Source organism: Thunnus maccoyii, chromosome 8, assembly GCF_910596095.1.
Source record: "Thunnus maccoyii chromosome 8, fThuMac1.1, whole genome shotgun sequence".
NCBI lineage: Eukaryota > Metazoa > Chordata > Actinopteri > Scombriformes > Scombridae > Thunnus > Thunnus maccoyii.
In genome coordinates this window covers 18343468-18487646 of record NC_056540.1, presented here as the reverse complement: position 1 = coordinate 18487646, position 144179 = coordinate 18343468, and the positions used below count along the sequence as shown (strand labels likewise).

At 38.3% G+C, this 144179-nt stretch overlaps 1 long non-coding RNA gene across 1 annotated transcript; it reads right to left on the bottom strand.

The window, feature by feature from the left end:
* Window positions 1–30653: 30653 nt before the first annotated feature.
* Window positions 30654–137357, bottom strand: LOC121902078. The gene is made up of 3 exons (XR_006097455.1): window positions 137307–137357; window positions 124192–124261; window positions 30654–32140 (listed from the first exon to the last, which is right to left on the bottom strand). It is a non-coding gene; the product is annotated as an uncharacterized LOC121902078 (long non-coding RNA).
* Between the last annotated feature and the right edge of the window lie 6822 nt (window positions 137358–144179).

The window sequence follows — 144179 nt, the reverse complement described above, 5'->3', positions numbered from 1 at the left end:
AGGAAAACACTGTCCGTGAAGACACAAGGCAGGTTTTTTTTTTTTACTAAAAAAGACTGTAAATGTTGAAGATATCCACTTGATTTGATTAACTCAGACGGCCTCATTATCTTCAGATAAACTTTTAAATAATTATTTTCTTAAAACAAGGACTGTGGATTTTGTCCCCCATCACTTACATTGTAAGCACATTTGGGAAGGATCTTCTAATGATCAGTATGAACAGGAGGATACAGCAAGAAAACCCTGTTTCATTGTTCATGTGGATGCCTGCCTATTGTTTTAAACCAGACTTGAAAAATTGTGAACTTTTATCCTTTAATCATTTGATTATTTTCAGCTATGCGTCATTATATTGCTTTTGACTGACAATAATTATTTACAGTGTTTTTGTGATATTAACTTCACAAAACCAGAGAGGATAATAATAATATTAGTTTCTGGCCTGAATGGAAACTTCTGCGCACAAATTACATTGAGCAGCTGAAACACACAACAGAACTTGAATGAATCTTGACATTTACAGATAAAAATCTCCAGACATCCTACAAGTTTAAAAGTACAGGCCATGTGCTTCAGTTAATGGAACAATAGTCTGTAGTTAGAATGAATCAAAAAGAGACTGATTGGAGGGTCACTCCTGCCAATTTCATAGGTGATTATATTAGCAGAGGCCTTCACATTTAAATGAAAAATCTTAAATAACTTCCCATTTGCTATTTGCCTTCACTGTGGAGAATACAACGTTGGATATGCCGAGGCATGCTCAAACAGAGGAAAGGCAAAGGAGCCTGATTAAAGTTTATCTTTCAGGGCAATAAGTCTACTGGCATTCATTATTGCTTGTCAGATTGTAAATGGTCTCTGGGAAAGATATTATGCAAGCTCACACACATATGTTAAGGGGAATGATTTAGTCACGCCACCCAACCACGCTTTAACCTGTTTGTCCCTGAGTATGTCAATGATCAGTCTGCAAGAGACAACATCTAACAGGGGAGAGCAACAAAACATGATACATGAACGCTGTCTGCGGGATCTGTCACACATCACATTTTCGTGCGTTCTATTCATGAGAGGAAATTAAATATCTATCTGTAAATTGGGTAAGCTTCAAGGAATTAAGTACTCATCCCTAATGACCTTAAAACAATTATTTTGGAGAAATGTGTACCAAAAGATTGATAGCTGTTTATGATGGGATTATCTTTGCGTAGGCTGAACTATTAGAAGGTGCAATAGCAGTTTTACACGTTGATCTCAACCAACAAGTGAAAGTCACATGTGAATAGTATAGTGTATACACCATTCCATATTCCACATACACTGTGCTCAGTGTAAGTCAGCATGACAGCAAGAATATTGGTTCCATGTTGTAGATGTTTCAGTAATGTTATAGCTATGGTACACCTGGTATCTTACATGTATTTTTATTTGAAGAGAAGCATTACAGATTGAGTTTTTTTGACAGAGATTTACTATATCAGTTCACCTTGACTGCTGTGGAAAACACATTTTTTACATTCTTTTTCTGTCCCTCTCCTGCTTGGTAATGTTCAAATAAAATATGTCATGAGCCAAAGGAATAACTGTTCAAATTAATACATTATACTTTAAAACTGATTAAAATGTTTCCTTTAAAACAGCACTTTCCCAAATGAAAAAAAAAAAAAAAAAATAGCACTGAAGGTCCTGTATCTACCTTGTACTCGTCATCAGGTCATTGTGGATTGTTTCAACAGTCAAACCAATTCATGTTATATTAAATGCAAGCTAAATCAATTTGCAATGAGGAATACTTCTAATCAGTTAGTCAAGAGCATTTTTTAGGTGGAACCTTGTGAAGATTTGTTGGTTCTTGATCTGATGCAGGACTGTAGTTTTCTTTATTTTTTTCTCTACTGCAATAGTACTTCTAAGTTAACTTTTTTTTTTTCAAATCATTTGCAAGCTTTTTTCACATGGTTCCGAAGTGTAATACAAACTGCATTTGCAGGACTCAGTCTGACTGCTGCGATTGGATTTGTTGGTGTTTTTTTCCTCTGTTGTATGGTGCTTTCTTGGTGTCATATACAGCATAAACAATAACATACTGTAGAGGTGACAGTTGCAGTAAGAAATCCGGTATACTCTAGCTTATTCTTTTTTGCATCTAGAGGGCTATATTAAAATGCGTTAAAAATCTGTGTGCTCGCATCATTGCTATGACAACTAGTGTACACACAACGACAACAACACACAAATCCTACCTGGTCATTGGCATTGGGCACAGTGCCCCCAAATATTAGCTTTGAAAAAAACAAACAAAACAAAAAAAAATATACACATTTCTCGTTGTATGAACATCTGTTGCTCTGCTTCATTCTGGAGAGAACAGAGTGACTGAAATTTTCAAATCAAACCTAGCCTTGCCCTCCTTTTTTTGATGAGAGTTCTCAGAGTACAGCTGCTCAATAAAATCTCATTGTCCCAAGGAACATAATGTTGAAGTTTACCCCGCACTCAGGCAGTCACTCTTTCCCACAGATTTCTGTAATGTAATATTTGTGGCAGCACACACATCATATTTGGCCTAGGGAAGTGACTCATGCATGTCTTTCAAAGAGAGCTGTGCTTTGAACTTGTTTATTATGTTGCCTTGTGTGCTCCCACCTTACAAGCTTGGGACAAGCCTGCGATTAGTCTTGCGGATGTCGGAGTGTGAGACCCTGCTGAAGACCCTGGAGCAAGTCAATAAAACATACAAACAACAGGTCTGTGCTCTGATTATCGTTCTCCTGGCTTTAGGGGCACACAGTGCAACATGCTGAACAAATGCTTTGGTAAACATTCACAGCCAAAATGTCAGAAATGTGGGCACAACATGTTGTAAAGAGCTACACCTAAAAAAAAAGTGTATTTTCTACTTAATTGATATAAGAATTTAGTGGTGGGACTAAGGGAGACATCTATTGTAGATCTATTGTATACTTAGATACCATTTTGGACACTGAGGTCATGTCCTGTGTATATTTCCTGGGAATTTTAGCAACCTGGGGGGAGTTTATATTCTACAGTTAAAAACATGGCATGCATTATTTGACTCAGTATATTAGAAATTTATAACTTTTAGTCCAACAAAAACTCTTAACATTTTTTGTCCATTTAACAAAATTAATGCTCAATGCATAGCTGTAAAAAAAAGGCTTCACCTTTTTAAACGTTAGTCTGAAGTTAGTTAAAGTTTGCTGAGAGCCAAGCCAAGAATCCGACCGAGCATTCAGTGCCAACTTTTGATAGTTTACAGTTTTCAGTAGTGCCTCAAACACATTTCAGTTGGTACTTAGAATGTATTGAGGTTTGATACTCAGTCCAATAAAGGATTCAGTATATAGCCACCAAAATATAATTCCTGGCAGTGTGGAGGAGGTTTTCCAACATTTTTACTTTTGTGTCAGGAAATAAAATCTACAGAAAACATAGCTGAACAGTTTAATATTAAAAATTCAGTGATCAGGAGTTATCAGGAGAAATACAATACCTTTGTATTTCTATCCTGGCTGTAGCCCTGGTTTTATAATGTGGGTATGTTCATTTATGTGATGCTATCATTAAATCAACAGTTATACATTTTGTATAGCACACATGTGTCTAATGGTCTGTGTGAAAAAAACACTCCACATTTTCACTCAACATACAAGGTGAGGCAAAAGTGTTACTCACGTTAAGGCTGCAGTATGGTTAAATGTCTTTTTAATTCAAATATCTACAACTGCACAGGGCTTCTGGCATGCAAACGTGAATGCATCATAGACTCTATTTTAAAATTAAAGCACTGTGTCAAAACAAACTGGAAACCTTCTACCCTCCTTCCGCAGCACACATGTTAGCCCCTAAACAATATCTGGAACCAATTTGCTGTTGGTGTAGAAATAACCTTTGAAACTTAAACAAGCTAAAATACTTGCAAGTGCACTCCTGCCTTGCTTGTAAAACTTGCAATGTTCCACAAAGACAGCTGTATGAGATTTGAATAGGATACACTGACTGTCTTCCTCGATATCTTGTAGGAACCCATGTACAGTGCCAGAATTTAAATCAGTTCATGAATATGGAACGGTCCAGTTGGAATTTCCGTACGGTAAAGCAGCTTGTCACTCAGAACGTCAGCATCAACTTTTGCCCTCACAAGCCTGAAATACGAAATTCAGAGACTATGATAAATCTGGCAGGCCCGGCTCGCTGACAGCTATGTGGGGCTCCAGAAGAATGACCTGCTAACTGTGTACTGCATGTATTGGGGGTTCTGATCCACTGCCCCTCAGACAGAAGACAGAGACACACGCAGACAAGGGAATTGGGAGGGTCTACATGCGAATACAACAAACCAAGCATGCGTTCAACTGCATCCCTTGGGCTTGGGGGTTGTCAATGGGCTTGTTTTCTACCCTTCAGGACTGTAGTTTACTTTTCAAGATTAGAGAGGAATAAAATGGTGCACATAGAAAAAGAAAGTTGTTTTTTTTTGGATTGGGTTTTAATGTGCCAACTGCAATTCCTCACAGTTCAGTTCTCCCTTTTTCATTTTAAGAATAAGTTTGGTATCGAAAGAACATCCTCGATTTCGATGTTTACGAAGTACAGATGATTACTATCAAAACTCATTTACAGTACAACTTAACTGACAACCTGAAGCAATGATCAGTTTCTCTCATAGGAGATACTGCTTTAACAAGATAAGCCATGGCATGATCTCACAGAGTGACACTACAGTACTTCCTTCTCTCCCTCTAATGCAGATTATTGTATTTTTGGTTTAGACTGCCATAGTGATTCCTCATGTCAATAAGATTACATTATGCAGCTGATCCAAGTTGATCCAGAAATCCTAATCCCAAAGCCCAAGAATGCATGGTTTCTAACACTCCCAATCTTCTTAGAAGTAGTCTACTCCACATCCGGGGCTATAACAGGGCAGTGGCTGCCTTGTGGGAAAGCCAGTGCCTTACTTGTTCTCGATCTGGGGGGTGGGGGGGGGGGGGGGGGGGTGGGGGTCAAATCACGTTTCACCATTACGTATTCTGCACCCATCTGTACCCCAATAATTAGACTCATTCCACACCCTGCGAACTCACTGTGACCTGTTTTTGCAGAGGGAATCAAGGCTGTAGGTTGTTCTTGGGATATATCCACTCCAGTTGAGTGGATGAGAAGTGACAGAGGCATAAAAGCCCAGAGAGCCATGCTGTAGATTCTGAACACGTAATTAGCCCTGTCCCAGGAGGACACACGGTGAGTCTGCTTATTCGAGACCATACATTAGCAATGACATCCTTCTGAAAGTAGACAGCGCAAAAATGAACATCCCTTTACAGTAGAGGGGGGTGGGCGGGATAAAATAATTAGCAAACATTGCCATGAAATTCACTTCTTAGAGTCATAAAACTGAGAAAAGTTGATATGAATGGTTTTGTTTGAATTTTTTCTTTCCATGCTGTTCCTTCATAAAGTGGAAAATGCTGCCTGCACTTAAACCAAAAAATGTGAAGAGCATAACAGATTGATTAACTGAGTGAAATTAAATCATTGCCACAGGTTTGACAGCAAGCTTACCTCAGAGATATGGCTCATTCTAAAAGCAATCAAACCTTAATTGTTCCACTCCATGAACACATAACAAAAAAGAAGTGCAGATTAGCATGGCAGCAATGTTTTCATTAATTTTCTTTCATAAAACTATTTGCTTAATTAAAATGACTGGGTGTCTTTGACAATCTGTCCTACACAAACTATTTTTCCCTGTGTTTATTTATGGCAACTATATGTGTTTTCTAGTGTAAGTCCATTTGAAATTGACTGAAGTGGTCTCTAATTTGTGATTGTGTCTCAGTGCTCACTTAGCTATTTGTAATCTGTTTAACCTGTTGTACTCTGATCAGAAGGCGGTTTCTTTCTTACAAGGGAGGCTTTGGCCAAGCTAGGAAAGCATCTCTCAGTTTGAGATTATCCTTTATCCTTGAGTGGGATTCTTCACTGGAGGGACTTGAAGACGGGGCTTGAGGGACACAGATTTCCATCTCGTTTTCCGCTCTCATCTGCCCCTTCTCCCCCTCGCTTTCTCTCAATTTTGTCTCACTTCCCGGTTATGTTGATTATGAAACACGGAGCATACATATTCATCCCATACTTATGTGAATGTTTTTAAAATTGTACATCTTTAATAATGCACATTAGCTGCTCACTGAAAACCAGCACACGGTAGAATTGTACTGTATATACAGTATTCTGCTTAAATCAAAAAGCTCTAAATGCATGAGCCCATATCTCATTTACATACTCGTTTGGGTCAATGCCATTAAGAAATCCAGGCTGTCTGCCAATTCCCAGCAAGCAGAAATTTGTTTTAGTGTGAATAAAGGTGTGAGTGAAAGCAAGGATGTCAATGTGAACAGCAAGATATGCTTTAGCATTTCAAAATAAGCTCCCTCAAACTGTGGGCAAGTTCAAAACTGCCACAATGTTCCAGTAAAGCCATACTGTACTACAAAGCATGCACCTCAATTTTTTTTCCCTTTTCATGCTAGCTCTCATTGCCTGGTGGCAGTTGTCGAGGTTGTCTCTTGTGTTGACGCTAATGCTAATCCTGGGCGTCAAACAGATTCAACTTACTGTCCACTGTACAGAGGAAAAACTAAGAATATTATCTCCCGACACAAACGGAGGTGCCACGGTGTTCATCAGTGTGAGCCCTGCTTAAATATTCAGTTCCTTCCCTGCACATGGGGAGGCTCGTTTGATGTTTATGTTAGAGATTTAATTTCATGAGCGGAGTATCAGAGGAAGCGTTGGCTGTAGGTAAAGCATATTAATAGGCTGTATTGATTATGAGCATTTTGGTGGCAGTTTAAAAGACAGTGTAAGCGTAATGTTTTTCTAAAGCGAAGGCATCCAAAGATAGAAAAAAAGAGAAAATAAGCTGGGGTTTACACAACAGGGATCTGGAGATGCAAGAAGACTTGCAGACATACAAAGCAAATGCAACAGCCATTTGTGCACTCTCACGAGACTCCAGCTTGCCTCTGAAGCCATTTTTAATGTGCATCAATCTGTGCAATCTCCAAAAAGTCCATCTCACCAAGCAAAGGAGATGAATAAATGAGTGTCTGACAGAGCAGTCATAGTCAAGATCAAAGGAGAAGGAGATAATTAACAGCAGACTAATTGGTAACCACCCCAAGTTTTTATCAGATATGAAAAAGACTGCAGCTTTGCTGGATATTAATTGAAGGAGAATGTGCATGAAATATGTTCGGGTGAGGCTTTTTTGGTAGTAGATGGTTTAACACAATCACACTGTACTGCAAAGTACCAGGAATAATGAAAATGAAGTGCAAAAACACATTTTCAGTGAAACATGCCACAATAAGAGTGCCTAGCAGTTTAAAATTGAAATAAATTTGATAATAAATAAAATATATATTTATAAATAATAAATGTAATAATAAATTAATTTTCTTTACTGTAGATACTGTGCATGTCAAATTGACATAATGTGTGTGTGTACATATTTGTGTTGGTAGTTGGGCATAATTCATGCATGTGAGAAATCCATTTGACTATTTTTATATTTATGCCTAATGATCAGTCATGTCACACAATGCACAATAATTGTTAACGGCTCGCATTGCAGTGAATACAAGAATTATAGGGTTATACAGTCTTTGCCTTCACCTTATATGTGTTTGTATGGAAGCCTCTGTTCATGTATGCCCTGTCTGACAGGTCTCATAGCATAGAGTACCAGGGCTGCGAGCAGAATGGCAGCTAAATCAATAATGAACATGACCCATGTGGAATTTTAAAAGTACAATGGTACCTTTGACAGAATGATAGTATATTGAGGAAGTTTTCCTTTTTACACCCGAGTGTGAGGAAGACACAGCTGTACATGAAAGAAGGATCGAGTATACAGACCTGTAGTATTAATGAGTCAACAAAGGCCTAATAAACAGCGTGTATCAATTTATCATTTTATCCGGCAACACGTGTAGAAATATAGCCTGAGGGAGGCAGAGCAATGGACCCAGGTGGGACATTAAAAGCAGTATTTATAAGGCTGAAAATGCCTCGTTTAGCTATGAGATATGGCATTGTTAGAGGCTCAGAGCATCAGTATGCCCTGCGGTACTGTTGTGAAGTAATACTCTGCAAATGAAAGGCTTACATACTATGATCTTTTTAATCTATTATTACATTGTGAGGCAAAAGCTTACATATTGTAACTTCTTTTTACTGAAGGGAAGACACCAATACCATGGAAAGCACAGTAAATTGACATACACCATATGGTAAAGGTGCAGGATTTTCCTAAAAAACAACGTATAGACTCAGACAAAAATAATCTTTCTCAATCATCACTTATGACCCACCAGAAATGTGTGGAGGTGTATTTATCTGCAGAGACCCTGCCCTCCGCCTGTATTTTCTTATTATTTTACTGTGTTCTGGGCATCAACTTTTGGGCAGTGGGTGTGTGGCTCCCAGCTAATAACAGCACGCAGGGTGTGAGGTTGGCACTTGTAGCATATAAACCAGGTTACATCGCTGTCTCCTTCTCTCTCCTCTGCTCTGCTCTGCTCTCTGTCTCTGTGTCATGGATGTATAAAGAGCTGCGGGTCTGTGTGCCTGCTTGACCGAGCTACACACACACAGATCAGAGAGGCCACAGCAGACAGGATGAAGCTCTGCATTCACACAAAATCCGGCAATGCGGCACCTTCCCGAAGCGTTGTGTGGAGGTGTGAGTGTGTTTATTTGTGCTTTAGAACGTAACCACCATGAAACAATCAGAAAATAATGTTTTATTTATCTGATTCATGGCTTTGTTTTTGCCAGCACTGCTCGCTCTCTTCATTCACTCTCTACCTCGCTTGACCACCGCAGCTCTTTCTCTCTCTCTCTGCTCTCAGCTCGCTCTGGTCGAGCCGGGGAGGAAGGGCCATACTGTGTTTACAAACACCAACCGACAAATGCTGCATAGTATACCTTTAAGTGAATATGTCTACGCTTGTAGATGTATACTGTAAATCTGTCTGTACTTGAATGCATTAGTGGTTAAAACAAAACAATTATTAGTGTATGAGTAATTTTATCATTAGGTTTATTATGAGCGTTATTTGTAGCAAGTACTATGGTGAATATACTGATTACATCTCCATAACTTTACCTACTGTGTAATATCGCAGATTATTCTGTGTATACACAATTGCACAAAGAAAATATCCCTTTTACTAAATAACTGCTTCTTGTTCAATTTTACTATAAAATGTCAGACTGTCATTGGAGGTCCACTTGTGAGTTGAGCAGGAAGTCTGAAAACACCCTACACACTGAAGACATGGACATTAACCATGGACATTAACAAAGACACTTAAATGTACAATAACAATATGCATGCCTTCATTGTCTCATGTGAATATAAAATGAAGGAAAAAAAAGAAAAACATGTGACCATGAGCAACCATGAGACCATGAACAAATCCCAGGCTGAATTAAGGACTTTGTGGTTATTGTTGTTAAGGTAATTGTCATGTGAACCTCCACGATGATGCTGATTGTCATAGCAGTTGCAAGGCCTCTACAGAAGAGTAAATGTCTCAATTCCACATGTGGGATGAATTTGGCTTTTGAAGACTTCAATGTCGCAGCCTTGGTGACTGTGCCATGGAAAACTGTCTGCCATTGATAGAGCAGCAACTGAATAGAGTTGATTAATACAGCCATTAAATATCTCATGGAGAAAAAAAAACACTGACTGTGTTTTCTTCTCTTTTTTTGTACTGTGAGTCCTTCCATTTGAGATATAATTCTAATAAATGTCACCTGAATAGGCTACCCAATATTCAGTTACTACATGGCAATAATTTATTTTATTTTTAACAATATCCAGATTGTAAGATTTACTATTTTATTGAATATACAAAGAGATGTAAGCCATGCAAGAAACATAAGGAGTATAACATTACAGAGGTTAAGCTAACTGCGTAATTGTTCTCAGGTGACAGGTAGAACAGCTAATTTTTCAAAGACTGGTACTTTTAAACTCCATGGTTTTTGTGCTTTTCAAAAGGAATACTCTGATTTCTTGACATTTCCACATAATTACAAGTTTAGGATAGCCGATTACCCAGTGAGTACATCATGCTCTGCTATTGTATGAACTTTGATCTGTCTGTTCAGGGATAGTGTCTGTCTAAAATGGCTTTATTATTCTTTGTCTTGGGCTCTTGCTAATACAGACAGCTCCTGAATATCATTGACACTGCATTTCTAAAAAGATATATGTTTTATTTCTGCTTTTCTTTTCTCCTTATTGCACCTGTAGATGGGCGTTCAATGTATTAAGCATTGTTTGTTTATGCAGCACATATAGGACAACTGCAACCTGTAAACAAATCATGGCTCTGTGTTCTTTGAAATACCTTCATTTCCTCACCAGTTGCTTCCAACAGTGTAATAAGTCCCCAGGGAATGCTCCTTTGTCCAATTGGAGTGGTAGAAATGTTAAAAAATATATAAAATTAGGTGTGTGGATTATTCGGGCGAAGTGAAAGCTAGAGTGGTTGTACTTGACAGTGAGTTATTTAGTTGCAGGTACACACAAACACAGTATTACACGCTTACAACCCCCACTGGGAGCTGTGGGTCTAAAAATAAAAGGCCTAACAACACACATTTAAATCTCGGAGGGACGCAGATGTCTCCAGTCTTTCTTGAACTGCACCAGGTCTTGTTTCATCTTCCTCTGAAGTTGTGTAAGTCATTGTTTTGTGTATTTATTCTGTGTTGTTCACAATATTGCATGACATGTCTGAGCTGTGATCCCTGAAGTCCCTGAGACATGGTGGAGATGGGCCTTAGGGACCTTGTGAACTAATACAAAAACACCTGCTTGTTTGCACAGTTCCATATACAATTTACCTTCTCTGATATACCCACTGAGATTGTTATAGAGGTTCAAGAAGGCAAGCAAGGGGAAGATTCAGGACAGTAGTTAGGCTATATGATGCTACCTAGTTCTAGCTAGGTCACTGACTCAGTTCTCATTAAAAACAACACCTTGCACAAAAGTCCATACATGTACAGCCACACATACAGTATATACACCAGTTATAAAGATATTTTCTCATCAAGTACTGTGGCTGTAGATGTGACACAAGGGAACAACAAACAGGATTGCATCCATCATAGAAAAAGATTTATAGGGAAAAGCACCTATTTGCTTTGTCTGTTTGTTGATGTACAGAGGTGGAGCCAGGAAATGGTATAGCTTAGCCTAGCTTAGCTTAGCACTAGAAACACTGGGAAACAGCTGGCCTGGCTCTGTCCAACATGAAAATAAATAAATTACATACCAACACTAAAACTTACTAATGAACATGTTGTCTCTTCTTTGTTTACTTCATACACAAATGTTTTGAAATGACATTTTGTAGTTTTATTTGCTGTAACTGAGTGCTGTGACTGAACGTAGCTTCCTGGTGACTTGTCATCACAAGTTGCCGCAGTGCCTGCAGAACTGACCACATCTGGCAACTTGCGCTGTAGCCCGAGACATGTTCTATAAATTGTTTTTCGCCAAGAAACATAGTAGTTTTAGGACATAACTCCTCCTAAGAGCACAAATTGTCATTTATTTCTATTTGTGCACATATTAAACCAACAGGATACAACCTGACAATTTGCAAGATTTAGAGGTTTAGGGTTTTATTATCATTATTTTTTAATCTTTGGAGAGAACCAGGCAAGCTGCTTCCCTCTGCTTTCAGTCTTTATGCTAAGCTAGGCTAACAATGACAAAATGAAATTCACAGACTTGAGAATGATATCAATCTTCTCATCTCATCCTTGCAAAGAAAGCGAATAAACATATTTCCCAAAATGTTGAACTATTTAAATTAACATTGACACTCTGACCTCAAACTGTTGTCCACTCTCTGGAAACATGTCTGTGCCTGCCTCTCCAATATCCGCTGTGATGTGTTTCTTTTCTATCCATGCGTATTTCAGGACACCGTGGATACTTCATAAACAAATTTTTCACTGAATATGAATGCAGATATTGAAAGCAGTATGCAGCAAATAATAAGGCTTATATAGATATGTTCTCAGTGAATCTTTGAAAATCCCCAACTAAGATCCTGTCTTGTGTTTCAATTTCACATCCCCATGGTGCAGGGTATATAGACAATTTTTATTTATCTATTTATTTTTCTCACCACATACGTCTGCCAGATGAGCAGATATCATACCGAACAACACCTACAGTACTGAGAGTAAACACAGCAGAACAACAATAAAGAAGACGATATGGTAGATGCCAGAACTGTTTTATTACCTTACGTCTCCTATTTCAGCTGGAAAAAGAGATTGCATTATTAGCATTTATGACTCAAAATTGAAATGGCTTTGAGTATTTGAAGGATCTGATTCCAAAGCATTTCCATATGCACAGAAAAAGATTAAGAAATAATTCAATCACTTCCTATCTGGATGTTAATGTCTTTCAAATGTATTTCAAATGCACCAATGAGTGGTATTCTGTTTGGTGTTCATCATTAAATGTGGAAGGTGATTGTTGGTGTTAAGCCAAAGAGTTACTTAGCAAAACTTTATTTATTCATTTATTTCTTACTGTGGCACGTGTGCTATATATCACAAGTTGCAAGCTGAAATCCTTGGCCTATCTCGCCTACTTCCAGGCAAACCTGAAATCAATCATCCAATCAAGCAGAACATTTACCCCAAAATGGAGCTGATAGCTGGAGGCAACTTCCTCTGCAAATTACAAACCTAGACAGCACATCTGAGACCCATGCCCTGTTGCTGGTGAGTATTTTTATTTACATTTGTTTTCTTTTTTCATAATTATTAGTATTATTTGGAATGTTTTAGTTAGACCTTATATTGCATAGTGATTTTTAATTTACTTATTCTTCAAATTTATAAATGGACTGATGGAATGGAATTCAGATTTGATAAATATCCACAAAATTAGTCAATATAAAGAAATTAGGCTTTCAGTCAGCTTGTTGAGACATTTAGGAGGAACTGAACTGCCATCAGTATTAGCATATATTTTTAATGTCCTAAAATTGACTGGAATATAAAAATAAGGATGCTTCTGTAATAGGGCTGTGCCTCTAGACCTTTTCTGAAACAGAACACAAAATGATTAAAAGGTTCACCAGAGATGTCGGTTTGAACAGTGAAGTCGATCGTGCCAATGTTCACAGAGAGAAGACAAACAGTCCACCAAGGCATTGTTGTCAACAAAGCAGCAGCGAAAGCTTTATCTTTTCAAACGCTGGTGCCACAGTGAGGACAGGGCAAAATATGGAATTATAGCACAATAATACATATTGGCTGCTAACAAGGTTAGAAGCTGATAGGATTTGGGGAGAACCTTGTGCTGCATTTCTGCACAAGGGTGAGTGGAGTATCAAGCCCTGGTTAAGAATAATGGTTTCCCTTCAGGAGGATGTGAAATTGGATTGCTCATACAAAGTGCTTGCTGTGGATAAACCTGTGTTATCCAATTATCCACCTAAACTACATTAAAAGAAAGCGGGAGGTGTGGAGTCCTGGCAACATTGTTGCTCCAGACTGAAAATACACAGAGAATATGAACAGCACAAGCTCATGTGTACAGATCAAAGTCATAGTGTGTTTATATAAATAGTAAAAATATAACCCTGTTGAGAATGTCCATTTACTTATTTTTTACATTAAATGACGTGATGGTGGAGGAAAGATGTCATTCTCACAGTCTGTCTCCTCTGATAACCTCTTCACTGCATGCCAGAACCAATGCAGATAGCACCATTGCCCAACAGAGGGCAATAGTTTATTGCATAATGCATTTCACACCCTACCACAAATTTGTAAATTAAAATCTCTTTAATTTAGTAATTCTTATCTTCTCTTTCATAATGGTCATTTTTGTGACATTTACTGCAGAGCCAATCTTTGATTAGTTGCTCTGCAGACAAAAGGTTGCTGCTACAGTACAAAAACGGGCCTTCAAGAATCTGAGCTTTTGAATGCAGCAAGAAATGTCTGCTTTTACACTTAATAGCAGATGCTTTAAACTTGGACATTGATGTGACACAACCAAGACCATAGTTCCGGCGAAATCACTAACAGTGCACCAAGCTGCTGTCCTGTTGCTTAGACACTCACTGACACTCATTTTTCCTGTTTTAATCCTTAACGATGATCATGGTATTAACTGCAAAAACATCAGACATTACAGAAAACAGAAAAAGACATGATCAATTCTAAACTGACACACTATACTGTGAAACTGCATACATACCTGTTTGCACAGCTTCACAATGGCCAAATTAAGTCTCTTCTTTTACAATAATTATCATCACGTAGCTTGAAATTTGCAAATGTGGCACAGCCATGATGTACATAGCAAGGCAGTTGTAAGTTGCTTTTGCAGCTCATTTAGAAGAGGAATTTCCATTTCCTAATGAGAGTGATTCTCAATAGGAAATACAAAAGCCTTTCTACTTCTAAAAGAGTCAGTCAGCACACATTTGCATAAAAAAAGCCTTTGATTATGATAGATATTGCCTGCAGTCCCAAAAACATTGGCCTGGGGTGGCTCTCCAGTCAGTTAGCCTCCAGTTATGGCTGATATTGTTCTCTCATATTAAAAATTATGCACCATGTTACTTTGCTTAGAAACGTGGGAGTGACTCGCCTTACTCATGTTCAAATGATTGAAGATTACATACTAATTAGTTACTAATCTAAACACGCAAACACACAAATTTAAACTTTTTTTTGGAGCATTTGCATTCTACCACTGGGGAGTGATAAGTTAAGAGATGCAATGAGTTCATAAAGACAGTTTTATTGTTGGCAGGATATATAAAACACCCAGCATGGGATTCGGCATCCAGACAGACCGACTAAGTAAAAGATTAAAAGTGAAACTTCTAAAGTGGGAAATAAGATGAAAACCACTGGGTTCTGAAAAAGAGAGAGGACCAATGAATTAGTTATCAACCATTACTGACAAACCCAGCCGACTTCATGCCTCTTAAAACGCAAAGAAGATGGGGGGAGGCGGAGGAGGTGGAGGAAGGGTGGGGGGTCGAGGGAATAAAAAAATATTCTGCATTTGCTGTCATGCTCTTTGAAATATATCATTAGGTACAAATGGGAGTGTAAAGCAGTGTAATCCAAGCATGTCATCACTAAGGCAATGAAGACCCAACACTGTAAGATTTTTTTTCTTTTTTTTCTTCCTAAGTGGCAGTACCATGGACCTCCCACTGTATAAAGGATTGTTCTAAAATACAGTAATTAGTGTGTCTGATGCTGTGAATACACATTTATTAAAAGTAGGAGGGCTAGGTTTCTGGGGAGTAGAAGTCTGGCCCTACCTAGGCCTTTGGCCTCCCGTAGGGGTGTAAAGTGTCGGTAAAAATGCTCAGCAGGCATGAGACACACCTTGTGCCAAGTGTGATCGAGTGGAGAAAGGCAGCAGCACTGTGAGGAGCTCTCTTTGAAGGGCGCGGCAGTAATGACCTGTCCTCACTGCGTGGCCTCCAGTAGTGCCGAACCCTGCCATTGCGATGCTGCTCCCAGATTAGGCCTGTGAGTGCCACCGATGCAAGGGAGGAGGAGGGGATCACAGGCTCCGGGTCACTCTTGTCACACTGGAGCACTGGGAAAGTACCGGGCCTCTGACAGGTCTGGTGGAGGCGGAGGACATAGAGGGGAGTCCAATCACCCGTTGGCCCCCTGACACCCACCACCATGTAGGCCCGTGATTCCCTGCAGCAGAGGGATGATTATCTGCATGACAGGGCCTGGTGCATTTGCAGCCAGTGACTATGATAGTCCCTGGCAGCAAGCATTTTTTAGTTCACTGTCTCATGCTCCTGTTAATTTGATGACAGGGAGTCCTGCACAGCTGCAGGAAAGGGCGTGTGGTTGCATTTCATAAATAACATCACTTAGTTAAACCACTACATAGGACGGATGTAATGTGAAAAGAAAAGGATCACGACGAAATCCACCAGAATATGGAAAGGTGATTTAAATTTAATGCTTTGTCGTTTTTTTTACTCTGCTGCCTTTACCCTAGCAGATAAAGGAGACAGCAATACACAAGGCTATGTGCTGTTATATGGAGGCTATCATGATTCAAGTCACTACAAACATGACATGAGCTCTCCAGAAGGGTGCACAACATCTTGGCGGCATGAAATTACAATGTAATGACTCATATTCTAACAGTATTGTATAAGATCTGTATGATGGAGTTTTCATACTATGAGGGACTCTGGTGAAAAAGCTGAAATCAGAAAAAAAAAATGTGAATGTGAAAAATGTTGATTTTTACAGTTATTCGGTCACTCTTTGATAAAGTACAGAAAAGTGGGAACAGATAACATTTGGTTCTAGTTTTCACTTCTAAGTTTCTTAGAGTTCATAGTGGCGAATCATCAAAAGTGAAATGAAGAAGAGAGAAAAAAATGCATGTTCTGCATAGTTATTCTGTCAGAATAAATGATAGCAATTAAATAATAGATTGTTGAATTTGAAAGGAAATGGGTTCATTGTGGGGAAGCCTCTCTGTGATTACAAAGAGATGAAATCTTTCTTTACATGTAATGAGAAGTGTCGTCACTTTGCCCAGGCTGCAAATCCTAGACAGGTCATAGCTGGAAAATTCATTTCCCCATATCCCAATTAGAGCCTGGAGGATGCCAAAGCCTACTGTGATGTGACATGACTTCATATGAGTTCACAGGCAAGGCCCCATACTGCACAACACTCCGGGTTTGAACAAAGCATCAGCTTCTGATTATGCTTTCTGGTATTGCCCTGAGACAATCTGCAGTTCTTTTGAGGAGTTTTCTGGCTATGCAGATGTTTCAGTGCTCATGAAGCCTGCGGTGATAGTGTGAAAGAGGACTGAGCTGCCACCAGGGATGTAGCACGTTTTCTCAACTTTACTTTTTCAAGCGTTATTTAGTGTCTCCACCACAGAAGAAGGACTGATGTTTTTAGACTCGCATTCAGATGCAAGACCCAGGAATTCAACATGAACTGGATAGATCAAGTGCTGATGGAAATACTTGATCATCTAGGTCTACTGTGCCTGATATTAAATGTGCTGCATGTAGCATAATAAAGGCATACTAAATTATAAAGCATCAATATGTTGTCAGATTGTAAAACCATACACAACAATAATAAATACGAAAAGTGTACATTTTTAAATCTCCCAGTATGTTTTGAAATATGATTAAACACTGGAACTGGTTATTTGCATGGTTGGACAGCATCTACACTGATCTGGAGTGATAGAATATCTGTTTCTTTTTGTTCCTGGGTTTTCACTTCTTGTACTAACTGTTCTTTTGGGTGAAGAAAAACAAAACAAAACAAAACAAAACAACAAACAAAAAAAACATCTTTAAGTGATTGTTGTGAATGATTAATTATAGCAGCTTTATATTTATTCAAACTCACAATTTGATCAACACATTTTGTTGCTAGATTTTTTTTCAAAAATGTATCTTTGTAAAAATCACAGAAAATGACTAAAAGACTTCTGAAAGATGTCAGCACCATGACAGCCATCTCCAACAACACGGTGTCTATGTTTCTGCTGTTCTCATCCATTGATCTGTATCACTGTTTAGTGAACTGAGAGTAACTCAGATAGTCTACAAGAAAAGGCTCTCCTGTATGTGTTCGACTAGCATCGTCTTATTCATTGTCTAGACATCTGAAGCAATTTGATGTACTGATGTGTTTCTATAATCTTTATCTTTTCACTCTTAATTCCACTGGACTGCTTTCTTTTGTAATTTCCTGCTATCATTTTGTATCTAACAAGGCACCATGCGCAAAAATATACTTCAGAAACCTTAACAAATCAGATTCAAATGTATTCCTGTGAATGTTCAGGAGCTAAATCATAAAAAATATGATTAAACAATGCCCAAAAGTGACAGGGCTTTCTTGTGCATTGCTCTCATGTTGGTCATAAATAAACAAGCAGTGCTGGAACACAGAAATCAGCTGGCTGAGGGTAAAAAAGAGTTATTTGTGGCTGTCTGAATGACAATGCATCTAAGGCAACATAAATATGATTTATGTGGTAGACTAAAAGGAACACTGTAAAATGGTATGCCAATAACATTTCAAAGCAATTTCATCCTTTTTGTGCGAGATGCTTCTAAATGCCATGAAGAACATATTGTAGGTCATCCGTGTTTGCTTGTGTGTTCCACAATTATCTCAACAGTGATTGAACATAATGACGCTTTGCAGTACATACTGGATGACATTTTCAGCAATGCAAATTAACAAAAGGATATGATAAACACCACTGTCTAATACTTCTGTGCCAAGTCTTACTGAACCCAAACTCATGATTGTTTCATTTTTTTAGTGAAGTATTGATTAGATCAATAGGTGTGCATTACTTATTTTGTTGCTGCTTTGTTTGGGGGATGCAATTCAGTGATATTTAATATTCAGGAACTGAGAATGTTCTACACTATTTTGTCCAACATATTTTTATTTCAAGGATGTACTCTTTATCAAGGCCTGATTGTCTGTATCAAAAGTTCAAACAGGTGACAAGGTTAATTAAAACTTAAGCTCTCCAACATCCTATTTTTATTTATTTATTTTCTCAGACTTATAAGCACATTTGACTGAAATTCATCCGCTGTAGTCCATTTAACCTGACACAGCTCCAGCTTGGTGTCAATATTATGTTACAAATTTAGAGACTTACAGTGTTGGAAAAAAACAAACCATGCTGATCAAATAAAAGTCTTATAAATCTATTTTGTAGATATTTGGAGGGAAGGAGCAAAGGACAGAAACACAATGCAGGGCGGCCATTGTAAATCTAGGACAGTTACTGCTTGATACCATCAGCAGAGGCAATGGAGGTATAAATGGTCCAAATAACAGTTAGAGGTTTTTTTTCTTTTTTTTTCAATGGTTGTGTCTATGGCAACCAATTGTTTCCACAGCAAAATGTCTTTCATTATCTATACTATTACCATACTGGTAACATTTTACTTTAAGTCGCTCTATTTGGCATTTGTAAGAAGTACAGAAACATTTAATAAATAAATGGTAACTGGTAACAGATTACCATTATTATGTAATGTAGTTGTTAGTAGATATAAGTGTTTATTAATGTATTTGTCAACAACTATAATTCCTCCTGTACGCACCCATAAGTGGAGGCTGGTGTATAAACAGATAATGAATGACAATATAGTAAAACACAGCAACAATATAACATATGTCTTCCTAGGAGAAGTTATAATTGGTGACAAATAGTGCACATTGACAAACACTTAAAATGTCTTATAACTACGTTATTGTGTCATAAACCATTTATTTAATCTTTGTATGCTGCTTATAATAGTACATAGGGGGACTTAAAGTACAAAATAATTCTGTAGACAGTTTCTGACCAAAGAGTTTCTTAAAAATCCTACTAATACCAATTGTCACTGATAATACATCGTATTGCCACCTGTACTTTTGAATACTATTATTCTTTTCTGATGGTAAGATAATGTAAAACAGCTGAAACCTTGTAGCCTGAGCCCCTGAAGTGTATTTCACATCCTGGCATGTCAGTATACTCTAACTCTTCTTTGATATATTGTCTGGTGAACTATGTGGGATAATCTAGTGCTCCTAGCTACCTATGTGGAAAATGTGGCACAATAGCTAATATTCTTCCCTGGGGTTCAAGTGGATTTGGAAGGTTGGGGAACACTGAGAACCATTGGTGGATGATGCAGCGGGGGAAAATGACTTACCTGAAAATAACTGTCACAGTGGCTCTCACTGTGAGCTCTGATAATATTCTAAAATATATTGTGAAATGTTGGATGGGTTGTATTTATTACAGTTCAGATCAAATGCTTTCCCGGTGCTGAGAAGACACAAAGGGGATGCAAGTGATACTAGAGAGTATCATCACCTCTTGAATTAATATTGATACCATTGACATCTCCATTTCTCTAAACCGCCAATAAACATACAACCCTGTCTCCTTGAAACTGCATTCATTTACTACTAATTTGCAAGTGAAAATACATTTTGAAGGAAACATAATGCAGCCTGAATTACATTTTCTGCCTAAATAATTACAAAATGTGCTTAATTAACTTATCTTGTAAGTCATGAAAAACATGATACTGAATGTATGAGTAACATATTCAGTGACAACGTAATTAATTTAATTTACACCTAAATATCAGATCTTGCAACAAAACATCTGCTTGTACTGACTACAGCATTATTAAACTGTTTGTTATCATGTAACCAAGACCACAATCTTTCACCAATGCCGTGTCTACACAGGAGGCATATTGTGAGCAGCAAGTTAGCAGCTAGAGCTCTGTTTGTGTGTCTGCACAGGATGTGTTTAGGCAGTGTTGAGTGTAGGTCACGTGTTTTGGAAGCACTCAGAGCTCAACACACAATTACTGTAGTTATCTGTTTTACTTCATAAAATGGAGAAAAGTAGACTTGAAGTGTAAAAATACGCCTCTGATACATGGTCTGTGTAGCTTTTTGTTGCCTAAACCTAACCACACATGACATCCACCTCGACCAATGTACATTAATTTGAAAAAATGTTGCCTGTGAAGATAAACCAGGCAGCGATTATGTATGTAATCACAATGTAATGGGGTATACAATTTATTATTATATAAATGTAATTTCTAGGAGACAGGGTGCAAATGTACTCTGAATCATTCTCCTCAAAACCATGCTCATATGTCAGTGATATAGATTTATCACATGGGTTTTTGAATTACAAACAATTATCATTCAACTCATTGTCTTATTATTTACACAGATATAATGTACACTGCATATTTGATTATGAAGGAACATCACTTTGCAAGAAGAAAAGGATTAAATCAACAAAATTGTATTTCAAAAACCCATTGTATGAATGTACCAAAACAAGTTTTAAATTATTTTTAATTAGCCTGATTAGTCATTGACTGAGAAAATGCCCGTGAAATTAATGTAAATAATACAATTCTACTTGCATGTGTACCTCATTTTTTTTAAATGTTATCCATCTGTGAAGCAAAATAACAATAACCTTGCATTTTTCAATTAGAGTACAGTCAGCATCTTATGCTCTCTGAGGATTCTTCTCTGGGTTGCAAGTAGGCAAACATGCACAGGGGTCGTTCAGAGACATTCGCCCGGCTATTTCTTTTACACTTGTACGGTGTGCATGTCATCTTATCTGCAAAACCACTCAGTCACTTTTATCTTTTAATCACTTTTATTTGTGATCTAGTGGAGAAATGAAATTAAGAAATGAAATTATTATATGGAGCTATCATATGTATTAGACAGTAATACAGTCTAATACATATACTGTCTAATAATACTGTCTAATATACACATATATACATACACACACACACACATATATTTACACATACATACATACATACATACATACATACATACATACATACATACATACATACATACATACATACATACATACATACATACATACAACATATATATAGTTGCTGCAGTTGCTGCAGATTTGTCTGCTGCACATCCATGATGCAAATCTCCCGTTCCGCCAAATACTAATCTGCTGAAATCTGCTGACTGTGGAGGCCATTTGAGTACAGTGAACTCATTGTCATGTTCAAGAAACCAGTTTGAGATGATTTGAGCACATTATCTTACTGGAAGTAGGGTACATGATGTGATCATAAAGGGATGAATATGGTCAGCAACAATACTGAGGTAGGCTGTGGCATTTAAACAATGCTCAGTCGGCATTAATTGGCCCAAAGTGTGCCAAGAAAATATCCCCCATACCATTACACCACCACCACCACCAGCCTGAATCAGCAGGATGGATCCATGCTTTCATGTTGTTGACACCAAATTCTGACCCTACCACCTGAATGTTGCAACAGAAATCAAGTCCCATCAGACCAGGCAACATTTTCACAATCTTCTGTAGTCCGATTTTGGTGAGCCTGTGCCAATTGTAGCCTCAGTTATCTGTTCTTAGCTGACAGGAGTGGCACCCAGCGTGGTCTTCTGCTGCTGTAGCCCATCTACTTCAAGGTATGACATGTTGTGCATTCAGATTCTTTTCTGCATACCTCGGTTGTAACAAGTGCTTATTTGAGTTACTGTTGCCTTTCTATCAGTCTAGCCATTCGCCTCTGACCTCTGTCATCAACAAGGCATTTTCGCCCACAGAACTGCCGCTCACTGGATATTTTCTCTTTTTTGGACCATTCTCTGTAAACTCTAGAGATGATTGTGTGTGAAAATCCCAGTAGATCAGCAGTTTCTGAAATACTCAGGCAAGCCCGTCTGGCACCAACAAAAATGCCACATTCAAAGTCACTTAAATCACCTTTCTTCCCCATTCTGATGCTTGATTTGAACTTCAGCAGATCATCTTAACCATTTCTACATGCCTAAATGCAATGAGTTGCTGCCATGTGATTGACTGATTAGTTATTTGTGTTAATGAGCTGTTTAACAGGTGTGCCTAATAAAGTGGCTGATGTATGTCTTAGTGGTTGTGTTATGTGTTGTGAGTCTTATTGTGAGTATGAATGTTATGGATGTGTATTGATGTATATTCTGTTATTGAAGTATTGTTAAAATATACTTATGGGGACCCCAGGAAGAGTAGCTACCATTACAGTACAGTAGCTAATGGGGATCTAAACAAACAAACAACAAACATAAACAAACCCATAGCACCCTTTTCAATATAGGTCCACAGAGATGTTTCATTACTGAAGCTGGGGTGACTCATGTCTGATCTGTGTCTGAGTGTCTGCTAATACAAATAATAAGTATGTTGTGCAGTATGTATGAGTGCTACAAGTCAACATTTCCTGTTTCTGAGGTGCAGCCTTAAAAAACAAAACTCACAAAATTAGTTACACATCAGTGCAGACATTAACAATATTCTTAATAAGTACTCTCAGGTATTTGAATAAATATGTGTGCAATGATTTTGCAAAACCAAAACCTGAAAACTCTTGGAGTTGGGGGGGAGCCATACATGTTTTCATAATTGTAATTTTCTGAGTGAATAAAGCAGACAGAAGCAATGCTAAAATGCAGCATAAGAAAATGTATGAGAAGAATAGACATTTTTGTGCATGAAACCACCTGTTATATTTTATACTTATTAATCAAAAGTGATGAAACAGTAACTTAAACATGATCCTATCTGCTTAAGAACAGAGTAGCCTATAGGCTGTGGGCCAGTGCTGCACTGCTTTTCAGCCCCTTAATTGTCTCTCTCAGATTGAAAACCGATGCTTGTGTTCAACCTGTTTTAAATGGGCCATTTCAGCTGCACATTGGGCCTCTCTGTACTTTCTATTGTTATTGGTTTCAGCTATTGTGGCTGCTATTACTTTTCTGCAGTCTCATCTTGATAGCCACAGCTCACTGCAGGCTGTGTCCCTATGACACACATTCGCACAGCAAATGGCCCAAAACATACCCCAAAACATCACCAGTCAATAAAACATCACCAGTCAATTCAGGCAAATAGGGAAAGCTATGTATCTATGTATCTATGTATCTATTTATCTATTTATCTATCTATCTATCTATCTATCTATCTATCTATCTATCTATCTATCTATCTATCTATCTATCACACAATCTATGATGAAACAGCTCTGACCACAGTTGGTATTAGTAGATGAAACGAGCGAGACCAAGAATTATTGAGGATGAAAAATGCTGAAAATGGTGGCAACTTAAACCACCTTGTAGGTTAAGACAACATAATCTTGGCTTCAAAACTGCACAGAAATTAATACATTTTGATGGTATGATTATTATTATGTATTCTTTAAAGCTGAACAAGGGTTAGGGTAGAACTACAAATAAAAGTAAAGCATAATAAGCATCTCAAGTGCCTAACACTCATTTGCTTAACGAGACTGAAGTGGCGGTACAATGGAAAACATTAATTATTCGTAACACCTGAGTTGGTAATTTGTAAGTGTTGTGAGATTCTGCATCTGGATTATGCATGCCTGTTAAAAATACCTCAGCAGCTACACAGTACACACTGCAGGAGTGGATTTCATCAACATGGCCTGCTGTAAATCCCTGGCTCAGCAGAGGCTACAGTTTATCACAAGCACAAATCTGCTCCCCTTTCTTACTTGATCCATTCACTGATACGCAAAGGAATTCAATCAGGCCAAGCTTCCTGACATAAAAAGGATTTCTCATTGCAGTGGCGGGACTATAGTGCTGAACTGACTTCAATAGCTTACCGGACCTTTAAGGATGGTCTTTTGTTGCACAACATTAAAGGTGACCCTACGCCTTTATCCCAGTGATTGAGCAAGCGCTAATACTCATCATAGGTCTGAATTGAAAGATTGCTTGGCGACATCATGCCTCACTGAGAACAGAATTGGCAGTATCCTCTTGTTTTCACAGTTCCCAACCAAAATGACTGCAACAATGAGTCTTCTCTGATTTAAATCTGCAGAATTTCAATGCAATGAAGCCTTATTATTGCTGGGAAAGGAACAGATTTTTTTATATATATTATATTATCTTAATATCACATATATATATTTTATATATGTGATATTAAGATATCACATTGTGTTTCCAGTAGGAGATGGTTGTGGGTTTACAGGAATGTAGCTAAAGTCATATATGTGAGGATAAAAGTCAGTACAGATGCCTGTATGGACTTTTCTTGTTTTGTTTTGTTCTTTGTGATTCATTCAACTGCTATTAATTTGCAAAATACTTGGAATTTTAGGGCCTGGAAAATACTGATTTAGAGTAATCATTTGGTTATTTTGTCTGGAGGTTACATATCAGCACTTAGAGAGGTAGATCAGAGGCTATATAAAGAGGCTCTTTATGTATAAATTCAATCCTATCTCCAAACAAGAAGATCAATATCGGATGATTCTGCAAAATGTATTGACTTTTTTCCCCCTCTCAAATACCAATGTTTTTCAAATTTTATTTTTTTGAACAATATCTCCATATATGGAGATATTGGCAACTATGGTATAGCTATGTTTAGGGGAAGACGGTGGTTATGGCAAATAAGCAATGTTTTAGGTATGGTTAGGGTTAGGCAACAAAAGCTCTTTGTTGGGGTTAGTAAAAGATTGAAGTTACGGGTAGTGAAAAGGCAAATGTTAACTGTAGGTCTGTAACAGGACAGGATCTCTTGTCTCTTGCATTAGATTTGGACTTGCTTTAATGCTCATTAACCACCCTGACCTCTACACCCTTCCGCCTCACAGAATAGGGCACATAACTTCCTAAATTGGCATTGAACATTGGTATGGGACATAAAACATAATTAATTGTCTAATATGAGCATCATTTATAAAATACTGGGCTGGGATTCCATGGTTTGATGATGACATATAGGCTTTTGGATTTTGTGTGATCCCATTTGTTTTGACAGAAATGTTTTGGTGCAGAAACTCTTAGAAATTATTTGGGTGGTATTTTCAGTGTTAGTTTCAAATAGAAAACGTGATGAAAAGCTTAGAAAAACAACTCTTATAGATTACACAGGGATCAATTCTTAACTTTAAGACTCACGTAATGTACCATGATATTGAATTTGTGATAAAGACATATTCCTGTGTATAACACTCAAACATGCAGCATTAACAAGCGTGACAGCCACAAGCAGAGCGATTCCTGAGACATTACGACAAGTTGCACTTGTGCTCGTCTTACTATCAAGACACATCTGTGTTTTAATAGGAATTTTGGGCAGTGGGTGATGCCTTCATAATGCTATAATAAAGCAATTTCCTGGTAGAAATTCTGTCAGGAAGGAGGAAGCCAAACCTGAATTGAATCAGTATTACAACAATGGAAAACATGCTTCCATAAATATTGATTCTTCATCTGAATTCTACAAGTACAATTTCACTCTAAATAAATCATAAAATGAACAACACATACAAATGGAAGTGCATAATCTTATACAAACAATGGGGTTTAAATGTTATTTGGCTGATGTTAGGTGATTTTGAGATAAGCAGGTCAACAAAAATGTACTGATTTTAGTCAGAATCCTAAAACTGATTTTTTAAAATAGTTGACTCATCCCACAAGCAATTATGTTTTATACTAACAACTTCTATAGGGAAGGAAAGTACTGCAAAGACTCTTTGTGCTCTGTACATAAAGCATTCCTATTATTGTTTCCTTCAAGGCAAAAGGATATACAGCTCACAGTAAAGAAGGAACTTCTAGCCTGTCTGCATAACAGTTAGACATTCTGGCCTTGCTTATAGCCTTAAAAGGAAATATTTCTTTACTTTCTGCTTGGCTCTCATTTCATGCCTCAAATTTAGATTAAGCAGTACATGCCACAACATGTAAATATGTTTCTATTTCTGCATTTTTCCACTTACGTCCTGTTGCAAAAGTTCTTCTTTTTAAGTTATTTCACTTATTCACCTGCAGATGAGCCTGAAGTTTCTCAATGTTTTTATCTGCTCATGTTAATAAACATCAAGTTCTGATGAGCTGACATGCAAAAAGCCAGGCTTAGGAGTTCCATTTGTCTCGAACAGAATCATTAATACAGAAGATGGCTACGGAGCTGTGATTGTCCACTCTCGCCTTTGATTAGGCAGAATTTCCAAAAATAAATTGGTGAAGAAGACAGATAATTTTCTTTCTTTTTCCGCTCTTTTTTTCCCCCAAATCATGTAGCTCCTTTGAACACATTTGTGTCATTGAACTCAATGGTAAGCCAGGTCATTAAGAAATAGCAAGCAGTGCAGAGGGCATAATTTGAGTGCACATGCTGCAAAACAAAAAATAATTGATGTTGATTGATATCAACTTTTCATTCTAACTCCTCCTAACTTTATGCACTTTTAACAATGCAAATTTACATTTAAGCTTTGACTCTGCTTGTTATTGAGAGAAAACAAGATATGGGCTTTAATTCCCATAATGTCCAAGACCTTGACAGGGCTCTGTGCCTGAAGCATACCTCCTGTCTGTGGGGTGACACAACTGCCAGCGCCTGCAAGTTGGACTGTCCTTTTGGCCAAAGGCTAAATTCCACATTAACATCTAGATTTATTCACAGCAATGAAAATATTTAACAATGCCAGTCATGTTGTCATTATGGATTGCTCTCCTGTCACTGATCACGCCATTCTTTGCTGAAATGTTCTTCCATGCCTCACGTAAAAGAGGGACTTATCACAGAAACAGCGCCAAGTAGCATAATTTGATTACATTAGTGCCTTGGCATTTCAAACTGCTTTCTTCTAACTTCCCCCTAAGCGATTTCATGCTGTGCATGCATCTGTAAAAAAGATGGCATGACTTAATACAGCACTCTTGTTTTTCATTCATTTTCTCTATTAACATGTGATTCATTAACACACCATTTACCCAGTTTAGTGGGTCTCTTAGGTCAGAGCACTGATAGTGAACCATTAGGATACCGGCTGCACATGAGGATGACACAAGCCTGTGATATAATCCTGCCATGCTTGACAACAAGAAAGAAAGGCAAGATGTGCAGCTGGGGCTGAGGGGGCTACTCACAACAGTGCTCCAGCCCCTGCAGTGGCCACCATGCTGGCTTTATTAGTTTAGCGTCACAATCTCCTCTCCGTAGAGAGTGTATATGTGGCAGCATGGAGGGGAAATAATGGTCTGTTTGCCTGTGCATATATGTACGTGGGCAAACGGGCATGTGGTTCTTTTTGCTTGCATGACTGTGTTTGTTACAAAATAATTTGAGCTTGCTATACAGACAATATGCAGTTATGTACATTTACTCCTCTGTATGTGTGTGGGCAGGAGTTTGTCTGGGTATGTGTGTGAGTGTGTGTGTGCATGTCATGCCCTGTGATTTTCGCAGCCCGTTGTCTGATAGACACGATTCTCCAAGAAAATAAACAGAGAGTGACGCAAAGCCCTTGTAAAGTAATAGCCTGTGAGGACTAAAACAAAACAAACAATAAAATCCTTTAAATGGCAAGTTCCAAAACAATGCGCTAATAAAGAGGGCCAACATACTGAATTCTAATTATTGCTTTAATAGGCCTAATTTGAATTTTCAGCAACCTAGAGGTTGCTTTCTAAGAATGTGGGGACTTACTGCAGCAGTCTTTTAAGATGCATATATCTTCAGGGGAGAGACAAGGCACAAGGTGCACTTCTTCAGGCATGAACACCAAATAAGAGAAAAGGTGGGGTTGGTGTTGCAAAATTGAACAGCTGCAATAGTAAATAAGGTTTATGTGGCAAGGGTAGAGCAGTCTCTCATTGGTCACCACGGTAACTGTGAATGTTGTTGATCCCTTGGGGAGGAAGAGGCGTCTCTTTCTTCACACCAACACACTCACCTCGACTGCTCAAAGTAGCACTGTATACAATTCTAATCTCAAGTGTTAAACAAAGATTTTTTATCAATAAACAATTTTAGGCATTACTACTCAATTAGATAAAGATTTTTTTTTAAATTTATGCTGTGCGGGAATATAACAAATAGGGAAATGAGCTTCATGGGGTATAAGATTTGGTTGTTGACCGGGTGACAAGAGACCTTGATTCAAGTGAGAACATGCTGTTGGTGCCAGGAGAGGAGCAGTAGGGTGCCAGCAAACTATCTTCTTTTCGAGACGTGTGCCAAGGAACTGGCTATGGACCAGAATCACATTCTTCCTATGAATGTGAAACAGCAATTATTTTCATTCTGTGATGTGTTTTATCATGCATACAGTGGTATATTTTCAGAAAACACAGATGGAAAGAATGAACTGTTAAGATTTTGACTTTGTTTCAATGACACCTTCCTTGCTGTGATTGTGTTTCTAACAATAACTGATTGTGGTGCACAAACACTTCCATCCTTTATGACTAAGAGGGAGGAAAAAAAAGCCTGAAACAAATTCAACAAAGAGGGAGGTGGGAGGGGGGGAGGGTGGAGTACTAAAAAAGTTCTACTCCTAGAGACAAATTTGACATAAAACTATGTGAAGTTGCCTTTCATTCATTAAACGTAGCAGTGTTTTTGGGGGATCAGCATTGACTGTCAAATCAGTGCAGGGGAGAGCGGAGATACTAGCTAGTACAACTCCCCGAGGCGGAAACGAATGCTCCTCTTGTTTCCCTGTTGATCTCTCCCTGGTTGACATGTCCTGTTTTCCTCTCCGACTCGTTCAAAGGCTAACAGGCTCATTTAAGCCGTTTCTACAGGGAGACATGGATGTAGTCATTTGAATAGAGTTGCTTGGACCAGACTCATGGTGGCATGGCTTCCTGCGCATTCAGGCCAAGTCATGATTGCCGTGCAGGGAGCCATTGTAGATTTCTCCACTATCCTTTTCATTCAGGACAAATCAGCCATTCAGTGAGCGTGTACTTTTGAACTTCATTTACCCTTTGAAAAGAATGCTAGAGAAATGTGCTACAATAAAATGAGCCTGTTAAGCTATTCTGATGTTAATGATTCCCGCTTTTATAGGGCGGTTGTGTGGTTTTATTATTGCACTATAACAACAGGTTCGATTCTTGCTTGTGCTGTTTTCTCGTGTCTTTTTTAATATAAATTCTGTTAGAGAGAACAGCTTCTGAGAATTGCTATCTAAACTAGTTTCTCTGTGGATAATATGTGGAATAATTTAAAATGCCATTTTCACATGAGTATACAATTCCATTATAAATATTTCTTGGTGTTGGCAGTACACCTGAATGTATTATTTCAGGAGGCCTTGCTCTGGCTGACCTAACAGTGCTTGAACAGCCTCTCTACTCTTTCTATCAGTTTGAATTTCATCATTGAGTATACAGCAGTTTTATATTGAAGGCTGTGAGCATGGACTGAGTCCCTGCTATTGAAAACCAAATTTGATTTCTCGAAATGTTTCGTTAGATAATCACTAACCTCAAACAAGGCCAATCAACAGTTCTTTTGATAAATGTGTATCTCTCAGATATCTGTGATTGAGCAAAAAATCATCCAAATGAAAGGAAAAAAAATATGTCATTGGTCCACGCAGAGGCATACCCCCTCAAATAATTTATATTGGATGGCTTTAGAAATTGTTGAATTCAATTTTCACTGTTTTAATTAGCCACAATCAGAGGTGTAAAGAGCACTGAATTATTTTACGCAAGAAAAACTACTGTTACTATGGTGACATTGTACTAAGGTAAAAGTAAAAGTACTCGTGTAAAAATCCACTTACCACTTAACTGTGTGGTGCAGATAGATTGTCTTCTAGGACCCTTCCCAGGCAATGCAGACAGTGAAAGAGCACATACTGTATATACAGTAACAGGTTATTTTTAATTTCAGATCACTTAAAATAAAGTGCATTAATAAATGAAATTAAAACATGAAATCAAATTGCATAAATATTTTTAAATGGAATAAAAAATAAAAATAATATAAAATAAAGTGCATTAATAAAAAGTTAAAGGATATAAATAAACAAAATAAATACGATTAAAAACTGAAATAAAAAAAATAAACTTCATATAAAATAAAGTATACATATTCAAATAAAGTATAAATAAAGTAACAAATTCAAATCAAACAAGTCAATGTGTGACCACATTAACAAAGTTTGCAAGTACTAGCAATGACAGGCTTGGGAAAAAGGGAAACTGAATCAAAAACATTAAACATTTCCCTTCTTAGTGTAACTGTAAATTAACAAATGCCACCAACCAAAAGCAGGTGATTTTTGTGCAGAAGCCAGTAAAATAGTTCAGTCCACTTCCATATTTAGCATTTGGTTTTAATTAGGCTGGTACACAACAACGAGTGGCAAATACAGTAGAAGTTAGTAATGTCTCACACAGTTAAATTTGCAGCTTGCATAAACAGCCCCAGGTGAATCAAAATTAATGCCATTATTCCCTATTGATTTTACCTTTTAACTTCCTTGTAGTTATTAAAGAGAGATGCAGATGAAGGGTGCAAGGATCAGCTTAACAAAGAAATTTTAAACAACACTCACATTGTCACACTGAACTTTTCACAGACATTCCTGATGGCGTCTCCCCCCTCCTGTTGCAAAATCCACAAAATTCAGCCATACATGCTAAGTTCCACCAAGTTTGATTTGGCCGGATGAGCTAGAGCTTGCATTCATCTTCAACACTTTCTGCAGCTATATATGACCAGTTTGTTTTGCTCCACATTGCAAAACATCTTCCAAAGGCTGCATGTGATAGCCGTTGTATGTATCATTCTTCTCTTCTGCCTGGGCAGCATCTGTTGTAGCAACTAAGTTTAAAAGGTGGGCCGCGCATCTTTGATGTGGAGGATGTTAGTATTCAAAACCACTGTCTTCTTCCAAGATGCTGAATGTGCCCTGGTAGTCTGCTTGGGGTTCTTCAGAAGAATCTTGATCCAACTCTGCTTTCTCAGACTGACCCTGATTACAAAACACACTGAATGCTTTAATAAAGTCTGAACCTGTGTCAGTCGTGGTTCTCACCACCTTCCCTCTTATCTTGTACTGTGAGTGAATGTCATTAAGGGCACCTGCTAGAACATCAAAGGTTTGGGACCCTCTCAACCTCTTGCAGGCAAATGCAGCAGTTTTTCCAATGTTTCTTCATCTATCCAGTTGGCAGTGACGCAAATATAGCTGCTGTGGTGCATTGTCCAACAATCAGTAGTGGTGGCAACATAGCTGACTCTACTATAATGTTACATTACACAATTGACCTTTATTCGATTGGCAGTTTCCAGTATTTTGGCTTAGAGAGTGGGTCGAGAAATGACCTTGCATTGAGGATTCAGCGTTGACAAAAGATTTTTGAATGCAGGTTCTTCGACAATAGAAAATGGATGAAGACCCTCACAAATAAAGTTGATCATAAGCTTGTCAACTGTCTGCTGTGGCACACGTCTGGGAGCACCAACTCCAGCCACATCAGATATCTTTGTTTGCTTGCTTGGGACATTTGCTGGTCCGTGGTCTGTTTCCAGGGTTCACTTTTGTGCTGCTACAAGGTCAGTGTAGGCCTTCAGCTTTAATAGATGTTTCCTCTGTAAACAAAAAGTTTCCATCAGTGTGAATGAATCAATATAAGCAATGCCCCTTTTTCACACAGATAGAATTTATTACATTCATATGAAACTTTTAACAATGACATTTGATAAAGCACATTTCTCGCTTACAGATATACCTGAAGATAAAGTGACAAACTGTTTGAAAGGATACACATTAAGTCATCGTATTTACTTTATAAACTAATCTCATCCTGTTTTCATATTGTAATTTATAACATGATACATGCAGGGTGCACATATAACTTTCATTCAGTCTGATCGTACATTACTGACTGAAAGGAACTGACATTATAATGCCACCTCAACTGACAGCCAATCTGACAGATTTTTGTACCATGTCATCTTCAGAATAGAAATAACAGAAGAAAACAATTAATGACTTTTTCTCCTTTTCAGTTAACGTACCCACTAAAAAACCTAACAAGTTAATTATAATAGGAAACATTAGTACATATTAAAATGTTGATTCCCGTCATTTATACTCCTACACAGCACAACCTCTATCAAGCCTACTCTGTAACAGAGGCAATTTGAATTGTAGCGAAGTAAAATACCTCAAAATAAACATACTTAAGAAAAAGTGAAATTACAGTTTTTAAAAAATACTCATAAAAGTGTAAGTACACAAAAAATCAACTTTGTTACAGTAACTAAAAAGTCACTTTTCTGTAAGTTTTTATTTGTATCTAACTGAGCCTGCTTCACATTGATGATGTGTCCAAACTTATGACTGGTACTGTATAGTTGCAGTTACTGATAGGGGGGAGGTTTAATCCTAAACATAGGAGCCAAAGCAGATAATAATGTTAACAACTTGGTATGAATGTTAAAGTATGCATTGTGAAACTATGCCCCCTCAAAAAATGGACTGCATGATGCCCCGGGCTCCATGCACTCAAAAATCACCCTATGGCCCCTGCGATAGGACGACATCATTTGTCTGTGCCTTCCAAAACCAATTACTGTTGGAAATATATATCTTTTATGGTTAAACCCTATGGTTAAAGTTTTTGGTTAGGTACCGGCACAAAAACAATTATCTCTTTTTTATAATGTTACTTGATTTCTGACTTTGCTCCTGTCATGATTACTACAAACAAAGGTTTTTGCCATGGAACATAAATATGCTGTTTTGGGGCATCAGCTGAACCAACTGATTTTCTCATTTTTCTTAGGAGGACAGTCTTGACTAAGAGTCCCTTGCTCAGGGGACTTAAACTTAAGGGACATGACAGAAAATCTTGGAGTTTAAAGTTGTATCATATTACTTGTATGCGGGACATGTGCTGCTGGACACAAAAAGTTCCAACATGTGATGCTGGCACTGCATTTCACCCATGTAAAACAGTCAAAATGGCAGAGTCATTAAAAATACAAATGTTTAACATTTTGGGGAAAATATAATTATCTTAATTCCTGGAAAAAATCTCTCCAAAACATAATGCTGCATAATCTTGTTTATACAAATGTTGAATCCTAATGTTCACAGTTTATCAATACACTATTCATTTGCATGCTTTCCTATTTTTTCAAGGTAACATTTGACATCAGCACTGCGTCAACTGTGTTTTACAAGGTCAAAGCTCTAGGCTACACCTGTGCACATAAAGCCACATGGTAAGTAATTCATCACTATAATGATTCCTTTGAGATAACGAGCCAATGCATTGATAAATTATTTATTATTAGTGATAAAACGGAAGGCAATGGAAATCCCACCATCTTTTGTGCATTTGGTTGAAGGGCATGAAATAAGCAAGCTGTTTGGTACCTTGTTGTTTGCCTCTGGTCATGTTGTAATGAAAGTCCTCGCATTCTAAATATATGGTGAAGAAGAATTGTGGTGGAATTGGATTGTGGCATTTCAGTGTTCATCTGGGCTGATTCCAAGGTTCTCCTTGTCACCTGGACATAACATTTTGGCCTCTCAGTGATAATCGAGGTCTTGTCTGGAGGAGAGGAGATCAAGGACTCAGGGTTGCCATATTTTGAGGCACAGCAGGACATCATGAGGTCTCATTTTTTTCACTCATCATCCTGGAATCTAGCTGAAATCATTCATTTTAAAACTGCTGCTACATCAAATATCCATCACAGAGTTTTCTCAGGATGTGAAGTGATGATCTTAGAATGAAGAGAGGTCCAGAGAGCTGAGGCATATTTAGGAATTTAAGTGCTTGATGAAAAAATCAAGTACTTCCAAGGACATCCATTTATTTTCAAAAGCTTTAAGGTTTTAGTTTGTTTTTTTCTCAAATCTACAAACTTTCAAGGATTTTCAAAGCCTGTGGAGACCCTGGGATATTTATCTTCTCTGAATTTGGAGAATTTTCTGCATTGGTAGTAATGTGTTACCTTGCTTTCACATACTGTGAGTTCATAAAACAAAATAAAATACACGTTTTTGTGATCTGTGAAATATAATAGTACAGTGTGTCTATATGCCTCTGCAGACATGACCTGAAGCCTTGGAGATATGATAATTCAAACAACTGATACTATTTCAGTCAGCATTGTTGCAGTTAAAATGCTATACTAGTTTTCACTGATCCATCTCAGTTGTTTTATGCACAGAGGAGGGACTATACAAACTCAGATTTGCCAAGCATATCAACTTATCTTATACAGATTCAACAAACTCATCGGAGCGTGCCCACGCTTTCATTATAGGTCTCAAACAGATTACTGGAGAGAAAGAAGGGGTTTAAAAAGAGTTCAAATTCAAATGTAAGCTTATACTGTATATTTCTGTATAAAACTTACTGTATGTACATTAGCATACAACAATACTCTGGGCTCAACCCATTAAGCCACTTCTGTTCCTCTAACTCACTTAATTCCTACAAGTCTTACTGTAGGGACATTAATAATAAAACAAAACCACAGAAAATAGAATTACAGCTTTTAATTGCATTGACTTTATCACTGTGTTGTCATCACTGAACTTGAAAGCTGAGTTGTTGCTGGTTCTTTGATAATTAGGCCAATCAAGGATAAGACGCAGTATTCACATAATTTAATCTGTGCTTTACTAACCGTAGCTCTTGTGCTGGCTGGTGCCATCCAGCTCCATCTATAAACGCATATTGCAGACTGCTATTTCTCTGATAAATGGCCAACCTTACAAAAACCTCAAAGCAGAATGGATTTGGTTTTCTGTATCACTGGTCTGTCCTGTTCATTCCAAGCTAAAACACTATATGAGCAAATATTTGGTAAATCTTTTAAAGCAGACACTAGCTGTTGGTGTTCACTCTGCTCCGAGCAATTACACCGAGCAATGTCAGCCTGACCTGTGATTCTGAAATTGGGGGCTCTAATCAGCCTTTTGATTACTTACTCTAAGTACATCAAAGTAGATAGTTGAAGGCAAAAACAACCGAGCAGGAACTTTCCATTCTCAGATGCTCCAGAAAAACTTCTTTTTTTTTTTTTGTGGTGAGATAAGATTTATAGTCCTCGTTTGGTCTGAACTAAGCACAACTGTATTTTTTTGTTTCTTGCATGACACACAACAACAAAGCCACAGTGCAAATAATGGTATACTGGCAGAAGTGGCTGACATGCAGGGTTCCACTTCAGAAACCTCACTTCACTTGTACCCTGAGGAAATTTTTGAGTGAAACTTTAGTTTGACCTGATTTAAGTGTGAGCGGAACAATAACAGTGCTGCAGAAAGTGACCTTTTCCCTTCGCTGCTTTGTTTTGATTCTCTCGTGTGAAATTTGTTCTTGTCCCTCTCCACAGGGAGGTCAGAGGTCAGAGTGCAGGGTCAGACGTAAAGCCATGCCCGTGTAGTTGGGAAGGACTCAGTGTCTTACTCAATACACTTAAGCAGGGCAGGATACAGGGCTGATTATAGGATGGTCCCTCATCGCTATATGCCACCCTACTGACTGTAAAGCTTACAGTGACCTTTTGAATGTCAAATCCCAAACACCACCACTGTGAGATAATGGGCGTTACTGCCACAAATCCCAGCCTCGAATAAAAAAAAAAATATACAAACACATGACAGTTTGGCCAAGAGAAGCATAAAAAAATGAAAATGAACCTGTGCTTGAAATTATAATGTAAAACCTCTTCTTGACATGAACAAATCAATAGTCAATCTGTCAATCAATTTTGGGCTAACAAGTCTATCAATGACAATGATCCAGACACTTGACCTTTTCCACGGCTTAAATCTTGGCATGGGGGCTTGAGAGGGTCTGACAGTAGCAGTGAGAAAGATAGGATGAATCACAATTTAGATTTTATTGGCAGGGTCTGAAATTAACAGGGGCACCAGGGGGAAAAAAAATACCCTTGAAAGTTCAGAAAATGCCCGTGAAATTAAAAATGAAGGGGAAGAACATGCCCCCTGATAGTAATGCATACTCTCTTTTGTACTCCATCCCTTTCACATTATATTCATTGAGCTGTCAAATATTCACATGTGAATGTGCCGACTGGGTCGTTTGTGGTGATTTGTAGCAACCTATAACAACGTGATTCTCTCCAGTGCATCTTGGGCAAGAATAATGGAGCTGTTTTTGATCAGAAAAACAACCGAGCACACACACAGCCTGCAGCAAATGTTTGATTTTTACAGTTGATGTGATGGTATATTGTGATTTAAATCAAATCCTAGAGGTGGCAAATTGAGTTTTTAATTAGCAATGTGCAATGCAAATAAAAAACTGAACTTATAACACATTCACTAGATTTACTTTATGCAAAGTACTCTAGTGAGGTGAATCAAGGTAACAGCCTCTTATTGATTCTCCTTTTTAAATCTACACCCATCTCAAAGGAGAGAATGGAGACTAGGAAAAGGAGACACATTAGATAAAGACTTTTAGGATTTCCAACAATTGATGTGATTGTGCAGAAGGGGCAGCAACTTAGTATGAGTACAGTTCCCCTAAAATTGTGTTCAGTCATTGTATTATTTCATAGTTCACAGAAAAATACCCCTGAAACAGATCAAAATGGTGCGAACACAGGGTAGTCAGATCAGATCAGCATGGGAGGGAAAAAGAAAGCACCCTAAATTGATATAAAGCCTTGAGAAGAATAGCAATGATTTGCTATCACGAGTCAGGCACACCGGTCCATCATTCTCAGCACTTAAATTTTTACCTACACACAGAAGCTATCATCTTCACCACAGTCAGATCTACGCTACGGGCTTTGAATATTCTAGTTTTTACAGCAAATTCTGTTGTGATTCTATGAGAGGAGGTGCATCCAACCATTGCAGGTATAGTTTATATGGTGCATCCGTTGACAGATATTTTCTCAATACAGTTTAATTACATCATAACTACAGTATGTACCTGCATACTAAACAAATGTGATGAAATATAGGATGTTGACATGTTTAAAATATTTACATGAATTTGTCAAGAATTGTTTAGAGATCACAAGATGCTTGTTAATGCAGCTCTTAGTGCTGTTCTGTCCACCAGCACAATCAATGTGATTTTTAGCCCTTGCAGGGTCATGGCTCTAGGGATGGCAATGTCAGTCTGTTGATCCATGACTTTGGTCCAGACTAAAATATCTCAAAAACTATCAGATAGATTGCCTTGGAATTTTATACAGACATTCATGGTCCCAGTAGGACAAAACTAGCACCACCAGCAGGTTGACATTTTCTGCTTTTACTGAAATGTTTTGACAAAAAAATGGATGGATTGCTATGAAATTTGGTACATATTTCCATGGTGCCCAAAGGAAAACTACTGACTTTGGTGATCTTGTGACTTTCCCTTTAGTGCCTCCTTGAGATTGAAATTTTATAATTTTGAGTGAAATATCTCAACAACTATTGGATGGATTGCCATGAAATTTGGTATACACATTCATGCCCCCCTCAGGATGAATTGTAATCACTTAAGCAATCCATTACTATTTATTTGCCATCATCAGGTCAAAATGCTTCACATGCACCTCAGCCAATATTTCAAGTTCAACAGCAGAAAACACTTTTGTGTGTGCTCCACTGCTTTCCAGACATGTACAACACCCAACAGCCTGACATCAGCTCTTAGTTAGTAGTACTTTATGCATATCAGATGGACTGTGGATGTGTTCATTTACATTTGTAGTTTTAGTAAATACCCTGCTAAATTTAAAAAAATGCAGTTACAAACAAAGTTTGTGCCACTGACAGTAATTTGTGACAGGCTTTTTTCTTTCTTCCTGACCTTGAAAGTGTCCATTTGACCACGCTTTAGAGCATGTGTAGAATCAAAGTACCTTTAAGGCCATTCAGCCTCATGGTTGCCTTATATTACATTGAAAGGCAACCTCTCCTGTATGACTACTTTGTTAGCTTCTTCTGTATTTTTCACAGTGCAGTGTGGAACGTGTCCCTAACGACACGTGTTCCTAGTGAATCATCTGAATCTCCTGTAACACACTTGTAGAATAATACCTAGCTGACATTATAACCTCCAACCAGTTAATATGAGGACACAAGACCAATTTAAATACACTGGTTCAGTGCAGGCAAAGACACACACACACCCATGCACCCTCACACTCACACATACAGCACACACAAACACACTGGAGAGCCACGAGACAAATGCAGGTAAATACCTGATATGACAGATCCAATCCTACTTGTGTAACATAAACAGGGATGGATAGGTTCAGGCCCAAACAAAATATTAATAAAAAGTTGTGGTTCTTAGATGTGACGAGAGCTCCAGCATTAGAGTCATTCATCTTTCACTTTGCTTTTCCTCCAGGCCATAATATTTCTCATCAATCAGCAAGTTAGGTGTCAAGTGAGAACAATTCAGCACAAAGTGAATGTCAAGCTCTCTTCACTGCCCATTTTCCAATCTGGCAAATGAATGGCTCTCTGATGCTGATGAATATGTATTGATAGAGTGAAGATGGTACGCAACAGGGGCCAGGCGACCTCACATGCTAATGTACAGGAGACATCTTCCCTTGGGAAAAGAACATAAAAAAATCTTGTCTACTGTAATGTGGGAATTTAAATGCAAAATCACTTAACAATTTATGCAAATGTTTAAATTTTAGACATAAAAGCAATATTCCATTTAATTTTCATTGGCAGTCTTACACATTCTGTCCTTTTCTATCTTATATATTTCCCCCACCTTTAGCTAGCTCTTAATTACTATGCTACGGTACAACCATATATGAATACAAAGCAAAACAAGTATACTGTCATTCTGCTCATTAGCAACTTTGCCCTAAAACAGTCATATACACACTGTGATACGTCAGGGATTACATTATTGTTTAACTTTGAAATTAGCAAAGCAGAGCTTGTTTGCGTCTCTGCTTGATCGTCACTTTTTAATTATGTTTTAATGTTAACAATTAGCACTGAAGTGGAGTCAGCAACACTTGATTGGAATCCTTCACAAGACTGTCTAAATATGTTTTATTGTTAAGAGTAATTCAATAAGAAAGAAAAAACTTTCATAACTGCAGAAAATGTTCAACATCTATTTAAGAGGCAGACAAAAAAAACAGATGGCATGTTTGTTTGTTTTTTTGAACAAACCACATGTGTTTTATGTTCCATTTGAATTCCCCAAGATTATTTTTGTACACAAATAAAGTCCACAGTGATAAATGAAGCCCCCTCAAAGATGAAAAAATAATAGCACTAAGTAGGCTTTGAACTATAAGATACTAACGCGCTCTGTGAATGACTCATAGTCATGACTTATGGAGAACCGTCAGCACTTTGCAGAGCATATGAATTATTGTTCTGTTTACACATCAAGTCCTGACAAACATCAATACTTTATTACCTGGGAAATTATTTGCAATCCATTTTTATGGTGCTTATGTTGTCTGATTAAGCTAAAAGCTACTGTCAGTGGACAACAGCCCCTAACATCTTCAGATGAAGCCCCTTCAACAGCTTTTGTCATATATCTTTCCATCGAAACCTCCACTGGCTGATCCTTTGCAGTGCATAGTTCTATTTCCTATTGAAAATCATATCTTATTCTAATTTCTGTGAACACATCTAGTGTCTGTGTGGCAAATCAATAATATATATTTTAAACCAAAGTGTAAATGTATATTTCAGGATAGCCTTAGCCTTGCCTCATGCACACCAGTACCATCATTCTTGAATTTTATTAGAGAGATCATTTCTTGGGTGTCAGCAGCCCTGTACTCTAGTTTCACTCATCACTCAGAAACACATATATTGGGATAGGAGGAGAGGATTGGTCATTTGATGCTGTCACTTTCTTTTTACACTGCCCACTTATTTCTCACCACGTCACTCTGCAGAATAGCAAAGTAAGTGTCACCAGTGAAGTGTGTTCCTCTAACCTAACTGCACACCCACCAGTCCACCCACCAATCTATCTCATCCATCCATCCGTTCAGCCATACAGTGTATGTCATGTGCAAAAAAGGAAAAAAAGAGAGAGGCATCTGACAATGACATGTCGACCATCTGTTACTCTGTTAAAATGGGAAATTTATAGTGTGTGACGACAGAGATAGCTGTTAAAGTGGAGATTATGTGGTTCTGTATTATCTAATCCCATTTTAAGTCAATCCAAGTCATTGTGTAATATGAAATAGACAAAACAGGGTGGCAATAAAGTATCTATCTATCTATCTATCTATCTATCTATCTATCTATCTATCTATCTATCTATCTCATATCACTTTTATTTAAAGCCTGAGTGTAGGACTTTTGTCTCCCCCTTCTGGCAGTGAGAGTAATTACAAAAACACTGTCAACGCATGCTTACGTCATAGGCTTCACCGTAGCCTACTCTGTTGCTACTGTTGTGGCTGTAAAACGGAGGATAAATTGTTTGAGCCGCACAATTCAATTATTTTATCTCCATTCAAGTTAGCAGAGGGCTAATCGGAAGTTAGCCGGCTCGGCCGGCAGAAGTCTCTGAGTGCCCATTCAAACAGCCAGCGTGGGAATGTCCCTCCCGACATGAGATTTAAAAACTCTGTATACTGTGAAATACAGAGAGATTTATCTGGTGGTGATAGGCTTAATCAGCATTGTGTGAACTCATTTGGCAAGGGCTTGAATGTAACTGATGCTCATTTATATGTAAAAGTTCCGCACCACAGGTTTAATTCTACCTCCTCATTTCAGCCCCGTTACATGTTAGAGTGCTGTTGTCCAACATGAAATGCTGTTTAGGTGGCAGTTAAAGATTAAATGCAATGATTTTAATTCCGTTAGAAAGTGCTTGCTCTGTCTTTCTAATGCGAGCAGTGCTTTTGATGGCCCATTTAATTTGTCACTGTTTCTCTATGCTCAGCCAGTTTTCATTAGGTTGAGGCAGTGTGGCCCTGGCCGACACGCGTACTAACACCCATTTCTTGTTGGCCATCATGTGCGAAGCATAAGCATCTAGTTTGTATTCCCAACCTCTGTCTCAGCGTCTGCCTCGCTCGCTCACTCGCTCAACCATGACAGACCAAATCCCTCGCTTTTTGCTCATCTTACCCACTTAACTTTAATAGTGTGAAAGAATAATTTGCATGTTTGAGATCAAGAGACAAGAGCGAAGTGGCAAAAAAACACATCATTGTCATCTTACTCCAGAATACCTTGCTGTCGCCAGTCACCGAGGCAATCATTCTTCCCCACTTTTTCCTCCACTGTGCAATGCAGGACACCTCTTTAACTATGTGTATTGTTGACCAATCAGAGTATTCATTAAAATCTGGGTATATTTGAGGTCATTTGCAGGTTTCTTGAAAGAGTCAGTGACTCTCATTGTACTTATATTCTAATGAGAATTATTGATGACCATAGAGATGGCACGTACACTCAGACTTATTTTTCTGCAATTCTGTAAATAAGATCCCTGTATAATTGTGTAATATACACAATATGTACACTTTTGCATTCAAAGATCACCACAGAAACTTTAAATATTAGAAACTAAAGTAACATACATGAAATTAAATAGGCTAAAAAAAATAGTGGCCAACGGAGTGACAATCAAGGTGAAGTTATAGATTTATAGTTGTTTCATTCCAAATTGCCTATTATTGAAGCCATCCACCATAATGTGCTATTAATTTCTTTGGATAACTAATTTACATTTTTTCTGTTCATGCTTGTTTGGGTAAAAGCTTCATTGCAAAATAATAAGTGTCAGTGATTCATTATTTGCCTGATTTGTTAGGCCTTATAATGCCTAACAAGTCCTGGTAATTTAAGTCTTATCACATTAAAATCAAGTATGAACATGGCAAAGTGAATTATTGACATCTATAGCCCTAAAATATTCCCCAGGGTTAGAGCTTTGTTAGAGTCAGTGACAATGTGGGTTTGAGTTGGAAATTTATGGTAATCCACAACAACAAAGGTTTCACACCACACTCCAAACCTGATTCTTTTGTCCAAATTTACTCCTTCTTTTTAATTTGATATATTGATGATGTGTCAAAGTTGCATGCTCATCTTTAGCAATTTAATTGCAAAAGCTGAATTCACAAAAAGACTAACTTTGGTAGAAGTCACCTTTATACCAAAAAAAAAGTATTTTATGGCATTAATGTCTATGGCATGTAATCCTCTTTGAAACATAAGAGGGAAAGTGAGGCAAAATCATGTCATGAAAGCTAAGCCAATCCCATTGGGATTTTGCTTAAAACCTGGGAGAAGTCGAACAAATTCTGACTAATATAGTAACTGCACCTTGCATCTGGAGTTTTTCTAAGGACAGAGTGTTGAAGGAGAAACCCACATTCAGCAGATAAAGCTCAACTCTTGAGTGTCAGTTAAGAGTTCTCATTCTATTCCAGGTAATTTCATACTGTGAAACTCTCATTTAATACCTATTTTTAATAGTATCCTTTTAAAATTACTTTATTCACAATCTAATATGCAGACATAACCAACCGTCTTTGCACGTATCAAACGCATCTCTTGGAGGCTCAAAACTCAGCTCTCTAAAAAGGTAATAAACTTTTTTTCCTGGGAAACAAAATGTCTGCATATTGTTTTGGTTTGGCAGAGGCTTATGCAGTAATATGCCATGGGCATGCTACTAGGCAAATATCCTTAGCTCCTGGTGCATTTTCTATTGAGCACAGAGCATTGCAGCAGGCAAGGCCAGAGGCCAAGCAAATATTGCCCATCTAACAGATTCACATGAATTAGACAATAAATACTGCATGAGCACAGCTGAGTTGCCAGATATATAAATTTGATGGGTAGTTCTTGCAAGTAGTTGTATAGAGTGTGAAGTGTATCATTCATAACAAATAAAGTAATAGCCTGAGTATTTAAATAATTAATGTTGCTATCATCTAAAAGCTCAATTTTGCTACCTCTGAGTACAGTTAAGTTTTCTTTTGCCAGATGCAATTGTAATTGAAAATATACCTCAAAGATTTTGTCAGAATAATACATTTGTAACATAAATTCACAAAAGGCTTTTATTAGAGGAAATAAATCAGTGTCAGCTGTAAATATATGTACAGCAAAGCCAGATAGTACGTCATCAGCATATTTCCATAGGGAACTAAAATTGCCTCATTCTTTGGAGTTCTAGGTGAGAAGAGATAGAATTGAAACCTTTCTCTCTTTCTCTGCTTCACTGGTTCAAGATAACCATTGTGGAGACCGATGCTTTTGAAATCACCCTGGTGGCCCTGTAAGACTACCAATACTGGGGAGTCTCTTGATTTAAGAGCTGACAGACAGAGTGAATACAGCCAAGCCTCACTGTTCTCAGTGAACTGGGGATAGACTGTGCATATCTGTAGTAAAACTGACCAGTTAAAGGTACCCTGTAGAGTTTTTGTCCTCTAGTAGCGCTATGGAGCAATTTTTTATGGGTGGGTCGCTGTTTTGTTAAACTTGTGTACGCACACTAAGGTAATGTGATATACATTCTAGCCACACTATTCAACTGATCTATAATGGTGGTAATGTGCCAAAAAAGCAGCAATGGAGAAGACTGAAAACTAGTAAACCTAAAATGGAGGATTCAAATTTTTAAGAAAAATCAGCTTTGCAAATGTTTTAAAAGGAAGAAAATTAATCTGACACATTTGTTCGACCTCAAGGATATACACATTGAGTTTTGGTGACACCCTTAAAGGGCAGCTATTGATCAGTTGTATTGAGTTAATAATTATTTTCTATTACAAAATATTTAGACACGCTACTATTAGAGTCCATTTTAAAACTTAAATGGGTATGTCTAACGAAAGTGATCAGCCCTGCCGGGCTCTGATTGCTCCTCTCTGCTAGTCACTACTGCACCGGGTTGACCTCCACTCTCCAAGCAGGATCATAAGGCCAATCAGGCTGGTAGCCTCTCCAGGCTACCTCTCCTTCTCACAGGACTGCTGCAATGGAATTCCTGGAACTGCTACAATGCTTCAACTTTACACAACATATTAACTTCACCACTCACAGCCCATGATCAAATCCTGGATTTGGTTTGCTCCACTGGTCTTACAATACATCAACTCTTCAGTCTCGACCTTCATATCTCAGACCACCTGGCAATCACTGTGGACATTGACATCCCTATCCCCATCCCAAAAGACAAAAACAAAATATCCTTCAGAAATCTCAAATCTATCTCCCTCTTAGCTCTCTCAGCCTCTCTTCCCAGTAAAATGTCTGCCTCCCCTCCCCCGCTGTCTGATAATCCCACCCATCTTGTCAACTATTATAATGACACACTCTCCTCCTATCTTGATCAACTGGCTCACATTAAAACAAAAAATAGTCTCATTCACACACTCAGCTCCCTGGTATACTCCTGAAATCCACAAAATGAAACCCTGTAAGCACCAGCTCATCTCCAACGACCTGTTCAAACCATTTCAATCCAGTTACGCTCACAGCACAGCACTGAAACAGCCCTCCTCAAAGTCACCAATGACCTCTTCCTCTCCTCAGACTCTGATCACCTCAGCATTCTCATCCTCCTTGACCTCACTGCAGCTTTCAACACCATCAACCACACCATTCGTCTCTCCCGCCTTGAATCCTTCCTTAACATCACCAGTACTGCCCTCTCCTGGCTAAAGTCATATCTCACAAACAGACAACAGTTCATCAGCATCAACAACTGCACCTCCTCCACTGCTCCTCTGTCCCAAGGTGTCCCCCAGGGCTTAATGCTTGATCCTCTCCTCTTTATTCTCCACATGCTCCCCCTTGGTAACATCATATGTCGTCATGGTCTCCACTTCCACTGCTACACTGATGACATCCAGGTCTACATCTCCACTAAATCTATCACCACTGCAACTCACTCCACCCTGATCAACTGACTCATTGAAATTAAATCATGGATGCACGCCAACTTCCTCAAACTAAACTGTGATAAATCAGACATGATCATCATTGGTCCCAAATCCCTTACCAAAACCAAACTTCTACCTCACCATCGATAACTCCACTCTGTCTTGCTCCCTATACATCTGCAACCTCGAGTCATTTTTGACAGCAACCTCTCCTTTGAACACCACGTCAAACAAATCACAAGAACTGCCTTTTTCCACGTAAAAACATAACTCCTCTCCACCCATCACTTTCCTTCTCTCTTTCAACAGCATTAGTTATGGCACATCATCCAAAGTCCTAAATAAACTCCAGTACATACAGAACTCTGCTGCTTGCCTACTCACCTACTCCTGCTCCTGTGACCACATCACCCTGGTCCTCCAGAACCTCCACTGGCTCCCTGTCCCACAGGGGATCCAATTCAAAGGCATTCTTCTCACTCACAAAGCCCTCCATAACCAGGCCCCCTCCTACCTTACTGACCTGTTCTACCACCATACTCCCTCCCGCAGCCTTTGCTCCTTCAATGCCAACCTCCTGTCTCCACCACTCAGGAAGAAGCACCAGAACCTCCTCCATTGCTGCACCCTCCCTCTGGAACTCTCTCCCCAAACACATCCAAGACTGCATCGATCTGTCCATGTTCAAATCACTAATCAAAACTCACCTTTTCAAAACTGCTTTTGTGTGATTAATTATGTATGTCATATGTTTTTAGTGTGTTGTTTTCTATGCTCTATGTTTTTAGTTTTTATTCTATGATATATGCTTTTAAGTGTGTTGTTTTTCTATGATTTTAACTTATGCAAAGTGCCTTTGAGTACCCTGAAGAGTATCATTGTCTATACATGTCAACATTAGTACAGAGGAAAGCACTGATTACCCTTAGAGATCTAGAGAGCAGAATAATCTTTTTCACTTGTTTTTTTATGTAATAAACTAACTACTAACTAACTGAATGCAGTGGTTGGATTAAAACTGCATTGGGCCAATGGATGTTTAATGGCCCCAATCCATAATGAAGCATTTTGTTGCCGGTAATGTGTGTTTTGCAGATCAAGCTCTGTAGATTTTTCTCATTCTCACTAGATTTAACACATTTTTTCCCTTTTCACAGCACTATAAAACCACCATGCTTGTAATGCAAATATACAGCGCAAAACGTTGACCTTGAATCTGTCTGTATGGATAGAATAGAAGACGAAGAATAAGAGGCTAACCACTGAGCCACCATGCTGCCCTTGTAAGGTACAATAACCCTAGACATCTGCTCTTTATATAGAATATTCAGAATTTTCCTGATTAATTAATGAATTTCTGTGTTCACTATGCACATAGACGAGCATACTGAAAGGCACAATAACATGCCCAGCTCCTGGGTGCACAGGGCAGCCTGACTGTAGATTCAGCCTCACTGAATGTGGCTGAAGATATAACCAGCATCAACATCAAAAAGTGATATTTTCTTATGCAAATGAGTGATTTGGGGATGAGGTGAAAAGACACCATGAATTGTTCTTGTTTTAAATCCCCCAACTTTTTCTAACTTCAAAGAAGAAATATCATAAAACAAACCCCAGTGCTTAAGTGTGACAGTTGTGAACATGCACAATGTTGTTTGGGACCTAAATTTAATAAATTCAAAAGCTGTTTTGTTGATATTTGTTCCAGTGATGCCAGCCCTCCACTAGGCTGATAAGGGACAAAATGTCAGTGTGCCTCCAGTCCCTTTTTTAATGAAAAACACAGCCCTGACAGCATATTATGATTTCATAATATGCCTGACAAATTGCTACAATGATGCATATTATAAGTATATGCATATTAAGAAATTAATTATTGCAATAATCACAGTCACACACTTATCTTTGACTGAAAACACCTTTAAAGAAATTTTAGTTTGAAGTTCTGTGTCTAGGTGAGCAACACTGCTTTATTTCCTGTTGAATGAATGTGTGTAATATCAATTTAAATGTGCTTAATTGTATAATATCATAACCTAATCTGTCTTGCTGCTCTGAAACATAAACATAAGGTGAGAAAGAGTTAGGAGGGGTATTCTGCCTGCCTTTTATGTGAAGGAATAAGGTTAGATTATAGTTATGTAAGGGTGTGTTCGTGTCTTGTTTGTAAAGTGTAGCTCAAATGTACTGGAACACAGTGAATGGCAGCCAGGTATCTATATTCCCCAATGTACTGAAATGCACTTTGATGATACTACAGGAGTAAAGTTGTTAAGGTAACAGGGAAACCTTGTCCTCGCCCATTAGTGGGTGACTAATTGACTTCTAAATTTACTGTGTAGAAAATCAGCACTAATGGGGTGGGGTGTGCCCAGTGTGTTTAAGGTCTATAACTTGAACCTTTTCAGCCAGCAATGTCCACTTTTATGGAGTCTTGCAGGTATCAGGACAAAATGTTTCATCATTTGTGAGAGCTGTGAGAACATGCTGCGTTTGGTAGCAAAACTCAAAATATCTACCCAAGTGGCCTCCTGCGATTGTCAGTGACCTGATGACTTACCTAAAGGACAGCCCACTCTGACCATCACAGAGTAAACCAATGGCTAACAACATGTAACATCAAAACTGTTCAAGACAGAGACTAAGAACCGATGAAAGGAATGTATTAATTTAACACTAATAATTTGAGGGAATAAATTAAGTAATATAAAGGCACAGATTATTAATTCAGGGAAGAAAACATACTGTGAACTTTAATTCTAAATGAATCAGTAGCCAGAATACCCGAGCAAAGTGTGTATTTTGTGGCCATGTGGGGAGTTGTGCCAAGGGATTGAGAGCTATAAGAATTCTTCATCTGTAATCAGAGAAATTGTTTTGGTTTGAGTTGTGTGGGGCAGACTGTTGTAGCATGAGCTGGTCTGGTTTTGTCAGTTCTTGGAAAAAAAAACATCTTTTCTGTATGTTGTTTGAATTAAGCTGGTCCCAATGCATCACATGCCTGTACGGTTTCAGTCTTGTTTTTTACTTTATGATTTATGAAAAAAAAGTGACTCATCAAACATCCAAGTTATTGGATCAGCCAGAAAAAAAGTTATGTTATTCTTATGAATTTAAGTTGTAGATATAGCTGGATGTTTGTAAAAAAGTTATACAACTCATTAGCCTTAGCTTGAGACATGATTGCCATCATATAGTATTGTTTTTTTTGAGTATTTTGTAATTCATTAATGCACCCAAGATTCACTATTATTACCTTCCTACCTTCAATATAATTAGTAGGGATGTGCAGAGGGCCCAGTATTTGTATTTGTATCTGTATTTGTTGAGGCAGCAAAATTATTTGTATTTGTATTTGAATAAAAGTTGAAAGAGGCTTAAAAAACTGTTTTTGTTTTTATTACTCTTTTAATTTTAGAAAATTAAAGTGTTACAGTAAGTGTTCATGAATAAACGACCTGACGAAGGAGGTCTCCGCACTGGGTCTTGAACTGCAGTCTCCCAGATCATAGACGACTGTGCTGACTACTGAAATAAAACTTTACATATTGCCTCATTGCAGACAGACCTCTACCTATTTATATACCCATAACACAGAGCCAGCACACCATGTAACGTGTAGGGAAAAAAATTCAAAGGCCATTATTGCTTTGCACTTTCAATTTATTGCCTATTTTTTTACAACCTAACTTTGTGGAAAGGAGAAGGGGAACAACAGCTTATGGAGAGTCCCTTGGGAGCACTTTGCGTGTCAGTAGCTCAGCTTTATCTCTGGGGAACACCCCCAACTCTGGAAGTGATGTCCAAATTAGGAAATGTGTGTCATGTAGCAGGTGGATGTCACTCCCCTCATTGAGACCTGCTAAAAGACGTAACAGTGGAGCAGAGGAGAGAGACTGAGATAGCGATGTAACTGACCTGCATGCTAGTATGCAGGTGTTTGTTTTATTTATTATGTGTTCACAAAAACAGATCATTTTAAAGATATTTGTGTGAAACAAATATTAGTAAAAAGCCCCTTATTTGTGCTAATGTATTTCTATTCAGGCATACTATGCCATAGTATATACAATGTATTGTTTCTCCAATTCACGCATAAGAGCTACATAAACAGAGCAGTCGGGGAGTTTAAGTTTCAAAACAGAGCACAGGTTGTAGAGGGAGTTCTCAATAAATCCCAACACTTGCTGTAATCATTGAGTCATTGGTATTGATCGACAACCCTATTAACACCCTGCAGGTATACTTTGGTCAGTTTGGGGTAAGCAGGCAGTAAAACGGTTGATGCATGAAAACGCATGAAAGTAGTTTCGCTTGCATTTCACAGCTGTTGCAACTGCTCCTTCCACACTTAAGCATTTTCCATTACTTCTGGCTTTCCGACTGTTGCCAAAGACTACCTATGTTTAATGGCACACAATGTATTGTGTTCTCCCATGAATTCTGCAAAAAGTAATCCACGACCAATGATCAGACAGAAAAAAATGACTATATGTGCTTATCTTGTCCTACATTTCCATAAAACTATACTTTTTTTTTTTACATTTAGATGTGCACATTACATCCCATTTGACCTCACTGACCTCACCCCTTCACTTTTCCCTCCCTCCCTACAAACACTTTTACACACACGAGTGGAATAGAAAGTGACATTTTCCAACAAGCTTTGTTACCCATCAATCATTGTTAGTATGTGTCATGGAGAGAAAAAAACCTCAGAGGGAGACCAAACTGGAGTGGAGAGCAGGGGCCTTTGAGTGTTGGGGGAGGGGGAGTGACAAAGGATCAAGGCTGGATTTTATTGGTACGTGTACTAGGGGTGTGTCCGAATACAACTACGTTATTTGGCAAAGCACAAATAGTGGGTTTATTATGAATATTTGTGTCATACAAATATTTTAAAAATTATTTGTTTTCAGGAACAAAAAGTCAAATACCATCACGCAAGTCGGTTACATCACTATCTCAGTCTCTCTCCTCTGCTCCGCTGTTACGTCTATCAGCAGGTCTCAACGAGGGGAGTCTCATCCACCTGCTACATGACGCACACTTCCTAATTTGGACATCACTCCAGAGTTGGGGGTGTTCCCCAGAGATAAAGCTGAGCTACTGACACATGCAAAGTGCTCCCAATGGACTCTCCATAACCTGTTGTTCCCCTTCTACTTTACACAAAGTTAGGTTGTAAAAAATAGGCAATAAATGAAAAGTGCAAAGCAATGACCGCCTTTGAACTTCCTCCCTACACGTTACATGCAGTGCTGTCTCTGTGGAGGTGTGCAATGAGGCAATGAGCAAAGTTTCATTTCAGTAGTCAGCACAGTCGTCTATGATCTGAGAGACTCCAGTTCGGGACCTCTTTCGTCAGGTCGTTTATTCATGAACACTTATTGTAACACTTTAATTTTCTAAAATTAAAAGTATAATATAAACAACTTTTATTTTAATACAAATACAAATAATTTTGCTGCCTCAACAAAGACAGATACAAATACAAATACTGGGCCCTCTGCACATCCCTAACATGTACATATGCATAAATTCTCCGGATTAACTTTGTCCAAAGTTGATGAATGAAGGCCAGCGTGATTAAGTCTTATAATAAATGCATTTTCCTAAACCACATATTCTATGCACAGGTGAACAAATTAAGAACATTACTTTATCCAAAAGTAATTTATTAACCAAAGATGAAGAATTTGTAGTGCAGAAGAGTTTGCATCTGTGTCAATCATTAATTGAATATAATGTAGACAACTTGTGCTGTGCTGTGTTTTTTTTCCATCTGGGACAAAACCATTCACAGCTACATTTTATATGTATTGTCCCAACTAGCATCTTTCTCTTTTCTGAACTGCCACTTCAAGCAATGAACCACTAACAACAACTAAATTTGCCTAACTAAATTTTATAATAAAATGAATCTAAAGTATACTTTTCCCGCCAAAAAAAGGGAAAAAAATGGTTTGTTAGCTTTATGTTGCTGTAACTAAAAGAAAGATGTGTATGTAGATATTTGTTTAGTTTAGTTTGTTTGACACAATGAGAGATAAAGTCCAAGACTTATTTCCATTGTGTATTCATTAGAATTTTTACTTGTGTAGTTTATGTACCATTGCAAATGTGTTTACTGGTAATGGGACCAAATGACCTCTTTATACAAAGGCTTGTCACTTTCATGCTTTCAGAAAACAACTTATAGGTCTTTTTTGGTGACATACAGTCCCCTCCAAAAGTATTGGAACAGCAAGGCAAATTCCCTTGTTTTTGTTGTTCACTGAAGACATTTGGGTTTAAGATCAAAAGATGAGTATGAGACAAGAGTTCAGAATGTCAGCTTTTATTTCCTGGTATTTACATCTAGATGTGTTAAACAACTCAGGACATACCACCCTTTGTTTGAACCCACCCATTTTTCAAGTGAGCAAAACTATTGGAACATGTGACTGACAGGTGTTTCTTGTTGACCAGGTGTTGCCTTTAAGGTTGATTGTTCCAACATTAAATAGCTCTGCATGACTAGTCTACTTTTTGGCCTGAGTTTAAACCTATAAAGACTGCATTTCTTATTAAAGAGGATAAACCAACATGAAGACCAGAGAGCTGTCCATGGGAGAAAAGCAAACCATTTTGAAGCTGAGAAAAGAAGGAAAATCAATCAGAGCCATTGGACAAACATTGGGCATAGCAAGCACAACAATTTGGAATATCCTGAAAAAGAAAGAAACTACTGGTGTATTGAGTAACAGACATCGAACAGGTCAGCCAAGGAAAACAACAGTAGTTGATGACAGAAATATTGTGAGAGCTGCGAAGAAAAACCCCAAAACATCAGTAAGTCACATCACCAACGACCTCCACAGTTCGACTGTCCACTGTTCGAAGAAGACTCAGAGAGCAGAAATATAGAGGCTATACCACAAAATGCAAACCACTCATCAGCAGCAAGAATCAGAAGGCCAGATTGAAATTTGCAAAGACGTACAGAGATGAGCCGCAAAAGTTCTGCAACACAATCTTATGGACTGATGAGACCAAGATGAATCCCTACCAAAGTGATGGAAAGGCCAAAGTGTGGAGAAAGAAAGGAACTTCTTATGATCCGAAGCATATAAGCTCATCTATGAAGTATGGTGGAGGTAATGTCATGGCTTGGGCGTGCATGGCCGCTTCTGGAACAGGCTCTTTAATATTTATTGATGATGTAACTGATGATGGTAGCAGCAGAATGAATTCCGAAGTGTACAGAAACATTTTGTCTGCCAATTTACGCAGAAATGCATCCAAACTAATCGGGAGGAATTTTATCATGCAGCAGGACAATGACCCAAAGCACACTGCCAACAAAACAAAGGACTTCATCAGGGGAAAAAAGCGGAAGGTTTTAGACTGGCCAAGTCAATCACCTGACCTTAACCCAATAGAGCATGCAATTCACCTCCTGAAGAGGAGACTGAAGGGAGAAACCCCCCGAAACAAACAAGAACTGAAAGAAGCTGCGGTAAAAGCCTGGAATAGCATCACAAATGAAGAATGCAACAGTTTGGTGATGTCGATGGGTTGCAGGCTTGAGGCAGTTATTGCAAGCAAGGGTTATGCCACGAAATATTAAATGTTATTTACTTTAAGATTATTTGTTCCTTTACTTTTGCTCACCTAAAAATGCTGTGGTGTAATACAAACGGTGATATATCCTAAGTTGTTTAACACATCTAAATGTAAATACCAGGAATTAAAAGCTGATATTCTGATCTCTTGTCTCATACTCATCTTTTTATCTTAAACCCAAATGTCTTCAGTGAACAACAAAAAAAGGGAATTTGCCTTGCTGTTCCAATACTTTTGGGGGGACTGTATACTGCAGCCTGAGATATATGCTGTCCATTTATAAGTTATATGCCAGAACATAAGATTAGATTACTTTTGCAGGTTATGCGTGCAGTTGTTGAAATGAAGAGGCTTGTTATTATAAGGTCAGAATATTTCATGTTATTCCTGCATACTCTGAATTCTGTGGCCTGCAGTATTATATTTTTAAAATTTCATTAGATGAACTGTATCTTGGTTAGCCTAATTAGTGATTACCACTAAATGAATGCATTGCGTGTAACCTTTTAATACAGCATAACAGCTCTCTGACCTCGCAGAGACCACTTGGTTCTCTCACTGCTTCGTTAGCATGAACAGCAGGCTTTTTCTCTCAAACAGTGGTGGGCTAATATTGCCAAGAAACTGTCAGCAAATATTGGCAGCTTGGTCGTTCTGATACGTAGCCTCTTGCTTGCTTGTTCTTTCTGTGGCGCTCGCCCACCCCTTTTCAAATAGGTGTGTTTACCAGATGAGGTTGAGGGGGAGAAAGAAATTTAAGATTTGAACATGCAGAGAAGGGAAGAGCCTTATTTGCACAAATAACATAGAGGAGGAAGGAGAGGGTGAAGAAGTAGGAGGATTTAGACAAAAAAAAACCTCAAAAAAACACGGCGTCTTTGGATTTGCACATTGTTATCACAGCGGTGTCAGTGCTGTGCCTGTGACACTGAGAAGACAATGAAAATCTTTACCTCCAAGCACAGACATAGACATAAACTCTACTTGCCAGACATGATGTTTTTTTTTCTCCAGCAGACAAGTAAAATTTCCTGCTATAGTGATAGCTACGTTTTGTTGGAGGGGTCCTGTTATCGAAAATTAATGAACACCCTTCAGCCAATCAGAATAGTGTGTTCACTCAGGCCATGTTATAATGTAGAATACGTTTTTCAATCCATGCATATGCACACTGCAATAACTGTAATGAAAATGAAGATAATAGTCCAATCTGGAATGAGGATGGTCTTCATATTGCTGCTGGACCAGATCCTATCATCATTATGAAACCTGCTACAGACAGAGATTGAGGGAATGCAGGAGAAATAGATTTAGAGACACAGAGAAAAAGAGAAAGGAAAGACAAGAAGGGGAAAACGGATATCTACAGCATCAACATTATTGTTAAATACATACAATCACAGCCAGAAAAATGCCCAAAGACCTGCTGGAGTGGCAGTACTTGACTCACCACTCATACCCCTCCATCCCTCGAGAATTCACTTTCATAGCGGGTGTACTAGTGCATAAAGTCTTCCATGGCTGAGACCTGACAGCCTCAGATGCCAAAAATCCATCTTCCAATGCAATTTAGCACAGAGGGAGCTGGGAAGATGGGGAAATTATACAGGACTCGAGTCAGAGTTTTAAGGTACAGTAGCAGTGGAGGCCCACAGACACATTTGAAATGATGACAGGTTGCAAGAATCTGACAAGTCAAAAGTTAGTGACTCCAAAAATAAAATTTCAGTCATTTTCTTGAGACCCTTGTGACAAGGCAAAGTATTGAGGTGCTGTTGCATTCCCTCTTTTTGTTTCCATAGGCTCAAAATAACTTGCCTTCTGACCAATATTCTTTTGAAGTCTTCTCATTTTTCACCTCAACTGAGGAAAATGACAGAGATAAAGTAATGCCAATTGTTGGAAAATGACTCAGTGGAATGGAATCCTATTGTCAGTATAGTATGAGTGAATTATGAAAAAGTGCATGCGTTTTATATGTGGATGAAGCTTCCCAGCTGACAATGTGTTCATTATTCTGCATTCCTAAAGCTTTTGTCTTGTTGGAATGCAATTACAAAATTGGAGGTAAAATTGTCAGAGGTAACAACACACTTATAGTTAATGAATAATACCCCATTGTACTGCTGAAGAAACTTGAACGTTCCTTCCAGAAAAAAAAACAACAAAAAACAAAAAAATGTTTACTGTTATTCAGCGAAACAGGCCCTTTTTAGGGTTCTATTCTTAAGGTCACTCTGGAAAATACTTTTGGAAAAAGATTTTGAAGCAGATTGATGCAATTTGTTTAAAAAACTCACACCTCTTATTCCCAGATCCATTACACAGGCATATCTATATCAGAATATCTATATCATGTATATCATATCTGGAATCAGCAGAACTCAGTGTTTCCAGACATAGCTATGGCAGATCCCCATAGAAGATAAAATCTGATAAACCCGCTTACAAATTGAAAAAAATACACTCCATAATGTCAGATCTTTCCTCGTAATCATCATGTTTACAAACATTTTCTTCAGTATCAAAAGTAATCCAGGCAATTGTTGCCTGTACATTCATGGTCACAGAGCAAACAGGAACTGCTAGAAGCTGAAGGTGAAACAGATGAAGCCTGACTAGGATAAAAACAAGCTAAAGAAATACAAGCTAAAAGAATGGGGTCTAAGATAAAGCTTACAGCTAACTCACCATTAATATCACTCAAAGCATGACAAGTGCCAAAACTCAAAACACGCTTATCCCAAATAGAAATAACAAACAAAAGTACCAACAAATCTATGAATTTGAACTTTTTTTTGTTTTTTTGCCTTTGACTGTAGGCAAAGAATGTTCCATCAACATGATTCTTAACACTCGAATTGGGGGATATTTACCAAGGATTTGTGGCAACTTTTAAGACGTTCAACAGCAGTATTGTTCTCTCCTCGCTTACTAAAAGGACGCACTGAGGTTTTGCACCGATAAAATGGAAGAAAAGCGATATGTATTATATGTATATGTATTATGTAATATGTATTTCAAGGCGTTCCTGTTTATAGGCGCAAAATATGGGAGGAGGAAATAAAAATTCATACAAATAGCCACTGTACCTGATTTATCACTGCAGACTGACCCACTGCTGCAGAGGAAATTGCGTGTGGAATGTAACGTCTGGGGAGAGCAGGTGTAAAATTTGCAGCACTGTTTTAGCAGACACAAAATGAGGGAGAGAGAATATAGCAGAGAGAAATAGTGAGAGAGACACAGTTTAAAGGATGCATGACAAGTTACTTTAGCGGAGCTCTCTGCTCAGCAACAGGACAAAAGGGCAGGAATGCGACAATCTGTTGTTTTTCACACAACTTTATCTTTCTGTTTCCCTCAGGTCCCTCTCTTATTTTTCCTGACTTTTCATGTTTCACAGCAGCTTCAGTCCAGTGCAATATGATTGAGGCAGCCATATAGCCAAATATATATATAAATATATATATGTGTGTGTGTGTGTGTGTGTGTGTGTGTGTATAGGTGTCAAGTAGACCATTATATTTTCTGTATAAAAAAACAATCCTGTCAAAGGAGTTTGAAAGTTTTGCCAAAAATCTCCCTCTGATTTTTCGTAACTCATTCAATCACTGATCTTTTGATGAACTGACAACATCAGTATATTTAACTAACAAAAAACTTTTGTTTGCGCTCTATTCCTTCTTAGACAGGCACAACGTGCATCAAAACAGCCCAGCAGCATCTCTTACAACACTTTATGCATATCAGATGAACCACACCTGGGCTCATTTACATCTGTAGTTTTAGTAAATACCTTGCAAAATTTAAAAAATGCAGTGAAGCAAAAGTTTGCATCCCTGATGGTAATTTGCAACAGGCTTACAGTAGTAAATATCCCCCATTGATCTCTATCTTCTCATACAAAGATATTTGCAGTGTATTCAAAACCTACCTAAACTCAACAATTACAACAATTACAAATTGTGTTTCATAAAAACTGCCCTACAACATTGAGATTCCACCGAGATTCCAACTGATGGCGTTTCTGAGTAGCCCAACTTATTCTGACATTAATAATGTATGACATGCCTAGCTATGATGTAATGACTATGCCATAAGCCTGTAAATACAGAGGGTGAAAACTAAAACCCTAGTGCTTGAGGAAGCTTGTTAGCATTTGCTTATTTTCATAGAATTTTACATAACAATAAGTTATCACATACATTGTTGTATTTTCATACAGTGTTGTTACAATAGCCAAACCTGAAAGCCTGGCACAATGTAAATGCTTCAAATGCTTGTAAATGTGATGTATCACCTGGCTGCCTCACCATGTGTTTTGGCTTGTAGTCTGTTAAGAGAAGTAAGTGGGTGAACGGGGCTTATAAATTCTCAGACTTATTTCTAAGAAGCTCTTCATCTCACACCTCTGTAGCTCCCCTTCAGCAGACAGTGAAATATGTTCTCCAACAATCCTGGTGAAATGTCTGCATATAAATAATAGTTGTTTGATGTATTTTAAATATTTACACCTGTGAAAAGTTTATTCATTAAATTAAAGTGTCTTGATGCTAAAAAAAAAAAAAAAGTAATTTAATATATTTTGGAAATTAAACTCTGCTCATTCCATTTCTGAAGGTACCAAAAGATTATGTTCATTGCACACATCAACTGGTGGGAGTCAAGGTAATTACTGCAAATTAGAGCCAGAAAAACACATCACTTCACATAGTGGTGATAATGGCTTTACACAATTGAACTGGATATATCAATGATATGTGGTGGCAAGCAGATTACAAAAAAAATAAATAAATAAAAATAAAACATTGAAAACAAATTGATTAGCCTCAATTGACATTAACACATGTTTCAATGGTTGTTAATTTTAGTGTAAAATACAAGCTTTCCCTCTGGCACTAAATGCAGCAATCTGCGAGAAAGCCAAGTGTAATGTGGGCAAAGTGCTCATGTCCCTCAGAGGAACACATGACCCAACTGTCAGATGCCAAAATGCCAAAGGCTTGATTGACAGTCTTGTGTTAAACTGCATGTTTGAACTCATTAGCACATTAAGGCCTCGCTACATTGAGGACCCCCAGTCATTGTGTATTAATGTTGTACTCTTGACTCTTTCAACTCGTCACTCAACACAGCAACCTCGTGGGAAAATGAAAATGCAATGTTAACACATTTTTAAAAAGGTTGTTATCTATTGATACATGTGTATCAGATATTTATTTGCAGAAAAAACAGGTTTGTAAGCTACACAACAGCTTTACCACATTTAGGTCATTTAATTTAGTGGTATAGAGACACACATTTGCATACATGCATAAAGAGGTGCTGATGCCCAGACAAACACACATGCAAATGCACATGCACACACAAAGCACATCAGTCAAACGTCAGCATAGGTTTTTTCTTCACAACAGCTGTAATTCCAGTCTCAATCATAGCGCAGTGCTGAGAGCTCAACATCAGTCAAGTCCGCCCACTTCTATTCTCACATCTGTCACATCAAACAATCATGTTGAACTTTAGGGTACAAAAAATCTTTCAAGCTTTGCTACAAAAAAGGGGTACAGAATAGTAAGGGACATATTAAACACGTGTTCGTGCCAATCTTGTATTTGGTGTCAAAGGGTTAGCTCTGGGACAGAAGTGCAAAAATACTGCTGCATAGCTGCTGTGATACAATAATACCTTGACACAGCACAGGTTAAAAAAAGGGTAAAAAAAAGGGTTTGCTTTTCAAAGATGAGCACTTGCATTTTCCTTTTTAAGTTGTGACTGTCACCCTAATGCATCTTTCATAAAAGTGATTGACGTATGGTGTTATCATCCTCAGTGGCATTCTAAAGAGGGCTAGTGGCAGTCTCAATGCACTCTTCATTTTTAACTAATAGCGACAGCACATGGCTGGAAGCTGTCGCCTTGTTGGTCCCTGTTTGACACTGATGCATTTCCATCCCAACTGAAAATGCTTGGTCCATAGCCAGCCTCAGTATATACTGTATACTGTGCATATGGCGGGATTTTCCTTTGATTCTCTGAGATAATGCACTCTGTGGTGTATTGTGTGTTCTATGTGCAGCACAAAATCATTGCTTTCCATTGCACAATTACAAAAACCCCCCATTGTCCTCATATTTTTTGCAATATGAAATATTCTCATATTGATGATGATTCTGAAGAGGATGCCCATACAATTTAGTCCAGTGAGTGACAAGAAAATGACCTTTAACGTAATGAGACTTTGACAATTAAATTCCACTCTGACACACTTTTCCATCCAGGTTATAAATAATTAATTTGAAGAAGTAAGCAGTCAAGAGAATGTCACGTCTCATTTAGTTGCACTGAGCGACAATGACGAGCCTGAAACATGCGGCTTAGATATCCTGTTTCACAGTGATACAGATGTGTTTAGTGAATCTGTAAGAGAAGTGATGTTCAAAGGAAGGATTTTATTTTGGTAATTCTCTCAGCTCACATTAAGCGTTTGTTAAATGTTTCAAGTGCACTCTCACTTCGTGAGCTTCTAAATCAATGAGAATGAATGAATATGCCACAGAGAATTTTAAAAGAAGCTATTAGGACTTTACGGGAGATTGGATACTGAAGGACACACGGTATGTGTCATTTATTGAGTGCAGTCCAAAACACCACAGCAGTTATAAGTTTAGTATCAAAAAAACATATATTAGGTAAAAGTAATATTCTTCATTCTGTTTTGATGCTTTTCTCTAAAACACCATCTGGCCTCACATGACAAAAACATAATCAACTGAAAATGCAAAACCTCCTACGAGGTTGAAGTTCTTGGAGTTGTTGACATGCAATAAAAAGCATATTGGATTTAAATGACGTGTGTACGGTTGTCTTTCACTGTGAAATTTCGCAGTACAATTCCACCCGTAATTCTTTGAAACAATCTGTTTCCCAAAGATTTTGGGGGGTAGACTGACTGTATTGAGCTTTCAATAGTAGATGAACATCCGTCTAACCCTCCATTCAAACTCACTGTATGATGCAAGTCAGTGCAAGTCAATATTTTACAGGATTTCACAGAAATTACCATGCATGTCTTACAGGGTCAACATACTCCAAAAATCCTGAGCTTTCCCTGCCTGTGTGAACAGCAGATTCTCCCTTCCACCCCCTGCAATTTGGTGATGGAAATGTATTCCTCTTTCAAGCTGACAGAGTATCGTACAGGTCATATCAGTCTTTTGATCCAGCAACCATTAATAATCATGGGGATGAAAAAACTAGACTTGCATATAGTCAGTCCCATTAATAAATGATAGCTCTGATCCAATTAAAAGGCCTTGCAAAGGAGGGTTTCTCAGGGTGTCCTCATAGAACATTTTGAAGGCACGCAGGCCTGTAAATAATCAAGCCCCGGGCGATCCCGCCCTCAGTACCCAGGAGATGCAGGCTGTGTCAACAGCATGGCACTGTGCTGTCACCACATATCACTCCTGAGCCTTCTCACAGCCCTCAGCCGTGTGAAAACACCACAGCCCTTATCTTTTCTCTCCTTACCACGCCACCACGTTAGCCGTAGAGCATACACACCGGAGCCAACTATACAGAGTCCTGCTTTCCTTTTTTTTTTTTGCTCCATTTGGCTTCCTTTCTGCAGTGCAGACAGAATACAGACTTTTGAATTGGTGAATATATCACCATGAATACAGGGAAGGATATTGTAGAACTTAGCAACTTGTCCCTCTCTATTACCATTAATCCCTTCCAAATTTACAATAAAATTTGTAAATTTAATTCTCTAATCAGTCACTCATGAATAAATACATTGTTCTGACTGTGTCTAAGCCACTATTCTGATATCCCTAAGAGCTTTAACTAGAATATAAGCTTGTCACTGCTCTTGCATCATCATAAAGCACTTTTCATATGCCATATTTTAGTATGTAATTAAAGCATCAGAACCCTCTTAGCTAACAAATATTGTCAACCACTGAATCTGTCACTGAAAATGTGTGATTAATGTCATTACATTTGTTGCAGGATGCATGTTTGTTTATATGCAGTGCAAAGACTGACCCTTTAAAAGGAAATGCAGGGAGATATGAGGCCTTGGATGAAAATCCATGTGACTTGCCATCATTAGTGGAACGGACATGCTCATCCAGGTTGGCGTTTAGCTTTGTGCCTGAGGCTTGATGATGCCCTAAAATATGAGCCATAGTGTGTGTAGAGCAAGCTGTGACCTTCTTATACAGAAGCATTAATACTCCAGAACAATATGACGGAACATGGGAACAAAATGATCTTAATTAGGAAAGGAAGTCATTCTGTCTGACACCAGCCAACTCACCAGTCTACCAGTCCGCTCTCCAGCACCTTATTGTCACATAATGACTTCCATTGAATTAAACATGTCAGCCTAACTTTAAATGCAGAATGAGAGACAATGCCGTATAGAGTGGTTGGTAATACTGTATTCATGCTGAAATATGGAACTGAAAATTATGAGGTATAATGCACTCCTTCACTGAATGAAATGTTGAGCATAAAATTGCATTTATTTGTCCATGGCCACATCATTAGCATTTCTCACTCACCAAAACATGAAAATCTATTTTGAGACGGGAAGGGCTGCCACTCTGGCATCAATTTGACATCGTCATTACTGTTAAGAGCCTTGACTTCCAAATGAATATAATTCCATTTTGATGTTTGACACACAAGCAAGGCATTAAAAGCATATGCAAAAGGTGAGCCAGAAAGTTTTTCATTGCAATAATGTGCCACAAGCTGCTGAGCAAACCCTCAAAGGTATAACAATGGGATTGTTTTGTAAACTTAATCATTTCGTTGCATTCACACACGGAGGACCTTAGAATTAAATTTAAAGTTCATTTGTACTAAACCCTACAATGACAGTATTTTCAAGGTTATATAACAAAAGGTTAATAAGAAAACATTTGCATTGGCATCATCTTCATAATTGTTATGCTTCCTTTATATTCTAATCAGTGTAGGACGAGAAGGATACGAGCACTGCAAATTCCATGTTTTTATGGATGAATAAATTGAACCCTGAACATAACAGCCACCAGGGTTGGGGTTAATTAAAGCTTATAATTCACTTACTTCAAATTGCAAAACCTTTAATGGCAAAAATTAAGCCCTCAAATTTATGCTGATTTGATTGAGGTGAAAGTGAATTTACCAACCACGTAGACAAAAACAAATTTGAGCTCTCAATTAAAATGAGAGTCATCAATGTTTTCCTATGCATCCTATTTATACCAGTGTAAACTCATTGCAACTCATATGATAATATGACTGATTACAAGTACACACATTTGCAGGTCTCCAATACAATTAAGATGCTTGTTCTTGATGACTTATTTGCCCCATACAATAATTGACATATCCCTAAAGTGCAAGCAAGGCATTTACTCTGGGACAAAAATAGACGTGAATGCTATGTATTTATCGATGAAATAATCATCAAGCTGCAGTTCATTAGACCCTGCTTTATGTTTCTGTTTTAATTATTGGCTCTGGAAGATGTAACATGACAGGATCTTTAATCACCTGAGACAGAGGCTTGCTTCCAAAGGACACCTTGCTGACACGCTGAGCAGGGAATGTGTCTGCAATGCAGATTCACTGATCTCTATGAGTACATGTGTCACATCACCTTGATAATTAACACAGGGATGTGTCAATTACCACCGGGCAATCAGGAAAGCCATGCCAGCAGGTGGGATCTAAGGGTGGGGGATTTTAGTTGCAGTTCAGGCATCGCTGCTGCCAATCAAAGGTGTACTCACCTTTCCATATACGTGGGGGGAGACCACCACCACCAGCAGCAGAATTCCCACAGCAAACATTCAAAGAAGGGCAAATTGGACTCAGCTCAGTGGAGCAAGGAGGGCGCAGAGAGAACACCTCCACAGCCTCGCTGTGCACATGTGTACTGCGTTTCTTTTGTTCACACAGAGATAATCTGCATTTAGACATCATATGACTCACTTAAGACCAGAGGTAAACCACAAGACTTCTAAACCTTAAACAGTTTTGAAATGCATTGCATCACACATAATGATAGATTTTTTAGAAAATCACTGTGAGTTTTGTTTTTGTCTCAATAGGCTTGCACCAGAAAACGAGTTGTACCAAACACTGATGGTCCTGCTGTGACTGTTGATCTAGCCCAAACAGGGTTGATCCAACATGAATAAGCACAAATTAGTATGCACTTCAAAATAAATGGAGAAAGGGAATTCAGGCAAAGCTTTGGCTAAGGAGACACAATCAAATGAGCACTTTCCAGTAGAAGTATAGGAGAGCAGACACAAAGAAATGAAGGTAAAAGTGCTGCAGCTAAGATAGTAGTTAAGGAAAGAATTTTCAAATGGTTCTCCCGTTTAATATAATCAATGATTAGAATTGTGACTTAACATTTCTGGGTCATTTCATTCTAATCTGGGCTCTCATTTGCTCTTGGTAGTCCTCACTAAAGTTTATCTCTCATCCCAACACATTACGAGATGGGTGCAGATGTTGGGCTGCAATGCTTGTGACCAAGACTTTGATTTCAGTTTTCACTCATGAACAGAGAAGATACAGTCACCACACAGTTAATTAGGCCTTGTCTTTGAAAACCAGTTGTGTAATGCAGGTTCTGCCCTCTGTGGTCTTGACCCCTCTCCTTTGCTCTGTTTTTTCACCGACTGTACGTACTCTACACAGTCAATAAGGATCAGTCTTTTCCTGAGGATGGCCACAACTCCATCTTGCCTGTGCCTTTATTCTAGGACCTGAAAGAGCAATACAACATACATTGACATATTTACCTGCAGGCAAGAACAACCTTGTCTCTTACTCATATTATCTGTATGATCTGTGCATGTTTGGTGCCCCACTAACTTTCCACGCCTCTCAGTGAAGTAGCTATGGGTTACAGAGGGCAGCTTTCAGGCATTATGTATCTCTCTACCAGCCTAGATGCACCACTATGGCGCCAGTAGATTAGAGTTGTAGTGGTGTGATGTCACAGTCTTCAAACTGCAGGTTGAAAAATGTGGAGCCCTTTTGCCTCTTCCTATGTCTTTATTTACACTGTGAAGAGGTCTGTGGTTGTTGAGGCATTTGCTCTACAGTATATTATGATTCAGTGCAGTTGAGGGTGAGAATGTGTGAAATGGAACTTGGGTTTCATAACTGTGAAGGGCTGGTGAATCTGTCAAACCCATTGGACAGTGTACCTACTAAAATCCATTAAATCCTTGCCATTTATCCTTTTAAGTACCATGACATATATGTCTTGTGTTTAAAATCGGACATAAAGGAGATTTAAACAATATATTTCAGTGGGCATACCTTGTTTTTTTTCTAAACACTCAGAGAGATTTAGTAAATATGAGTTTCACTTCACTTCTGGTTTGATTTTTGCAGCCCAGTCGCCAGAATAAAATGTTGGCATTGTACGTTTCTGCAAACCACGGATACGTTGAATCTCTATGTTTCAATATGATTAATACGTATCATATCAACATTTCTACAATACGTATCATAGGGAAAGTGATGTAGTTCAGATGACATCTATATGAGCTCACTTCCATGTTAAGAGGAGGAGCTTTGGGTGGTTGGCTAGAAAGTTGGATGCATGGCAGAAAGATGCAAAAGCATCAAAGCAGCAGAGACCACTGTTCAAGACCCTGGCTCACTTTCCATTTCAACCGACAAAACCGGGTATTCTTAGCAAGAGTCTGGGACATTTGCAGCCATTGTTCTGGTGACAAAACCGGGTATTTTAACCCAAATCATGCTTTTTTTCCTAACCCTAACCAAGTGGTTTTTGTGCCTAAACCTAACCACAGCATTGTCACAACATAAAACACAATTATTCAACTGCTTTGATGAATATGAAAATGATGTGAATCTATGGAGCTATGGCCCTCACAGTCACTAGATCTCAACCCAGCTGAGCACCTATGGGAGATTTTAAACTGCCATGTTAGACAGCGCTCTCCACCACCATCATCAAAACACCAAATGAGGGAATATCTTTTGGAAGGATGGTGTTCATCCCTCCAGAAGAGTTCAGAGACTTGTAGAATCAATGCCAAAGTGTATTGATGCTGTGGCTCAGCACCTTACTAAGACATTTTATGTACGCTTTTCCTTTAATTTGTCACCTGTCTACATGTACAGCATGTTTGTTTGTGGCTTAAACTTAACATTAGTCAACAATTAGGTATTTATTCATCAACCTTTGCTTACCACCCTCTCCATGTGCTTTAGTCCAAGATGGATTGAGTAATGTGAACTATACTTTCTTAATTTGTGATCACATGATTACTTTTGCTTATGGTTACCTAGATAAAGGGGGTGGCTCATTTTACCCACTGGCTCTATTTACGCCGTTCTCCCCTATCGGTGGTTTGCAGAAATGTACAATGCCAACGTTTTATTCTGGTGTTTGGTTTGATTTTTGAAGTTATATGATTCTTCTGTGGTACAAAGGTTGAAATCGAGGAGTGATTTGATACTTTTGGTACCTCCACTTTATGGTCAGCACCTCTTAAAGTTGTGCAGCTCATATCCAGTCTGGGGAACATACATGTCATGAAAATGATTATGATTCTTAGTCTTACACATCTACAGGAAAAAAAAATCAAATAAACACGATTGTTGATATACAGTAATGACAGGTTTTCTGTTTTTATTTGTATTAAACAAGAAGTGAGCTGCTGGCACAGTAGATTAAATGGATCCAAACAGCCACTGTGGCTGGTTGATCAAAAGTTAATAATTCCCTAAGATCGCATTAAAGCATACATATATATATGTATTATGCAGTATATACAACTCATGTGTTTACTAATGAATATTTAAATAGGATATCGATAGGTGACATCTTCATTTAGCTTTAGAAAATGCTAATATATTCATACATGAGGAATCCCTTTCCATATTTCTCACTCATACCCTATTTGAAATGTTGAAATTTTCAGCCGTATATTTTAGTGCTCCATTTTACCCTCCTGTCTTTTGCCACTGAAATGACTTTATTTTCCCAGAGGGATTGTTAAGGTTTCATCTCTCTCTCTCTCTCTCTCTCTCTCTCTCTCTCTCTCTCTCTCTCTCTCTCTCTCTCTCCATCTCTCCTACTTTTTCTTTCAAACAATGTTCAATATTATTAGTTTACTGCCATGATTTTTTTATGTTGGCTCTCAGAAGATAAATCACTTTTATTAGGAGGTTCTTAACAAACTCTTGATGACAACCAAGCAGACTAAGTTAATTTATAGTAGCCATGCATGTGCATAGACTCAACACATCCTCATACCAAAATGACAGAACAGGTCTTTTTCCAATAACTCCCAAAATGACATAGATGAGTGTTTTTAGCGCCCTCTATAGGACGAATGGGGATGCGGACCAGACAGAACAACCCAAAGGAGTGTAATATGCCGCTTCACAACCATTGCAAATCGCTGTTAAAAAATAATGATGTTTTGTGGTGTGACAACACTGTGTTTAAGGTCTGGTTAAATTTAGGCATAAAATCCACTTGGTTAGGGTTAGGGAAAGATTATGATTTGGGTTAAAATGATCACTTGAAATGTGGCTTATACTTCCTTAAAGTTATGCAACTTTTGTTGTCATGGCAACAGCAAATAACGTAACACTGCAGCTTATAAAAAAAGTCTCAACACATGGTTGGAAACATGACACTCACAGTTGGAAGCTGGAAGCAAACAGTGGTCTTCTGAAGCAAAGTCCACTTTTTGCCATCTAACTGAAGGCAAAATCATCTTATCAAGTCACCTTACATTGACGTCATCTGAACTGTGACACTTCCCCGGGTCACTACAATGGCCGCTAGATAGCGTAAACGTAACTATAGGCCGTTTTTGCCAACCTGAATTTTAGACGTATACTTTCATTTTTCTTGTGAAGATGGGCTGATAGACTGGCAAGTAAAAGCTACATATGGCCTGAGGCAACTGCATAAATGGAAGAAGCCTGCTCAAGACAGGTTGAATTTTTTTTTCATAAAGGATGAATGAGTAAAATAAGAAAACCCTACATCTGATTCATAAAAGAAAAAAGAAATAAAATCACTAAATAATTGAGATCATTGAGTGAATCCAAACTCCAGAGAGACGTTGTGCTTTCATGTAGTCATAAGAAGCTATTACTGCCCAGAGAGCTACAGTACAAGCACTGAAGACCACCTCACTCCAGATATCAGGCACCAAGGTTATGTGTGTGAAATTTCCATCTGCGCTGGAAATCCTGTCAGTAAAGTGGACCAAAACTAGGGGCTTTTGTTATTTCCATGTATATTATATCAAGTAAGTATTATTTGCATTTACCAGTAAATAATTTAATTTTACTTATAAATGTTTTTGACTAGAACATGTTTCTAAACTTCCTAACTTTACAAAAGCAAAAATGTGTACCATGATTTTGTATATGGGGCCCATTGTTTACAGGTATTTTTTGTTTGGGCATGTTGTCACTGACTTTGGTCCAGGAAACTTGAGACCTAAACAACATGGCAGCTCACAAAATAGAAATACTGCAGTTTGTTCATTTAGTACAGAACAGTACTGCTGGATGTTGCCCTTCCATATTGCTGTTTTCTGTAAGATCACATTTTAACTCATCTTTGACCTTGTGGATATATGTATAAATATTCAATTTACATGGTGTTTCACCTGACTTAGATATATACGTTCTCAGTATTAAACAATACAGTTCTGAATGCTTATACAAAATATAGAAGTGAATTAAATGCAACATGATAAGTGTTGCATTAGCTATAGGATCTAGCAGGTCAAGCATCAAATCAAGATAGCTGAATGGAAGAGGGTGTATGTTGGAAAAATGTATGCAAGTCATTTAAATGAACTATTAGTTTTATTGTATCATGTAGTGCCTGACACCTGTCTGCATTTTGTAAAGAGGCAGCAGAATTGATTACCATCAGTGTGGGAGGACATTTGTCCTTGATGAATCCCTGTGGCATATTTTTCACATTAAGTGGAGATCTAAAATATATACATTTATTTCAGTACACGCTGAAGTCTGACAGCCAGATAAACAAATATAATTGACTTGAACTTTCAGTTCCAGAAACCGAGAGAGCAAGCGTTGGCATACCAACATGTTATCTGCTTTGTTAATTGAGAACACTGTGTGATCAGCTGGCTGAGACACATTACTCTACAGTATGTACAGAAACATAATGTTCATTCATTTGAATAGCATTTACATTCATTTTAATCAAGGCAACAACTTATTGAAAGTGGTTTTCTTCTTTTTCATTTTCTGCAATACATCAGTGCGTGCTGTCCAGTAAAGCAGAGAAGCCACAAACTCATCTTAAGCATTTAATGTCAAAAATCATAAATCTTTCACTATCGCATAGGACCCATAATTCTAAACAAATCTAGCCCTGAGATACATTACCCAGAGTCCCAAGCTGAAGGCCTGGCTGCCTCAGAAGTGGAAAGCTGTATCTTTGTGGAGCACACAGTTTCCTGTACTCATTCTGCTTCAGGGGACAACAGTGAGCTGATGCAGTTTCCCATCTGAAGTGACAATCCTGACAGAATAAAAGTAATGGCAGCCCTAAACAGTAGGCAATGGATCTGACAAACATTTAGATGCTATCTCCCAGTTATAGTGAATAACTGCGCTGCCGCTCCTACCACACCAGTGTAGCCACTGGCAACACCAGCCAGACGTGTAATCCCTTTGGACAAGAGAGCACCTCATCAAGCACAGGCCCAAATCAAAGTAATTGACAAAAGCAGGGAAATAATGAATAGACCACAAGTGGATAACCAAGCATTTTTATCGGAATAAAGGCTTTAGCTGCATGCGATGTGCTGTCCAACTCAACAACAATGAGAGCAGTGATTTGGGAACTAAATGTGTTTATTCATTCATATTTGCCAGACAAAATATCCATTTTATCAATATGAACACTTATATGTGGGTTACAAAAAATACATGTTCCATCGTGTATTTTCATTTCAGTGATCTCCATTCTTATCTTTTCCAAAAACTGTAGTCTTTATAAATATAAATGATGAAGTATATCTGTCAGGCTAATATGACTTTACTACTGCTGTCTTTACTTTCATTCTGCTTGTTACCCTTATTGTACCAAGCAGTTGTAAGGCACAGTAAGCCAAACAATATTTCCCCATCTCGTTTATGTCCCCTCTGGGTCACACTCTGTATCTGGGCAAAGACTTCATCACACACGGAGTCTATTTACAGATGCAATTTTATCCCAGCCGCCGCAAAAATAATTCTACATTGCTTGCTTGATCGTGTTTTCATATCCATTTTCATGTCTGCCTGTGTCAGCCCTCCCAAGGCTGAACCAAAATTTTAATGAGGTCAAAAAGTGCATAGCCTTAGAAGGGGATTCTGGGTGTCCTACCCTAGAGACATTTTGGCCATTTAAAACCAATTTCCTGCAATTTCACAATAGATTTGCATATTTTATGTCCATCTCAACCTGCAAAATTGACTTATTGTACAAAAACTCTAATCATCACAGCAACCTGGTGGTTCAGTAATTGGAGTGCCATTTGCTCCTTGAAATTCTCAAATTCTTTTTGACACCTCTCTAAAGGTTTGGGTCTGTATAGTTACATTATACATTCATGTGTAATACTTTTTACAATACGTAGGGCTTAGAGATATCATGTTATGTTCTCTTGAATAGATCAGCCCATTTTCATTCCCAGTTCATACAAAAAATAGAGTGTGTGTGTCAAGTGTACACCAGGCAGTACAGTATAAGTCAAAGAAGCATGAGCCAACTCTAGGTTGATGTGCTGTACATAACCCAAACTTTTTTTTCTTTCCCCCGTTGATTTGCATCACAAAAGTATATTTTAGTGAAAAATTACCTTTTATTTCAACCTATCAGACAAAATATTATTACCAAAAATATCTGCAAAATATTCACTGTTGATGTTTTTCAAGTTTTTATTGCAATAATATTGACTTGTAATAATTAAAGATATGGTTAAAAGTTGCTCTACTCACTCATCAAAACATTGTAGACTTGAGTTCTAAAGCACCAATAATGTCCACAGTGAACCTTTAATGTGAAGTCACTCTGGCACCTGTCTTAAATCAGAACCCACTTCAGCCAAAAGACAAGCCAATAAAAGATGGTTCCGCTAGGTGCAGTCCATGAAACAAAAAATAATTTAAAGCTAGATTTTGCACAAACATTTCTCAAATTATCACCATTCTTTACTAGACACCTCATAATATTTAGATTGTACATTCTAAAATATTTGCCTGTGATGAATAAAAATGACCAAATAATCTCATAATGTAATCAAAGGGTGGAAAAAAACTCCTCTCAAAATCAAACTGTTTTGTGTGATTATTATATAATAGCATCAATAACACCTTGAAAAACAGCTGGATATCACTGAGGTAGTACATTTCAATAACACCAACAGTATTTTCAATCTGTATATTTCATTAGGATCCTATGTCTGTTTGTTTGTTTGTTACTCAGTTTTCATGCCTAAATGTTTTACAGTACATGCATGCAAAATGATACTGGCACTTGAATGACACCCTGAAGGTTGCAGCTTTGCTCAGAACGAGAGAAAAGATGACAGAAAAGAAAGTAACCTTGACAGAGATATTCAAGTTTCCACCGTCAGCAAGTGTAGAGATCATAGGGGTGGAGGTGTCTCACTTGTTTCTCTGCCTGCAGTGTGGCTTTCATGCAATGTTTCACCTCATTACAGTAAATGTCCTCTAACAACTCTGGCAATCAACCCATATCTGTCTCTCTGCACACACTGGTACAGTAAGTTTGATATATTTCCCTTGCAAAAGGCTCATGTGATACAGTTGCCTCATCTGCCCCAGTTTCAGAAGTATCACTTGATGTTCTAAAATCAATGCGAGAGAGGGGCAGGTGAAATGAACCAACGCATTCAAATTCAGCTCTGTTTTTTGGCCCTACTCACAATTGGGGCCATACTCTTGACCTTGTCTTATCTTATGAACTTACCCTAGACAGTCTATCAACTAAAAAGCTTTTTGTCTCTGATCATCTCACCATTACTTTCAGCCTTTCTGTCTGCAGTCTCTCCAATACCCCACTCACTTGCTTCTTGTTTATTAGGGAATTTGGCCAATCATGCAAAAACTTCATGGCAGATACCTCCCCTGAGAGTTTAGTAGATCAGTTTAATTTATTCTATGTGGGCATTCTTAACAAAATTGCTCCTTTCAAAAACGAAAGTGAAATTGGTCCAATTGGTACTCCCTAGCTGAATGATTATATTCACAAAATAAAGAGGGAACGCAGGGCAATAGAACGTAAGTGAAAACACAGCAGACTTGAGTTCAATCTTGCTCAGTTAAAAAAAAAATCTAATGTCCAATTACAACTCTGCTGTCAAAACCGCAAGAAAAAACTATTTTTCCAATATTATTGCTGAAAGGCACCATAATCCCTGAATATTGTTCAGAACTATTGAACATGTTGTCAGTAGTCCTAAAAATAATTAATTCCTTGATCATTCATCAGAAGCATGTGCAAACTTTTCACATTCTTTACAGCTAAAATTGAAAAACTCAGGAGTCAGATTATATCACAGATTTGTAACTTTACTATTACCCACCCACCTACAGTCTCATTCCCCTCTTTTGAATTGATCTCTCTTCAGATGCTGTTGGAGACTGTCTGTCAGCTTAACTGGTCTTCATGTCATCTAGATGCAATCTCATCCAGACTCTTCAAAGAGTAGACAAATCTTCAAACTCCCACTTCTGTCTTATTTTAGAAAAGACTGTATACAAACAATTAACTGCCCACATGAGCCAACATGATATTTTTGAAAAGTTCCAAACTGGTTTTCAAGAAAAACACAGCACTGAAACTGCTCTACTTAGGGTGACCAATGATCTCCTCCTTGCTGCTGTTCCTGGTGAAGGGTCTGTACTGATCTTACTTGACTTAAGCTCTGCCTTTGACACAGCAGATCATGGTACCTTAATTTACCGTCTAAAAGACATTGTAGGAGCTGCAGTCACCATCCTCGAGTGATTCATCTCTAAAGTCACTGTTGGTAACTTCACATCATCAACTACAACTATGAACTACATAGTACCTCAAGACTCTGTCCTAGGTCCTCTTCTATTCTGTATCTATGTACATGCTTCCACTTGGCAGATTAATAATCATAAGATCTCTTTTCATTGTTATGCTGATGACACACATGTGTTTGTGTTTGTAAAACCAGGATCCCTCAGCAGTCTGACTTCTTTAAAGACCTGTCTAAAGGATATCAAATGCTGGATGTCTAACAGCTTCCTCCAACTCAATGAGGAAAAATCAGAAATAATTTTATTTGGATCATTAGGCACATCAGATTGCCTTCCGATAAGCCCAATACCAGAAATTTAGGAGTAATCTTTCATTCCAATTTAACTTTCAATCATCATGTCAATAAGGTTGTTCAGTCCTGTTTTTATCAACTTCGAATGGTTGCAAAAATCAGATCATTTCTATCATTCTTTGACTTTGATTATTATAATTCACTCTTTTCTTGCCTAAACAGTCTTCAAGTTATACCAGATGCTGCAGCCAGACTGTTAACTGGATCAAACAAAAGAGATCACATAACTCATTTTTATAAACTTGCTTATCTACATAAACTTTCCTTTAATCCTTTTTTTGTTATTGCTTTTTGTTGTTATTTGATTGTTATTTGTTATTTCTATTTTGTTGTTTATGTTTCTTCTGTTATTGGTGGGTGTATTATTTTTGAAGCATTTTGTAACTCAAAATGTCATAATAAAATAATAATAATAATAAAATAATAATAATAATAATAAAATAATAATAATAAAATAATAATAATAATAAAATAATAATAATAACAATAATAACAATAATAACAATAATAATAATAATAATAATAATAATAATAATAATAATAATAATAATAATAATAATAATGTCATATAATTTATTAAATGTACTTTAGCTATGGTACTTGCATATTTAAGAACAATTTGTTTGAATCAAATATTAGTCCTCTAATTAAAGTATTCGGAGGATGAAAAATTCAATATATTCTCAGGGCAGGTTTACTCCTTTTTCCACATTGCTATCACTGAAGCCAGAGCCATGACACTGGCAGGATGATGGCTTTACCAGCATTATTAATACCTTTGTCAGGCAGTCATCATATGGATATATACATAAGTATACATTATCAACACATTATCACAGTAAAGTAAAATAAATTTAAACATTTTCTTTTAAATCCAATTGCATTGTAGAGGATGTTTTTAACATTGTCAAGTGCCGTAATAAGCTAAATGAGTGGAATCATATGTAGTATAAAATGCTGAAATCATGATGGTAGAAATAGGGCACCTCATCAATATTATGAAGTCTAATTTTGTTCCCATATTAGGATATTAATTCCAAAGTGGACAGATGGTACCATTTGCATGCCTACCAGCACTCTTAGGGATCAAGCAACAATTTTGCACTTCACTGCAACTGTCTCATAAGAAGGTCATCCATTAAGTTATGCAAGGCTCTAAAAGCCTTTTCATGTATTATGAAATTAATTTTAAAAAAGGGGTAGCACGTGCAACTCAACTCACCGGACTGGTGGTGCCACATTTAGTCATTTTACACTGAAACAGAAACAATTATTATAATACCATCATCAAGTAATTCAGCATCAAAGTTGAGCTTTCTTCAAGCTTGACGCACAATGAACTCAAGAATGAGCTCAGAGTGACCTTGAGTCATCCTCTGAGGTCTTTGTATACTCTTTACCTATTTGAGGGGAAAGTTAAGGACTCTGGCTCACTGTCATTATTGAGGGGAAAATGTTTGGGGGATCATCTACATCTCTGATTTAATGATGCATAGTGAAATCTTATGAGAGTCACTTATGTCCCATAAAATCCCTGGACAAAGCTGTAAAATCAATGACCTGTTTTGTTACTTAATGAGTAGCTCAACTGTGGAAAGGTTGGACCTCTCTGATTCTTGTACCCCACCCCTCAAACCTTACTCTGTGTAATCAGAAATATAGTTCCATTATTTATGTTTTTTTCAATATCTGAATAGTCAGCCATGGAGGTACACAAAGCTGCACTCAAAGGTTACATGATTATACCATACCTCAAGTTAAAAGGTATATTCTTATAATTGTTTTCTTTACTGTAAACTACTATTATGCAAGTTTGGATACTCTGCTGGCCATTGTACAACATCACTGTGGATGTCTTCCATAATATTGTACCTGCTAATCTCAGCAGGGTATTAAAACTGGAATGATTGGTATGCAGCTTTAATGTGGGAGAGTTAAGAGTTAGGGGTGAGAGAAAGGATATAAAACCAACCAGGAGAAAAATTAATATGAGGCAAGGTAGTGGAACTGATAGTATTCTATAATGTGTTGGCGCCGAGATTGGAGAAAAAAAAAAATTCACCAAATATAAAGTGATGAAAGTTTGTGGATTGTTGGAATATTTTCTTATAACCGACAGAAGCTGCTATGAAGCTCGCAATAAGAAAAACTCTAAACTGATAATAAAATGTCTTATGCTATTCAGTGTGTTTGTTTTCTGAAAATACTTTAAACTCTGAATTCAATTGTTTTTTCCCTCTCCTTTTCAAACTTTTTCTGTTGAAGTAAAAGTACATAGTGAAGCTGTAGATCCAGGTGAAGAGTGGTTATGTATTCTATCCCATCCTTGTAAATCCATAATCATTAACATCTGCTCTAGCTTTCTTTATTGAACTATTTCGCCCATGTGTGGTCCACTTATCCTCGTTAACTCCACTTTAGCCAACTCAGCACATAGATCGAAGGATAGATAGAATGGAAAAAAGAGAGTGAGAAAAACAGTGAGAAGAAGAGAGAGATGAGAGGGCACCTTTTGGAAGATAAAATAAATAACTTCTAGCTTTATTTTAAGCTTTTTAGGACCAGGCATGCTCACTGCAGCTATGGGTTATTCTTACACCTGTATTTTGTCCCAGGAAGTAATTCCTTATTCTGTATTTTGGCAACTGACCAATGGATTTGCTGTCTGGTTGCAGGATGTCTTGAAATAATATCTATAATTGCCTCTCCACAATATTGATTCAGACAAGGATAAAATAAGAGCACAGCATGTATATTGAGAATTGTTGACTGCTGAAATTAAAAACTCATTAGAAATCCTATTGACCTTGTCCCTATAATAACTTTACAGCAATGCCACCTTTTTGAGTCAAATGAATTCCTGTGCTGAGTTATAGTAATAGCAGCAACAGTAGTACTGTAGTAGCGGAAGTACGGTGGTATTTAGGGTCTTGTGAAGGCACAGTGGCATATTTGACCACCGGATTTGTCAAATCACACATCACCCTGAGTGACCTATTGATACCAGGCATCAATATGTCCAGGCCATTTTTTTTTTTCCAAAAAATGTATCGTAGTAAAGGCAAATAGTTGTATATAAATCTACAGTAATTCAAAGAAGACATCCTGGTGATAAGAGAAAATTAGTGATAGTGGTGAATGATAGTGAGAGATACTTAAAAACATTATTGGATATTGCACTGTACTGTACTTCCAGGTAACCTCAGGGAAGTACAGACCAAACCACTTTGATGTTGTGACTTTGATGTTGCTGGGCTGAGCAGCTCCAACACTGCCAAACAAACAAGTATGGGCTGTTGTACTAACACTAGATATAAGAATAGCAGCTGGTGCCCATCAGCTACCATGTCTATAGAGACTTTTATCTACAATATATGGATACATCGCGTATGTCTTATTTAATTTGATATCTGTTTAGTTGCACCATTAACACATTTCTGTTTTAATAATAACTGCAAGCAAAAATCAATTATAATTTTACATTCACAAAAGACAACAACTCCTTAGACATTAATACTGCATTTATACAATACTACTGTTGCAACTAGGGATATAAACTAACAACAATAATAAAGTTATATTGACAGCTAAGAGTCACATTTACACTGATGCTTAGTTGTTTTCCAATTATGAAAGGCAATACATATTTTCACTTTAACTTGAACTCAAACATCATCCATTAACATATAACATTGTTATTTGTTCTTAACAACCTGGTGTTGCTGCACTCATAAATTTAGAAAGCATCAGTACATATGTGGTACTGCATTTCTCCCAAGAAAGACCAACTTGACACTTGGTGTTCAGGGCAGCAAATGTAAAAGCTTGAATTGAAGCTGAATTAGTTCTGTTTTTCATTACTCAGAGATAATGAGAAGCAAAACATGTATTTATCTAAAAAAATGTTACAAATTATTACTGATTGGTTAGAAAATTTTAGAGACTATTTTCTAAAACAACACATTGCCAAAATTATTCATCCGTTGCAATCACTTATAGTATTTTAGGGCGCAGACCTTCAATATATCACAATTTTCTCTAACAGACAAAAATGGCACACGATTGAACCTAAAAAGCAATTTTAGTATCATTGCACTTTGATGTAAACTTCTCTTAAATTGCCTCTCAATTCAACAAAAAACAAGCTTTGAGCAAAACATATATGTCGGTTCCCTTTTCAGTACCCCGCTCCTGCCTCTCTTTCACTCTCTTTCGCCCTCACTCTCTCTAGCAAGTGATCAGGGCCATAACTAGAATATTATTTACTGGATTGGCAATGTTAAAGTTAATGTTGCAAAAATCCCCTTTCTACAGTCGGATTCCGGCTCTAATGAGGCTTTACTGACACAGCGCTGATGGCTCTGCAGAGGAGACGGGCGCTTCTGGAGGAATGTCAAACATCTACCTCCACATTCTTGTGTACCATCATTAGGGTCATTTAGTATTTTCATTGAATTGCACAGCAGAAGCCAGTGGCAGCAAAGTGCAAAAAGTCCATGAAAAATCACCTTGCGCCTTGCACGTGTAAGGGACTCAAAGTGTATTTGCATGTTCAAGAGGGAAAGTGCAGGCTGTGTCTGCCTTTTGGGCTCTTAGTGCACACGAAAGTATTGATTTTGTAGTCATTTCAGTGATCAGAGACATTTACAGAGTAGCATTACATACCATGAAAAGCTATTTTGAAATATTCTGCTATAGTAGAGGAAGGATTCTTGCTGAAGTGATTTTCATGTTTTCTAACTGCTGGTTGCTTTTAGTGCATTTGTATTCAGTGTTGGCATTATCCTGGCTGCATGGTATAGGCTTTCACATGACAGAAAAAAAAGACTTTCAGGTAGAGTATCATAATTTATGAAAATACTTCCACTTGTCCATGTTAGGGTCGGTTCATTTGATCATGTGATGGCATTTTAAAGTCCTTGTGGAAAGCAGTGCTTTGACATCTCAGGTCAGGCGGACTGTCATGACATTTGCTGCTGACAAGTGTTAAATCTGTGAGGAGGATTGTGAGGTCGCTGACTCACAGTACAAATGAATAGCGGCTGAAGAAAACACCTCTTGATGAAAAAGTTAAGTGGGCAGTCAGGCAGTCCGCTACAAAAGTAATGTATTCTCCATCAGTCTTCCCTCTTTTTGATTGACTTTGAGATTTCATTTTTCTATTCAGTTGCTTTTCATCAAATCCATTTGAGAATTGGAATGTCTCTGTGCTGAACTCCTGACTGCGTGTGACCCAGGGACCCTTTAGTTTAAAATACAAGAAGGCTTTAGGTTTTCTGCTTTATATCGTTTGACAGGAAAGATGTCATCTAAAGCAAAATGTAATTTTGCGTGACTAAAATCTTCTCAGTACGGTGCAACTGCACTATGGACATAAACGGCTTCCAATGGCTTCCAAAGGAGCAAACTCATCAAAATGGCTTGCAAATAATCAAAATGATCACGGACAAATTCATCCTTATGACCCACAAAATTCATATTCATTTGAAACTGGAAGACCTTAACCCCTAAGCCACTCACAGGTGACCTTCACATCCTACACACACACATATTTTCTCAATTTCAATACTCCCACACCCTGAAACCCATTGAAATTCAGCTTCTGTTCGATAATGGTCATTCTTTTTAAAAGTCCTGCTGCTAAAACTCATCTGAGCAGAAAAAATATGCCAAAGTGACACATGCAAGACCTGAGGAAACAATGGTTTGTATTTAATTTAACAAACCCTATTTTCATTTCTTTTCATCTTAGAAACTCATATTTATACATAGTGTTTTCTTATAGCTTAAGTTTAATAGATCAACCTAATCATATACATCAATTCACAAACACATTTGTATCTCAACTCTTAAATGGTGCATTAAAAACTCAAATGGTGCATAGAATCTTAACGCTGTATGTGACATGTGATTGCTATTACCATTAATAATATTTTGCAAGTATATCATGGATTACATAAGTCATAAATGTTTAAAACCTATATTAAACCTATATCAAATTCAAAATCCACAAAATTTGCACAAGTCTTAATAATGAAGAGGCTTGGTCTCCATGGATAAAAAGCCCAGGATCATGTACTTCATTAATGATGATTTTAGAATATCTGTGCTACTTCTGTATGTGGAGGGCTTTGATAGAGATGGAAATATCTGCATTATGATGCAGTCTGGTGATGTGCCACCACCTTCAATAAAGCAGCTAAAATCCATATCCCAAAGCTCTCCAAACTTTTACCTGCTGGGATCTGTCAGAAGCATTTAGAGTTTTAGCTTTTACACTTCACAGAGAATTATACATGGGGTTTTCAACAGTGTAGGCTCAACATCATACAGACCTAATACATCCATGTTAAACAGTTGTCAAGATTAACACTGCCAAATATGTTTACACATCTTGCCTTTGGCGAAGAGAGGAACATCTAAGCTAAGGTCTCAGTGTGTGACTTTGTGATGTCTGTGTGATATTACTCTGCATCGTGGGAACTCCTTGGCCTGTTGATGAAAAACTGCCAAATCTTTCATTTTCCTCCTTTCCTTTCCTAGAAATGCATGAGCTTGAATTTTCCTCTCACTCTTTTCATGTTATCTAGGGGACTTGTGGCCAAAGTGAATGATCTTGCCTCGAGGCAACATCTTGGAAGTTTGAAACTTTTCACCTGGTAATAATTTCGCTTTGGACAGGTTAATTTATATCATCAAGTTTAAAACCCATAAAAGACTGTAACTGTCAGTGTGAGTGTGTGTTTATCGTGCATGCTTTTCTGTATGTTTGGTGGTGTGATTGTGTGTGCATGTGTCCCCTACAAACACAATTCTCTTAGGCCTCATGTGCTCAAAAGCCATCATCAAACTCTTTGTATGTACTGTATTGTCTCTGTCATTAGTCATACATTTCTATAAATATTCAATCAGCTTGACTAGCAGCTGAACACCAAGTTTCCAAAAAACAATCTCACCACCCGTTACATTATTTATTTCTGTGCCCTCTTATGAATTATTTTTCTTGTTCAACTATCGTGCCTCCCTATTTCATATTTTACCTTCCTGAATATATAAACCTTGGTAAATAAAAGCAAAATCTAAAACATGCTTCAGCTTATTTATTTAGTCATAAATTCACGTTATGTGTTTTTGAATGTGGATGCTGCTTGGAAAGTTCACATGAACTTTCTGATGTATACAAGGAGGTGTTTCGTTCACTGGGACACAAGAAACAATGCTCTGCTTTTAATATTTGACTTGCAAAAGAGTGCACATAAATTGAAGAAACACGATATTTGATTTTGGAATGTCTGATTGCATCAGGTATACCATAGTAGGGAAATGAATTTGGGACTTTTAAAGGAACCTCAATATTTACATATTTTCCTATTTTTTCGTAGATCCATAGCCAGCTCTTCATAGAAACAAAGAAAGAAACAAAATACGCATGTGTCATTTAACTTGGCTTATAAATACCTTCCACAATATGTCAACCTTTTGAATACTATTCACTCATGTTTGCTTGTTAGGTCTGTGCTCCATCATCAGTGGACCACAAACATTAGCCTATTGTTTAAGTCTGATACTCAGCCTAGCAGGTCATTAGTCCCTGTCTGTGTCATTGTTCATATTCAAAAACCCATGTTCTTTTCATCATTCAGCCCATTTAAGCTCCATTTTCCCAAGTCATTTTTTGGTGATGAATTGGCCCCAACAGTGGCACTTCAATCAGGCCTGATTTTCTATAACACGTTAGAAAATGGGAGAGAAAATGATATGGAAATAAATCACATTTCGCTACTTGATCAGAACCACAGTCTGAGCCTGAGCTGCTCTCTGCCTTGAGTCAATTACTCATTACACACAGCTATTGACCTTTCTTCCAACAGGAAGTTCAGTGAATATCTCTGCGAGGATTGTAATTGACAAGATGTCTCTTTTAATAGAAAAATGCCCACATTTCCGCACAAGTTAATTATAAATTCAATAGCGGACCCAACGGCCACAGCCACTGAGAAAGGTTAGTATAGACATTTGTACCTGCCAGGCAGCCCATACGTGAACACATAATTTATTCCTGACAGAGAACCCATTAACACATGTACTTTTATGCCATTTAATACTTGACAATGTCACAATTTGAAAATTCTGATCCATACACTGTAATTTGTGCAGCATGAAGTAGCAGATATGCTGTGGTTGTGTTGAATGTAAGACTGAGTAGGCTTGTCAGCACAGTGCATACTTTACAGAGCTTCAATTTCCAAAGTGAAAATGATGTAATCGTGGAGCGATTTAGCCTTGCATTATGGGACAATGTAGAAGCAGCAGCACATCAGTCAACATAAGGAAAACATGACAAGTCCCTACTGTGATGCATATAGATCTGCCCTTCATTTGCCCTGGAGCCTCTCTCTGAACTCTGCAATGATCAACATACAGCAAGTCCAACAGTAAACATTTTCTTTGAAAGTATTTCATGCTTATCTGTTAAAGATATGTGACACATCCTGACACATAAACTCCAGGGGTGCCTGAATGTTACTAAAATCCCATCACATAAGACATTTCAACCTTCACAACCCTTTTGCTTGTCTAAAGTGAGGCTGATGGGACAAAAGGAGAGATGACAGCTTGTGCATGTCTTCTTTAAAACTACACACACAAACGCTGCACCAAAGCTGTTGTTGATGAATTTTGGCATACAACATTTTAGAATTAATGATTTAACAATGGTTATAAGGGAATTAACTTTTTTGAAGCACTTAATGCTATCATACTGGTCATAAAGGAAGTCAGCCTGTAGACTTACAACTGGGAGCCACTTTGCTGACTGACACCTCTGAAATCTAGTACAAGAAGAGGAACTAAATGAAAAAAAAAAAAAAAAAAGATTAGCCAAAAATATTTTCCAACAATGAATAAGCATGGCATCAATCAACCATTTTGCTTTAATCACCTTAAAGGATGACACTGGGTTATTCTGTCAATCTTCGTTATTTCTATTCTTATGACTCACTTTTTTTCCAGAAAATGCAAGTGAGCTGGTTTCTGTTGCCTGCGGTCTCTGACACTGTAAGATTGTATTCAGATTTATCAAATATCCTGCTGATAGATATCCTTGTCAACCTGTAGCCATAAGTCATCCATGCAACAGTGCTCCATCTTTGTTGCAGTGTGGTATGGTTTGCCATTCAGGCAATAATTTTGATATTTTGGCAGCAAATTCTGACTGGCACATGAATCAAAGACAGCGGCAAGAATAATATAATTAATTCTGGATTTGTGTGACATAAATAGTGTCAAGTGAACACAGATTACAAGCGGTCCCTTGTAAATGTGTGTTAAAGTTTTACCTTATATCTCGTAAACCAAATGACTTCATATTTACATGGATATTTAAGGAGAGGATTTATTGGCTGTAAACAACATATCTACAATATGAATGTGCCTTTAATTGTCTTTTGTGCTACATTAAAATATGAACCAATAAACAAAGGATAATGATGACCCAGTTTTGCCAGTGACCTTGCAGAGTTCTACTTCTTTCAGGGAAGAAGTTCTACTTCTTTCTTTCTGGACTGCAGAACAAAAACACTCCAGTAGACGAGTGGAAATACAGATGAATCCTGGTTCCTGCTGTTCCAGACTGATGAAAAGACTAGAGTATGGAGGAAAATCCACATGAGCAAATGCATCAATCATGCCACACATCAGGCCGTGGCATGCTGATGTGTGGTCTTTTTTCTCTGTGGCACATATTTGGACCCTTGATAAAAGAGACGGGATGGTTCAATGCCACGGGATTGAGAGTGCTATTGCCAATCAGGTGCATCCTTAACAGCATGGAAGCACTACTGTGGAAGGATTTTTTCAGCAGGGTAATACCCCCATGCTACATGAGCAGAATTGTCCAGCAACGGCTCCATGAACATGACAGTAAATTCAGCGTACTGCAATAGACTGCCCAGTCACAAGATTTCAATCCAATTGAGCATCTGAGGGATGAGATTGAACATTTGGAGCACAGATCTACTTCCAGTCAACTTGATGCTACTGTGGGAAGCACTGAAGTCAACATTGGCTAGCATCCCTGTGAAACCCTTCTGACAAGATGTGTAGGTTATTGCCTAACAAGCTGACACTGTGAAGAGGACACGATAGGAAAATTAATAACATCTTCTTCAAGTGTTTGTACCAGTTATGAATCAAGTAGTGGAAACATGTCTTACATAATAAAAGTAGGAAAGTGAAGCAAAAGAAAAATATGTACAGAATGTGCAATGTTTCACATGTATATTTTTGTAAGGCTTTTTTACTGTACAAGTGTGTAATCTTCACATCTTGATAAACCATCATTCATGATATACATTAAACAAATAAGTCAATATTTTGGGAAATGTGCTTATTGACTTTCTTGCTGAGAGCTAGATGAGAAGATCAGTACCAGTCCAATGTGTGCATGTTTAATATGAAGCTATCACCAGCAGGTGGTTATCTTAGCTTTGCATAAATAAACCAGTTGCCAGAACACTGCGGAAACTGAGGAAGTTACTGGTCCCATGTAAAATGTAAAATTGTTGTTTTAAACTTTTTGTATAGAACAAACAAACAAAATAAAATGCATTAATAAGTAACTTAAGAGGTGCTGTTAGACAGATTTTGTTACTGCAGGACAGAGCTAGGCTAGCTGTTTTCCCTTGTTTCTAGTCTTTATGCATAGCTAAACTAACTGGCTGCTGACTAGCTACATATTTACCACACAGATTTGAGAGTGGTATCAATCCTATCTAGCTTTCAGCAAGGCAAATACCAAAATGTTGAACTACTCCTTTGACATGAATACTGGACACTGGACGTTGGACACAGATATCCAAACCAGTACAATAATAATATCAGTATTTACTTAAATAGTGTATACAGTGCAGCTGTATTATCTCAACAATATGTGCTGTACTTTTTATTATAATAACATTCAGTAACAGAGACTGGTCTACTCTCAGAGTCATTTAAGTGCGATAAAGTGATGATGCATCAACATTAATCCTTCTTTTCAATCGCATACTCTGGAAATGCATCTCTTAGGAAGTTTCGGGAACCTCTTGACACGCTGTTTCCTCTTCATTACCCAACCAGCTGTTGTTCCTAATGAGCCTTAAGGCAATCTCTCATTCTCCAACTTATAGCCATGTCTCTTGTGCAACTGGTGACATATTGTCTGCCCACAGAGTGAGGACCAGCCACCAGAAAAATGAAGTTCGTTGTCACTCCTAGTTTGCCACATTTTTCTTGAGTATTACTGAAGCACAGCAAGAGGTTGGGTGGACAACCGATAACTGATTCCAAGTACATGCAGTGAGGATTTATTCAAATTAATTCAAATTAAACTAGCCATCTGGGGAATTTTTAACATTTATTTAAGAATTTGGAAACACTTCAGTTGATTATTTTTGCATTAGGTTTATATATGCAGTTTGGCTGTTAGTCACATTGCTATTTACTGGTGTTAGAAACAATTCTGCAAACAGTTCCAGAGTTTTTGCAGAGTAAACACTTACAATAGAGAAAAGTTAATGATGTGTTGATTTGTATACAGTGTGTAACAGCCCATCTAAGCATACTGAGACAGAAAATATATAGGTGCACAGCCCCTTAAAGCCAACATAATTTTGCTTTCATACATGAGTAAGATGACTTCATAATGTCACACTCTGCATGAAATTCTCAAATCAAAATGGCTTAATGCTGCACCGTCCTGTTCCTCATTGTTTTGGTAGAGGCAATACTCCCTCATTACTGCTTAAAAAAACAAGAACAATACACTGAGGGAACATTTCTTTTCTGTACAACTTAGCTTGAAAATCTGTATTGGGAATATCATCACCTGAGCAATTTATCTGTACGTAGTCACACAAGTCTTTGCATTTAATCAACATCAGTCCCTGACAAGATGCTGCAGGTGTAGATTAGCTCCCACTCAGATTACAGCCTCATGAATCCTCACAGATAGAGTATGTACCCTGACACCGAGTGAGTGAAAGTGCTTGTGGTGTGCCAGAGGAGAATTACTCCCCTGATGTATCACATTAATATGTGATAAACAACCTTGCATTGCCAGATTACAATAAATAATTCACTGCCCTTCAGAGGATGTGATATGTGCCTGCACGGATTATTTACAGCTTTGAAATTATTCTTTTAATCTCGTACAGCAAGCTGCCAAGGTGAACCCGTAGTAAAAAATACATGGCAAAAGTTTATTCCTTCGATATATTCTAACCAGTTTTTTCTATTATTTCTCAGTGAATGGTTGAATGACTGGAGAATTGTGGTTGTGTGCGCTTGGTGTTTTGTGTTGTTTTGTTTCTAATCGAGTTTGGGATAATTTGAGGGTTATTTAATATTCTTCTGAGTTTCTCCACAGGGTTCATGCTTGGTCCACAGTTAACAGAAGTGTAGAAAGCTGTATACAGATACTCTCTTAAAAAAAAAAAACATCACGTATTTCCCAGAAAGTGTTTCTTGGGTTTAGGAAAGCTTAACTGAGTTTTGTGCTGCACATAAACTGTTGCAGGAGACAAAAATACAAACCACCAGTAGCTCTATTGGTGCAGGAAGTAGAGGCTTTTTTGTACTACTACTATTGACAGACAATATTTTAAAAGCATGAAAGTATCAAAGAGTCTCTGAGGAGCCTCTGATTGAAGCAGATTTTGGTATGCATTTTCAGTGTAGTAGGGTAACAGAGAAGTTTATGCACAGAAAATATAGACGTAAAGTAAGTCGGAGGGACATGACATGTGTGCAAATAGCTCCACACTTTTGATTTTGCAAATGAAAATGGGTGAGTTACACACATCAAGGATATGGCTTTTTTCCTGCATCTTTAAAGCTCCCACTAGCCTCTGAACATTTTGGAAAACAGATATTTTGTTGTTTTGTCCCCATTGAGTCCAGAGGAAAGGAGACCAGAGACCAGCTGCTGCTTTGCAGTGTATTCTAATCTTGAAGCGCTGCTGCAGACATGATGATTCACAGCTGGACTGAAAAATTTTCAGCATCCTCCCAGAGTAATTAAGAAACAAGTGGAGTCAGATGAATTTGGATACACTGAAATACATGATGAGTTTGTTGATGCTATAACAATGGTTCTAAATATTAAAGGGAATTGAAGAGGAAGGGGCTGCAGTGTTTTCATTCAGTGTTTGAATTCATATCATTTGGATTTAAAATTAATAGCTTTTTTAAAAAAACAACTGCAGATGACAGTTTGCTCATTGACCCTTATTTTTTTCTTTTTCTTTATCACCAGAAAAAAAATGGCAAAGTGAAATGTCAAACAACGTATTACTGACAAAATGTTTATAGAGCAAACCATAGGCTTTGTAGGTCTTTGTGACTGAATCTGGGTTTGTGTGAGCTTTTAGCTTTTCATAGATGTTGAAGAAATGTTGCTCCTGGTTGATGTGGGTTCTCCATGGCAACTGACGACTAGCAGGCACAGCACATACACAACTCCCTCACCAAATGATCAATAAAGCTAGATACATACTGAATCAGTTGATCTAGAACAACATTCACAAAATTGCACAGTGAATGGTTGACACAGGTTTATATAGGGCCCTTTCACACTTCGTTTGGTCCAGAATTTCAAACTTTTCAGTTTGATCCAAACCAAAATTACAGGTGTGAAACCTCCCCAGGACCATGGTCCAGACCAAACAGCCGAAATTTGGTCTGATGAAAAGAGGTGGTCTCAGTCTGGATCAAACTGAACCATGGTTCAATTTGTTTCTAGTGTGAAAACATTTTTTGGATGGTTCAGACCAAGGTTTTAATTGAAATATGGTCTGAAAACGTCATAAAAAGTCAACTCGAAAAAACTCATAAAAATGCTGACACTTTGCAGGTATTTTCGGAGAGGATGAGGGAGAGAGGATATGAGAGGACAGGAGAGCAATGCCACCTTAAGATAAAGAAACTGTGGCAGCAGTATACAAAAGTGCACGATGCCGTTAGAAAAAGCGATGCATTGACCAATGAGAAGGACAGATTTCCTTTTTGTGACAACCTGGATAGCATTCTCGCCACTCACCCAATAAGCTCACCCATTCAAGTGGTTGAGTCTTTCCAGATTCAACAGGGTTGGCTATAATAATATTATTACAGTGGCAACAAAATTAATCTATTCATTCATTTTTCTCCATTAATTCAAACAGCGATAGAAGGCTACCCGCCGCATTGATAACATGCCTACATGTCCGTCCATAAACCAATCAATGTCAAATATACGGAGATGCAGCCCACATAGATGATGGCGACAGGACGTAGGTATGTCATGTAAAGTTCTTTAGTGTGCTTGCATAATTGCAATGTGAAACCAAAACTGACCAGATCAAATGTATACAATGTAACAAAAACATGAACCTTGGTTCGGACTTTCAGGTATGAAAAGGCCCTAATCAGATGGAATATAAGTGAAGAGAAGCTTTATCATTCAAATTTGTGCCCTGAGACAGTAAAGTGTATCATATTTCTGCCCTCATTACCTTCATTTGGTTAAATTCCCGTCCCAGCAATTGTCACTCATCATGAAGAGCTGCTTGAGGTGCAGGCAAAAGGCAAAATCCACCTGAGGCACTGAAGACAATAATCAAAGAAAGAAAGAAAAGAAAGGAAAAAAGCCATGCGTTTTGGTTCTTTTCTAACCATTTGCCATGCTGTTGCGGTGAATTACCTTCATAGTCAAAACCCAGTTCGCCACAGTTTGCATGCAAATAGGGTGTGCCCCAAATATTACTGAAAAGCTAGTGTTGGATAAGCATTTTCAGACAAACCAAGGTATTCTGGTGTAAACACAGCTAACAAGGAGGGACAATGTATTATACAATGTCAACAAACTTCCACAAAAAAAACAAACAAACAAACAAAAAATTTAAATATATTAGTTATATGTATATATATATATATATATATATATATATATATATACATACATAACTAATAGAAATAATGTAATAATAGCTTTTACATTTATGTTTCCCATCATACATTGAACAACATAAGAGAGCTTAGACTGACAGGTAGATAAAGTCAAGCTAAAGCTTTACAGTCATACACCAAACCCTAAGGCTACCTCGGCTACTTATATCATCCGCCCCATGAATCTGTAAAGCAAAGCACCTTTACTGTTACCTTTTTTATGTACAACCACATTGGTTGTTCTGTCCCTTAAGCTACTGCGTTTTAACTTCAGGAAACACTGCTGCCATGTTTCAAACCTTTCAGATGGGAAGATTAGTGTGTTAACGCCTGCGGATTACAGTCAGTGCTCCATCAGCAGTTCTCTGTCTACAGCCTTTTACCTGCATACCATGATTCCCCTCAACAAGAATCTACATAACAAGAGATTTGGAGATTTACAGAGGCACAGGGAGGAAACTGTGTTGTTTTATCAGTAAAGGCAATGGTTTGCCTTAAAATTATCAAACCTATGTCCAGGTTTGGGATCATCTTCATTATTATCAATAATATTTGTTAAGACTAGATAAAATACTGTTTCCACAATGTATGTCAACACCACATGTATTTTCTTTATTCACGTATTCCTCTTTAAAGCAATGTTATCCTTATACATATTTATAATTACATATATATATATATATATATATATATATATATATATATATATATATATATATATATCAACATATATATCATATATACATATATGTTTCATCACTTAAAAATATCAAATGTATAAATCTAGCTACATATTCCTCTGCAATTCAGTATTTAACACTTACCTGAAATCATCATGGTTCAGATTCATATTTAAAAGTCAAGTGTTATGCTCTGCCATTCAAAATGCACTTATAAAAATAATCATCCTGTGAGATAGATGCAGTTTCCACAGAGTTTATTTATTGATTCCAATGGCTGCAAGGGCATTTGCAAAACATATTGTGGCATCTCAATAACTCATTCAATTTTATTTTCACATTTGATGGAAAGCCAATAAATGAAATTTAGCTAAATACAAATAGATTTGATTAATTTTATCATGAGTCAAATTCATGGTACACTGTGTTGCCATGGTCGCCTTCCAAACAACATACTGCCTGTGTGTTATGTGAGGACAACAGTGTTGACTGATTCTTTGTAATGAATGCAATAATTAGCTTGATCAACCACTTAATTAGCATAAATAGTTTAGCTTAATATGATTATTATGGCAGGACATTACAGAGGTGCAATGTCTCATCTAAAAGTTAGTTTAATTAAGCTAATTTTGGAGACTGTCTTTCAATGAAAAAGCAACAGAATTGATCGTTAGTTCAAATGCTTATAATGACTGATGTTCACATTCTTCAGACAACGAATCCCTTGAAGTTGTGTTAATAATGGCTACTCTTTTTAAGTATCAAAGGTGGAAGTAGTCACACATGGTAAAACCTGTAAAACCTTTTAGGAAAGAGGTCAGAGAGGATGGTTGAGCTCTACTGTACTTCACATTGGCAATATCTGAAAGTGCTGCACCGGTGCAAGTTTACATAATTGGTGAGATATATAGATACAATTAGACATGCCAGTCTTTGATACTTATTCATCAGCTGCTGACATGAAACATTAATTCCCTTTGCCAATTTTAATTAGTCATCTCTCTTAGCATAAGCTGCTCTGATATTATGTCTCTTTTATTAATTCACATAGGTTCCTCTAATATCAGCATACGAAATCTTGACAGGGGAGTCATGTTTCAGTTGGAAGTCAGTCAGATGGTAGTTAAAGGGATATCATTCATACTGCCAAGCATTAGCAAGTAATATTAACTTTGGAACGTAAAAGGAAGAGATTTTATTTTATTCCAAGGACAGTGTGGTTTTCATATAGGGGGAAAATATACAGTACGTGATGTTTTGGCCAGTGGTTCTCAAAGTGGAGTCCAGGGACCCCCAGAGTTCCAGGGGGTCCACAGCAAAATGGGGAATCATTTATTTTCACTATAATTCCATCAATAAGTAGCACAATGACAGGATGTATGACTATTTTGGTCATGGGAATCATACACTTTCAATAATAAAACATTTAAAAACAAAAATCTTAACAGATGGGGGATCTTGGGACAAAATCTTATCAAATGGGGGTCCATGGTCTAATATGTGTCAGTTTAGGAGTCCTTGACATGAAAAAGTTTGAGAACCACTGGTTTTGGTGGTGTATTGTATGTATTTTTGTAGCCATTATTTTTCAGAAGCTGTAAGGTGTATTATCTTTAGGGGATGTGTTCTTTGGCTTGGAGATTGCTTAAGGAATAATGTACAACAATTTTGGAATTTATTCACACCCAGATGCAGCCAGGCAAGGCCTTGCCTCTTCAGAAGACAATTTGCTCACCTTAAAAAGAGGAGAATGATCACATCTCCAAGGGCTTGACTCCACACCGTAACCCCCAAAACTGATGACACAGGAATCTATGGAATATCCCACATCTCAGCATTTTTATCAGAGCAACTTGAATTTGATGGTAGCCTTTCACAGTGTGACAATACAGCAGGGAGGGACCCTTTAAGATATGACAAAAAGGGAAAAATGACCTCTCAGTGATGTAATACCACACCTTTGCATCTAAGCTGTTAAGAATTAATCAAATATTTCAGTTTTCTTTTCTGCTTTATGACCTTTCGAGACGACAACTTTGATACTACAGTATGTGAAAAGGATGATAAAGCTTTCCGATAGCACAAAGTACTTACTTGTCCAGCACTTTAAGTGTCCACTCAATATGCTGTTAATAATGTTTACCATCTATTTATCCTCAAATTATGTATTCCAGCTGTCTCTTAGGCCTTAGGGCAGGTGAAGAGGACTGCTCTCTGACAGATGATTAGCAGTGCTTTATCCCTCCTAAATCCATCTTTCTCAGGGTCAAATGACTGTTGGATGGGTAAAAAAGGTATATTTTTTGCTTTTTTGTAATTCAGAGTTCATTTATTCAGGAGACAGCATTTTCATTCAATGTGTCTTCTATTGTATGGAAGACTGAAACTGCCAAAATCTAAATTAAATAAAGAAATAAATAAATGACTCAATAAATAAAATAATATGCAATTAAATGCACCAAAAATATTAAAAATAAATGTAGGCATTAATTAATTTATAAAATGTGACATAAGTTGACATTTCTGTTTTAATTTGCCTCTGTATTTATTTACTTTTGCGTTAATTCCCCTATTGATTTACTTCCCCATTTCATTTTCTATTTCATTTATTAATTTATTAATTTATTTATTTATTATTTTTGACTTGGCATTTTCCCCCCTATTTATTTCTGCATTTTCTTTTTACATTTCTTTATGCATTTCTGCTTCATTATGCAAATGAGGGGGGTGTCATTCAAAGTATGTCATGGGGTCAACTTTTAGCCTATTGGTTGATCAACATCAGAGTGCATAGATCAACTATACATGTTTTGCTCCCACACAAAGACCACTTTCCTAGCAGGAAAAGCAGCAGCTAGTTTTTGCACAGGTGAAGAGACGGATTTCACTGCTATTTCTGTAACAGAAGAACGTGGCTGTGTGCGGGCTCATTTTAGACAGGAGAATTATGTTATTTGTGATATGATGAAGTTCAGGATGTGATGTCAAGGACCATGTGAGGCTGATAGTTGGTTCGGTTCCTCCAGTAATCACAAAAGTAGTAATAACCTGCAGTATCGCAATATGCATGCATTGTTTGGTGTTTCCTTTCTGTGCTTGTACAGGTGAAATCAGCAGGTTTCAGCAGCCGGTGGTGCGCACTCATGACTGTGTGTATGTGTGTGAGTAGGAATGGCAGCAGGTAGCCGTGTCAGAGGGCACCAGGAAGAGTACTGACTGAGCACTTAGCCCAGCTCTGTGAAAGTCGGCCTGCAGTATTGGCTAAATCCTGGGACCTGCAGTATATTTTTTGACCACCCGCTCCCACTCACAGCAAAGTTAAAACTGCCCCTTCCTGCAAGATTTGCATTTGGTCCTGTGGGACCCACGGGATCCCAATCCCAATGCAGTCGTCTACCACTATGAACACATCTGCCCGGTTCTCAGCTGGTTCTCATGCCGTATGATAGAGTATAATTCCTCTAGTCTATTAGCCTCTTCTCTTAACAGCTCTGACACTGAGCGTCTAACTGAAGTCATCATTGCAGATCTCTACCTGCTCCTTTTCAAACCAAACACTTCTTCTTCCTGGTGTGGCCACCAGAGTGGGAGCAAGACATGTATAGTCTATCTATGCACTCTGATGTTAATCAACCAGTAGGGGAAAAGTTGACCCCATGACACACTTTGAATGACAGCCCCCTCATTTGCATAATGAAGCATAAAGAAATGTTACAAGGCAATACAGAAATAAATAAGTTTGGGGAAATAAGTAGGAGGAAAAATGCAAAGGGGAAATAGTACACAAATACATTTAAAAATGAATAAATGAATAAATTAAACAGAAAATTAAATGGGAAAGTTAATAAACAGGAGAATTAATATAAAAGTAAATAAATACAGAAGCAAATTGAAACAGAAATATAAATTTATGTCACATTTTATAAATTCATCAATGCATATATTTATTTTTAATAATATTTCTGGAGCATTTAATGGCATATTAATTTATTTATTGAGTCATTTATTTGTTTATTTATTTATTTTTGATTTAGGCAGTTTCGATCCTCCATACTAATTGACTATTTTATCTTTGTGTCTGTATGTTTGAGGCCATTTGCTTACAGATGTTTTCCCTGTTGCAAGTGATTTTAATCACTGAATTTCATGACAAAATGGATCAATGTTATGTGCACGTCAAAGCAAAAGTTTCTACTCTCCTTCACAGTCACTGCCAGGATAAGACGGCTGACGGCAACAACCATACAATCTTCAAGTACAAATACAGCTAAGCCGCTAAGCTGATGATTGGTGTGGGAACACAGTATGTAAGCAAATGACTTTGAGGAGGAGGAGAGGGCCCTGCTGATTTCTCAATTATACTTCCTCCTTAGGCTTGGGAGAGACAAAAAAGCTAAACTGCATCATTGACAGTCAACTGGGCCAGACCAAACTCTTACCCTGAAGTATTGTGGTCTAGCAAAAAAAGGTGATAGAGCTTGTTCCACAGAAAGCAAGGTTACACCTTTGAACAATGCGACAAGAGCACACCCTGGCTCTCGGTTTAAAGACAACTTTCATCTTTTGTGGTGCATTGGGATGGAATGATCTCTGGATCCGAAGCTGTTTCTCCATGAAATAAACATGCACAAATATGTATCAAATGATGTTTGTATTGCGCAGGGTAAATACTGTATGCTGCTGATGCGGACACAGAAGAAGAAAACCATAAGATTTACAATTACCACATGAAATACATCAGATAGTGGTAGGCATACACACCTGGCTGTTAAAAATTGAAATGTGATCTTTTTATTTTATTTTTCTATTTCTTTTTTTTCTCCATCAGGCCCCTCCCTAACAGAAGCATATGTGCTGGGAACAGACGTGTGAATTTCAACTAATGTTTTAAACATGCAGGCACACTGTAATAAACATCAGCATTTGCATTCATACTGTGGTGATAAGTAGGTTACCCTAGAATAGGAATACATCCTCTGCGGTGCACCATTGTTGTTAAATACTTAATGGTGCTGCCAGTATCTTCAAGGAGCACCTGTCCCGTTGTTTTGTTAGTCTGATTAGAGTGTGAAAGAGCTGTAGGGAAAATGAATCAATGGGGAGCTCCACGTTAAGTCAACTCTGCGTGAACATACTTTAGAAATATGGCATATTTGTTTCTACAGAAAAAGGGCCCCACTAGCATTTTTCAGCCATTATCTCATCAGGTATTAACCATACACTGTATATAAAGATGGATGACATGACAGCCCCCCAAAAGCAAAGCCAAAAAATCTTGATCACCCCCTGGTGGCTGGCTGCAATATAGGTCATAAGTCCCTCCCCTTCCATGTTAGCGGATGGGACATGCGCCAAACTAAAAAATCAAAGTGCACATTAAATAAGTTTTTCCCAAAGAGGGTCTCTGACATCTTAGGTAGTTCTTATCATGCTGATGTTTGTTCATTTTTCTGATAAGTTTGTTTTTAATTGGTTATATGAGGATATAAAAAGGGGATGTGATGTCATGACTGAAAGCTGTAATTGACAGCCGCCCTCAAACCTCCATCTGAGTAACCACAGCAGTTTCTGACAGAAGACACTAATGTGCGTTTTCATTTGTGATTCACTACCAGTTGTAGCTGCTAGTTACCAGCTGGTTTTGGCTGGTTTGGCTGGTGGGATGGCTGTCAGTCAAGTTGAGGGGGTGTGTCCCATGGGCCGTCACCCCACCACCCAACTCTACCGTGCTTTTGTTGCAAATTACATCACACAATCGAGATGGCAACTCCTGGAAACTAGATATTTTGGCTTCAATTTGCATAGCAGCAGGAAGCGGAGACACATTGTTCATCTTTATGTACAGTCAGTGGTACTAACCTGCATTAGCGTTGTTAGTAAAAAATGCTATCTGTTGAGTGATTATAGTCCTGAAAATTATTGATACTAAGCAGTAATAACATAATCTTAGTGCCTCACCTGCATGAAAATAAAGATTCAGTTTATTCTATTCAGTTTGTGCCTTGTGATGTTTGCCAGTGTACCTAACAGTCTAGCACATCCATGCAGTGGGGTTGCTATTTTATCCTTGTCAATTTAATGATTAATGTCTATAGTTATTACTAAATTATAACATTCACACCACCAGGGGATACATTAACATGTGCAGAGCAAGCTATTGTCCACACTTTAGAATCTTATTCACACATGTACCTTTGATATCTGGTGATAGAGTGCACTATTGCTATGAATAAACCAATTAACAGAGTAGTCATGTCTACCTGATGGTGCTCTCTACATGGATGGAATACTGTAGTTCAACAGAAAAGTATAAAAAAGGCACAGCTGAAAGCTAGACTCTTTAAGCAGGAGCTTAGTTCTTGTATTACATTTATAATCCCAATAGTAAAGGGAAGAATTGCTGCTGCAATGTTTTTGTTGACATTCAACTCTACCCATAATGCTGTGCAATATCAGACAGATAAAAAGTGGAAGGATAAAATATTGTTCATGTCACAGTATGCAGTTTATCAGGGATATATGTACATCTTAACCAGTTTCCATTCTGAGTTATGACCAAAACCAGCTTACTTGAGTAACTGGGTTAAGAACTGAATCTCTGTTCGTGTAAAGGTAGCTGTGTAATAACAATAGCAACAATGAGCTCATACTTAAGATGTAAGCAGTAGTCCAACTGGAACCTTCTTTACATGTTCTTTAATCCATAGCACTTCTTTCGGTTTAGCTCCCCCAGTTTAAGTGCGTATAAAAGTGTGTCTGTAGCTATTCAGTGGATCAAAATATCATTCAAGTGCACAGAGATGCAAAATGCAGAGACACACCATTCAAACATCCTGTAGAAAATACCTGTCATTCTCCCTCTGTGAAGGGTGTGGGAGTTCTCTCCCTCCCTGCCAAGCTCTTGTCTATTTTCAGTGATATGGTTTCCAAGCCAGCAATCACATAAGGCCCTTCATCATATTTATTAATCCTCAAAGGTTTCTGAGAACGTACAACTGTCTTCCACCCCACTGCTAAACCGTGGACAAACATGAATACCCTTGGCAGAATCTTGATAATTTGATGCATTTTGTCTTTGGCTTGATCCATCTTTATGAGAGTGAAAACATTCACTCACACTTCATATTTACAGTCCTAATGAATAGATGAATCAAGGTATTGAATGATGAATATGTTGTTTCTGTCAATGCACCAAGAAGTCAAATAGTATATGCATGATAAGCCAGTTCAATATTCATTTTGAATGTTCTGTAGGTAGAACTTTCTTCCCTGAAAGCCTCACACCCAACTAGCTGGAAATGGATTCAGAACAGGAATAAAACCTAATAATTAATGTATAATTCCAGCACCCCATCAGAGTAATACACTATCATTGTGCTTATTATTAAAACTTTATAAGTCTGTTACAGTTGTCTGTGGCCACTTTAAGAGCTTTCATGGATTATTTAAGCAGTACCAGCAAGCAATATAAAGCCAGGCCTATCAACTTCACTCCACACAATTGTATGGTGCCCATCTGATGCCCCTTGGATGTGAAATATTGAACTAAGTTTATAATAGACTTGCCAGAAGTCCCCAGCAACAGCCAGCTGAAATCTGTGCATCTTTTATGTCTGAGTGCTGTGAAATCTGAGAAAGAGACAGTATGTGAAAATGTACTTCCATTTTAGGTCAATTGGAGGTAGAAACAGGAATGTTTTATTAAAGGCAAAAGAAAGTCAATTTCAAAAGTGAAATCTATAGGCTAAATGGTTTTAGAGAATATTCTCCTTTTCTCCTCTCCTCTGGCAGTTGCCCATCATGATGTGAATGTTCATTATAATCCATTTACATGTTGCGTATGCATGGGTGTGTTGGATAACTCTGCACAGTTGTATGGGACGTTGGCTTGTTATCTGTTAGTGTAATTTATATTGGCCATCATACAACACATCAACTGATTTGGAAGGTATATGCCAGTGTTTGTAAAGCTGCAGCTTAAGTCCAATCAAAGGATAATAACTGAGTTGGTGGTGTGGGACACCCTGGTCGAGCCGTAAACCCAGTGCAGCTGCATTTCAGCGCCACACTTCAATCATCTGTGAAGCCATCGGAGGAAAGGCCTCATTTATATCATCTATTGTAAACAAATTAAAACCCAAAGAGCAAGTTTGATATAATTAGTCTGAGTAGATCACAGGAAAAAGCTGCACACATAGCCCTAATGACTGCTGGGTAAATTACTAAATAAATATGCCCGTTTAAGAACGAGAGTGGGTTCACTTCCAGTTTTCTAGTGTAGTGCGCCACAGTTCTGGTGGCTAGGCATGCTGCCAGCACAAACTCATGAGGGTGTTGTGTCGTTAACAAACAAGCCCCACACAGCTCCATTCTTTGCCTCCTACAATTTAAAACACAAGATGGGAGAGTGTGCCAATGACAGAGCAGGGAGTGATGCCAGAGACTGCACAATGTGGGGGAAGTGCTAATGATCAACAGTCCCTGCTAAAACATGCAGCTGGAGTGGAAAGTGATGAGGGAATTGTAAAAGAAAAAAGTCTGTCTTGTTCTAATCTACAAAATTATTAACTTTATGTCTATCTTCCTACAGTATACTGAGTCTCCCTCTGCATGTTTTTTAAAGAACAGGCATTATGAGAATGAGGCCACAGAATTTTAACAATTTCAGTTGCCCTATAAAATTAATTCTAATTCTAATCTAACTTATTTTTAATCAGATTCAATAACTAATTTTCTTTCATTCTGTTTCATGTGTATTGTGAATCAAATTCAAATCCACAAATTAGAAATTGAAATTTAGCAGTAGCCCAGCCTTCTGATCTTAATTGACCTCAGCTTCGCCACAAATCACTTATGTTTAGTCATCTCTCTCTCGTCTGGAACAACCTGCTATTTGAGGCAATTACCCCAGAGGACAAAAGTGTTTTCCAATACAAAAACAAAGTGAATTGCCATTGTTATGAGCAAGGCCCAATTTTCCAAAACATTTGATGCATAAACAGAAAGCCCATGTATAGTCTTGGGCCACTGACTATCCTTATGTAGCAGGATTAATTCATTCCAAACTTTGAGAAAAACACCATTTAGAAATATGCACACTGAACAGCCACCATTCACATATTCGGCTGTCTGGATTGCAAGGAAATTATTATTGTGCACTGAAGGCAATTTGTGTTACTGAGATGAAGTTAATTAGAAATACGTCTTCTGTAAACATTTTTCATGGTAACTATGCTGTACAGGGGACAGCCTTGAGAGTAGAAAGGCTCTAAGTTTACCTCACCTCTGTCATACTACTATCACAATACAAATTATTACCAAATCCTCAGCTGACCATGTGTCTGGGGTGAATTTATTACTTTGATTAAGTTCTTGAGTAATATCTGTAAAGATCTGGATGGCATCTTGGTAAATCAATTTTGTGTCATTAAAAGTTGCTCTGCTTGTTACTGTGAAATGCCTCCTAATATTACATTTTAAAAGTCAATTACACAATCAATAAGGAGAAGATGTTTTAAACAGGATATTAAGAAAGATAAGATGCCATTCTGTCAATATCACTAATAGCAATGTCAGCTGTGTCCCCAGAGATGCATTGTTAAATGTACTGAAGGCCAAACTAGTATTCTGAGGCTTAAAAAAAACAAACAAAAAAAAAACCCCACTAAAACTCAGGTGAACATGGTTCTCTTCACTCTGTGTGGTGGCTTTGTATTGGCCATGATTATCACTGAGGTTTATATAACTGCTGAAGTCAGGTTTCTTCCTGAGCATCAAGTTTAATTAGTTGGATGGACTGGAGGTGAGGAATGAACTTGTGTTTAAGACTAAGAGTGTTATAGTGACACGCTCCTTGATCCCTGGTCCCGGTCATCACCTGAGGGAGTCCCTCTCTAAGACACAGGAGGTGAGAGAGTCTACTGATTGCCCTCAGGAGGATCATAGCGGCCTGCCTGGAGGACCGGACATCTTGTTAAGGCTCAGTGGCTCACGGTGAAAATGAATGGCCCCCACACTTGAGTGGGAATTTCAGGATAGGACCCTGGCTATCTAACAAGCCAATCACAAAAGCCAATTAGGACTGAGGCATTGCTTTGGGGATACAGAAGATTCCAGCGCTTGGGGAAGTGATTCTAGCCTTGGCCCTAGTCTACAACCTGGGGGAGAATTTCAGTGTTGTCTGCAGGAGAGCAAACTCCAGCTCCAGATCAATCTCACCAGTGGACCAAATCAGATTTCCCTTGGTCCAGTGTGCATGGACTGAATGCAACATTACTTTACTAAACTTAGTGTTTTGACAACTTTCCAAGGCTTGTTGGGCAGGATGTGCTGTGTATGCGTTATTGGGTTCTCAGTTAGTGAAAAAAAAAAATGAAGAAAATACAGTAAATTTCTTCAGAGTAGCAGATCAAGGAGGAGCATCATTTACAGTAGGAATGAAAATATATCAAGTTGATCTGTCATTAAGCTTTTTCCTGAGAAATTATACAATTACTCTATGGATTTTTTTGCAATTGATTTGACATATCACCTATCTTGAAGATTTTCCTAAGGGTAGTAACTTTACCAGTTGTGTTTCTAGTCTAACCTGTCCAATTTTTGTGACACCTTTGAAGACCTCTTTACCTTGGATGTTTCATCAGGTTGCAACATTAGTCACACTGGGAGATGAGTTAAGGACATAAGGTAGAACATTCATGCAGCTTGCTGGTGGTGAGACAGACTTTATGTTAAAAAGGATCTGAGAAACAAAGAGAAAAGTTAGTGTGCAGAAAACATGGACACAAGAAAGCAAAACTGAACTGTTTATTTGGTCCATATTTTATTATGAGAATAAAAAAGAATAACACAGGTAGAAGACACTCTCAAATTTAATGTACAACCCAATTTAATTTTCTCACAGCGTGAACTCACAGCATGAGACCTAAAGACTTTGACTGTCTTTTAAATATTTAGTTGCAGAACAGATCAATTACACTGATCAAAGTCTTCAATTATTGGACAATGACTCAGCTCATTTCCTTGAAGAAGACTGATAAAAACAGAAAATCAACAAGCTACTTTAAAAAAAGTAATATTCACTGTAAAATGAACCTCATGGCTATAATGTGTGCCTTAATAGTTTTAAAAAAACGATGAAAAGTCTATGAAGCTTTGCTTAAGTACCGTTTTCAGATATTTAGAGATGAAGCAGGGTAAAAGATGACATGCTCAACTCCTCTGTTTGAACTATAATCAAACCACACAGGGTTAGGAGCATGCTTGGTTCTCTTTAAAAGGCAATGCCCTCATAGTTTTTCAAATAGTAATCTTTTACAAGGAAGTGAAGGCAACTGGTCTGAAATAATTTAATACCCTAGGGCAACAGCTTTTAAGTGTTAGTATACCTTGTTACACAGAGATTGCACATGTCACTCAAGGACATAGTACAAATATAAAAAGTAATATCCCCACCAAGACTTAAAGGGTTGGTTCAACCAAAACATATGAACACACACACACACATACACACACACACACAAGTATATTACCCTACTTTCACCTATGTTGAATCTAGTCATGTTCCTAGTTCTTCTCTTTTTATAGTGTTGAGGTATATATCTGTTGCCTTTCCAGAAACAACCTCCAAGTTATCTAGAATAATCCATAAAACATGCTGTCGACAGTTTTCATTCGGAACCATTTCTACAAAACCAAATAAAAGTTATAATGGCCACAGCTGTTCCGTTCTCTCCTCTATTCTCTTCCCTCACTACTCTTTCCACGTTATATCTGATTTTCCTATGTGATGTGTGTGTGCGTTCTTTTTTCCTGGCTTGGCTATTCCTCACCTGTCCACCATGCACCCTCTGTGTTTTCCTCTGTCCTTCACACCTGTTGCCCATCCTATAAGCACTAATCTGCAGCCTGCCCTCCTTGGCGCTCCCAATCTTCAATTAATGCCTGTGTGTCTACATAGAGCCAGTTCTTTGTGACATTTGCCAGATTGAATGTTAGCACGCTGCTTTAGTGTTCAAGCTATTCCTGTTTTCCTGTAGCCTGCCAGTCACCTGCTTCCCTATTCTGATAACCTGTTGCTGCTGCCCCACCTTCCTGCTATTTTTCTGATTTGTTTGCAAAATTCCTGCCTGCTCGATGCTGACTGTGAACCAAAACATGGACCAAGTTAATTGCCTTTAAACTAATCTTTGTCAGTGTGTGCACTTAGGTCCACATCACCTGTTGCTAGTTTCATTAGTCTTTAGAAAAACAGTGTAAAATGACCATGGCGAGGTGACACAGAAGGCAGTGGAACAGCAACAGTGGTAGGAAGCAGTAAATGACAAAAATAGCATACAAAATGTTCCTATTCAAAGCCACAGGTGAAAGCCAGCATTTGGAAAGCCAGCCTCCCGTGGCTTTCCAAGAGCAACTTATCCCGGGCTCTGGCTAGGTGATGAATGACAACTGCTGACCAACTGAGGGCTGAAAGGCAGACCTAACAATACTACTTTTGTTGCCTTGTATCAAATGGTTAGATACTGTAGTTTTAAGTTATAATAGCATACACATTAAAACAAGCACTTACAAAGTACAGTAAATTATTGACATTTGTTCTACTGTAAGTCTACTCAGCTTAAGCTGTTTTAAAAGAAAAATTATTTTTCCAACCTGGGTGACTGTTTTGGCCATAAATATAAACTAACCCTAAACCTGGCCTCCCAGCAAACATGCCCATGCGGGCCCACTGTGGGTATGTGTGGGTTTACTGTGGGGAAGTGTGGACAGGGCAAACCCACACTAATCCCACGTGGACCCCATGTGGGGAAGCCTATGCGGGGCCCACAGCAGTTTTGCCCTTTGGGGCCCCTCTGTGGGCTTTCTGTGGGCAGGCCCAGAGCTGGACTTGCCCACAGAAAACCCACATGGGCCCCCTGTGGGATAGCCTGTGCAGGGCCCACAGCAGTCTTGCCCTTTTGGGCCCCCATCATGGTTTTCTTTGGGAAACCCACTGTGGGCTTGCCTACAGAAAGCCCACACAGGCCCCCCTGCGGGTTAGCCCATGCAGGGCCCACAGCAGTTTTACTTCTTCAGGCCCCAATGAGGGTTTTCTGCGGGAAACCTACTGTGGGCTTACCCACAGAAATCCAACATGGGCCCCACTGTTGGATGGCCCATGCGGGGCCCACAGCAGTTTTGCCCTTTGGGGCCACCATGATAGTTTCCCGTGGAATACCCACTGTGGGCTTGCCCACAGAATTCCCACACAGACCCCCCTGTGGGTTAGCCCGTGCAGGGCCCAAAGCAGTTTTGTCCTTTGGGGCCACCATGAGGGTTTCCTGTGGGATAGCTACTGTGGGCTTGCCTACAGAATGCCGACACAGGCCCCCCTGTGGGATAGTCCGTGCAGGGCCCAAGGCAGTTAACCAAAAGGACTGGAATGTAAAATTTAAATCTGTGTTTGTGGTATGAAACATAACGGTTTTTGTCACTTTATTTGAAGAGAATTGATTGGCTGTAGTTCCTGTCACTGTTTGTTAAAAGTTTTGATCTGCTGAAGGCCTTTTGATTGTTTTTCTCACCCTAATCCAAGCAAACATGCCCCTTTGGGGCCTGTGTCGGGCCACTGAAAGAAGAAAAATGTAGTGCGGGGCCCACATAGCCCACCTGGGCCCACTGGGGCACGTTGTGGGCCCACAGTGGGCCTCAGTGGGGCCCACAGTCAGCCTACACTTTGAGCTGGGTGTGGGCTGTCCCACTGGGGCCCCACCTGGGCCCCATAGTGCGGGGCCCACACGTGCCCTGCATTTCACGCCGGTAACGGGGCCCACAGTGGGCTGCCCCTGCTGGGCTCATTTTATTCCCACAGTGGCCCCACATGGGTCCCAAAGGGGCATGTTTGCTGGGCTATAAGGAACCATAAAATTGTACTCCATCATTGTAGAGACTACAGACATTCTTAGCATATATACTGTATGTAGCATTCGCTACTGTCCAAATACTTGCAGACTACACTGTGGCATTCCTAAACCCATGTTATAATGTATGGCAACATTTTTTTGAAGAAATATGTTGTCTCAAATGCTTGGTACTGAAAATAGAATTCTACATTGGTCATCTAGGAGAAGGAGTTGTGTGTGGCAGACCTAGCTGCTGCTGTCAGAATCATGTTAAAGCAACAATTCAACTGGTAGACTGACAGCAGATGAAGGAATTAACCGTAACAACTGTAGTATGGTATATTAGTATTCCAAGTATCACCATACACAATTTGTAACTAGCGAAACCTTTACAATACTTGCTTTTATCTGGATATTCAACATACAGTACCTCTTGACATGTCAGATTTGGGGATTTTTCTCAGTGGGGGCATTGTCCTAATATAGATAACTTTTAGATATAACCAGTAAAATCAAAAAAGGATTGACATCACAATGTAAATACCATTCCTCATTCATCTTCTTTACTAACTCAACACTGAACAGACAGAGCTGAAAACTGCATGGGACAGGTACCATACTTGCATTCATGCAGTATTGTGATAAAGCTGATATTTGAGATCTTCCCATCTCAGGGTCTTTAGGGAAGGCTGTATGTATTTACAGTATGCAGAATTCCTGAAAATGAAGTGAAGAGCATTTTCATAAAGGGATTAAAGGTAACTTAGTCATCTGTGCCTGCCTACATTTTGTTCCTTCACTTTAAGTTAAGACTTGGGTAAGATTTTCATTTTGGAATCAGCTGAACCAGCTTGTAAGATGAGTTTGGAGCCCTACCTGATGCCACACCAAATTACCTCTTCTCTGTCAGTGGATTATCCAAAACTTTGTTGTTGAACATGAAAGCGACTCAATCTTGTTATCGCTTATGCACCAACATCTACTTAACAAAAGACTTCCCCAAAGCCTTTGCCATGGTTCGATCCTAATAGTCTTAGCAGCATTAGACTGAGAACAGCCACAAAAGGAAGATCACTCTTCCCACCCCCACAATTAAAAAAAGATTAGGGGCATGCCACAAATCCACTGCATGTTTACAACAGGTGAGGCGTGCTGAATGTGCCCCTTGAACAGAAGAACTTCACACCAAGATAATGTGAACATGTTTCCTCTGAAAGAGATGTCACTCTATTCTGCTGTTATACTTAAGTATTTGCACACTATGAATCCAATTATACACTTGGTTGAATTACCACCAGCTTCTTGTCTAAATCAATAGGGGATCATTACAAATATTAATCATGAAACAAATTATTTATGCCAGCAACATATGTCTTCTTGGTGATTTTTCATCACTTGTTTTGTATGAAAACCTATGCAAATACCAACAGGTCCCAGTTAAACTTTAAAATACATCCTTGGTTCATGCACACACATAGGAGTTATTTCTGATCTGACGCTCCTATATGCAGGACAGCATCATTCACCTGTACTTTTCCAAAACCACTGCAAATCTCAGGTAGTTTTTTTGATGTGATAACATCAAAAAAGTATATGTTCAAGGTTTTGTTAGGTTAAGTTACCAAAAACAAACTGGTTAGATAGGGAAAGATCATGGTTTGGGAAGGGAACGTAAAGGTGAAGGAAGGAAATGCAGGAGGCGAAAGAGTAATGGACACAAACACATGATACGATCTGGTGCAAGAAACAGAGAAATAGTGTTGTAGATGTGCTCTGCAGTTTCATCGAGTTTGTGGGTCTGGTTTAGTAAAACAGCAGCTCATTATGTGGTCAACTTCTGGATTTTGCCTGGTACTGCACTACAAGTGCATTCTGCGAGTGAAGGAGAGCTCATAAATGCAGTTCAGCAGTAGGATTTCTATGAGATCACTAAACTCAGGAAATTAAACATTTACTTGGGCCATGTTCATCTCCACCTGAGGAAAAACTTGGGTATTACTCAAATATTACTATTTATGATATTACGATCTTTAGCATCTAATTATTAATGCATTGTGAGGCAATAAACATTAACGAAAAGAAGTCCAGCAGTTCAGAGCAGCACAGGTGGAGATGCTGTTGTAGTGCATTTGATGCTATACATCTGGCCCTGAATGGTATCTGCCTTTCCTTCCCAGTGAGAGCTACAGTGAGACAGTGACATTGGACGACTCCAGGGGTTCCACTTTGGAACACAAGAGACTGATCACTGAATTTTGAGTTGAATCATCCTTTGTTTCTCCAAAAAACAGAAATGCTCACTAGAGACTTGCCATGTAGAAAGATGTTTCACATACTTTCAATAAAAGACATAAATACAAAGTGTACTCTAGTCGAAATTTTAAAATGACATAATTATTATAGTGGAACCAGCTGAAAAAGATGGAGCAACAGTTGTTGTGAACTTGTAGACTATGATACAGATAACTCAGTTTTATCAACTACAGTGCTAATAACGTTAAGTTCAGATCCAATAAGTGCTTTCACAAATTGCATAATACTGTTTATCACTTTCTAGACAGCAGCAAAATTAAGAAAAAACTTGATTTCATGAAGGTTGATCATCCTATCATCCCTGTAATATACACATTACCTAAAATATATACAAATGCTGAAAAACCACTTGGGAGACCAATCACTGCAGATATTTGTTCATTCACTGAGAATTTCTCTTCTAGGGATGTGCAGAGAGCCCAGTATTTGTATTTGTATCTATATTTGTTGAGGCAGCAAAATTATTTATATTTGTATTTGTATTCAAATAGAAGTGGAAATAGGTGTAAAAATCCATTTTTTTTATTACGCTTTTAATTTTAGGACATTAAAGTGTTAAAGTGTTTATGAAGGAGGTCCCCATGCCAGGTCTGCAGAACTGCAGTCTCCCAGATCATAGATGACTGCACTGACTATTGCGCTAAAACCAAGTGCATTGCAAATGTGCAGACAGACCACTACATATTTATACACCCATAACACAGAGACAGCACAGTGTGTTATGTGTAGAGAAGAACTTCAATGGTGATTTTTGCTTTGCACTTTTAATTTATTTCCTACTTTTTACAACCCAAATTTGTGGAAAAGAGAGGGGGAACAAGAGATTATGGAGAGTCCCTTGAAAGCACTTCGCTTGTGTCAGTAGCTCAGCTTTAAATGTGCATCACATAGCAGATGGATGTGACTCCCCTCGTTGAGACCTGCTGGTAGATGTAAGAGCGGAGCAGAGGAGACACATAGCGATGTAATCGACCTGCGCGCTGGTATTTGACGTTTAATGTTTTTTTTTTTCTTCCCGAAAACAAATATTTTTTAAAATATTTGTACGAAATAAACGTTTTTAAAAAACCCACTATTTGTGCTTTGTTGAATAATGGATTTGGATTTGGGCCCACTCCTAATTTCTAATTTTGTCTACACCTTCTTCATGTTACACTATATCTACTCTCTCACATGTGAATGATACAATTGATATGATTAATATTCTAAACTCTACTGAAATACCAGTGAACAATTCTTTATTTGCCACTGTTTTGATTTTGAGTTACTATGCACCACATGCAGAGCGCACTGAAGCAAATGACTTTTACATTCTGATAAATCACCAAGTGTTGATACTATTAAGGAACTAACAAAACTGGTTCAAACAAAAAAGGACAAAAAAAAGACTTAACACCAGATAAAAGTGACAGCAATGGGCAGCACTATGACCCTAAATGATGCCAAGCTTTTGGCAGGTCTTTTTGGAGTGCATATTGAATGCTGTGCATAATCCCTACTTCCCACACACTGGTCTCTGGTGTAGATATACTGTACGTATTGATGACATCTTTGTGATCTGGCTAGGGACTGAAAATGTACTTCAGTACCTTGATCATCAACCTTTTGAACTCTAGGTTTTTTTTCACTTGTTTATGATTTTCTTCATTTATAGACTTATGACAAATAATCACTACAGGTGTCATTCAGGCACACTGTATATTGCATTTTTCAGTAGGGGAATTCAGAGATGTCATCATTTTGCATTGTGTGAGCAGAGACAGTGTGTGAATTTTACTTTGTCTCCTATTTAGTCCAGCACCTGTTCAAAAGTTATTTTCTTTTTTGGATGCATGTTCTTTTTCTTTTCTCACATTAAATGCAGTAATCAATTCCCTCTTCCTCAACTTGAACGCTAGGGGATTAATACAATAATTAGAAAAAAAAAACTATGAAAACTACATTTGATACAGCCTCCTCTAGGATTTACCTTAAATTATTCACATTCTGCATACATGATGTGTGATTCTGAAACACCTGCAGTGCTGTAATTTTTCTGATCAGTTTAGTGGGTACCTGTTCACACTTTGTTGTACATCCAGAAAACAAGCAGGGGGTGCAACCTGAGAACAAAGGTGCATTCTGCATTGCTGACATTTGTCATTTACATTCCCACTGATTCAAAGCAAAGCAAAGAACTCTACAGGGAGCACTTGGGAGCATTACATGCTTAAAGACCCAGTGAAATGAAAAATACATTTTCCCAGTTTTAATCCTGTGTCCCTGTGTTAAATGTTGATTTATCTCTTGTTATATGCCAAATATATGTCAGAAAGTCAATATCAGAGTATTTTTACATCAAAATTCCTGTCTTTTCTCTTCCTGTAAAACAGTTTTAAATGTTTGATGACTCATCCTGCACTTGGGGGCGTTTACAAAAGTTCATCCAATCAAATGTGACTTTGGGCAAGTAGCTAGCCACACCGGTCATATAAAACTGCACTTCACCATTTGTGGACTGCAGCAGCTAACAGAGCAATATAGCGAGGGATAGGAAGAGATTTGTGTTATCAGTGGGCAAAAATGAAGGTTTTGATATGTAACCCTAGCTCTATAAGCACAAGTAGAGCCCTCTACTGGACTCCATGGGTAATACTCTCCTCCAATCACATGTATTCAATCGCCCACTGAAATTTGCATGTACATAGTCGGTACATCAGGACTGTTGATTATGTGTGTCTCACAGTATGTAAGGCTCTAATCCTGAAACCACTTCAGAGGATGGTTTAGGACCTGCAGGATCCATAGGTAGAGGGCTCCACCTGTGCTTTAAGAACTAGAATTACAATATCATAACCTTAGTTCTGTCTCACACAAGCAGAGCCCTCTATTGGACTCTATGGGTACGGTAGGTGAAGCCTGATGAATGTTCTCCCTGTCACAGCCTCACTGAGCCTGACCAGCTATAGGTTAGTCACTGTGGCCCCAGTTAACAGGAACATGCAACTTGGTGTAACCATGGTCTAACCTTGCAGGGGTCAAAAACCATATAACAGACCCCTTTCACATCTAATTCTCTGAGTCGTCATGGATCACAGGAGAATATAGGTGACCCCCAGAAGGGGGGTCAGATGTACCACAGTTGACCCTCACACCACCCTTTTCACAAGTCCTGAGTTGCCCCTGTGAGCATGGACCTTGAAAAGTCATGTCCAAGAGAAAGAACCTTATGAATGGACAAGTCATAGACCAAGACGCCGCCCTGCATATGCCCTTGACACTCACCCGAATGAATAAGGCCATTGCCACTGCTACACCCCATGTGGAATGTGCTCAACCACGGTGGGGCACTCCTTATCCGCCTGCCTGTAGGCTTGGGAAATGCACTCACAAAGCCAACTAGCTAGGTGCTTCTTGGACAGGGCTTTACCAGCCACTCCCTCTCCATAGCACACGAACAGCTGTTCAGTTTGAATGGGTCTGTGCATTCAACATAACATGCCAATGCACATACTGGTCACAATAGATACAATTTTGTCTCCCTGACTTGCCCATAAAGTGGAGGACAAAACGCCTCTAGCTGAATAGTTCTCGACCTAAACGAACTCCTTATGTTCTTGGGAACAAAGGAGGGGTTTGGTCTGAGCGTAGCACCACTGTGGTAACCACAAAGTAGCAAACAGCTGGGATGAACCTGTCTTAGCTGATGTCAGCGCAAGCAACAAAGCTGTCTTGAATGACAACGCCTTCAGAGAGCAGTGATCCAGAGGATCATAGGAATCATTCACAAGGGTCTTGAGCACCAAAGAGACATGCGTCACTGGGCATTGTCTCCTATTCCCTTTAAGAAACATTTCCCGAGGGGTTGAATGAAGACAGGTCTGTCAACAAAACCCTCATGACAGGAGGAAATAGTTGCCTACACTTTAACAGTGGCAATGAGACAGCCCTTTTTCCACCAGATACTATAGAAAGTTGAGAACCTCCCCCATTTCACATGTGAGGGGGTCTAATCTCCCTTCCTTGCACCAGCATTAGAATCCTAACCACTTTGCCATGTATCAAGTAATGGTGCACTCAATGCCCAGCCCCCCAGACTTGAGGGATGTACCAGGGCTGGGCCACCAACATCTGGGTCACCTCTGCATACCACGGTGCCAAACAGCAGTCTAAGGCTATAAGGATGACTGACAGCCACTCTTATCTCACTCTCTCCAGCAGAGGGGGAATGAGACGAAGAAGAGGAAAGACAAAAAGCAGTCTGCTTGGCCATAGTGCGTGAGCAAACATGTCCACCCCCAGGGGTGGATTGTCTTGCGGTATCAGAGAGAACCAGAGCAGGCAGTGAGTGTTTTCCAACTGGCAAACAGATTCACCTCCACTTCCCTGAACTGGTTCCAAATCTGCTGCATCAGCTCGGGGTGCAGGCACCACTCATCTGCCAGAGGACTGCCTCTTGACATGAGGTCAGTGACCCTGTTTTCCTGACCCAGAATGTGAAGGGTTCTAAGAGACAGGAGGTGTTCTGAGGCCCACACAACAGGTTCTCTGCCATCTTCGACAGGGCTGCGGATCGGACTCCACTCTGCCTGTTGCCCAACTGTGGTGTGGTTGTCTGTACCAAAATGTCTCCCCTGAACTTGAATCAGGAAGTGTTGGAGAAGCAAGAACGCCACCTGATGTTTGAGGAGGTTGATGTTTCGGATTTCCTCTGAAAGCCACACACCACAGAAACCTAAGTGGGTTAGATGCAGCCCCAACTTGGCAGTGTGAAAAATGGCCCATTCCATGGACCTGGCCATGACAATGAGGTCATCTGAGTAGAATAAGACCCTCATACTCAGCGGTTGCAGCACTGCATCCACACACTTGCTGGATGTGTGGGGAGCCAGGGAGTAGCCAAACAGTAGCCTGTTGTACTTATAGGCTATGCCCTGAAAGGCAAAATGCAGGAACTTCGTCCGTACATGAAAAAATCCATATTTTAGGTCAATTGTGGTGAACCAGTCACCTGGTTGAACCAGTTCTAGCAATCTCCTGATGGTTAGCATGCAAAACGTCTTTCGCATGATACACTGGTTCAGGATGCAGAGATCCAAAATGGGTCTGAAACCTCCCATCTTCTTGGGAACCAGGAAGTACGTGGAATAAAACCCCCTCTGTCTGTCGTGAGTGGGAACAATCGAGATAGACTATTTTAGCAAAAAGTCCTGGATCTCCTCAGAGAGACACTATCTTCTCTTGTGAGGACAGATTTATCTCCTTGATGCCCAAGAACCGAGGAGGAACATGGCAGAATGGGGGTGAATTACCCAATCTCAGTGGTCTGTCCATCCACTCCGTTAATGCTCAACTGTGACACCATTCCTGGTAAAACCATATCAGAGGGTGGGTGGTCAGCTTTGGGGTGGCAGCCTAGAAAGCTGTGGTACTCCAAGTTGGCCCTCTCCGGCGCCAAACCTTCCATAAACGCAAGATTGGCCAAAGGCAGACTGATATCAAAAAGGCTGAGCTGATGGTGTGGTCCATGAACACATCACCATCTGCTGCCTCATCACAGCATTTAATGTGTATTTCCCACAGAAATAACTAGTGGGCAGCGGAACAGACATGATGTCTCCTTTTCTTGGTTCATGTGCAGGGCTGGGGCATTACTCCTTAAGAAGAAGATAGTACCACTGGCTGCGCCATCATTAACCTGAGAGATAAGCTGTGTTTGCTGGTCCTGTGAAGGATAGCAGTGAGAACAGCGGGAGACAGTGTTGACACTAAGCAGACATATAGTGTCCTCTCCCTGGCCAACGTGTGGGAATGAAGCGTTATTCCTCAGTGAGGAGATAACGCTGCTGGCCACATCACCATAGCCAGAGAGACGAGCTGTGCTAGCTGGTCCAATAGATAATGGAACAGCGAGCACAGTGAGAGACAGATCTGCTTCTCTGTGTCACTATGCTTTCTCACAACATCGCACCCAACATGGTACTCATAAATGGCTCAGTGCTGAGCTTTTTCCGACTAGCATAGCATGTAGCTGAATGAAGACAGCAGCCGTCCACTTCCCTAACTCACAGGAAAAGAGACAGAGGTGCCAGCTGATTGAGTGCTTTCTGCATTACACAGCCTCTGTGACCAGCTGGATGAAGCAGGGTGGGCTGCTATCATCACAGAGTCATGGAGGGCCAGAGTAGCAGAAGAGGGGAGGATGGAGGATTTTGCTCTTTGGTCGAAAATGTAATTCGTTTTATTAAAACATTTTCAACATCATAGAACATATGAACATGAACATGAACAGTGGTGGGAGGGGGCGGTGAACTCCACTGGCACATCCGGGGAGGGCTATTGAACATAGCCCGCGCTGATGTGACGCTGTCTCCCACTGTCATTTCAGAACCACAGACTTTCCCCATGTGCCAGCAGACTTCTGTGGGGGTCTGCCAATGCTTTTCATCCCGGCATGGGTCACTCCATGGTCATGGGAGGGCCGGTGCTGTAGTGTTTCCGACAAGGTGGCGTGGGAGGTGGCTGACATGGAGGGGTCTGACTGTGCTCTGTCCTGCCTGTGTGCTCTTGTCCTTGCTGTGGTGTTGCGGTGATGCACCTCAAGTCCTCTCTGGCTAGAAGAGGGGGCGAGCAGCAGATGGTGGCTCAGCTGTGTCTTCTCCTCTTCTAGCCTCTTAAATCTCTGAGTGACAGAGGAAATGGACCCGAAAAGCTAAACCGCAGCTATTGAACCTCCCAGGAGGTTTTCTCTGTCCTTTCTCTGTAAGGTGGTGAGTCCCAGCCACACGTGATGTGAGCCCACTGTGGCAAGCAACATCACATGCCCTGCGGCAGTGGCAACTCCCAGAATAAGGTTATTCATCTGGCCGATGATACAACCCAGAAAGTCGACCTGTTCCGCTGTGGGGGGTGCATCTAGTGAGGTATTAGCTGCAGCAACACCCAACACTTCCAGGTTGTTAGCTGCTGAGGCCAACTGCACACCCAGCCAGTGGTGGCTGCGTCATGCTGCTCTCTGCGTGGTCCTGTCAGAGGCACTCAAAGCAGAAGGGATGTCCGGTGGCGGCAGCGATGAGGCCAGGGCACGACAGGCAGGAATGAGCTTGCTTGAGCGGTGATTCCATCCATGGAGAGGTAAGATCCATGAGCAGATTCGCTGTCGCTGAAGTGAGAAAGATGAGAGCAGTGAAGCACTGCCTTATATACTGTGTAAGATATACATAATTGGTAGGTGCATCCTGATTGGCCAGCTACATACACCAATTTTTAGTTCGCGATTGCGTGCGTATAATTGGAGGGAGGAATTACCTGTAGAGTCCAGTAGAGGGTGGAGCCTGTGTGAGATTGAACTTTGTTTTCATTTCCAAAACAATGTGGCTGAGTTCTAATTCATTCATCTCTCCCTTGTCGTCCTCCTGATCTAACAACAGGTGAGGGAGTTGTGCGTGGAGCCAACAGTCCTCTGTAGTAGTGATGGGCAAAAATGAACAAACTTATTTTTTTGAATGAATCTTCTTAGTGTCCAGTATGTGCCAGGTCAGCCTGTCGAACGTACGGAGTGCTCATGAGTCCCGGACTTTTCCCACTCATACTGCCCACACCCACTCACTGTTATCGTAGAGTACTGCTCACACTGCCTGCCCGCTACAGTGGTGCAGCCGCTCAAAACATGAATGAGCACCAATGAATGAGCGGAAATCATTGTCTCAAACGAGAATGTCAGCGGGTGACTCGAGTCGAGACAGCCTGGCAGCTACTCACTGAACGAGATCAAATGAACCGTTCTCTCAAACTAGAATATATAAGTGAACGAGAAGTGATTTAATCGGACTCGAGTTGAGACAGACGGCAGCTTAAACTGAACAAGACTGAACGAACTGCTGCTCTCTCGAACTAGGAGGTCTGCCACCTGCCCCTCAAAAAGACCAACAGATCATTGGTCAGTGTCACATCACATTTCTGTAACATCATCTTGAGCTTATATAGTCTACCTAGATACAAGTGGGATGCTGAATCAATGCATTTAAATTAATATTTAATCTTTATTAATGTTAACTTATACATGATGACTGGTAATGCACTAAAGAGAAATTGTGTGGGCAGGCAGCACTAGCTGTCGAATGTGCCTGTACTATAACCGAGTGTCACGGAGAAACTGATGGCATATTTTGCAAAAAGTACCAAAACTCGAAAGGTTTGATACATTTACATGTATCAACTTGAAGGAACTGATACTGTGAAAAGAATCGGTTCGCCCATCACTACTCTGTAGCTCCGTATTGCGCTAAACATTAAGCCCTGCCCACTTCTACACGTCCCAATCAATCAAATCCTCTGCATTTGATTGATTGGGACATGTATTAAGATATTTTACAATATGTTTCAAATCTCCCTTTGCCATACACTTTAAACAAAATAATTCTTTTTGAACTAACTTTCTCTAAATTTCAGATTGCAAGCACTGTATTAAGATCTACAAATTGGTTTAATTTGCCTCAACTTGACTGACTGGCATAACTGACAAAGTAGATCTGTGAAAACACAGAGATTGAACACAGAGAAAAGTTTATCTGGCCAGATGGAGGATATTATTTCTAACACAGACTAGTTCTGCTGATGATGTAATCCCTTTAAAAGATGTGTTAATGTAGACCATATTCACTGCAGTGTGGGTACAAGAAGTACAATTGTATTCGTCACAGTTATCAGTGGTTGACACTGTTATGGAATCAAGCGAGTACATTATACATACAAAAACAGTGTTTTCACAAAACCGGCTGTTCAGTTGTAACACATTAATTTTAATTCTGTAATGTGATTGGTCAATGCACTGCTCCCATTTAAATGAATGAGAGGGCTCTGTTCTTTCATGCCGAGTTAATGTCAGTCTGAATGCGCCTTAGTTCTATTAATCCCAGGAATGCTACATCTATCCAACTACTCTAACATGTCGGGGGCGCACACAATAGAAACAAGCTCTCATTTTAAAATTCATTTAAGCGTTGTCAATGAGATGTTTTTTTCTTAAAAAGGTTTCAGAGGTGCACCTGTTTAGTCAAGCAATTAACTAGGGGATACATCAAAAGGATAGTGTCATGTCCTTATTTAACTGCTCCACAAGGTCTGCCATTTTACTGTTCCTATCTGTGCAGCCCTGGAAAATTAAAGTTTTCTTTGTCAGCTTTCAACTGGCTGTAGCCCCTTCTGTCTCTTCATTTGATCAATACAAATTCACAGGTGCTGCTCTTTATAATGTAAGCCAGCAGTACAACAGAGGAAAACATGAAGGGGTGAGAACTGTTCACATTTAATTGTAGATAATTCTGACCACACACACTGATGATGGAACAAATCACTTCAGGTCAACTCCCAGCATCAATCCCAAAGTAAAATCCAGGGACACAATCATGTATTTTGTAATAATAAAATAATCCCTTTTACATAGACAGTTTAATATATTTGGTTATATTGTGACTAAGGCTGCACATTAGTTTTGGATAGTGTTATTTTCTATAGGGATTTCAAATAATAATGTAGCACGGCAAGCAACTGTGTAAATGACTGAGGGCTTGAAAGAAGCTAAATTAAAATATGTACAGAAGTAGTTTATTGATTAGATATTGTGCAAACAAAACAGCATATTGTGTTGCAGTTCACATTTTGTTTAAATAGTGTGTGTGTGTGTGTGTGTGTGTGTGTGTGTATGGATACTCTGCTAAAATAGCCTGAGTGGAGATGAATTGACACATTAGTGCCGGGGCTCTTTAACGATTTGTCAAAGGAAATTAGAGCGACTGCTCTTTATGATGGTGCTGCATAGGAAAGTAACTGGGGGAGAATAATTCAGTCTCAATTCATTTTACGCTGAAGGCAGGTCAGGGTTGAATTGCACCATTTGGCTTTCGAAACTAATGTCCATGCATATCTTGATTGCCTGAACAAAAGCGCAGGGTGGCCTTTATGGGTCCTGGAGGATGGGCGTGGGGAGGGCTTAGCCTGTAATGCTCATTGCTGGAGATGATCACTGACAGCTATAACCTTAAGGCACTATTACCACCAGCAGCAACCATCATTTGGTTATTACATTCAACAATGTAGTCTAATGGTACGCCATTGTAGCTGTGCTGCAGTATGCTGCCTCATTGGTGTAGACAATTGCTGATGACTCCGTTTCCCCCATACTGAATGCTAAGTTAATTAATTATATCAAATGCATTTAAATGACATGACATTAAAAGACTGAATTGTAAATGAAGTTCCATATCATCAAAATAGCATACTAATGGAACTCTCAACAGCTGGTTTACTGGTAGCTTAGTAAAACTGCACTCAGCTTGTGAGTCAACATAATAAGTCAACACAATAACTCAGTAGAATACAGTTACTGTCAGGTCTACACATGTAAAGATTATTATAGAGACTTATTCACCTTGTTAGTTGGGTTCCTAAGCAAAACTCAAATCACTGTTAAAGAACTGTCCCAAGCTTTAGAGTCTAAACATTCTTTATTTAGGGAGAGATTCACAAGTATGTTATAAGCAGTTAGGGTTCTTGTTCTTTCTGCTTCAACACATTTTATTTGGAAGATGAGCCATCCCTTAGAGGACCAATGCACCCAATGCAGCCTACGATTAGAGTTCACCCTTCGCATGGTACAGAACAGGGTGATATTGACTGCTTCCACTTCAGTGGAGTTGGTCGAGATTGACACATAATGAAAGCACAGTGGGGAAGAAAAAAACAAGGAGAAAAGTATACATGCTTTCTGTGGGCTTTCAAACAGATTTTTTTTGCCATTAACTGTAGTTTCATAAAAGTCCACTATCATTGTAACTATGTTTTTGATTGTAACTTTAATTCTAATCAAATTTCATCTTCTAGCATGCTCTATAAGACAGTCCACTCTACTCCTGTGGAGCAGCACACTAATATTGTACTTGCATATACTTGTTGTGCTAATCAGGATGGACCCACTAACCAGGGCAGATGCTGGTTGATTAAATGGCCATGTTAACCCCAAACCAGTATCCACGATATCAGCATATCAATGACTGACAGCACTCAGTTTTGTTCTTTCTGAAACTGGGTTAAAATTAGGCTTGGGCAGTATCACGGTAATACAGTATACCAGGGTAGAAATCATGAAGGTATGATTTTCCATACCATCAAAAATATAGACTGAGTAAAACTGGAGTACATCTGGAGTTTACAAGGAGTACTTCAAGGCAGCATGTAATCCCCCCTCCAACCACAATGTGGGTTGCAATGGCAGAGTGGCGCCGTCTGAATTTCCACTTGTTGACTTCGCAGGAAGTAAAGACTGCAGAAGCAGTGACTCAAAGTTTGTAACTTTGCTGAAAACAAAATATGAGATATTTGTGTCTTGTTATGTTTGTGGTGAATGAAACTCACATGACTTTTCTTTGTTTTAGCTGATATTCATCTGCTGGCCTTCAGTCAGTTTGTTCTTGACATCTATTCAGCCGTTTCTCCACTGTGTTACCAGATGAACAGTAAGAGACAGTGTTCATTGTTTTATCTCTTAATTTTTGCCTTGTACTTCCACCTAAGTGCTCATAATCATAATGTATTTTCTGCGCAGTTGGGGGTTTGCGCATTGGGTCAGGTCTGGCTGGTTGATTGACACACATTTTGCAGGTCAGGTAGTGCAGATGGGCTATCATAAAGGGTCAGGTGGGTGTGGGTATTAAAAAACTCTGACCTGCGCATCACCACAACAAAAAACACAAATACCATTATATACCATATACCGTTACATGTCAGGAAGGTATTAAGGTAGAAAAAAAATAGATACCACTCAAGCCTAGTTACAATGACCAACTTAATTTTTTTCTGTCTCTCCCATTCTGCTTTGTTTGGACAACAAAGTAAGGTCACACTAACAAGAATCACCATCTCTTACCATGTCCAAAATGGGACAAGGCATCATTGGGACTACATCTTCCGTGGTATCTGTAAAAATAAAGACAAGCCACTAGATACACGCCACACCAAGGGGAACCTAGACACACTACTATCTTGGTGTGGTGTATTGTAAGGATGGCCAGCAGTGGTCACCAATCATGTTGATGAACAAGGAGGTCAGGGACAACATTTTTCTGTTATTAGATCAATAAGATTATATAGTTCTGTCAACCATATGTGTCTTTGAAACACTCAACCCCTACTCCTGCAGTGCGTCAAGCAAGTTCAGCTGACCACACATACAAAAAAACAGCATATCTTCACTGAGAAAAGCTTTGCCTGCTTACCTGCAGACAGAGCTGATATGGCTCCATCAAGCTGGGTCATGTTGCCGCTGATCATAGTGGTGAGGAGGTAAATCAAGATATTCTACCATCTCTTCATCACACTGTGATAAAACAGAACACCTACTGCCTGACCAGCTAGCTGCATCTTACAGACAACAACATGCACCATCAGGTCTTCATCTGAAGAATCAGCACCAGAGTGGGATTTCTCAAATTCGCCTGACAGTCTATTGAAATCATACAAATTGGACCATGGGACTTTTGCTGCAAGGGCTCCTGCCAGTCTTAAATGACCAACTACCAAAACTTGCCCATGAAAGGAGCATGAAACGCCAACATTTCTGAAGTCTGTCTGAAGTCCCATGTACCCAGAAACAGGGGGCCAAGCTCAGGCAAAGATCTGTATGGCAGCATGGGAAGGTGAATACCTTCTGCCCTTGCTGAGATATTAACTAGTAAGTCTTTTGAAAGGGACAGTGTGGAAGACTCTTTGAAATCTTCAGTAGTATAGGAGAAGAAGAGTGCCTAGCTACCCACTTCTTCAAGGTCATCATCTTCTAAAGATGACTGGAGACACAGCTGGATGTAGCCAGCTAGCAACGCTTGTGCAGAAGCAGGGAGCTCAGTGTCGTCACTGTTATGCCTAGCCTAAAAATCTTTCCTCTGCCAGAGCTGATGAATTTACATGAAACACCCTGCACTTTGATGGTGAAGCTGTTGTGAAATAGTCAACTTGTGGCTGACTTCTGGTTCCATTGAATACTTTTTCATACCTAAATAAATAAGAAAAGTGACATTATTGTTAATTTGGTTTTTAGACATTTAAAAAAAAAAAATTACACAGACAATTTAGAGTGAACTGGATTAGAAGCCTTTAAAGAACTACGCCTAATTTTGTATTAATGCTTTTTATCACTATCAGGAAACTGACCTGCTGTCTCAAATTACTGCAGATGATACAGTCTGAGGTGTAATTAAAAAACAATTAGGAAAATGTGGCAGGCTAAGAACACCTTCATCCCCCTTCAGTTAAACAAGGTCATTAAGCATGCTGGATGTGACTTTTAGGCAATATCCAGGTGTGTGTAGGCAGAATCCATCACAGTCCTACAAAGAGCATCTTGAAGTCAGTGCTGCAAAGCATAAAATGTTTTAACTGTGAACATGCAAAAGTTAAAGTTCAAGATATGTATAACTTGATTTAAATACACTTGATTTGATTACAGAAGAGCCACACTGATAAAAAACAATTTCAAATATAAAAAATATTATTAAATATATAACAAATATTCTTATTCTTCATCACAGAGTTAGCATTTGCACTGCATGCCAGCATTTTTCATTTAATGTGTGCACTGTTCAATGTTGAAAAAATACCCATGACAAAATAAGCAATCTTGATTTTGCTGAAAGCTTCCCCTTGCCATATGTGATTGCTAGTCATGAGAGACTCACCCTAGCCATTATGAGCTCTGATTGGGTACATCAGAAATGATTTTTCAGTTAACTCACAACTGCTGTATCTGTATTGTGTTGCCCATGACTCACAAATGACACAAACAACTTGGTTAGAACTGTTAGAGCCCTACTTGACACATCTAAGTATATTAACAGTTTTGTATGAAAAACATAATCAAATCTCTTATTTATTTATTTTTGCAAGAGCATCTGCTTTGCTAGCTAATCTTTGTTGCAAGTAGTAAAAGATAGGTAGAAGCATTCCCCCCAAGTATTACCAGCACACACCTACAGACTTTTGTGTGTGTGTGTGTGTGTGTGTGTGTGTGTGTGTGTGTTTCGATGTGCATTAAAATATATCAAAATAAAAGAGGGAAAACTCTACATAGTGCCAGCAAGCTTTGATTTGTTATGATTTTGGCGGCCCTTGTGGACAAGTGTTTCCTGGAATGAAGACTGCATTTCCCATGAGTACCACCGCCTTGTATCATAAAGACCTTGATCTGGCTAGCATGTGCGTTTGTTTTGGAAGCAAATGAAAGAAAGACACAACTTATTTTCTATTTTTCTTTTTTTAAACACAGCTGTTTGCAGGATGCATAGCAATGAAGTAATGTATCTGTTTGTGGCTATTTAAGACTAATGATTGTAATATGACGATGATGAAACAAAGTAAACTTTGTTTTAGTTTCATATAGCTAGGTTACATGTGAGGCTGCATTCACACATAGGTCATATAGAGGTATCATTATTAAATTGAGATTGTTTCATAACTAGTTAAGAACTCCTTGTATTTGCTTTAAACACCATGTTGTGCTACCTTTCAACATCCCTCAAACACATTTAGGGGGTAACAGCTTATTTCTGTAAAGTGATTCACACAAATGATTAATTCAAGGAAGCAAATTAAGCAATTTGAGGGTACACATTATCACCTACGCACAAATTATCAAAAGGTTTACCACTGATACCTGCTGGGCTCTGTATTTTAATATAATATGCTTCTTTTTTATAACTTCAGACAATAAAAAGCAGCTAAAAATATAAAGGAGCATTCATATTACCAGTCACACTCATGAGTTGCTTGGAGGCATTTTAAGAAATCTTTGGAGACTTTCTGTTGAAACCAGCTTCCTTATTGCCCTCCTTGTTTAATTTCTCAACCCAAGGAAATGAAGAGTAAAGGGTTTTTTCTGTCTCCTCTTTTGTCTGTTCTTTTTGTCACTGTCTTCATACCCTCCAGCAGACGTAAGGTCCATAATTTCACTGGTGTATCACGCAGCCTTCTCTGTTTACTGGCAGTTCTTTTAAATTAAAAGTCACAATCTGTCTGTTAAGCAATTGTTTCTGCCTTGTGGCAAAAAAGTCATCAACTATTTTAAGTGAAGATGCACCCTCTTTCCTGTTGGTACTCTGTGCGATTAAATGGCAATTGTCTGCCAATATCACTTTGCATTAATTAGACTGTAGTCAGAAACAAACTGGTTCCTGTGTTTGTGTCCACTGTGTGCACACAATGCCTGCACTTTCCAATGCAGTTTTTCAATGTCACACTACTACCAACTGGCTTTCTGTAATATTATACTGCACTGTCTAACACAACCCTCTTTGAATTCAGTTTAGGTTACAGATCACAAGTTTTGTCAGTGATGTGCTCATGCCCTTTAAGACCCATTCATCCACACAGTGTGACCTAGAGTATACTGACATGACAGTGACATGACTGGTGTTTCACAGCAGGACATCATGAAAGGCCCATGGGGAAGTCCTAACATCACTGTACTTTAATAGTCAAACTTGTGATGATAATAAATGTGACTTAAATGTTATCTCAGTTTAGTTCACTATTTTTGTGCATTTTGGAACTCTACATAACAGGTATATTATTGATCCAATCGAAGAACAATGCATATATATTCATTTAGTTATAATCATTCCAAATGTTTAGTTCCAGCTTCTGCAGTCATACCATCACCCATTTATATTATATGTGAACTACTTAAAAAGCCAGACTGGTTGGTTATGCCATATTGTACTGGAACACATACATTTATCTAATACATGATATGTTCCAATAACTTAAAGCATAAACTTGTAGTAAACCTCATGCACCTTATGGTCAAAATAAGTTAAATGATACATGTAAGAATTAAATGCAAATAGCATTTTAAGTGGGGAAAAAATGATTATAAAATATCTAGGTCCCATATCTAGGTATCAACTGTGTGTGGTTCTTCTGTGGTGTTCCTTTTTACAAGAAGTATTTGCATAACTTTAGCTGCCTCAGTTGGTGTTGGTGGTGCTAAAAAATGTTACAAGTTGCCAGGATATCAGGTTTAGTTGTTTTCTGGAAGATGATATAACAGTAAAACTGCCTAATCAAACAGTAAACTGTTTTGAATTACAGAACTTAACAATTCTTTGAAATTTAATAATCAGGACGAGCAAAGCAGTACACTTGTTACCATGGAGACCATGCAAACAGAAACGCACTGAGGATGTGAGTGGGAACAAGAAAGGCTTTTTTTTTTTTTCAACCTCATCTTTCTTTTAATAGGAACATATAGCAATGTCAAAGGGTGTGCACATACCACACCATAATCTGCTTCTCAAAGTTATGGTACATTTGCCTGATATCAGACAGAACTGTCAACTCGTTACACTCTGTTTCCATCTTCAGTCTGACATCGCCTCCACTCCCATTTCCATGGGGGAGGGGGATTTGATTCAATAATGTGGTGATATGGTGGGTGATGTAATGCGAGTTGGGCAGTGCTGGGTTTTGGCTCTCCCGTTTTCAACGCCCATTTTCAACATGGCTGCTCATTTTGCATAGTTTTACTCCTCCTTGGTTTCTTGGCTTTACAACTGCTTGACAATGGCGTTAGTCCCGCCCATGGTGCTGATTAGCTAATCATTAGCCCCCCCAAGGCACTCATTGGACCAACAGAATCAGTCGACTTGACTGAGTGGGCAGATTCAAAAAGACTGGACCCAGGCAAATGGTACATTTGACTGATGCTGTTTCTTTTCTGCACAGCATCAGTGAGCCATGTCTGCCCAATTGGTATGTTAATTTTGACCTAACATCTAGAAAACTGACAATCCCAAGACCAACAACAACACAGCGCAAAACAACAGGTAGTAATTATGAAGTCATGACATTCATAGAGTTACAAGAACATAATTACTTACATCTTGTTCTGCAACCCTGTGTATCCTATTAACAGTCTATTTACTGAGGCAACACATTGTTCTATTACCTAACAAAGAGAACCAATGTATTTTATTGTATACCATTTAGATGCCATTCTACATAAATAAATACTCTAACATCAAATAAGTGAGTGTCTTGATAATTGTGACTTTACCCTACAATTTATCTCTGTATCAGAGGCAATGTTTTGCTGCGTGTGCTTTTAATTTCCACAAAATGTACCATAGACTTACCATGTTAATGTACAAATTGGGTTATCCTTCTTTCAAGGTCTCCAGCCTTAAATTAATATGACATCTTTGGCAAGGAAACTGGAATGGCTTTTAAAAGAATTTAATAAAAAGCATCACTGATGAAATTAGCTAATGCCCATTGACATTTTATCCTGAGCATTATAAGAATAACTGGATCCAGTGATCATATTTCCCAAGGTTTCTGATGCTACTGTCTGATAGATTTCAATTTAATTTGTAAGTGAAAAGTTAGTCTTAAGGTCAGGTGTGGCACTAAGGTTTATTCTGAAGCAAGCGATAATGCATTTGATAAAAAGAAAAGATTCATTGTTTTATCTGGCAGCATTATTCACTCAGTAGCTGTGTCCTTTTTTCCAGCTGTGAAATATTGACTGCAAAACATTTAGCAGGGTGAACACCCGACTCAGACTGTGGATACAAGATTTCACAAGAGAGTCTGTCTGATATGATGATATGGTATTTTCTGATCTCCAGTACACAGTTGCATGTAGTCACACAGACCGCTTAGAGCAAACAGCAATTACAAACACGGGGTCCCTGCCATCAGCTGTGTCTGAATATGGTTTTAATCTTTCATTCTCTACACACTAAACAAAAACTAGTACAAATCATTTTGCTTGTTTTATATCACATGTCAGCTATAATGATGGAGGCCCACACAAAAGATTCCAGCAGATAAAAAAAGCAGTAACCGTATGTCTCGGTAAACCCACAAGAGCAGCAGCCTGTGAAACAAAACAGCTTTCACTTTTATGTTTTGTTTTTTTTTTTTCTCTCTGTGGTTGTTGGTAAAGTTGCTAGTAAATTTGCCATTAAAATGGCAGCAAGAACCATAGTTTTTGAGCTTCTCTATCCATTTGAAGAATTCTTGCTTGCGTATAATGGGAGGAATGCTAGGCCTTTCATATACAATGCTAGATGGATGAAAGTGTTGCAGTTTTACAACATTATTTATTTATTTCCTTTAAAAGTCTATTTTTCTCACATTATTTATACATTAAATCACAAAATAACAATAGTGTTTTTTTAAACTAGATAAGGTTAGGATGATGATAGAGGTAAAACTGATACATTTAAAGATGTCTGCCCACCTTATGTTTGACATACTCATTTGATAAAATATCATCCATGGCTTGTGATGATACACCTTTGATGTCAGTGTTACTTTGGTGTCCGTATTGCTTCAGTGTTTTATTTGAAGAATGCCCAAACTTTTTTAACACTTAATACAATATTGTTTTGAGTCATGTAGTCCAATGACACAATGTCTCAATATAATACTAATTTACAACATCTTTCCTTATTATTAGTTATATACTGACAGTGTTAAGAAAGTAACAGCAAGTTTGTCATTTGAAACACAGAGAGGAAAAATAAACATTTTTTTTCCCTCTTGTAATACTCTTCAAGGAGACCTTATTAAAGCACACTTCAGCTGTATGGTTAGCTGACTTTGAGCCATCCTATCAAAGATTTTGACAACTCCGCTCTAAACCTGATTCTACAGTCACTGCTTCGCTGAGAGTCCAATTAGTAAGAGGAAAGGAATCCTACACCATGCATTTAAAACAAGCATTATAAAATACTGAAAAATAATAAAACATATTTAGCTCTTAAAAAGTGTCTACTCTATTATTGTTCATTTTTTCATACTGATGCTGGGAATCATAATCTTTGCCATTCAACTCCATGCATTTTGTGGCTTTTAAACAGCAGTTACTGTATATTGTATGTATGCAGTAGTAGCATTCAAAGTGGAAATAGAGAGATTAGGATGAGTGGTAATTATGCAGGGTCTGAAACAACAAATCTAGTGCAGGTAAAATATGTCTGGCACGAAAAAAAAAATCAATCATATACATTGTGTAGGTTTTTGGATGCACATCATTTGTGTAGACCTGTCTTGTCCTATTTACTTCAAACAAGTCAAATATACTGTATGTCTGATGGATGCCATCTGCCATCCACCCCAACCACCTCCCTCCAACTTCAATGTGGTATATAAATATAACACTTCATTCATTAAAAAAAACATTGTGTGTAAACATAATCCAGGCAGTAATTATGTTTGCTAAGATGTAATTGGTGGAAAAAAAGTATACAAAATTCTAGGATACAGAAACTGGCAGAAAGTCTTACTTGTTACTTTATAACAAACATCATTACAATGGTGATGATGACCATTCAAGAGCAGAGTACAAAAATGATGTACAAATATCTCTAAGCCTGCCATGTGGGTCACAGGTTTGAAGTACTGTACACACATCACCATGGATATGTATGCAAGTAGCACAGTTCTGTAAAACAGCATTATTTTATTTGCTGGTAAGTGTACAATAGGAGAATAGCTCATCAACATTACAAGCAGCAATTACTGCAAGAGACAGAGCCAAACCGCTTTGACGTAACAAAATATCTATCTAAACCTGAAATTATCATGTAAAATAGAGAAGTGCTAATAAAATAGTTTAGAAATGAGAAGAATTTCTTTTTCTTAAGGAACTCATGAGGGTAGGTCATTGGAACGGGGCTGAGGTTATTAGGTTTAAATTTTAGTTTTGTGTTTCATTTTCATGTCAAATATGTGGCTTATTTTCTATGCAGGTCAGATGCACTCTCTAGTTTAAATTGTCCATATGTGTCTGTTGATCTATAAGCCCTGTAATGGACTGGCAACCTGTTCAGTATATGTCAGAGATGCATCCTTACCTTCTGCCCAAGTGCATGCTGGGAGCCCATCTCCACCCTTTCACCAGCTAGACCCTGAATAAGAATGAGCCTGTAAAAGAAATGAAGCAACATATGGGACATTATGGGACATCAAGATTTTTAGAAGAAGAATGTGAACAATGTTTAGCCAAATGTTTCCCAGATCCAAAGTATTGCAACTGTATACTTACACTGTATTTAGTATGTATTGCTGCAAATTGTGTTAGAATTTGATAATATTCATGTATTTCTTGTTAGCTTCTTTGTATGTTTTTTCCCCCCTTTGTTACCCAGTATGTTATCTTTCTACTTTCTACTGAAATGGACTTTTTTGTGTTTGTAGAAAAATAAAATGTGCTACATATTAAATACAATCACTTAAATAATGTACTGTTCAATATTGCAATGCTGTACAGGAAAATGTTAGCAAAAAGGCTTTAAACACAGGGGTAACATTAGCTGGTTAGTTAGCCAGTACTGTTGATTATTTAACATTAAGCTCACAAACATGTACAGTAATGTTAGCTACTAGTTGGCTAATAGCTAATTTTACTTAAACTATATAACTCTTGATTCTTCTTAAACATCTCCAGCTACTTTCTTATAATAGCAAAGGACAACAAGCTAACAATCATTAATTACTGGTGGGCTATAATTAATACCACTGATACTAAATTTAAATAGGGACATTCTGAGGCTCTAGGTAATTTACAAATTCTTTACAATAAAGGCATATGAGATTGGTTATTCAAACATCATACAGCAGTTAACACATCCGCAATTTGTAATGACAGCAGCTCTGCTGGAAGGACCAAAATATACCAGGCAGAGTTAAATATGAAAAAAGAAAACAAAAAAAACAAAAACATACAGAAAAGTTACTTATGTTTCTAAATTATATTAAAGATAATTAAAAACACTTATTGTGAAAAAATGTCATAAGATGTATATAACATACTTTGAATACAAAATAAGTGTCTTGTTAAAATCCTTAAAATTACATCTCTTGCTTCTCCATCATTAATTATTCCAGAATTTACGAATATGTAAATATTGTTAATTTCAAAAGTTTAACTGCTGGCCAAATGTCTCCTGTGCACTGGAGGTTTCAAGTTTTCACATCACACATGTGTAAGTTGAATACTGGACCACAATTGGATCCAAACTAGTTGTAATGTCACAAATCATGCTTGAAGGTACATGCCTTAAACTCAGATTACTCGGAAACTCAGAAGTTTCCCCAGTCATCAGATGAATGTGAAAACAGTCTTCAAGTGTTAAACTAAGCACATGCCTCATTCTGCACAGCGAGGCTCAAACATCCAACAGAAGGAACAATAAGCATAACACATTTTTGACTGGAGTGGGACATGAACAATTTCTAAAGCCATCAAATCTCAAAACTCTGAATGGGGATGATGCCCATGCATATAGTCACAAATGAGGTTAAGGTACTTGTGTCTTTGTTACAAGAAGAAAAGCTGCAGCCACACTGTGAATGTGAGCCCTTAAAATAAATCATAAGTAAATAGATGATCCTCCAGTAACACTTGAGCTCTGTCTGGCTCCTCTGTAGTATAAGACAACACATAATTAACACCAGTCACAGAAACCAAGGCACCCTTATAGCTGTTATTATTATTTATGTGAGCACATGCACCCATTCAGCCAGATAATTTGTCACAAGGGCAGAAATAAGTGGTGAAATAACATGAGGTTCACAGTGAGGTAAGGGGCATATTTATAAATATGATCACACAAAACAAATTGTGACAGTCACTTTAAGTTAAGTAAAACACCTGTAGAATGAATGTCTCCTAATGTATTTATTTATTTACTTTTCTTCCTGGGAGACTGTTCTCTTACGAAAAAAGAGAGAACATTGGTTGTTTGTCAAACAGCTTAAAATGACTAATATTTATGTCAGGAAGAAAGTAGTTCATATACCAACATTTAAGTCTTAGGGGGGAGGCTGGGTGAATGCATAGCTGTAGTGTGACTTTGATACCAGAGACCAGGGTTGTGACCTCCTCTAAGAATTCAAAAATGATCATGATCTTTGACTAACCTGAACCAAATAGTTTGTCAAAATTGAGAAACGTACCACTAACGGGTCCTGCTGATGAGGGCAGCAGTTCAGTAAAACATTTATATAATTCATTTTGGAATGCACTGAAAAACAACAATATTTTGTTTTCAAGTATGGCAGACTGTTGTTTTTCAGACAGATAAATAGATAAAAGAAAAATGAAAAATACAAGTACAAAAAAGTGGCAGTGGACAAATTAAATGTTCAGATGCTCTGATAAAAAATGGATAATCCCCAAACCTTGGTTTGATAATCCAATTAAAACTACTCGCAATTATGCTCAAGGGTAATTGGGCCTGTGTTGTTAAACATTAAGCTTGGACTTACAGCACATGTTTAGTGCACTTTCACTTGAGCAGTTTTCTAAAAACAGAACTTGTTCCTGAAGATAATTGAAATAGAGATACAATAAAATATTTTGTTTTTTGTTGGCATAACAAAAACCCAAAGACACAATTACCATGAAAACTGTGAGGATAATAAATTGGATTTATGTGGATTGAAAACGTGATACTGCACATTACAGTGTATATATTATATATTTCAACCTGTTCTGGGCGAGGCACAGCCTTCTGAAGCGTGATTGCCTCCACCCAAACAGGAGGGGATCCCAAATACGGTCTGAGAACATGGACTCTAGCCTGAGGGAATGATACAGCAGCACAGTAGGAAATGTTACGTCACCACTACCATCCCCTACTTCTGCACCCCACTCACCTCTCCTAAACAGGACTGGTATGCCTTCTTTTATAACCACCATCATTTCCTATCATAGACCCACTGTAGCACGCTCAATATCACACCCCTCTGCTGCTAATCATAGCAATATAATTCAAGCCCATCAGCAACCTCTGTTACCCTCTGCTCTTAATTGTAATCCTGTAAATTTTGGTCTTTTAAATATCAGATCCCTAAATAATGAATCTTTTTATGTCATGATTTTATTACTTTTAATAATTGAGACTGTTTTATCATCACAGAGACATGGTTATCTCAGGGAGACTGCAGTCCTCTTATTGAAGCAACCCATCCTCAACCCCCGACCCCTAATTTTACACACCTCCATCAACCCCAGCTGTCAAGCAGGGGAGGGAGGGTTGCTGTTATTTACAGAAAGGATTTTAAATGCACTCTCATTTTACATGGTAGTTTTACATAATTTGAACATCTTGGTTTTATGGTAAATTCCAAAGATCCAGTGATAATTTTAATTTACAGACCACCCAGCCCAAACAATGTTTTTATCCAAGAGTTTGCTGAGTTATTATCCCTTTTTTTTTTTTTTTATCAAAGTGTGACAAAATTCTTATTTTAGGTGATTTTAACTCAGACTTTTGTCACCAGTTTTATGGATACTTTGGAATCTTTTAACCTCACTCAGGTAATACAAGAACCCACACATTCAAAGGGATCTGGAAAGATGCAATGAAGAGTTATGAAAAGACAGCTAAAGAAAAGCAAGAGCATCCTTCTTCTCTAATTTAATTTCAGCAAATCACTCTAACCCAGAATTTTATTCAAGGTAGTAGATTTGGTCATCAGCCCATCTCCCCATCATTTTATCAATGCCTCACAAGAGATATGTGAGAAATTTCTTCTTCTTTTTTTTAAAATTTTTTTTATAAATAGAGTCAAGGATTTCAGGACACCCCCCCCCCCCCCCCCCCCCCCCCCCCCTTCCCCCCCACACACACATGCCAGTAGGTACATTCATAGTTATTTTAGCAATTTTGAACCAGTATCACTGTCCATTTTATCTGAAATCATATCCCATATGAAATCAACCATGTGCAGCCTTGATATTATTGTCACTATTTTTTCTTAAAGAGGTTATTGACACAGTTAGGCTCAGTATTTTATTGTACATTAACAGCTCCTTAGCAAAAGGCATTTTTCCATCTATTTTTAAACATGCTGTGGTGCAACCTCTTTCAAAGAAACCTAACCTTGATCCTTCTGTTCTTAACAATTTTAGCCCAATTTCCATCTTTATCAAAAAGTTTTAGAGAAAGTGGTTTCAACCTAACCTTTAGCTTTTATGTGTCAAAATAACATCTTTGAGAAGTTTCACATTCAGAGACACAAGACACAATAAAGAATTATCAAAAGGCAGTTAAAGAAGCAAGAGCATCCTTCTTCTCTAATTTAATTTGAACAAATCACTCAATCACTGCAGAATTTCATTCAAAGTAACAGAATGGGTCATCACTCCCCCCCCTTATCATTTTACCGATGCCTCACGAGAGATGTGTAGGAAGTTTTTTTTTTTTAATAGAGTCAAGGATTTAAGGCAACAAATTATCCCCCCAGACCATGTAGGGACATTCATAGTCATTTTTGCAATTTTTAACCAGTATCACTGTCCTTTTTATCTGAAATCATATCCCATATGAAATCAATCATATGCAGCCTTGATATTATTGTTACCGAATTTCTTAAAGTGGTTATTGACACAATTGGGCCCAGTATTTCAGGCATTAAAGGCATTTCTCCATCTATTTTTAAACACACTGTGGTTCAACCTCTTTTAAAGAAACCTACCCTTGATCCTTCTGTTCTTAACAATTTTTGGCCGATTTCTAAACTTCCATTTTTATCAAGAGTTTTAGAAAAAGTGCTGCCAACCTAGCTTTTATGTGTCATAATAACATCTTTGAGAAGTTTCAGTCAGGTTTTAGAGCTTTACAGATGGGGGTACTTTTGTGTCTTTATTATGCAATCAGAGTAGGTTTGTAATCAAAAAAATATATTTGAGAGCAAAACTATCAACACTGCAATCAAAAAATGTTTTTTTGCAAGTAAAATAAATTTGTGATTAAAATCAGAATCATAAACTTTTGTTTGCAAATCCGAAAGTTTTGTTTACTGTTGAGCTCAATCTTGTGGGCAGGACTTACGCTGAAAGATGTAAGACACATCTCTATTGGCCAGTCTCGATCAGAGTAACAACTTGGCAACATCCACAGTTAGTAAGCGAGAGAGAGTGTTTTGAAGTCCATGGAGAAGAAGAGCGGGAGCGGAGAAGACAGAAAATCAATGTGTAGGTATGTTACACATAACTTCCGTCTTAGTAATAGCAAGGATGTTATGTTTGAACTGCTGCAAAAATACATATTATTTTGTTAGCCTGTAGCTGCTGGCTTAGCTCAATTAGCTTGTCACTCGCTCATCATGGGGACTGCCCATTAGTCCCAAGGCACATTATTCCGAAACTCCAATAGTTCAAAGAATTGGATTGAAAGCCTAGAGTCCGATGGCCTGTTATCCAAAAAACAAAAGCCTACTGCCCCGGAGGCCTGTTGCTCCAAATATACATAATCTGGAGATGGAGTTCAGTGACTACAGGTGATACAATTTTGGTGACCCATCAGATTCTGTGACCTGCAGTGTTGTACTCAGAAGTACTCAGATCCTTTACTTAAGTAAAAGTATCAATACCACAATGTAAAAATACTCATACACATTTAAAATCCTACTTAAGTAAAAATATAGAAGTATTAGGTAGTAAGGTAAGTAAGTAGGATTTTAAATGCAGGATTTTTACTTGTAATGGAGTATTTTTACATTGTGGTATTGATACTTTTACTTAAGGAGTAAGTATTTCTTTCAACACTTCAGGTCAAAGAATCTGATGGGTTGATGACAAAATAATATGTCAAAATAATAATATGTAAATTTTTTAACCCATTACAACATCAAAGATCGTTAAACAAAAGCAATCTACATGCACGAGTTGTAACATATTATTGAGTGATATTATTACTAAGATGGATTTTACGTAAACATACCTGGAGATTTATTTTCTGTCTTCTCCGCTCCCACCCTGTCTTCTCAATGGACTTCAAAACTCTCTCTCTCGTTTACTAACTGTGGATGTTGCCAAGCTGTCACTCTGATCGAGACTGGCCAATAGAGACGTGTCTTACATCTTTCAGCATAGATCCGGCCTATGAGATTCAGCACAACAGCAAGCAAAACTTTTGGATTTACAAACAAAACTCTTGGATTTGCAAACAAAACTTTTTGATTTGCATTTAAATCACAAACTTATTTTACTTGCAATAAAATGTTTTTTGATTATAGTGTCCATAGTTTTGCTCTCAAATCTCTTTTTTGATTGCAGACCTATTATGTTTGATTGCATAATAAAGACACAAAAGTACCTCCATGTTCAAATAACACAGAAACTGCCCTCCTCAATGTAACCAAAGACCACCTTTAAGCAGCCAACAGGGAGTAGAGTGCAATTTTAATCTACATGCTTCCACTTGGCCAAATTATCCAAAATCACAATTTCTCTTTTCATTGACACATGACACACAGATATACCTTCCCCTAACATTTGGTGACCCAAAAAGCCTAGCTGCTGTTGTAGATTGTCTCAGTGATTTCAACTGTTGGATGGCACAAAACTTTCTTCAACTCAATAACTCACAATCAAAAATCATATTGTTTAGTCCCCCAAACCCAATCAGTCTTGGTAGTCTTGGTCCCTTGTCTGCTAATGTGAAGCCCACTGCCAGAAATTTGGGAGTACTATTTGATTCACATTTAAGCTTTGAACCACAGATCAAAAAAGTTGTCCAGTTCTGCTTCCTTCAAACAAAATTCATGCTGTTATTTTCTATAGACTTGACTACTGTAACTCCCTCCTTTCCGGCATAAACCAAAAGTCACCCTCTCACCTCCAACTAGTTCAGGATGCAGCAGCTCAGCTTCTTATTGGTTTTAACAGATCTCCCCAATCCTGACTTCTCTTCACTAGCTCCCTGTTCGATTCAGAATTGATTTTACTGATCACTTTTAAAGCATGTCTGGTTCTGGCTCCAAGCTACCTATCAGATATATTGACCCCTTGCGAGCCAGTTTGCAGATCCTCAGGTGGGGCTCTTCTGGCTGTTCCAAAGTTGAGTCTTAAATCTAAAGGTGACTGTGCTTTTGCCATCAGGGCCCCTCGGCTTTGGAACGACCTGCCTGAGGAGATAAGGCTCGCAGAATCAGAGACTTCTTTTAAATCACTTTGTAAAACCCATTTTATAGACTTGCTTTATGTGATGTTGTTTTTTTATTGCTTTTATTCTTTTTATTTGTATTTATTAATATTTACATGGTTTTATGTTTTTATTGTCTTTTATCTCTTTTACTGTCTGTCTTTCATCATCCTTCTGTCTTCTCTCTACTGTGTTTTTGTGTCTTTTGTCTCTAGGTCTTGCTTTACCTTAGTTTTGTCTTGCTTTTGCTTGGTCTTATTGTTTGGCTCTGATGTTATATTGCCTTCTGAGTATCCTACTTTTGCTTTGTATGTCAAAGCGCTTTGTAAGCTCTGTTTTTAGAGCTGCTATATAGGCTACATTAAGTTATTATTATTATATAGCTTTAACAGGACCTAGTAAAAGAGACCTTCAGGTTGGGTGTTCATGAACAGCAGGAGAGATACAGTATGTGCACTTGAAGGGGACCTATTATGCTTTTCCTTATTTTCAGTTATATATATAATGTTACAATGTTGGATGTTCATGTTAAAAGTGGCCAACATGTCAAATAATGAGGTAAACATATGTAGACATAATCCCTGTGAGCAGAAAACACCAGCTTCAGACTGCTCTAAACGCTCGATTTCTAAAATTTTTTTCTACTTTCAGCCCGAGCCGACATCAGTTTGTGACGGATTTCTTTATATAATCATCTGTTCACTGCTCCACTAACATTTTGGTGAAGCAGTAATGCAGAAAGTGTTGGCTTTCCATTGGCGGCAACTTAATATGACTCCTATACAGCTGCCCCTCAGCAGCTTCCAGAAAGCTGGCCAATCAGAACAGAATGGGCTCATTGGAGGGGGGCCTTAAAGAAACAGGAGCTAAGACTGCCTGTTAAGAGACAAAGCCTATACTGAGGGGCTGCATAAAGGGCCAATATAAATTAAATAAGGAGTTTTTTGAACTGTGAATCCTTCAAAGCTACTTTAGTGGAGTCCAAGAATAAAAATATAGAGCTGGAAATCAGCATAATGGGTCCCCTTTAAAGGATTTAGTGGCATCTAGCGGTGAGGTTGCAGATTGCAACCAACTGAATACCCCCCTTAAATCTGAAAATCTTTTCTTGAGGGCTGCCTGTCTTTTATACTCAGAACACATAATCTATCATTTATGGTCTATAAATTTAGAAAACTAAAAAGTGATGCTTTCCTGAAGGGTCACTTGTTTATAAGGACAAGAGACAGTCCAGAAACACTTGAAAAGGCACTTCTGAATTACTCAGTTTTTTCTATTCTAGCCATAATTTGTGAAAATTCATGCTATAGGACTTCTATGAAAGACTCTACTGAATGTTATGTGATGGTGCATAGGTTGTGGTGGTGAAACAGTTCTCAGAGTGTTTAGATATACTGTATAATTTTGCCCTCAATGTACAGTACAGTTTGCAGATTCATTATTTTTTGCCTTATGTACACTAATTGTTAGGCACTGGCTACCTTCTTTCTTTAAGTAGGACACCAGCAAAGATGTGACAGGCCTCATAATCAGAACATTTTTGGACTCCGATTTGTTTTGTACATGCAGACCAATTTATACTGTATTTATTATGTGCTTGAATGTGTTTTTCTGCCCTTTTTATTCTTTTTTTTTTAAACATTTCAACTACTATGCAAAATGCACAAGGCCATGAAAACTTCTACCAGACATAGACAGAGTTTGAGGTCATCTTTCATTGTGCTCATCTTGCCCTGGTTTTTCCCGAAAGCAGATGTCTTCCGATTTGCAGCAAGATATCAGGTATGAAGGTAAATTCCAGAACATAAAATACAAGAGAAATACCCCCCCCCCCCCAAAAAAAAAAAAACGCAAAAGGCCTCTGGGCAAATGTCTGTTTTACACAGGCTGAGCCTCTGGGTCGCTGCTGGCGATACTCGACAAATGACAGCACTTGGTTGGTTGTTTCGAAGGCTTCGAGACCATTTGCCTTCATGTGACAGCTTGTGTATCCTTCTGTACATTCTGAGGAATTGACTGGCTATAAGCTTTTTGGGGACTACAATCAGTGCGGGATGAGATTGCACTCTGGCAGATCTGTTTTGTACTTGGCACTTTTGAGCTGCATTTGCATTTTCTTCAGGTTAACCACAGGTCAACAAGCGGTATGAGATTTGAATACCAGGTTGCCCTATAAGGAATTTTCAATATTTTAACACTATGGGTCATAGTCTGTAGTAAAGCACCTCCACCTACAAGGATGACATTTCTGTGCTAATCAAGTGAAGATATCAAACACGGAACTTATAGATTCCACCTGGTAAAAGTCAATGAAAGAATTTTGCTTCACCAGAGGGAACAATCCATCTGCCTGTGACAAATATATCCCCTTGAGGATGACTTTTGAATCACCAATTGAACAAAGAGTGGAGCAGATGCCTGTATAAGACCATCAGATACAACATTAAATCACATATTTCAGTCATATCTCATATCAGTTCTTCAAACATTACAAAATCCAGCACAACATAAACACAACACATATGGTGCCATGAAGAACCACAAAGGATGCACGAACAGCCAAAAGCTTGAAAACTCAACTGAAAGCCAATAGAAGCTCTTAAATGGGACACTGTAGGCAGCAACAGTAACCATCCACCAGCAAAAAATGGAATCAGTGATGCATTGTTCCTCAGAGAAACTCTTTCTGCTCCTACGCTTCTGTCTTTCTGGGGACAAACACTAGATTTTATGACCTGGCAAAGGTTCTGCAAATACCTCCCCTCCAGTGACTCACTTACACCCATGCTGTCTGCAATAAATAGGATAAACAACATCCTGTAGCATGGTAGTATTTGCAACATATGTGCTTTGTGGTAATTGTCTGTAATTATAAAAAAAAAAGCATGTAGGATAAATAGGGTGACAAAGGCTCACTGATATGCCCTTGCTTACATTGTGTAAACAAATTGCTGAGCTCTTACAGTAAATTAATTTTAGGATTTGCTTTTATTTTTCACATTTCAAAAAAAGTGACCTGGTCATATTTCTGTTTTAAATGTATATACAGGTCAGAAAAACTGAGTCATCAGTAGTAGAGTAGTGGTTGATGAGTAGCAGTAAAGTGAAGTAGATGAGATTAGTCATTTCATTCATATCTACACTACTGTAGCTGTATATAGCCTGCTGTAGCTGGATAGAGAATCTATCAGCAGCCAGCTGCAACTCAGCCTCCAACACTGTGCTTTATTCTTGCAGTGTGGATGACGTGCCCTCACTCATAGCCGCACTCTTCAGATTTTCTTTCTCCAACATGTATAGTATATTGATAAAACTGAGGCAAAAGCATGCACGCGTGCTCCAGAATGGCTTTTGCACATCTGTATATAAACCAGAAGGGAAGACGAACTGTAGCCACTGTCACAGCTGCAGGCTGACTCCCTAAGGGACCGCTCCACCAGCCACCCTGTAAAAAAGTGCCAGTGCACATCTGGGTCCAAGCAGGTGCTCTGCAGTCCCATGATAGATTGTCATTTGCTGTTCAACCTTCGGACTGGTGTCTTTTTGTGCATCACTGTGGAGCTTTGCATTCAGTTTGGAATACACCTTAAGCATTAAAATGAGGGCCAAAAAATAGAGAATAATGTATGTATGAGTGTAAATAATGCAGCAGTCAGTAACAAGATTAGGTTGAAATGTAGTATTTAAAAAAAAAAAAAGATTTTCACTAAACTGATTGTTACTAACCAGAAGGCCAGATATTAGTCATGTAACAATTGCATTTTTATATTATTATTATTATTATTATGGACACTTTTTGTTCTTCAATTTTACAGTATTTCTCGTTTATTTTTCCCCTTACAATTAAAAAAAAATCAGATGTGGCATGCTGTCCCCTACCACCCATCCATTCAAATTATAATACTGTTGAGTCAGGAGTTTTTGGCCTTTAAGGACAAACTGTAAACATTGTTTACATCTTTATTGAAGTGGAGAAAGGACAAAACAAGGATAGCCAAATGTCATTCTGTCTCATCATTATTCTGTGCTGCCATGTGCCAATATCATCAGAGATAAGCAAGCGCAGAGTAATTGCAAAGATAACTTTCATTTAAGAAAGCTCTAATACTTGTGGTTCTTAATTGTAGATGTTTTTTGTAGAATGTCGCTGACCTTTGTATCCCCTATTGTTTATCAGCGAAACCATCAAAATTGTGTTTGACATATCTGTTAGGAGTGGTGATAAATGATTGATTCATGGGATCATTACTTTCAATAAATATAAGGAAACAAGAACATGTTCTTGGATGATATGCAAGATGCACTGGTGAAGTGAACAATTCACCTCTTCCCACATGTGTCTTATTTTTAAAAAGACAATCATATCCTGAGACCCAAATGCTGTTCCCAAAACAATTTTTGTTTAAGTTGAGATTGTTTTATTAGTGTGTTTCTACAATAGTTGGTATTGTTTTTCCAAGTTTTCAAAACAGCACCTAAATGAAAGACTGTTGACTGTCTACAGTGCTGAAAAAGTTAACTAACTGAATTTTAAGTATGAAATGTTAAAATTTCTAAGCCATATTATAGTGATTAAAAAGGCATTAAATGCAAAATCTAAATTAAAAAGCAATATAAGCATTTCATACATTGACTACATTATGAAAATATAGACTGATGCACAGAGAAGAGCTTCCAGCTTGCTGCATTTACACATGCATAAATTATGTATTTAGTGGAAAGTGAACTTAGTTCAAACTACTAGGCCAATGCTCGAAGTGGACATTGTTGCCATTAAGCATACAAGTCTCAAGAACTGTAGGTTCTTGTGATCCCAGGACAGAGCGGTATCTTTGTTTCACACGTGTTGTCATTCTGTCATCAAATAAATATCCCTCTGTAAGACTTCCATCAGCAGTAGGAAAACAAATACGAGAAATAACTACATACATTCAAACAAAAGATGAGAAGTCATCAAAAGAAGAAGATGCTTTCAGGTACAAGAAAACAAGTAAACAAAACTGCAGATGTTTGATTTAAATAATTCAAAGATTTTTGGCATCAGTGCAGTAGATGAAATCGTGCAACGATCTCCTCTGGGGAGCCACGGTTGGGGGCTTGACACTGATGGCAGTGGGGTGAAGGTGTGGCAGAGCAGCATTCACTTAAGAATTCTCACTATATTATAAGTTAATTATAAGTTAACATTTGATATACTTAGAAAGGCCTACTTAAGTGTTTCTAAATATGTGTGTATAGATAGTCTTATAGGCTTGTCCTTTTATTAAAGTTATATTTTAGTATGGTTTGTATTACATTATGTGTCTATATTTAGTTATAGCCTATAGCTTATGCCCCTAAAAATATATATATATTTTTGCCTAAATACTTGCTATATAAATAATATTCATGTATCAATTTCTATGTAGCCCTTACTTTTAGATTGTCCCCTTTAAATTGGGTTATTTGGACCTCTGAACATTTTAGGTATATACTTTAAGGTGTGTATCTTGGGGTCAAAAATATATATGGAATGAAATGTTGATGTATTCTCTTAACTTTTACCTATGTTCAGTGATTAAGATGAACTATTATTGTAGCTTGTTAATGATTTTACTGATTGTGGATTAGTACCAGGTGGGATGTGTATATATACACACAGTATATAGGCGGACACTTGTATTGAGTGTGGTTGAGAAACATCGGTTATAAAATACGATCATTGGAGTTTAGTGTACAGTCATCTTTCCTTCAATATACTGTATGCCATTACCACAAGCAGCACCTATTTTTGGTATGCATTTACCAGACAACATTCACTGCATGACAACAAAAGAGATGTACTGTAACAGATAAGGTAGTTTAAATCCTTCTCTGTGACAGCCAAACCACTGGCCGACACCAAATGTATTGTTCTGTCTAGCCCAGTTAATATACAAACATTTCAAGTAATGACATGACACATAGCCCTTTGTTTTCATACAGCACACACCTGACAGTTCGTTTGCTAATTTCAGTGCCATATTTTGGTTAACATACTGTCATTAATGTTCTACCTTTGTTCTTTTACATGGGTCTGTGTTGAGTCCTCCTCTGGCCAAAAGATGTGGCACCAGTTAAAATGGCTTTTATATTATCAAATGCAGGAAGTGGGAGAGGCCAACTGGGTGAGCCAGAGGGGAGTCTGCTTTTGGGATTCAGTTAAATTACATTGTTTTGGGTTATCTTTAAGTTTTGTTTTTGTTTGATAGTTTTTTTTTTAGTTTTTTTTTTAGTAATTTGTTGTAAATACTTTCTTGATTTGAATCTTTATTTGTATTAAGGCTAATTTGTAGAATTAATTGTCATTCCTGCCCCCATTATGTGTCTGTGTAGGTTAGCCTCTTCCTTTGTGTCATTTATTAGGTCAGTTGTGTTAAGTTTAGTTCTATGTTGCAGTTCGTTCATTTGACCTCAATTTAAGCTAAAGGACCCCTGTTTTTGAAATCATCTTCTAGTTTTTCTTATTGTTTGCATTTTTCATTTGCTAACTACTTTGTTAAGTTGATGATACCATGATGAACAATTAATGTTAAACCTCATACCTGGCATATTTTGGTTCATTTTCTGTCCGAGTCTGTTTTTCAGCCTAAATTAACATTCATGGAGCTAGTAAGGCTTGCTGACTCAGGTAAGCTCAGGTGAAGCAACCAAGACATTTGATGTATGTGATGGTCTTTTAGTAGGTGGTACAGCCAAAAGGTTTGGTGGTAATTAAACTAACCTTAAAAAAACATTCTACTAGTACTGCCTGTAGTGTGACAAGGTGGAGACCCAGTGAGATAGCAAAGTTTTGCTTGAGTGTACACTAAATGCTGTATTATTGCTATCTTTGAGGAAATAGCTAAAAAAAACAACAAAAATATCTTCCAGATCCATCACAGCTATCACAAAAACTATTAACTTGGAGAAACATGTCTAACGATAATCATCAAACTGTCATATCCTGTCCAAACCAGAAAACATAGTATAGTTTGAATCATATTTTAAATTTTAAAATAGAGCAGTTGTGATAGAGACAACAAACATATCGCTATTTAAACTGAAAAATGTTTTTGTGGATAAAATAAAACAGGGAAAAAAATGTTACCTCACAAAATATCTGCCCTTTTCCTGTGGCTCTCCAAAGCTGAAATCCTAAAATGTTACACACTTAAATTTTCAAATGGCATGGTCATTTGAAAAACATCTTAATGGTTGGTTTGTGTTTAATATTATTGAGGCTCTGATGTTACTTATTTTCTTCTTTTTCTCTGGAGGGACTTCAGAGTTAACATCACGGGTTTACACAAGTGGGTCAGTTACAGGCTTTGCCATCCCACTTTGAGGCAGAACAAGGTGTTGTGAAAATCTATTTTACATTGAGAGCAGACCAAAGTTTGAAAATAGCTAAGTGGAATTTGATTTGAGCTGCGCTCTTCCACCTCCAGGTCTGAGCAAAACACAGTGTATGTTTGTGCATCTGAATCCTCTCCCCTTCAACTTGTCTGGGCTTTGATTTCTTGACATATTCCCTTGCTGCTTTTTTGCTTCAACGCTCCGTGCACTGTGTTGCCTCCCATCTTCTTGTATCCGTCTCCTATCTCATCCCACATGTGCTTCCAGGCAACGCGAGGCTCACTGCCTGCTTTCCATAAAGATAACATTGCAGAGTTAAACAGATGGGGCATAAATGTTCTTTCAATGATAAGTATTGGCTTAGATACACCAAGAGATAGAAAAGATTATACATAGTATCTTGAATTTTCAACAAAAATATGAAATTTGGAGTGCAGTTGGGGTTTTGGACAAGTTCACAATGCATGTACAGTAAGACATACTTTATGTGACTATTTTCAGTGTGTATAATTCGTGATGTTTTACCAGTGTATCTGCAGAGCTGCACATCAGTTTGACATTACAGATAAAGCTAGGGTAGGCAATTTATTTTAGAAGCATTTTTGTTGAAATTCTCTTTACTTCCTGACAGTAATCAGTAAATCAGTGCTCTGAAAATAAAAAACAAACAAACAAAAAAAAAACGGTATCTGTGGCTGTCACAGGCCTGTAATAAATCCCTGTGATCATTTCATTCAACCCGCATGAAATGATTGGATGGCCGACCTGCCTGTCTACCTACCTACATGCCTATCAGCACACACTCTGCCTGTGCACTCATTGCACATGACTGAAGTCTTCCACAAGGCCAGGCAAGCAATGGAATACTGACAGATAGGAAGTGAAGGGACTGCATGAATTGCGGAAGGAGAGAAAAAGACAGGAATATCAAGAGAAAGCAGAATGAAAAGCATTGTGCAATCATTGGACTATTGCCTGTATTGCAGGGCAAGGTGAACAGTGCATAATCTTATCAACAATTTTATGCATCACTGCGGCTCCAGGTTGGATACTGAGCTGTCTCTGCGCCCTGGTGTTGCTCGTTGCTCTGGGACTCAGTTAAGTGCTGAGCATCCAGCTCTCTGACGGACTGATGACTGAGGGGGTTTTAGAGGCGGACAATGAAAGAGACGCGATATCACCCGTATTCAAGCTGGGAAATGGTACACTCATTACTTTTGTGGCAGACTTCAAACAGGTAAGAGGTGGTGCTGTTTACCATTTACTGTTTGCTAAAGGTTGTTGTGCCTTGAGAGGAAGTTGTGTGTGTGAGTGAGTGCAGCAGTAAACACTGTTACCCTGTGCTCATCTGGTGGGAGGGGCTTAGGATGGGGGTTCTTGGGGGAAGGTTCAAATTCTGGCAGTTTTTTTTTATTTGTTTGTCTGTTGTTGTTTTTTTAAAATCTTTTCCAGAAAATGCCTACCCCAGCTTTAAGGTCTGGGATGAGTCACATCTCTTGCAGTGAATGTTATGTATGGTTTTCCTGTTCAACAATATCAAAATGGTTGTCCTTGTCCTTTGTAGATTAATGTATTAGTGTAAGCAGCAGGATTTTTGTTTTAATTGTTCCATGGCTGTATCCAGAATTAGATTCTGTGCTGTGATCCACTGCTTTAGAGATTTAATTTGATCTAAACAGGCTGCAACAGTCCCCCCTATGTATTTATGTACAGTATGTATAGAGTGGGCAAAGGACACATGACCCAACTGTCCTTTTCTAAATCTCTGCTGCGGTGGCATTTTTATTCCTCCCTGGTAGTTGCAACTTAATTCTGAAGTCCCTGTCAAACATTGTGTGTTGATAAATCTCCTAGTTATACTTAAATCAATATGGGGGCAAGGTGGTGGGTGAAAAACCTTTATAATCCTTGCCCTCAGCAATCCTTTGCACACAGGCCAATTTCAGTCTGGTTTTATCATTTGAACTTGACAGTTTGCAGTATGTTGAGTGGGCCTAATCCATATTGTTTGATACCACTCTTGGCTTGTACCCATAAAGTATTCCAATCAAAGTTGCTGGTGATGCTGTGATTTTACTGTCAGAGGGAAAAACTCATTTGTTTATGCACCTGTGAGATTTCCACATAGAATATCAATGTTGGAGGCTATTGAGCAAGTGCTAATCAATTTCTACTAACATGAAAAATGTGTACAGTAGCCCACTTAATGGCAGCAAATATGATAACATTGTGTTAACATTGCTTACAAGACATAAAGCAATAGCAGTAAAACAGAAATATCTGTAAAATCATCTATTTTTGATTAAGGAATCTACTTGAATAGCCACTGGATGATTTTTTTTTAACAATCCAGTCTATGTGGATTTACTTTAAGTTTAGTAATTTTGGTCAAAATTTGGCACAGACAGCTCTTCTAGTTTATAGATTTTGACCTTAGTTTATAGGGTTTGTAAAGTGCAGTATAGTAATAGCAATAGTGTATACAGTGTATAGTAATGTTTGTAAAGTGCCACGACACAATCCATCACTTCTTGTCACATTTTTATCAATGGTATCTCAGGCGTATACATACTGTTAGTGTCCGAATTCCAGATGCTCTCACTGATACAATGGTTACTGTCCGCCAACCTACAGTATGTCATCAAAAACATCAATAATAAAGTAACGCTACACATAATAGTGGAGAATTTTAGACAATAAATTAGTGCACAGATCTTCAACAGTTATCAAAGTTATCAGTTAAAGGGATACAGTACTGCAAAAAGACATAAACATGTGACAAGATTGATTGCAGGATGACAAGGAAGTCTGTCAGTTTGATATCTGAAGGACTAAAATGGGTCTTTGAATTATATCTTTCATGGGGCACAGTGGGAGGATCTGCAGCAGAAGAAAAGCTGCAGTGGTTGAGCAGAGTGAAAATGTCAAAATGAAATTGTATTTCACATTAAACGCACTGATTTAGTGTCAGTAAGTCAGGTATATCATGGTGTATTATGTGATCCTCCTAAATCATCTGCAGGGCAAGCTCTGATCTAAGCTCAGTGTTCCTCCTTTTAGACACTTTGTTAACAGGAGCAAGTAAATGTAAGCCGTACAGGGAATGTACCAAGTTCTTTTGAGATTCAAATCAACATTCACTTCTCTTCCACCTCACATCACTTTTAAGTGACAAACACGACAACGCTATCTCACCAGATGTCAAAATGAGACGATACTCCATCTCTTCTGTCTCATGTAGATTATTTGCAATTTGGCCATGCACGTTTGCAGGTCTTCAAGGCGCTATATTGAACATCATTGGGACATCTTGTTAGCATTCCTCCAATTGAGGCCCATCTCACAGGTGCAAGAGACAGAAACAATCTTGAAAAGCTCCTCCTAGGCTGCGAGAAGCAGCGTCAAATGAGTGAAGGGTCAGCACACCAACAGTTAGAGGGAAGCCTCAGGGACATGTATAAAATTGGATCTGCCATTTTCTGAAAAATGTGCTGTTGATTTGATACTTTTGGGGTCCGGGTTTTGTTCCTGAGGATGTCCATAATGGTTGATGAAGACAAATTACAGGTACTTCCCTCTAAAGGAAAAGAAAGGAAAGGGAAGGCAGAGGAAACGGATCTCAGGGGAGGTCTGTCTCATCCTCTTATGCATTCAGAGAAGACTGTCTATACTGTACACATAGCATTAGTGGCGTGTTAAAAGAGTATATCAGAAAACCGCTTATTAAAAGGCTAATGTCAGCCATCTGGAGTATTCATAGATTATTTTGGTATCCCAGGACAGTTTGGCCGATGTCTGTGAACATGCATCAATCTTTCTTAAAGCAAGACATCAGAGGCAGAACTTGAATTTGTGATGTCACTGGGGTGTAAAATCAGGGGGCTGCTCATTTGTGAGCCCTGAATATGTGCAGCTATACTAAGTTCATACCAAAATAAAATTAAAATTCTAGTTCTGTGAAGCAGAATGTAAACCCCATTTGAGTGTAAAAACTGACATTAAAAAAAAAAATTCTTCACAAAGTCAGCTTTTGATTTAACTGTCCAAAGGCAGAAGAATAGCATGCAGGTTGGGAATTTCTAAAATCACAACCATAAAATGAATTTGTTAGCTGTTGTGTACAGCTGAAAAGCACTATGCTTCCTTTAAACTGGCCCAGTCGAGGCCAATGGGGGTTAAGTTAAAGAGAGATGATGCCCCTATGATACTTAAAGCTGAGAACAAGTTACTGCTTCAGAGAAGGATGTGTATACCCATGCGGGAAAGCCAGAGAACTCACAAATGAATGCATATTTGTCTGCTTGTGCATGTCTGTGTGTTGTATAATTTCCAGTGCTGGTGTTTGTATGTTTAAGTCTGTTCTGCTGTAGTGGTGGCTGACAGCCTTATTGGCATTTTCTACGGTGATTTCTATGAGCTTACTCTATTAGAATCACAGAGGGCTTCCTTCTAGTCCGCAGCAGCCTGCATGCAAAAGAAGTGTCCCTGGAGCCTCTGTTTACCAACCAAGTCGGATTTGCTGCTCTCATACGCAGCCAGGCTAAAGCTCAGCTACCCAGCAACCCCCTCCAGTGTCCCTCCCTCTGCCCTCGCCACCAACACCCCCACATACACACACACACACACACACACACATACACACACACAACATCCCCACCCCCACCCGCCGGTCCTTGAGGCTTTCATTTTGTCGCTCATCCTTAGTCTACTTTTCGCCAGAATCTGTTCAAAACTTTCCAGACTGCGGGCTTTTTATGTAAATCTTGTGGCACAAAAATGTGAAGCCATGGTTACAATCCAAATCCGCATCCTTAAAAAAACAAAAATAGAGACACTTCAAACAGAATTGTTTAACTCTCCAAATAACAAGATTGAAAGGGGATTGTATTGTGGCATTGTTGAAGTAGACGGAGGGACTTCAAGAGCTCGTTAATAAACATTGACCAACCATTTTTTTCCCCGAGTAAAAATGTGTAATAGAATAAACTGTTTAAGATATTTTTCACCCATTCAACTGTTTGAAGAGTTGAAGAGTGAGGCAAGTTTTATCATGTGCTTTTATACTGTTCTTTATTTTTGTTTTTGGCTCTTTGATATCCCCAAACAGAATCTTTCTCAGTGGGTGAGTGTGAAATAAATTGTTGTCTCTAGGAATTGCTTCTTGATGATAAAGAAAACAATCCAAAGACAAGACAACAAGGGAATGCGTCTGTCTCATCCACACAGCTCTTCAGGGAGGAAACTTCTCACAGTTGATAAAGTTAGTCAACAACTCAGTGCTTCGCCTGATGGAAAGATATCATATGTTACTTTTTCTTTCACCAACATACTCTATGTATGTGAAAAGAGAGAATGTTCACTTTGTAGGGGTACTCCAGTGATTTAGTATTTCACTACTGACAACAGATATACATTAATAAAGAATGGTAAAAACTGAAGCAGCAGAGGCTGAGATATCCTGACTTAATTTTTTGTATGGGTCAAGCTCCAAAAACACTAGATCTTATGCAACTAGATAGCATCTTTTATTAGAACTCCTGAAGATGACATCA